The sequence below is a fragment of the Hibiscus syriacus genome, unplaced genomic scaffold (assembly GCF_006381635.1).
Source record: "Hibiscus syriacus cultivar Baekdansim isolate YM2019G1 unplaced genomic scaffold, ASM638163v2 tig00111100_pilon, whole genome shotgun sequence".
NCBI lineage: Eukaryota > Viridiplantae > Streptophyta > Magnoliopsida > Malvales > Malvaceae > Hibiscus > Hibiscus syriacus.
Window position 1 is genome coordinate 537,992 of NW_024062985.1, and position 144,179 is coordinate 682,170.

At 34.3% G+C, this 144,179-nt stretch overlaps 14 protein-coding genes and 4 pseudogenes across 16 annotated transcripts; 8 read left to right on the plus strand and 10 right to left on the minus strand.

The window, feature by feature from the left end:
- Window positions 1-295: 295 nt before the first annotated feature.
- LOC120153407 lies at window positions 296-2,805 on the plus strand (annotated as a pseudogene).
- A 321-nt stretch (window positions 2,806-3,126) lies between these two features.
- Window positions 3,127-4,897, minus strand: LOC120153408 (DNA-directed RNA polymerase III subunit RPC10-like). 2 transcript variants are annotated; one of them, XM_039165360.1, is made up of 5 exons: window positions 4,707-4,897; window positions 4,519-4,612; window positions 3,522-3,628; window positions 3,414-3,446; window positions 3,127-3,369 (listed from the first exon to the last, which is right to left on the minus strand). In XM_039165360.1, the coding sequence occupies exons 1-4, from the start codon at window positions 4,818-4,820 to the stop codon at window positions 3,429-3,431; spliced, it is 333 nt and encodes a 110-aa protein (XP_039021291.1). In that variant the 5' UTR covers window positions 4,821-4,897; the 3' UTR covers window positions 3,127-3,369; window positions 3,414-3,428. The 2 variants fall into 2 exon arrangements, with proteins under 2 accessions (XP_039021291.1, XP_039021290.1); XM_039165359.1 differs by lacking the exons at window positions 3,127-3,369; window positions 3,414-3,446 and having other exon boundaries at window positions 3,482-3,628; window positions 4,707-4,894.
- A 15,779-nt stretch (window positions 4,898-20,676) lies between these two features.
- Window positions 20,677-21,201, plus strand: LOC120153409 (auxin-responsive protein SAUR32-like). Its single transcript, XM_039165361.1, has one exon. It carries the CDS (start codon window positions 20,836-20,838, stop codon window positions 21,163-21,165), a length of 330 nt encoding a protein of 109 aa, XP_039021292.1. The 5' UTR covers window positions 20,677-20,835; the 3' UTR covers window positions 21,166-21,201.
- An 18,259-nt stretch (window positions 21,202-39,460) lies between these two features.
- Window positions 39,461-41,150, plus strand: LOC120153507 (transcription factor MYC2-like). Its single transcript, XM_039165445.1, has one exon. The coding sequence runs from the start codon at window positions 39,569-39,571 to the stop codon at window positions 41,036-41,038; it is 1,470 nt and encodes a 489-aa protein (XP_039021376.1). The 5' UTR covers window positions 39,461-39,568; the 3' UTR covers window positions 41,039-41,150.
- Window positions 41,151-47,171: 6,021 nt separating this feature from the next.
- LOC120153510 (soluble inorganic pyrophosphatase 1-like) lies at window positions 47,172-48,274 on the plus strand. The gene is made up of 7 exons (XM_039165448.1): window positions 47,172-47,235; window positions 47,353-47,381; window positions 47,460-47,525; window positions 47,662-47,769; window positions 47,845-47,910; window positions 47,996-48,116; window positions 48,213-48,274. The coding sequence occupies exons 1-7, from the start codon at window positions 47,187-47,189 to the stop codon at window positions 48,272-48,274; spliced, it is 501 nt and encodes a 166-aa protein (XP_039021379.1). The 5' UTR covers window positions 47,172-47,186.
- A 558-nt stretch (window positions 48,275-48,832) lies between these two features.
- LOC120153506 lies at window positions 48,833-51,241 on the minus strand. Its single transcript, XM_039165444.1, has 4 exons — window positions 50,626-51,241; window positions 50,083-50,290; window positions 49,126-49,851; window positions 48,833-49,035 (listed from the first exon to the last, which is right to left on the minus strand). The coding sequence occupies exons 1-4, from the start codon at window positions 51,173-51,175 to the stop codon at window positions 48,948-48,950; spliced, it is 1,572 nt and encodes a 523-aa protein (XP_039021375.1). The 5' UTR covers window positions 51,176-51,241; the 3' UTR covers window positions 48,833-48,947.
- Window positions 51,242-53,009: 1,768 nt separating this feature from the next.
- On the minus strand, window positions 53,010-56,496 carry LOC120153511 (annotated as a pseudogene).
- Window positions 56,497-59,845: 3,349 nt separating this feature from the next.
- Window positions 59,846-60,915, plus strand: LOC120153509. Its single transcript, XM_039165447.1, has one exon. It carries the CDS (start codon window positions 59,859-59,861, stop codon window positions 60,768-60,770), a length of 912 nt encoding a protein of 303 aa, XP_039021378.1. The 5' UTR covers window positions 59,846-59,858; the 3' UTR covers window positions 60,771-60,915.
- A 150-nt stretch (window positions 60,916-61,065) lies between these two features.
- LOC120153508 (probable inactive purple acid phosphatase 29) lies at window positions 61,066-62,798 on the minus strand. Its single transcript, XM_039165446.1, has 3 exons — window positions 62,380-62,798; window positions 61,749-62,143; window positions 61,066-61,672 (listed from the first exon to the last, which is right to left on the minus strand). The coding sequence occupies exons 1-3, from the start codon at window positions 62,729-62,731 to the stop codon at window positions 61,202-61,204; spliced, it is 1,218 nt and encodes a 405-aa protein (XP_039021377.1). The 5' UTR covers window positions 62,732-62,798; the 3' UTR covers window positions 61,066-61,201.
- Window positions 62,799-70,480: 7,682 nt separating this feature from the next.
- LOC120153445 lies at window positions 70,481-73,223 on the minus strand (annotated as a pseudogene).
- A 7,143-nt stretch (window positions 73,224-80,366) lies between these two features.
- LOC120153534 lies at window positions 80,367-96,090 on the plus strand (annotated as a pseudogene).
- A 1,935-nt stretch (window positions 96,091-98,025) lies between these two features.
- Window positions 98,026-98,482, minus strand: LOC120153535. The gene is made up of 2 exons (XM_039165469.1): window positions 98,143-98,482; window positions 98,026-98,030 (listed from the first exon to the last, which is right to left on the minus strand). The coding sequence occupies exons 1-2, from the start codon at window positions 98,480-98,482 to the stop codon at window positions 98,026-98,028; spliced, it is 345 nt and encodes a 114-aa protein (XP_039021400.1).
- A 1,670-nt stretch (window positions 98,483-100,152) lies between these two features.
- Window positions 100,153-105,973, plus strand: LOC120153514 (putative expansin-A17). The gene is made up of 4 exons (XM_039165450.1): window positions 100,153-100,345; window positions 100,434-100,599; window positions 105,416-105,571; window positions 105,659-105,973. The coding sequence occupies exons 1-4, from the start codon at window positions 100,204-100,206 to the stop codon at window positions 105,966-105,968; spliced, it is 774 nt and encodes a 257-aa protein (XP_039021381.1). The 5' UTR covers window positions 100,153-100,203; the 3' UTR covers window positions 105,969-105,973.
- A 250-nt stretch (window positions 105,974-106,223) lies between these two features.
- LOC120153515 (germin-like protein subfamily 2 member 4) lies at window positions 106,224-107,320 on the minus strand. 2 transcript variants are annotated; one of them, XM_039165452.1, is made up of 3 exons: window positions 107,122-107,320; window positions 106,457-107,016; window positions 106,224-106,422 (listed from the first exon to the last, which is right to left on the minus strand). In XM_039165452.1, exons 1-2 carry the CDS (start codon window positions 107,228-107,230, stop codon window positions 106,469-106,471), a joined length of 657 nt encoding a protein of 218 aa, XP_039021383.1. In that variant the 5' UTR covers window positions 107,231-107,320; the 3' UTR covers window positions 106,224-106,422; window positions 106,457-106,468. The 2 variants fall into 2 exon arrangements, with proteins under 2 accessions (XP_039021383.1, XP_039021382.1); XM_039165451.1 differs by having other exon boundaries at window positions 106,224-106,425; window positions 106,460-107,016; window positions 107,122-107,319.
- A 1,132-nt stretch (window positions 107,321-108,452) lies between these two features.
- Window positions 108,453-109,224, minus strand: LOC120153536. Its single transcript, XM_039165470.1, has 3 exons — window positions 108,955-109,224; window positions 108,714-108,881; window positions 108,453-108,635 (listed from the first exon to the last, which is right to left on the minus strand). The coding sequence occupies exons 1-3, from the start codon at window positions 109,222-109,224 to the stop codon at window positions 108,459-108,461; spliced, it is 615 nt and encodes a 204-aa protein (XP_039021401.1). The 3' UTR covers window positions 108,453-108,458.
- A 2,618-nt stretch (window positions 109,225-111,842) lies between these two features.
- LOC120153516 lies at window positions 111,843-112,438 on the minus strand. Its single transcript, XM_039165453.1, has 3 exons — window positions 112,348-112,438; window positions 112,119-112,308; window positions 111,843-111,984 (listed from the first exon to the last, which is right to left on the minus strand). The coding sequence occupies exons 1-3, from the start codon at window positions 112,417-112,419 to the stop codon at window positions 111,899-111,901; spliced, it is 348 nt and encodes a 115-aa protein (XP_039021384.1). The 5' UTR covers window positions 112,420-112,438; the 3' UTR covers window positions 111,843-111,898.
- Window positions 112,439-123,075: 10,637 nt separating this feature from the next.
- Window positions 123,076-123,579, plus strand: LOC120153537 (secreted RxLR effector protein 161-like). Its single transcript, XM_039165471.1, has 2 exons — window positions 123,076-123,161; window positions 123,207-123,579. Exons 1-2 carry the CDS (start codon window positions 123,076-123,078, stop codon window positions 123,577-123,579), a joined length of 459 nt encoding a protein of 152 aa, XP_039021402.1.
- Window positions 123,580-124,830: 1,251 nt separating this feature from the next.
- On the minus strand, window positions 124,831-126,625 carry LOC120153512 (transcription factor MYB61-like). The gene is made up of 3 exons (XM_039165449.1): window positions 126,354-126,625; window positions 126,135-126,264; window positions 124,831-126,034 (listed from the first exon to the last, which is right to left on the minus strand). The coding sequence occupies exons 1-3, from the start codon at window positions 126,484-126,486 to the stop codon at window positions 124,987-124,989; spliced, it is 1,311 nt and encodes a 436-aa protein (XP_039021380.1). The 5' UTR covers window positions 126,487-126,625; the 3' UTR covers window positions 124,831-124,986.
- Between the last annotated feature and the right edge of the window lie 17,554 nt (window positions 126,626-144,179).

The following is a 144,179-nucleotide window of genomic DNA, read 5'->3' on the forward strand; positions in this document are numbered from 1 at the left end:
GACAAGGTATTTGAGGTTATGAATTGTAAATGCGATTCATTGCCTCGAACGTCATTGTTGCCGTGATCGAATGCCGATTCCGTTCTCGGCCGGCATTCGATTCCTTCTCCTTAGCCTCTGAAACAGTCTCCGAACACCACTGGCATCAACAGCAGCAACAACAACGTTATCGTTACCTTCCCATCTTGGTTCTTTAACAGCTAACTCTTTCACTGCTAATTTCCAATCTCTTTCCCTTCCTTTGCACATATTTTTCAAGGGGAAAAAAAGAGGGTTTTTAAAAAAAATTGAGGAGAAAAAAGCAGGAATGAATTTTGGGTTAGGTTTGGAAATGCCAGCCAATGATGGAATGCATTATACTTCTGAAGCAGAACCCGGTGTGGTAGAAAGAGATCCTACGGGTCGTTACATTCGGGTATGAATCTATTTACAAATAACCAATGGAATGTGGAGAAAACTTTTCATATTTTAACCTAACTTTGTTCCTTTTTATGTTGCAGTTTGATGAAGTCTTGAGCAAGGGTGCATTTAAGACAGTGTATGGTTCTTAATCTCCTCTGGTCTTAACAACATGATGTATATACTGTTTCAATGATTGTTTAGTGGTTACCATTAGGCTTTTGTTTGCAATGCCTGCAGTTATAGGGCCTTTGATGAAGTTGATATCCTGAGATCATTGAAGAATGAAAACATTATCAAGTTATACAATTCATGGGTGGATTACAAGAAGAAAATTGTTAACATGATCACTGAGCTATTCACATTCGGGAGTCTCAGGGTGAATGCACACTCCTTGGTCGTTTTAATTCCGATTCTTTCTGGTTAAGTCTAGTTCTGTATCAAGTAATTTTGTAGTTTTGATATCAGATATCAGAAGAAGCATAAATATGTCGGTACGAAGGTGATAAAGAACTGGGCGAGGCAGATTCTTTGGGAGCTAGTATATCTTCATAGTCATGTCCCCCCTATTATTCATAGGGATTTGAAGTGTGACAATATTTTTGTTAACAATGGAGAAATCAAAATTGGTGATCTTGGATTGGCAATTGTCATGCAGCAGCCAACTGCTCGGAGTGTTATTGGTAAAAGAATAGTCATTGTCAAAATGCTGCATTAGATTTAACTAAGTTAATGATGACCATTTTTTTTTTCATTTCTCTGTTCATTAGGTACCCCTGAATTTATGGCTTCAGAGCTCTATGAAGAGGAATAAAATGAACTGATAGATGTATACTCTTTCGGAATGTGTATTTTAGAGATGGTTACTTTTGAGTATCCATATAATGAATGCAAAAATCCAGCACAGATCTATAAGAAAGTTATATCCTTACGTACCTCATGCAACTGGTTTTATCTTTGTCTTTGTTTTTGCTAACTTCTGTAACATATGTTGGTGAATTGCATACAGGGTGTTAAACCTGCTTCCGTGAGTAAGGTTGCCGAACCACAAATAAAGGAACTCATCGAGAAATGTCTGGTTCGAGCATCTGAGAGATTGTCTGCGGATCCATTTCTTAAAGTAGAGAGTCCAAAAGAACCACTCCGACTTCCCCTCCTACTGCCAAACCCAATTTCAAAAGCTGTTAGCCTACCTGCACCAGGACCTTCGTCAATGGACATAGATACTGACTATAAGCAGTTTTCCATAAGCACATGTGCTGGAAGCAATAGCGAGAGTCCTCTGAGTCTGATTTTAGAGTTGCAGAGGATGCATAATAACAGCATATTCCGGTTGAAGGGGAAAAAGGAAAATGATAGCTCAGTTTCATTGCCTTTCTGATTGCCGATTCTTGCGGTAAAGTGCTTGTAGTACCTTTAAATATTGAACTGATTCCTGATGGCAGTATAGTAAAACAGAGGTTACCTGCTATTTCACAGGTCGAGTCAGAAACATACATTTCCAGTTTTACCTTGATAGTGATACTGAAGATGCAGCTGAGATGATTGAACAACTAGAATTAGCAGACCCTGATGTCGCCTTCATAGCTGAGTTTATTGATTCCTTGATAGCGAAGCTTCTACCTGGTTGGAAGCCCTCTGTTTATCTCTCGAGTGGAAATGCAAGTCCATGTACTAAGTATTCTGTTTCTGGAAACAGCAAACCCTCACCACCCTGTTCATTTCTGGCTAGTGATCCAGCACTGGAGGTTGCCACAGGAGGTGTCTCTTCTCTAAAAACAAGCCTCAACGACTGTGTCATACAAGCCCCAAATGGTTCCAACAATGAGTATCTTTCATTTTTGAAAGATCAAGAATCACAAGCATCGGTCATTTCAGAGATATCGATTGAGGATGCTTCCATTAAGAATGCTAAACCATCTGAGGATACTGACTCAAATATAAATCAAATTGTAAAGATTAGGTGGATACATATCTGAAGACCTCCAGTATACTTATTATGATGAATTCAACAACTCAACAAGAAACGAAAGCAGTACCGACGAGTGCATACCTGTTAACAAATTCATGAAGGATTCAGGGCTCTCTTTCTCAAATTTCAACAGAGAATTGAATTTCACTTACTTGCCTAGTAGTTGCTCATCTCAGTCTATAGCAGACAAAGATCTAGATATTGGATTAAAGCTGGAGCTTGATGCAGTTGACGCACAGTATCAACAATGGTTTCAAGAGCTTTCTAGGAGGAGGGATGAAGAATTAGAGGCTGCCAAAAAGAAATGGATGGCTAAGAAAATTTTGGCTGTTAAGTGATAGAGAATTTAACAGTTGTAGTACTCTCTTCTGTGTTCATTGGTGCGTCTTTTTTCCATCTTTTAAGACTTATGATGTTATCAATTTAAACCTTGCATCGGGAGCGGCTCTTTTTTGGTAGTCATTACCCGGCTCTTTTTGGTAGTCATTATCCTGCTCAACGTATTTGTTCTAAGAACTCAGATGCTGCTTTTCACTAATCGTTCTTTGGAACGGGAATGTGTATATAGATTTTGCAGAACTGCTAACATTGCAGCTAAAGATTTAAACCATGCGACTCGGCATTTCATGCAAAACGGAAAGATTTTGATACTCTAAATATTGATGTCTTGTTGCCAAGACAATTTGGTCAAGTTGCAGTGATTCATGTATAGACTACTTGAATTGACCTTTTTTAGTTCTGGTTCGAATATTTTAACAAATTGACATATTTATTAGCAATTCTATGTACAAAATCCCAGCCAACTATTTTGACAAAGATTCAAGAGTACCATGAACAAAATTAGAAGCGAAAGCAGTGAGAATCTATAGTTTTTCAGTATTCTGTTATGTCTCTAATGCACAAAAGTTCCACCTTCTCTCCACTTCCTATTCTCACTTTGAAATTTGTTATCCAAAAAGTACAACTTAGGAAACTGAAAATTTGAAACTCAAGAGAGTTTTAAAAATCATGTCCCACAAAGTCGGGCCTATAAGAAAAAAGGGGAGATAACATGTACTCAATCCTCACGCCACATCTTCTGGCATTTCAAGCACTGATAGAATGTCATTGCTGGCTCATCAGCTGACCGGACTCAATCCTCACGCCACATCTTCTCGCATTTCAAGCACTGATAGAATGTCGTTGCTGGCTCATCAGCTGACCGGATCTGCACCTGTGAGAAAAGGGCCCTTCCATGGCTACAAGAAGGGCATGTTGCTGCAAGAAAACAGAGAAAAGGTTTAAAAGAGAATGACAAGAAGATAAAGCAACAACAGTAACAAGAAGAAAGACAGTAAGCGTAGTGTCAGATTGTATAGGGCACCATAATCAACTTTCTCAAACAGTAATCAACCGATGGCAGTAGGACCACCTAAACATGAATGTGGCTTCACCTTGCAAATTTCAGCCTAACTCAGAACCGGCAATTTATACATGGATTTCAATCCAAACGAGAAGAGATATAGCTATTTGAGAAAAATATAGCTTCCTATTAGAACTTTGGCAATCTAATTTGTAACGATGAACTACCCTTGAGAACTTTCACTCAGTGGCCTTTCCCTTGAAAGATATAACTTTTTCAAATTTTAGGCTATCTTCTCTCGACAACGTACTTCACCATGATTCCGGCTCTCTTCTTACCACTCATCATGTAGCATCTACCTGACATTAATTATTTCTTTACCATTTCGACGCATTTTTTTAAAACATTAATTCTTCTTTAACATTAAAAAAATATTGCAGTTCATAGACTACCGACGACGACTACTCCAGAACCATTGAGTGAGGACCTCTCATTGTAAGAATCACAATTACAATCAAGTGTTGAATAGATTATCATAACACATCAACAACATAGAACTATATGCCTCAGTTTTAATAGGGCTTCCCCTTTTGGAAACTTAAATGTGGATGTTTTGGCTTAAATTGAGCATAGTCATGTCATTCACATACTCTATCTGATGCCCATAGAATGAAACAAGAAACAAAAAACAAAATTTCCCAATTTATAACCACAAAAAACTCGTATGACAAAACACAATGATCTCCAGAAGAAAAAAAAGGGTTGTGAAGAATAAGAACCGGTTTCAAGGAAAAATACAACTTACCATCAGTTTCAGACCCGCCCACCTTCATATCTTCTTTGTTGAAAACAGGTTCAATTTCTTTCTTAACAAGATGTTGCCTCCTCTTTATTTTAACCTATTGGGGGGGGGTCAGAGAACAAAATCAATCAACAATAAATAAAATCGAAACTTTTCAAAAGAAAAATCAAATAAATTAAAAAATAAAACACCTTGCTTTCAAGGTGACAAACATAGGGACAAGTCCGGCAATAAAACCTGGAAGACCGACCCATATGCGGCAACTCATACTGTAACATGTTCCCACAAGTTGGGCAAAACTCCATTCTTTATTCACGGACGATATTCCTCTGAAAAACCTAATTAGGAAATTGGAAATTTGAGCTTTTAGACGTATATATAGTATGTGCAAGTTGGAGTGTTCCGATTTCTGTGAAGAAACAATTTAAAAGCTACTTAGTGAATCTCATCTTGTGATCTTAACCATTAAAAATGTTAAGATATGAGATTAATTAATCAATAGTTATAAGAAATTAGGGCTTCCCACAGTTACCACACTTGCTTAAACAATTCAAATAGATTGTTTAAAGTAAATGTATTGGTCTTCAAAATATACTGCCCAAAGGCCCAAACTTCAGAAACAACAATCATCACGAGTTTTAAGTTTGGTGATGTGAATTTGACTCCATAAACTATCCAACCCATCTTGACGGTAAATAAACGGGATATATAAAAAATTATTTAAACTCATTTAAATATTCAAATTCAATTTTAAACTTTGCAAGTCGCGTAAAACTTAACAATACTCGAACTTAATTCCTTTACATCCCTAACAATGACTAATACATTAAGAAATCAAGCATATGATTAATATTAAAATTTGTGGAGCTAGCATCTCTGCAGAGGAGAAGCACTTTAACATAAAATAAGTAAGGTGCATTTAGGGATTGGTATCAGCATTTGTGTGGAGAGTTGTACATAAAAGAATTCCAGTCATGGTAGAACTGGAAAAAAAGGGGTCAAGAATCTAGATCAGCTGAGATGTCTTTTTTGTAATCAAAGCCGGCATCGATTAATCATGTTTTATGTACATGTGGGATTGTTTGGAGAGTATGACAACGTTGGTGTAGAGTGTGGAAAGTGAATTTAGTAATCCCTATGAATGTAAAACAACTATTAGAAGTTTGGTTCATGCAAAGAGTCAGGAAAAAATTCCGATTTCTGTGGCAAATCGGTTTCTTTGGATTGATTTGGGTCATCTGGCGATGTAGAAATAAGTTTAGATTCCATGGAAGTGTGTTCTCAGTGAAGCAAATTTTTACTAAAGTTTTAATTCAGGTGGGGGTTTGGGCGAGTTTTCTTTGGCCGGCGTTATTCCCTTATCTGCAAGATTTTGTTAGGTGCCCGGAATCTTTAGTGAGTAGGTGATGCTTATGGACTCGTATGGATTGTATTTCTGGATTGTTATATGTTAAGCGTAGCAATTGCAGAATGGGATTATGATCTGTTTAGCTGTATTGCTATTGGTACGAGTTGTCTTACTCCCTTCTTTGTATGCAAGTCTGTGAAGAGTGTATGGGCAAGGGTACAAATTTTGTGGATACAGGTGAACAATTAAGGGTCTGTAGTTTTTATGTATGTATATGATGTAATGGCTGATTGAGTTTTGTATTGGTTGTTCTACCCCAAGGCTCACTCTTTTTCCTCCAAATAAGTTTAGGGAGGTTTTTTAATGAGGTCTTTGGGGTAGTGTAGTTTGTAATTCTTGATTAATACAAAGTACCCTTTTCAAAAAAAAAATAATGTTTGATGAAGGAGTATAATTTGCATTTGTGCTAAGAATGAAATTAAGATTACCGCTGACATGAATTCCCCACCCACACAACTATCTAAACCAAAAACATTTTATACCTACCGTAACATGTCAACTATTCCTTCACCTGCTTTTCTCTTCCTTCCTCCCATGTCAAATTATGGTCGCTTTGGTTGCCGGCTCAAACTTTTCTCGTGTTCTATTTTTTTAAGAATCAATTGAACCGTTCCAAATATATTAAATGGATTAACGATTTGTGTTTGTAATGGATCCAGGATTACTGATCACTATATAACAACATGTCGCTACTCATTTCCTGTGTCCATTTTATTGTCATTTCTCAGGTAATTAGATTTTAGCCTTTGATCTTTAGTTCTTTTCAAGCCTCTCCGTAGTATGTCAAACCAACAGGCTCCATCTCGTCCATGGTTTCGTTTAGCATCCATAGCATGGCCAACACCCCAAGCACCTATTCCTACCCCTGAACCCACACCAGCTACGCCAAGACCTGCACCCACTGTTGGAATATCTGTTGGAATACCCGTTAAAAAGCTAACGCCAGTTAACACTCAATAATCATATCTTAATTAAATAAAAACGAAACTGAACAAATATTATCTTTTTAGAATTCAATGAAAAAAAATGTATAAAATTTAAACGAAAATTATCGTAGTTATATACAATTATGTAAATTAAATAGTATAACATTAATTAATTCATAACTTAGTCAAGTGGTTATTTAGCCATACTCGAGTTCTTTGGATTTGAATTCGAGACCTACCAAATCCATTTATTTTGTGTGGTAACAGAAAATAAGTTAAATAATAAATTTAGTAAAATTGTTACAAGTACCGTGTCTAGTTCAATTGCTAAGCGGCTGGTTATCTTGCTAGAGGATTAGGGTTTGATTTACGTCTGTATTTTTATTTAAAAAGTAATTGTAAATGATAAAAATAGAAATAAAATATAATATTAATTAAGTTACTAAATAAAAATAAAAATAATAAGTGATTTTTTTTTTAAATGTGACAGTGTGAAATTTTCTATAATAAAATATCTCTAAATATTTATTTGTTTTTGTTCATTTATGATACGTGTAGTTTCTTTCCCACATGTCTCTCCGGCCTTCTCATTGACACAACTTTCAATATTGCAAGGCGTTGAAATGTGGAGCCAGTGTGGTCCTCTCCATCTGTCACTCTGATGAACAGTGGATCAATGGTGGTGGAGCCTTCGCATATAGATACAGCATGCATGGCAGCACTTCTCCCGGGCACTTCCCTTTATTTATTTATTCAAAATAGTCCATAGTTGCTCAATCAAAACGCCAACTCCGTTATCCCATCAATACCAAAGTTTAGGGTTCCTTACGCTTCTTAATTTATATGACGTCTGAATATGGAATTGTACAAAGAAAGCACTAGTCTCATATTTTCCACAGCTACGTGGTAACTATTTAATCATGCAAGTGAGGAGTGTTTTTGTGAAAACTCTGAAAAGAGAAGAGTAGATGGAGTGTGTTGCAGCATATATAATGACCGTAAGTTTCTATGCTCACGGCCTCAAACCACAGCAGCCCTTCAGCTTCGTATCAACCATACAGTACATTTGAATTTAATGGTCAAAGAAAGCAATACACCAAATATTCAAGACACAATTTAAGTGACAAAATTATTGTAATGCAAATTCAACAGTCTGTTTGTATGGCAAGCCGTGGGAACAACAGTAACTACTTGTAATGCCCAAAAAAATTATTGTATAAAGGCAAATCGGAGCCTCGGCTAATAATATTTTAGACATAAACTAATACCCTTTCCCTGAGGGAAGACATTGGTGTTGTCAATTCCATTTTGTACGAATCAATGATTATCACATCAACACAACAATTCTTTCTTTATTTCATTTTTTTTAAAAAAAGTTTCTGGGATATCCCTATAGTCACTAAAATCAATTTAGTTGATCTCTCGCTTGGAATTTTATCCATAAAACATGTAGTTGAGCATTATGGTCTCGAGTTTTTTCATCTTTACTTGCTCTGTAGATCATTTATGGAGGCTTGTAATTGTGGTTTTATATTCACAACTACTTTATAGATCATTTATCCATAAAAATTATATCTTGCTTGTGAGAAAGATAAAATATCTGCAACTTTTTTACGGTTCCTCTAATATAATAAAAATAGAATTTATAACATGGCCGAGGGGCCCTTAGGCTCAAATTATCTTGTGTCCCTGTTAACGTCTTAATTTCTTTTTTCAATTTTATTATTCCTCACAGTTAAACTCTAAGCTTGACGTCATAAAAACTAAAAGCCATGAAACTATAACTTAAAACAACCATTAAAAACTCCTAATTTAGAATCCTAAAATCACCGAACCCTAAGATTCTAAATCGATAACTTAAATTTAAAATCGAAAATGGTAAAATCAATTAAAATAAGTTTTATGATTGATTATATCACATAAGAGAATAATTGCCGTATAAAACGTGTTTTATAAAAGATAATTTTGATATTGACACCCTCATTTTATATGGCACAAGAAAATACTATTTTGTAAATAATATTTAAATAATGATATAATCATAAATAAATAAAATGAAAACGTAGTCACATTGACCTTACAGGCCAAATAGTGGGAATGGGTAAAAAGGCAAAGGTGAAAAGGAGACGTGGACCTGACCCAATCTGTCGGTCATGGCCTCGAACTCCTCGCCATTTCGAAAAGCGACACGCTATACGGAGCATCCTCCCCTCTTCGAAATTATCATCTATGATAAAGCTTGCTACTTTTTTTTTAGTATTTCCAATCTTAATTTTCACCTAAAATTATAATTAATTGTATATATATATATATATATATATATATCAATGCTGAAAAAGTGAGGGATATTGAATGTGTTTTTTCCATTGTGGGGGACCTCAATAACTCAACAACTCCTCTTACACGCTTATAGGCCCACTTTTTAAGTTTATGCCTTTTATATTCTTCTTCATCATTTTTTAGGGCAAACTACGTTTTAGGACTTCAATTATCACTTTTATTATGTTTACTCATCCAATTATTTTTTGTTTAAAAATTTATATCTAACGCTATGTTTTAGTTTCACTTTGGTTAACTGTAATTAAAAGATCAATGGAACTATTGACGCGGTTGTTTCTTTTAATGATGATATGACATTACCTTATAGTGATACGTCAGCATCACATTTAATTTTTATTAACAATGAGTGATCAAAATGAAATTAAAACATAATGTTATGTATGATTTAAGAGTAATTATGTTTAAATAAATTGGGACTAAACTTTTAGTTTAAACTTATGGAACAAAAATGATAGTTGGGTACTAAACTTGTTGTTTACCCTTTTTATGTTTTTAACATTGTATATTTAAGAGTAATTATGTTTAAAATAAATATTTAAATATTTTTTTCTTAATAATAATAAATTTAAGGGTAAATTATAGATTTAGTAATCTACCTATTCTCATTGTTCTGTTTCGATTATTCAAGTATTTCTTTTTCAAAATCATATATATTACATTTTGATTCTGTTTTAGTCGCTCTCAGTGAAAAATTTAACGATGATTATGTGTCACCATAAGATAATGCTACGTCATCATTGAAAAAAAAACTTTCATGTAAAAATTTTTGTTTATTTTTAATGACAAATAACCAAAACAAAATAAAAATGTAACATTATGTATAATTTTGAATAAAAATAATAAACTACTAAAATAAAATAATTAGAATAGATGACTGATTAAATACATAATTTACCCAAAGTTTAAATAGAACTTGATTCCAATAACTGATGAGAAATTTACTATCACTTTTTTTCATCATCATTTTGCAAATCTCACAAATCCTACGGTTCTTAAGGGATCTGGGTTTACCAGGCTTTCATGAAGGATTAGACAGTACAACCAGTGTAGGTTATTTACTATGTTTGATGACACCATCAACCATCATTCCCCTAAATCTAATGGTGGGTTTTTTTCAAATGCAATGTACTCGTTTTATCAAGCAACTTTATTTGTACGAGTTTAAAACTTGGTAATCATTCATCAAATATAATCCAACGGTTGAAAAACAAGATCTCTGATACATTTAGGTAACACCCAAAGTAGAGAGATAATAGAGTGCATGAAATGGTGGTCATTTATGGAACTTAGAAAAACAGCTGGTTGGGTCGGTCGATTCTGCAGCTATGTTTTTGTCTTTTTTAACGTTGGCTTTCTACTCCCTTTTATTCATCTTTAACCCCCACCCCCTCCTTTTTCTCACCTAAATTCACTTCATCTTCATCACATGATCATCCAACACCAACCACTCTCTCATCTCTCGCTATCTTCTCTTGTCTCTGTTTTAGTCCCCCTTGAACACAGGCGAGTCTCGTGGGGGGGATATAGATTATAAAGATAAGAGAATCAGAGAAGAAACACATACACACAGCGCTTTAAAAAGAGTTTCTTCTGAAATATAGTTTTAATCGGGATGTTCTAAGGGGGTTACTCTTTGAGGGGAATGTTGTCTGGCTCGAGGATGCTTCCGTGAGTCCAATTTTCTTGCATTACTTTGTTCTTATGGATCTTATTATTGTTGTTGTTGTAAGGGATTTGAGTTTGTGGCAGCGCCGTCGGACCAGGCTTCATTCCCCCCAATTACTACTCCTATTTCGAACATCCCAACAAACAAAGGCTGTATTCTAGATAATGTCAAAAAGGTTCGATTTTTAACTTGAACGATCATTTTGGGTGTTTTGTTGTTTTAGAGCAATTAAGGGTATTATTTTATTGGCAGATTGGTGTAATAATAAGGGGTTTGGCCACTTTTCTTTTCTATCATATGGAAAAAAAGTTTCATCATTACTCTCTTTTTTTCTGTGATGTTATGATACTGTTTTTTTTGTCAGTCCTAACGCTTCCTTTCTGGTTCATCATTAGGCAGGTGTTTCCCATGATGGCTTCCGGTATCAGATCTGTCTCTTTCAGCTGTTGTTAGATCTACCTTTGAGCTTTTGGTATTTTTTCTTTCTTTTTTTTCATCTCTCTAGGGTTTCAAGATGGTGAGCCTTGTTAGATCTTTCTCGAAATGAATCCTTTTGAACAATGCTTGGCCTGGGTATAGGACCAAAGGTAAATTCAAATGAAAGACTTTCTCTTGCTTTAACAGTTTGAGAATACCATGGAATTAAAGATTTCTTACAACATTGACAACTGCTAAATGATGTTTAAATTTGAGCTTTGCATGCATTGTTGAATCAGGGTCTTGTATTTAATATAGGACTCATAGTTTTGTATATCTCAGTATATTTATTATCTTTTATTTTCTATATATACATAGCCAACCAGCTAGCTATGGCTAAAATGAATGATGGAGCTTTCAGTGTAAATGAACACCCATGACATCTTGATCTGAAAACCATAGAATGTTTAAAATCCAGGTTCAGGGTTTGAATTGTTTTGCTGCTTCTTACAAACAGGTTAAGGAGCTTTGAGCAGTAAAGTACAGGCATTTTCAATCAGCAAATGAGTGAAGTATCATTTGAAAGAAAGGAGATTTTCCCAATGTTAGTGCCCTCTTATTTTGGGTTTACGGAACAAAAAAGGAGGCGTAAAAATCATTTTACATCAAATCTTACATAATTTGCAATTTGCTTTACTCATGAGGCCGAGGAACAGAACACATGAAGAAACAGTTGATTAGAAAGAGTGACAGGCTTCAGTATATCACGTTATGCATCCCTCTTGCTTTACTTTCCACCGTTCCACCCCCCGCCAACATTACTATATTCCCCCCCCCCCCATACATTTAGATATTATTTTAAACCTCAAAATCGTTTAGGATAATTATGATAATATTTGTTTAGCGATCTTGGATCAACATATTTATATATATATATATATATATATATATATATTAAATTCTTTTTGGAAATTTGTTTCCAGAATTTCAAAAGAAAATTTCTTTAAAACAATTAATGTTTCTATTTCTAGTTTTAATCACTGGATTTTAGGGACGTCCTATTGACATTTCTTTCTCTTTACTATTCGCTCGTTCTTATTGTTCTAAAAGCAGTAGTTTAAAGGGTTATTGTCCCTTAAAGAACTGTATTCTGGGGAATGTATCTTTTTACCTTTGCATAAAGAAAAAGAAAAAAAATATTTTCTGCTTAGCTTTTAACTGTACGTTTGGTTGGGATGAATGTAATATAAGATGAATAAAATAGCTATTTGGTGAAAATAAAATAGAGTTGTATTAAATACTATATTGTTTGATTGAATGAATTAAATAGACGAGGAATAATGTTACTTTGTTTGTTTGGTTGAAATTATATTAAGGAATAAGTAAAAAAAATAGGCTTAAAATATAAATAAACATATTTTGTTTAACTATTAAATTTCTTCATTAATAAAATAAAAGTATATTAACTCTATGAAATTATTTAATATGTTTTTTTTCATTAGTCAATCTCAAACTCACGAATTTATTTAATGGATATCGAGATTCATGACACTTTACCTGTCAAAAATGTTAATTTGCCACTTTGTTACCACCTGACTTGGAGCTAGTTTTTAAATGGTTAAAAGGGTAATATGAAATCATTTAGTTTTCACTTCTACCCTGCCATGCCATCTTCTGGTTTCTGTCTGCAAGTAAATCCTGCTTGATGCTGTTGTATGTCAAATCACGCGACTACTTAATTTAGTAATCAACTCACTGAAAGCCCAAACCAATGGTGAAAGAAAGATTCAACTTTGACATCCCCAGATCATCATGCAGTTTGTTCAGACAAAACTACCTTAAAACAAACTGGGCTTAATTTGGTTTCCCAAATTTATAGTATTAGTAAACTCCTCATTATCTTCTAGGTAATAAACCAAAAACAGTAAGGAGAACCCTAAAAACTATACTACAGCTTTCTGCAGAAAGAAATGCTTAAAACCCAATCTCTGTTAAAAAATCACCGAGTCCAAATCTATTACAAAGGTCTTTTCAAGCCCAAATATTTCTTCTTCTAAAAGTAAACTCGGGACGAACCTGAGTTAGTGCCTTAGAGTCTGTTCTGAAACTCTCTTTGGATGGTGCCTTAACTTCATATATTTTTTCACCAACCTATAACGTCTCCCTTACTGTATTCCCCTTAAATTTTTATCCAATAAAAATCATGAAATTATTTTTGAGACGTTTAGAAAATTTTTATATTAAAAAAGACAGAAAGAACATATCTTGTGAGGAGGGTTTTAATAAGTCTAAAAAGAACTTAAATTCGAGTATATTATTTTTCATACAGATCTTAAATTCGAGTATGTTTGTAATATCAGTCGGTTAAGAAAATTTCAAATAAATATTTCTTTTTCTTCAGGGGCGTATCTAGGGTTGGACTTACCTAGACTGTGACCCACACCATGACCCAGAAAATAAAATTTCATTTTAAATAAAAATACATATAAATTATGTTGATCTGATTGATATATTTTAGATTCAATTTAAATATATATAGTTTTTATTATATTTTTAAAATTAAAAGTATATAAGAATTATGTTAATTTTTATATTATATTCAAATTAACTTATCCAACATTTTTTTTTTCTGTATTCGATACTGCTTATAATCATCAACATAATAAATGGTGCTATCAAGTTCATAAATTTACTGGGGATTTAATTTGATTTAATAATAATAATAATTAACAAACGTATCTTAATCCCCGATAACAGTTATACAACGTTGATGCAGTCTTGCTGGCTAAAGCAGGAATTTGAATGTGTTTATTTTAGGCAGTGGTTTCATCAGAGTGTCGAGATTACTGTTAAACTCAAATTTCTTCGTTATGAATGTTGTGGTTGTCACTACCGTCATTGTCTTCTTGGTAGAGTCTGGCTGCCCCGAGGGTTGTAATTATGCAAGCAGTTTCTCTAGGCAAGGCGGATACTCGTCATTGGTCATAGTCAATTTGGAGTTCAAAGGCTCAACTCTTCCTTTGTCCTTAACTGATCCCCCCGTAAGTTTTAGTTGAATCCCTCTTGATGACAGGTTTCGGTATTCCGTAGTCGTCTACGCCAGGTTGTTATTTGGGATTATTGCTTGAGTGTAGCTTCTGTAGCTGCAGATTTTCTTGGACTGTTTTCAGTTATTTTCCAAAGAACATTTGGTGATTCTGCTGGCATTGATTTTGAAGGGGTTCCTCGCCTCTAGTGTTGTTAGCCATTGATTTAATTGTTGTTGATGCCCTTAGTGTTTGGTAGATTGGTATGTGGGTCGCTACAAGTTTGATGTTGTAAAGATGCCCTTAATGCTGTTTTGAACCCTTAATTGACATTGATACGAGTACTCTTTTTTAATCCTATAAGGTTTAGAGAATTGTTTTAATGAGATTCATGTCAATGTTTCTTATCATTGCCTGAATTTTTTTTTGTAAGTGCTCGAACTCATGATCTGTAGGAACAACTGTTTTTTTAACCACTGAAGTAAGTTAATTCATACAATTTAATATTATTTCTAATTACATTTGTAACATCTCAACCACCGGATTAGTGATCAAATTGTAAAATTTTAGAATTTAGTGACTAAATTAAATAAATTGAAAAATTCAAAGACTTAAGTGAAATATTTCATGTAGGATTGAGTAGCAAAGAAGGAGAAATGGAAGGGCAAGATAATCATTTGACAAAGAAAATAATAAAAAATTTGGTTATGATTATATTATAACTACTTGGAGCTTGAGGGAGGAAAAATCAAAGATTTTCAGAGAACTCTTCATCTTTCTTCTTTCTTCAAGCTTGAACCTTAAATTGTCAAGATGAGTTTCATATTAGTTGATTTTTTTATTTAAATTAAGCTTAGGTTATGTTCTTTAGATAATACTTAAGCTTAAGGAAAGCTTAAGTTGTTTTAAAACCAAAAGATGAATGAATTAGGAAGGATTAAATATAATAGGTGGTTAAGTGAAATTGTGAAAAGGAATTAGTAAGTGAAGTTTGAGATTCTTTGGCAGTAAAAAGCAATTCATTGAGTAAAAGGGTATAGCTTGCAGAACTGATTTGATAAAAACCTCTTTACCTCCTTAGGTCTATCCCGAACACTCCTACTGTTTATGCGACTTCGAAACCTATCAATTAAATGGGTGAACGCACCTTTCTTGCTACGACCAATAATTGTGGGTAAACCCAAATACTTCTCCTAGTTCGACGAGTTAGAGATTCGAGAATTCGTCGCACGTCCCTCATATTTGCTTCAATGACATTCGAGCTAAAAAAGATACCTGACTTGTCGAAATTACTATCCTGGCTTGATAAAGTCTGATGATTTCTTTAATCTGCATCGCTACCTGGCAAGTTGCCTCACCAAAGAGGAGGTTATCATCAACAAAAAGAAGATGAGATATTACCGGGGAATAACAGTTAATCCCGACTCTTTAAAATTACCCCGAGAGGTCGCCATTCTGATCAAATATGAAAGCTCTTCACTGCAAATAAGAAAAAGATGGGGGTTTAATGGGTCACCCTGCCTAAGTCTCGATATAAAGTGCTCCCCTACCATTCCATTTATAATAACAGAATAGGTTACCGAGCAAACACAGCATTTGAGGATTTCAATCCAAGAAGGGGAGAACCCCATTTTTGACATAACTGCCCAAATAAAGTCCCAGTCCACTCTGCCATATGCCTTGTTCATATCCAACTTTAGAGCAAAATAGCCACTTTTACCAGACCTTTTCTGTATAAACGAATGTAATAATTCATAAGCAGTTATAATGTTATTTGTGATCATGCGACCCGGGACAAAAGCGTTTTGGGCTTCATCAATGCAAGTATTTAGGCAAGACTGCATTCTGTTCATCAGCATCTTCGATACTGTTTTGAAAATTACATTGCACAGACTTATAGGTCTGAATTGCTCGAGTGTTCTCGGGGTTTCCACCTTCGGTATTAGTACTATGAGGGTGTGTTTAACGGACTCCATATCTGCTCGGCCGTGGAGTAAATCTAAACAAAAAGCAATTACCTCAGGATCGATAACATGCCAAAACCTTTGATAGAAAAAAGCACCAAGGTCATCTTCTCCCGAGGCCTTCAAAGGGCACATTGATTTCACGGCGCTGGTGACATCCTCCATAGTGAAATCCGTGAGCAAAGTGGAGTTCATGTCTGAAGTAACACAGCCAGGAATACCGTTCAATAAATCTTCATTGATCATAGGTGATGTGGTAGTAAATAGTTCTTTGAAATAACCTCTCGCTACCTCCTCCATCGTCGTCTCAGAGTCAACTACCATCTTCTTTTTCTAGTGAAGATATTTTTTTCTATGTTTCCTGACAGAAGCATACCGGTGGAAAAAAGCAGTGTTGTTTTCTCCATTATTCAACCAGTTGGCACGGGCTCGCTGCTCCCAGTACCTGTTTATTCGCTTCCAAATTTAGTTATAATTTTGATTCAACAATGTCACCCAAAGTCCCATCGGTGGGAGATAATTCGGTAAAGCGGGTCAACTTTCTTTGAAGGTCTCTCGATGTCAAACACTTTGAGTGACATATCTCTTGAACCATTGATCCAATCCATGACTAACTGAGCTTAGTTTTTCTAAAACAGAGCCTTATCGGCTTTTTATACTGAAACTTTGCATAAACCGACGATTCTTCTGGTGTTGCAATCTTTTTCCTCCGTTTAAGGGCCTTTCGAACATCCAACCTTACTCGCATTCGAATGCAACCCCTGTATCCCAACGAGACAGCAGCAACATCATATTCCACGAAAGTCCCTAAAAATCACCCAGTTGTTTCGCTACCTATTCTGATATAAAACCCACCGGTAGATCGCTTACAAGAACCCAGAAATCAGCATTCAACGACACCAACATCGGATTTTCACCCTTCTCGATACAATGAAAGACTAACATATGCGAATTGAAGTACCATGGTCCTTCTGAAACAATACGGTTAAAGTCTACCTCATTATAACCGAAAAAGATACATGCTTTCTCCCAGATCGGTGATCGAGATACCCTCGATAGGGTGCCATACGTTTGCCAGGGTTGTTCTCATCGCAAGGAAATTGATTTGGCTGGTCGTGAGAAACCGACCGACAAAACAATAATCATAAGAGATTTGAATCACAGAAGTCGGACGCTCCAAAAGTAGAATCTCGCCTTCTTCCTCGCCCAAATTTAAATCCTCCAAATCTTTCTCTGTATCTCCCATAATAGCAACTGATTACTGTTTGATGGTGATAAAACTAGCAAAACTAGAAAAAAAAAAACTGAGAAGCTCTCAGAATCGTGCCACAAAAGGCAGAAGGAACAACACGTGTCAGGCGGCAGAGCAAAGAAAAGCGAAACCCTAACACAGAGGGATTACAAGTAGGGGTGCATTATATGATATTATTCTATATGAATTTTTGGATATCCTAAAATTTCGTATACATAAAATAATGATTCGTATTTGATCTGAAAAAATCGGATATTTGAATATTCGGATCCGAATTCAAATTTTTTTGGCAAAAATTCAAAAAAAAATCAACATAATAAAAACATTAATCAAATAAGAAACATTTAATAGCTCTTATGATTTCCCAATTTAGCAAGATATGGTGAAACTCGGTGCAGCAGACAAACTCCCCATGATTTTGTTTTGCAGTTGAAAATTTTCACCACAATTTCATTGTTTATTTCTTCACTCTTTCCCCATTTTTTGTTGGATGATAGATCATCATGCTTGAATTGATATATATGGAGATTTATCAAGGCTTTTTAATGATAGCGGTGGAGCTATGGGCCACTTGGGTTGATCACTCGTAGTGATAGCGATAAACGTAGTGGTAGTTGACACTTGAGGTCCTGCGGAGGGCATAATCATTTTCCCCCTGTATTTGCCCTTGTGTTGTACAGGCGGAGAGATGCTCGAGAGTTCAAAGGAGGAGTCAAGTGTCCTCTCATTGATGACCTGAGCTTTGTGGTGGGGGTTGTTCATTGTGGTGTTTGTTCAGCAGAGGACTTTGCTCATTTGAAATTTTGAATTAACATGACATGAGAGAGGACCTTCCCCTCTCCGGTGCTGCCCCAAATTTTCAAATTCTTGGCTTTTGAAGTCAAAAAGTTCCGTCATCCTTGTTCTGTGGGGTTTCGTTCAAGGTGGAATTGGATTAGTGAAGCGAACTTCTTGGGGCTTTGTTGACTCATAGCTTTAGCTGTCTGGCAGATCAAGTTTGCAATACTAATATAGCCCAAACAGCTCTGGGCTAATAATATAGTCCAAATTTTTTCGGGTTTTTGGATAATCCGAAATTGGATTTTGATCGATCCGTATTCGATCCGAAAATTCGAAAAAATTCGAATACCCGATCCGAACTATCCGAAAATTGAAAACGGATCGGATATCCAAATTTTCGGATCGGATCAACGGATCAAATTACCTATCTTTGTTATATATAATTTATTTATTAAACAATTTTATTCCATTAATCTTTTTAGTCTCAATTTTTATAAAATTATAATTATAACAAGTTATTTTAATTGTAATTTTTAATTACAATCTATATATTAATTAATAAATATCATGTTAAAATAAGTATATAATTACCTTTGGTAAATTATTCCTAACTTCAAGCCATAAATAAATATATAATTATCTTTAGTAAATTATCACGTACATAAATTTATTGAATGACCTCAGTGATAAAAGCAAGTATTATTTTCAGAGGATTCAAATTTTATTAATAAATTAAGAAATATTTTAAATAAATATTACCTTATAACCACCCAAATATTCAAAGATAAATTTATGACATACGTTGAAATATAGTTTTATTATTTTAAACACAATATTTGTACATCTAATATCATGCTTAAGAGTATACAAAAACATATCAATCCTCTTATCCTCACATAAATATAGTATCCACAAAAAAGCAATATAAATTAAATTAGAATATCAAATGATTTAGTTAAAAAATAACTTTTTATTCATTTAAACATTATTTGATTTTTCTTTCAATAAATAAATAATAAGTATAATAATAAAAATTTTAAGGTATGAAATATACAATTTCATTATTAAAAAATTGAGATTTTAATTTTTAATAAGAATTTTATTTTATTTTGGAAAATATTATATTGATAAAAAATTAAATTAGGTCAAAGTTATATTCTTAGATAAACTATAACCAAATATCCCTTAGGTGTTTGCTTGATATCAATCCTGAATTTGATTTGTAACTATCCTTATCTAAAACGATGTATTAGGTAAATTATAAATTTCATTATTCAACTTTATTCTCATTCTTATTTTAGCCACTAAAGTTTAAAAAATTAATTTACTCACTATACTTTTGATTTGTCCCTATTTTGATCACTCCTTTGTTAAACAGATGATAAGGTCATGACTAGACATTTTCCTTTTAAAAATTATGAGATGAACCTAAAACTAACTTTATTTTTTGTGAAAAACAAATAGTTTTGAATTCCCTTTGATTTCTCAATGATGAAACATCTTTTCCAAATTCCAATGGTTGAGAGGTAGGGAAGGAGGAAGCGAGTTGTATGTCTCAATACCACACTGATTGGATGGTAGATGTCATATACTATAGTGGTTTGAGATTTCATAAGTTTTGGGTTTAAAGTTGATTTTTATGAATTTTAAAGTGATTAAGGTAAAATGCAAATTGATAGAGTGATATAAGAGATAATTAGGTGAGTTTGTCAATATCCTAAGTGATCAGAGATGATGCTAGAGAATGGTAATTGTAGCACCAACGTGACACATGGATAAAATTATAAAAATTTCATCTTTGGAGGATTAAGATAAAATGAAAAAAAAGAAATAAAAAAGAGAAAATAAAATGGATGCCACATGAATTTTATATCAATAAAAAGCAATTCATATTAATATACGTGACTGTCATGTCATCCTTCCATTTATGATATAACAATCGAGTGACTAAATAGAAGTAAATTAGAGGTTCAATGATTAAATTTTAAAAAATTCGTTAGTGACCAAAATAATAGTGAAAAGAAAGTTGATTGATGAAAATTATAATTTAATTATGTATTGTATATTCAAGACGATATCATTCCTCTGGCGTTTGGAATATTCCCTCCCCCACTCCGTTCACCATCCACGTGTCACGTGTGCCTCTCGCTAACCACAGTTTACCATTCCTACGCCATTTCGTCCGTTACAACGATAAACTAATCAATCTTCTCCAAATCCTTTTATCATCAACAACTTGATTCCTTTTAAATCAAACGTGTAGGAAACAACTTTATCCACAAAAACAACAAAACCCCAGTGCTTTCCGCATCAGATAAACCTACCTTTACCTTTTCCCTATATATTTAACATCTCTAAGCTCCGGTTGGTGAATATGATGGTGTTGGATTCTCAACCATGATTAACGTCCCAAAGTTTCTCGGATACTCTTCACTCACTATCATCGAACAACCCATTGCAAAGGACCCTTGACCTTGACTTTTTCTCTCTCTTCTATGATAATTATTATTTTTTCCTTCTTTATTTGTTATAGTGGGAGAAATGGGTAGTGGAGAGAAAAGTTGTAGGAACTTTGTTCATCATCATCAAGGGAAGAAACAAAGGAGGGATGTCCCGAAAGGGTGTTTGGCAATCAAGGTTGGGTCACAAGGAGAGGAGCAACAGAGATTTGTGGTGCCTGTTATGTACTTCAATCACCCTTTGTTCATTCAGCTGTTGAAGAAAGCAGAGGAAGAGTACGGATTCGACCAGAAGGGGACCATCACAATCCCTTGTCATGTGGATGAGTTTAGGAATGTACGGTGCTTGATCGATAGGGAAAAATCCCTTCATCATCACCATAACCATCATATCGGATGTTTTAGGGTTTGATTTATTTCTTTATGGTTTTCTTCTAAGTGTCAAACAAGCGCGGCCAGAAACCATGATCATAATTGTTAGTTTATAATATGATTTTTTCATCTTTTTCTTTTCTTTTCTGGTTTTGTAAATCTGGGAAGCGTTTAATTTATTCTTTGAGTTTGCTTTTTTCGGTTTCATGGTAGGCCCTCAGATGATGCAAGGTGAAACGATAACGGCGACAAATATTGCTTGCGAAATATTGTAATCACTTGGTTATTTTGTTAGCACTTAGCAACCGTAATGGGAAAAAAAAAAGCAAGAAAGCAAATGCATTTTTTTCTTTTATATTAATTTAAAATATAAATGGAACCTAATCTTAGTGATTAAAATTAAAAATTCTTGAATTCAAACAATTACATTTATAGGAGTATATATGGCTAAACTCACGATATAATGCCCTCAAAATAAATAATTCACGAAATAACGTTATCCCAACATTATTTGCTGAAATAGGGCGAAATCAACAGTGTGGCCGTAGGTCGCCATGCCTTCCGGGCGACCTACGACGTGGCTTGCTCTGCATGGGACATGCACAACCCAACCATAGGTCGCCATGCACTCCCAGCGACCTCCTAGGTCGCCATGCACGCCCGGCGACCAAGGAGGTCGCCATGCACTCGGGGCGACCAAGGATTCATGCATGGGGAGATCGTGCCATGCACTCGGGGCTCGGTTCATGCATGGGGCACTCGAGGCGACCAAGGAACGGTTCATGCATGGGACACTCGGGGCCATGGAGTCCCGGCAAGGTCGCGAGCAGGCGAGCATGCAGCAGGGCATGGATGGGCGTGCATGGGCGTGCTCCTTTGGCGAGATGGGCGTGCATGGGCATGGAGGTCGTTGGCTGGTAGGTCGCAGGGCATGCATGGCGACCTACCAGGTCGCTGGGCGTGCATGGCGACCTGGTAGGTCGCCGGGCGTGCATGGCGACCTACCCCCGGTACTGTAGAGGACACCACTTGAGCAATTAATCTTACGATCCCACTATTTCGTGAAAAAAAAAATTTCAACGCACTATCAACGAGATTTTGCCGAGTATATATACGCATTGTTAATATCTAAATAAAGGTGTGGAAATTAGTATGAACCATTGTCTTAGATTTACGAAATATGAAGGCAGTGAGAGTTCTTCGAAATGGGCGAAAGACTGTATCCCTTGCGTTGCATGCAACACGAGTAAGACTTAACTGAGGTTTCTTAAAGAGAAATTCTGACACAAACATAAACGCGTGCAACTGTTCTTTTTCTTAATTTGGACCACATATGAATCGAAAGAGTCAACAAAGTCGGATACTTTTTGTTATTTGTGTTGGCATGTTCATATTGAACTGCCCGTTGATACCGAGGGTTTTTTTTGGGTGGACATGTAGTCTTTATTCACATCGGAAACAGACAAACTGTTTTGTATCATTTTGGAATGTACAGGTTTGTGTAATGTATGCAGAAGATATTTGGATATAATATTTGGTCAAGTGATTAAGGATCCATTAATCGGTCAAGTGATTAAGGATCCTCGTATTATCTCACCTCGTGTACATTTATATCCTCACATTTATTTAGGATATAATATTGTTTTACTTAATTAAAAAAATTTAGATCTTTGGACTTTCAGGTTTGCTTGCTGGCCTACGTAGATCTACCAAATAGGTTATTCTCTCCCTATAGTCTTCTTTACTTTATTTTGATTTACAAAATATTTTTTTATAAATATAAATTTTAAAATATAATATTATTTAATATATTTTATTATTAATACTAAAAAAAATTACAGTATTTGACTTGTAAGCTTTGTCGTGATAGAGGAGGACATTTATCACTATAGAAGCATTTTAAGTGCGTTTCAATACATTTGTCACACTCGTCCCGATAATGCATTCTCAGTCACAAAGTTTCTCAATATAGTAGTAGCTTCAATGTGCATATTGGGTGGCCTCAAAACAAATACTTTGATACTTGCGTAGCACGTTGGTCTATATACTATGGTTATCTCTCAGTAGTCTATACGACAACATTCTCTGGTGGTGATTGGGGCAATGACCCTGATGATAGGATAGGAGATCAGTCTCAGGGCTATTGTGTGTGCGCTAGATTGAAGCTCTAAAAAGCAACGTACAGTTTGCAGGTCTAAAATAGAGACAAGTATCAAAGTCGTGTTGATACCACATGGAAAATAATGTGGGTTAAAGCACTTTTAGCTGAAATAGGTATGCACTTGATGAGGCACCCTTAGTCTGGTGTGATAATACCAATACTATTGTAATGGCTGCAAATCCAGTGTTGTATGCCAAGACTGAACATGACTTGCATTTTATTCGAGAAAATGTTATGGATTTCAGGTGAATTATGTTCCAGGCAGCAAATATTCTCACTAAACCTTCTATATGTTTCTAAAGTTAATGTTTTGGTTAGAACTGTGTATTGAAGTTCGAAGATGTCGTGCTTCAAGAAGGAAAAGGAAGCATGGTGAATATCAACAGTTAAACTGAGGTAGTTAACAGTTATGATGTTAATATGAGTAATTAGGCAGTTTATGAGTTAGTGGGCTTTATGGTTAGGGTTTGTTAGAATTTGGGTATAAGACGTTTGTATTGGTCGGGGCCATGAGTAGGGGTGTAAACGAGCCGAGTCGAGCTCGAGTATTACTAAGCTCGACTCGAACTCGAAAACTATAAATCTAAACTCGACTCAACACGAAAACTCGCGAGCCTAAAATTTTTAAGCTCGACTCAAATTCAAAAAAAAATGTTAAAACTAGACTCGAACTCGAAAAAGCTCAAACTCAAAAAAAATTTAAAAACTCGACTGAAGCTCGAAACTCAAACTCGATTCAAGCTCAATTTTGAGCTCGATTATGAGCTTAACAAGTTTTATTTTCTTTTGTTAAAACCATCTACTTTTATACACTCACTTTACCTCTTATTTCCCAACAACCAACGATGTGGGATATCAAACCAATATTCATCTTCTTTTCTTCTCTTCAACTTTCTCTCTCAACGTTTCTTCAACAAATTCTCTGAACCCAAATCTCACTTCCATACGAAGCTTCTGCAAATCAACTCCATACCCAGGTTCTTGTTTCGATTCACTGAAGCTTTCCATTTCAGTAAACATCAGTCCCAATCCCAACATGCTTTTCTACATCCTTCAAACCCTCAACACTGCATTATCCGAGGCTGTGAAGCTAACAAGTTTATTCTCCAATGGCGGAAATGGAAACGTGATCGTCGAGAAACAAAGAGGAGCATTGCAAGATTGCATGGAACTCCATGAATCAACACTATCTTTGTTGAAAAAAAAACAGTGTCGAGAATCGAAGATGAACACAAGCAAACCTAGTCTATGTTGCTCTAAGCTGAACCGTAATATATAAGGTGTGTGTGCGCGTGTATATATATATATATATTATTGATGTTGCCCTTTGTTTTTGCTGATGCATAGGGAACAAGACGATGATAGAGGAGACGAAGCGTAGTATCCATGATGCACTGTGTGTGGCCAGGAATCTCATTCTCAACAATTCTATTGTCTATGGTGGTGGTTCAGCTGAAGTTTCTTGCTCAATTGCTGTAGAGGCTGCTGCTGATAAGCATCTAGGTGTTGAGCAGGTACAAAGAAGCTCATTTAACCATCTAAAATTTGTACTATTCCTTTTTTGTTGGTCTAATTATATAATCTCGATTTCCTTTTATTTGCAGTATGCAATCCGTGCATTTGCCGATGCTTTAGATTTTGTCCCCATGACCCTGGCCGAGAATAGCGGCCTTCAACCCATTGAGGACGCTATTGTGGTGAAATCTCAGCAAATTAAGGTAAGATGGTAGTAATTAGCATGATGATGGTCGCCAATTTGTATAATCTCATCGGCAACATGCGATTTGCAGGAGAACAACCCTCACTTTGGGATACATTGCAATGATGTGGGAACTAATGATATGCGTGAGCAAAACGTGTTTGAGACTGATTGGGAAGAAGCAGCAGATCTTACTAGCAACACAGGTAGTTAAGATGATTTTGAAAATTGATGATTTCTTTCCATCCGATTTATGAGATTAATCTGGAGCATGTTTTGCTTATAAAATTTTAACTGTCATTCTCTTTGATTTTTGTTGATGTTGATATTGTGCTTATTATAATTTTTCTTTTTCAAATTTCTTTCTTATTGTTAAGCTTTGGAACACTATGTAAAAGGTGAAAATAACAATGCAAATTGATTTTTTATTATTTGCAGTTAAATTTTAATTTTCATTTAAATAAATTGATTTTTGGTTTCATCCAAATGAAGTAAATAGTTATTCGGATATAAATCGGAACATAAAGGTACAATAAAAAATAAGAGATTGAAGCGAAATGGAACGTGCTCTTTAATTTTACTCGTCGTCGAGTCAGTTCTTGAAATATTATGTTAGTGAGTCAGTGCTTGAAAGCAACGACGGTGTCGATAGTCATCAATAAGATATGATAAAATCATGTCTCAATCACCAAGTTGTGTATATTTATTTTGCATGTTGATATGTTTATGTATAAGTACGCGAATGATTTATTTAGGAGTCACATAACATCATTTTGCATAATTTGTATGTTACCTTCATGTGCATAACTTAACCCCTATCACATAATCGGATTTAGGGTTAATTACAAATACATTAATTACTTAATACCGATTTATGAGGTAAGTACAATATAGTATATTGATATTAAATGCATTACAATATGGTTTAGTTGTATTATAGAATTTTTAATATATTTTTAAAATTTTATAATTATCAATAATATATTTTTAATATATTTTTAATAATGTAATTTTAAAAAAACTAAAATTATAATATAACATTTTTTTCGAGCTGCTCACGAGCTTTTCAAGTCGAATATCGAGTAGCTCATTTCGATTCGTTAAGAACTCGAGTCGAGCTCGAGCTCGAGTCGATTCCATTCGATCCGAGTATTTATCGAGCCTTGATCGAGTCGATCTCGAGTAGCTTGTGATCTGTCTCGTCTCATTTACCGCCCTAGCCATGAGAATGATAATAACATGAAGTTTACACTGCATTTTTCTCTCTAGTTACAGTTTCTCTTCATCATCATCCTCTGCTAATAACTGCTTTTCTGTTCAGCTCACCGGCGTAATATTCTTGTTTCCAACATTGCTTTTGAAGTTCCTTTTCATTTCCTTTTCATTTTAGATTCAACATAACAACTATAAATGTGCCTTGCTAATCCACGTCTTCTGTTTTTACTGTCCAATCACTCATTTACACGGGTTTCTGAAATGCACATTCGACACTTGGCTTTCGTACAGATACAGTAAATTTTAAATTTTCACGGTACGAGTATGGTAAATATAAATAAATTTTAAAATTCTTAACTACTATAAAATCACGTATTAGACCTGTATTCAGTTTTCTGCTTTCACTATTTTCGTTAAAATAAACATATATTAAAATTTTAACATTTAATTGAGGAGTTTCAAGATACGTTATAAAATTAACATAAAGAATATTCATAAAATTTCAATCAAGAAATACTCAAATTCAAAAATTCTTCGTAAGTCAGTTGATATTCCAAGGTTCAAAATCAACTTCAATCTCTTATTCAAAATCATTTTCTATTATTATTCTTTTTAAATTTAAATCTTAAAAATAATCTTTGGTACGCGCATGAAGATTGAACGGTGTCCGGTATGCCCCTGGAAATCTCTTTGATATAGTCAATTAATTCTAATCGCATCCCCTCAAAATGGGACGTCTCCGGTACATGCTCAAACTGTACCCTTCCGTACCCATCTTGAGGACATATCAGGTATTTGTAACGACATTAAGTTGCCGTACACGTGCATCATAGGAGAAGAGTGTCGGAAAGGAGGAACTTGAATCCATTTCAGATAACAGAACGTCAAATGTGCACAAAATAGAGATGGTTGAAAATAAATCTAGAGGTGGATATGATGATATCAGGACCAGTTTAGTTTAGGAAAAGGTTCAAGGCGATTTCATGGCGCCCTGTAAATACTAAAGGAGGTGGGGAAGCTCGGCCGTGATATGCCGAAATGTTCATATGTTACTCATTTGATCATGAGATGATTGCTGGTGTCGTATGGCCTTATGACGGTATGATTCTGAGCTTTTGAGCGAAATTTGTAGTTTCCTGGGTTTTTTTTTTCAGTTGAATTGATTAGATTGCATAACTATATTATGTTTTTATTAAAGACAAGAAATGTCCAGCAGTAATGACAATGCAAACAAGTGGAGGATTCAACTGATATCCAAATTAACTACTCAATATTTTGTCAATCCATAATAATACTATTTTATTATTGAAAAATTCTATAACGCTAGTCGAACATGGATGATCACCGTTATCGATGAGCACCATTAAATTATAAAGTACTAAACGTTTAATTATAAATTAGTTAAAAATTTAAATATAAATATAATTTAATTAAAATAAAATATTTATAAAACATTAGTTTTTTTGTTTAACTATACCATTCACCACCTAACTATTTACCCCTTTTACTTTAACCATCGATTTTTCAATTTTTTAATCGGGTCACCTAACTATTTAAATCTTGTCAATCAAGCCACCTGCCGTTAAATATTTTAACAGAGGAGATAACATGACAGTTAATAAAATTTATATAATTACACATTTAGTTCTCATTACTTACACATTCTATTAATTTGGTTCTAACTTTTAATTAATTCAATAAATTTAATCCTCAATCAGATGGTGACATGTGCCACTATGTAATTAGATGTTTTTTCTTAATTTTTTTTATTTAATTAAATAATTTTTCATCCAATCAAATGTGGCCACATGTAACATTCAAATAACAAACCTATCATTACATAATATATATTATTAATGACAATAAAAAAAAGGGAAAATGACCTAATAAGAATTCTACTATGAAATAATTGAATAATACGATAGTATGATCTATATACACAAATAATATAACTGGTTAATATGTGAATGTATTTTATTTATATTTTAAATCATTTTAATGAAAAAAAGATTTTAATATATTATAATTGAATTATAACGAGAGCTTCATTGACTAAAATTTTTTCTGATAATTGAGGGCTTATCATAGTAAGCATTTTAACTTATGCATTAACTTTTTTATATCCCGATTAGAGTAAGAATTTTATATTTTATTATTTATTCATTATATATTTGAAGAAAATTTTTAGGAGAAACTTGATATTATTGAATCAGTTTATTTTTATATAGAGTTTTTAAATAAGATTAGAATTCGATCGACATTATAATATTTTAAAATAGAAGATATGATACATTTCAGTTCAATAAAATTAGAATAATGAAGGTAATTTATTAATTTAAAATATTTAAAATGATACATTTCAATTATAACATGTTAAATTCACTTTTATTTTAATTTTTTCATTAAATGTGATTTAAAATATAAATAAAACATATTCATTTATTAATCAATTATAATATTTGTTTATATTTTTACACTATTCAATTATTTCATGTTTGAGTCCTTATAAAGTCATTTATTATCATTAACTAATATTATAAATTATATAGATTATGTTATGTATATTGGACAAATTTAGTGGTCTATCTTAGTGGTTTGGGTGGTTAGTTTTTTTGGCTTGCGTCTTAGGTTCAAACCTCAGCAGTAGCAGTTATTGATTTACTTTATTTTCCATTCATCAATAGGTGACACGTGACACAATTTGATTGGATGAAAATTTTATTAAATAAATAAAATTAAAAAACATCCAATCACACAGTGACACATGTTATCATCGGATTGAGGATTAAATTAAATAAACGTTAGGACCAAATTAATATAATGTGTAAGTAATGAGGACTAAATGTGTAATTATATAATTTTTATTAACCACCACATCATCTCCTCCATTAATATCTAAAGGCACGTGACTTGATTGACAATATTTAAATAATTAGGTGATTCTATTGACAAAATTAAAAAATCAGTGTTTAAAGTAAAAAGAGTAAATAGTTATGTGGTCAATAGTATAATTTATACTAAAAATTAATATTTTATAATTATTATATTTTAACTAAATTACGTTTAACTAATTAAAAATTATACGTTCAATATTTTATAAATTAATTTAATAATATTAATCATTAAAAGTGTTCATCCTTATCCATCATCTTTTATTATTTTAGAATCATTTGGGTTACCTTCACAGACAGTTCAATGATATTTTCTTTATTGTGACGGAATCAATTATTGACAGTAGATAAAGTCTGAGCAAAACCTTAACATCATGATAAATGTTTAAAATGCTTTTTTAATATATATATATATATTGGTACTTTTTTAAGAATGAATATATTCTTAATCAATATGGCACGTGGTTAGCTCTATTCCAATTCCAAACAATAAACCAGGAAAAGACAAACCTTTAATTTAATCGACAGTATGTATTCTTGTGAGTCTCGCATTGGACGGTATCTCTTGGATTTTAGTTATGTTAGACAAAAATACGATGATGTTTTTTTTTCTAATAATAAAGGTAATTATAATATAATATTTGTTTAGAATTATTTTAATAAATTAATAATCTATATGTACCTTATAAACACAATTATTCGAACTTAAGATCTTTAAAAATAATAATATTTTTCTTACTAATGTCACTTGATGAATTTTGAATGATAAAATAATTTTTAAGAAATTTAAGGAAATAATGTTGTAGAATCGGGTAAAGAAAAACGAAAGAACACAATAATTTTAACGAGGTGCAACAATTTGCTTACGTCCTCGGTGCCTAGGCGGCGCTAGAAGTTTTATTCAATGTCTCATAGGTTTAGGTTACATCTCTATTTATAATAAATAAACTCTGATACATATTTATAAATATAACACTGTCCTCTTTACCGATATATTTATCAGTCATACTTAACAAATAAAAAATCAGAGATTTAATTAATGAAAACATTAGAAAATATTCTGAAAAATAATTTACTTAAATTAGAAAATATTTTATAATTTTTTTCAATTTTTGCAGTGCCCAAAAAAATAGTCTATAATTGATGACGACTTGGAACTAACTTGAGCTCAATTTTTTACTTTGAGAAATTGTCACAAACGGCCCAAAAAAAATAAGAAAAATGTTACCAGTTATCAGTAATTTTGAATTAAATTATAAACAAATATTTATTGAAGTAAGAATTAGGGACGGAAGTAAACATAACAAAAATATGAGAAATCGAGTAAGAAACTATATATTTTTTTTTTCAAAATCAAGCGTCAATCAGTTGTGTGATTGTGAGGATGGTTAGATCATTCGTATCAGATGACTTTAGATCCGACCTAATTCTATATGATCATTATTTTAATTAAATTTAAGTTAGATTGAATTTTGTGAATGATAAATTTGGGTCATTAAGATTTAAAGTAAAAAAATCTTTGACCCAACGTAATAATATATTCTCTATTATATATTTAGAGATAATTAATTTTATTAGTAGTAGTAGTAAATAAAAAAAGTATTATAATATTTATTTATCATTATATTTTTCATATTAATCCTCAATTTTTAATACAAATTAAATTTTACTTATTTGTTTTGGGGTTGACTCGGGTACATTTTAAACCTAAAACTAAGGTTAGGTACAAAACCCTAAATGCCGGGTCTAGGCCTTCAAACGAACCGAACGCACACGAACGGAAGTATGTTCATATTCGTTCATTTAATAAATAAACGAACACGAACATAAACGAACACAAACATAAACGTTGAAGTCCTTATCTTCCATTGTTCTTTCATGAAAATAGTTGACAATGCAAATCAACCAAATCTACAGTGATAAATAGCGTAAGAGCTGATTAGCAGTGATGAAATGTTTGAAGATATCAGATATTTCGATCGATCTTTTAAAGATATTAAATGATTCACACGACTTTAATTTAACGCTATAACATTTATCTTAGTGGTCCATGATTACATATGAACAATCATTTTCCACTACGTTATTCTAATAAATTCGCCGGCTAAAAGTTTTGTGACATCAATGTCAAACTTTAGTGAGATTTGTTAATAATGATCCTTTCCATTGGCAGAGTAGAAAATTTAACAGCATGAAGATTTCGAACGGTACAAATTGGATTACAAGGCAATAACATAGATCCGAAATCCCTCCGATGCTACATATCTAACTGATATTATTGCTAAACCACCATTAAAAATTTTAACGTACCTAAAGTCTACTCCACAACTAAAGGTCACACAAGAACTATGAAAACAAAAATTCATTGTCAAAATGTATTTTCTACTTATTAATGGGTTATTCCTGGAAAACTAATTACTTCCGCTATTATACTCTTTTTCAGAAATTGCATAGAAACATTTGTTTTGTTTTTTAATTCTATATATTTTTCTCTTTACTGATGCTCATATACTTCCGATTGTTACCTTTATCTTCCCATCTATTTCTAGAATGAAGTATGATGTTTTCTTGAGTTTTAGATGTGAAGATACCCACAATAACATTACATATCAACTATTAAGCCAAATAAAACAGAGTAAGAGATGAAAACAGATTTGTAAAACTTCAGATTGCACTATAATATAACTTTTTTTTAAGCTTTCACCGATCGTCTCCATTCTCCAGTGAACACTAGGGTTTGGGGAAAAAAGGGGAAAATGAATATAGGTGCGAGGTGCCTCACCGGTTAACATATTGGATTTAATCTCCAAATAAAATTGTGTTAATTATGAAGTTAGTCATCAGAATATCAGATTAATTAATATTTTTAAGATACTTACAAATTGGTCACCAAAATTGATTTAAGAAGATTGGGTTAAACATAAATGAACGAACATAAACAAACATAACCGAACGAACGTTCACGAACGTAAATGAACGAAGTAGACCTATGTTCATGTTCGTTCATTTAATTAAACGAACACAAAATCTTGTTCATGTTCGTTCATTTAATAAATAAACGCACATAAACGAACTTTCCGCCGCATGGTTCATGAACGGTTCGCTGAACGTTCAGTTCATTTACAGGCCTAGCCGGGTCGGATTGAATATGGGTGAAATTTTTAGATTAAATTTAAATTGACTAAAAACTCGACTTATAACTCATCTCTAGTGACTGTCCATCTGTCTGATTTTGGGTTCAGTTTTCCATTTTTAGTTTATTCATTTTCATCTATCCATACTTCTTTTAATTCTATTTTAAACGTAAATGTTTTTTTTGTTTTATAATTTAGTCCAAAATCATCAACAATTAATAGCAACTTTCTTATATTCATCAACAATTGGTGACAAGTTTTTAATTCAAGAAGAGTTCTTATTTTGATGCAGTGGAAAATTATTTTGGACAAAATCATTTTCAAATGTATAAAATTTTATTAGATATTGTAAAAATTAACATAACTTGTTGAATATTTTCTATTTTGAAATAAATCATTAACATTTTGTGTTTCTGAAATATTTTCCTAACTCTACCTCGATTAAATTTAAAAAGGCTAGTGATAAAAAATTAAATTGCTTGCCTTTAAGGGGTAGCGCCATAAACATAAAGAACTGGACAGCAAATTGTTGGGTTTAAAAAGCATTATTTCAATCAACTTGCAATTAGAAAATCCAAAATATCAATTTATCATAGAATAAACTGGTGCTTGCCAACTTTACTGATCATAATTGTTTTACTTAATGAACTATTTGCCATTGAAGCATGTTTATTTTATTGAATTTTCTCTTAAATTTTTTAATATTTAACGTTTAATTTCATTACTAATTATCTTAAATCCCTTAACTTTATATAAAAATTAGGTTTAATTGTTTTCAATGCTATTCCTTACATAGAAGATTTCAACCATTTCAATATTTCAATATCATTACAATAAAATCTAATTTAGTTACCAAGATTGAATTATTGCCTAAAATAATTACAATAAAATTCAATTTAATTACCAATTATAATTTGGATCAAAATATAACAAATCTCCCCCTTAACCCAAATTTCATCAAAAAATTGGTCATCAAGTCTTCAACAACTTCAATATTTACGTAAGCCACGTATCCGTTGAAGCACCGGTGTCAAGTATTCAACAACTTCAATTCTTACGCAATATTCATTGAAGTATCACAGGATCAATCGAGAATTACTTCCCTGCAACTGAAAACTCATTGCATCAAATCCATCTTACATGTCTCCAAAATCACTAACAAAATCTATTGTAACAAATTCCTTCAAGATTTCACAGCCCGAACCATAGCTCATGATACCACTGGTTAAAATTTTAGACACAAAAAGCTTAAAATTTTAGTCACATTCAAATAAAATAGTGTATTGGAATCAAAGCTTTAAAATATCACCATATAAGAGAGAGTATAAGATGGATTAAAACCAACTTAGTTAGACTTGACCAACAATATATATATATATATAGAGAGAGAGGGGGGTAAACTACATGTTTAGTACCTAAATTATCGGTTTTATTTTGTTTTAGTACCTAAATTTTCTCTTGTTTTAAAATCATACCTAACGTTTACTTTTTATTTCGTTCTGGTACCTCGCGTTAAAAACTTAGCGAAATTATTACAACATGACATTTTTTATGACTAAATTACATCATTCATCACTCAACTATCTTCTCACTTCTATTTTGGACACTGGAGTTTAATTTTTTTTAATTTAATTACTTAAATTTCAAATCACTCCTAATTTAATGATTATAGCTTTCAAATGTATTTTTTTATTTTAATATAAATTAATAAAATAATAATAAAAAACGTAATGCCATAAAATTATTAATAAAATAAATTAGAGTGGTTAAAAAATGGGCAATTTAAAAGTTAAGTAGTTAAATTGAAAATTTTTAAACTTTAGTGATCAAAATAAGAGTGAAAAGATAGTTAAGTGATTAATGATATAATTTACCCATTAAAAATGCCACATACAATAATTTTGTTAAGTTTTTAATGGTAGGGTACTAAAATGAAACAAAAAGTAAATGTTAAGTATGGTTTTGAAACAAATGAAAGTTTATGTACTAAAACGAAATAAAACTAATAGTTTAAGTACTAAATATGTAGTTTTACCTATATTTTTATATCATATTAGCAGAGAGGTTAGGGAAGGATGTATGAGATCCTTTCTCCTTCCGTAGCAAAAGGAACAAAATTCATTTCTCCTCCTCATGATGTTCATACTGCATGGTTTGAAGCAAAATTTATCGACAATATAAGCATGTTTTTAAAAAAATATTAATTTAAAATAACGACCAAACAATCGATAAAGAAGATTAAAAATTAAAAGGCAAAGGAAAACATGTCATAAAGACATATAAAAACATTCTATAAAATCATAAAAAAAACCCGGTCGTACGAACAAAGTTATTAGAAATTAAATATATATATATATATATATATATATATATTATAAGAAAATAAAGAGAAAAGAACCAGCCACTCCTAATCGACGTAAGGGTTAAGACAAAACTAGTACAATCGGCATTCAATTTACTCTACAAACCTCAACTTTTCTAAACATTGGTTCATTAAACTTAATTGTTTTGATAATTTGATAGATTAAATAATTAATTTTCATGACGCCTTGGTTTTCGCATTCATAATATGATTTTAAACGAATACCTGAATTAAACCTGTTTACGTGTTGAATTACTTATAGTTTGAGTTAATTTAGTTATTGAATTACTTATACAATTATTAATTGATTCTAATTTCAGTATTTATCAAGGTTGGTTTCTATTGTAGTTGTTATAATTGTACACAATTATTATAAAATATTAAAATTATTTTTATACTTTTACAAATAAATTTTAAAAGGTTTATTATTTTATTTAAATGTAAATCTTACCGGACTTGTCCTATACTGGATATTATGTCGTAGCCGAAAATTTTTTTAAACCGAAAAGTTAAACAAATATTATTATATAAAAAAGTATAAAAAAATATTATTATATAATATAATGGTTCACGAGAAACATGTGAAGTTGTGTTTCAATAAATAAATAAAGAATTACCACTGATTTGAGTATGACTTGGGAAAACTTCAATTATTCACCGTCCATTATATATATTTTAAACGTAAACTAATTGCACTAACAACATGAACTTTACCCAATTAATATGAGAAAAATAATGAAATAATGAATAACAAGGAGGGAGGGCAAACTGAAAACGAACATTACTATCAATCACACGTTTTTAAACATTTGATCCTATTAGATTTATATACAATTAAAGTGAAGCATTTGAATACAATAACTCATATATTGTTATTTTTTTTCGAATTGTCTGAAGTGGTGATTATAAGGTAATATATGTTCAGAATTTTCTTAATCTATTGACAACGCGCGCGCCCTACATATATTATTGCTCGGACCTAAGACCTTTAATATTTTCTTTCGTCATTAAGGTCACTTTATAGATTTTTCGTATATTGGTATTAATTATGTACTTATAACACTTAGTGCTTGCATAGGTCTAATTATCATATGAATACAAATATGTAATATAGCCTCAAGAAAATGATATGAGGTAAACCATTTTTAGGATTATAATTTTCTCTGTTTTTTTATGGTTTTAATATGATCTAATCGAGTTAAATTTTTGGATAAAGTGTACAAATGGTACTCGATTATATGGTGTTGTTCCATTGAGTCTCTCGACTATTAAAAGTTATAAAATAGTCCTTTGACTATAGGGTGTCGCTTTGTCGAGTCCTCCGACTATGACTATTAAAAGTTACAAAATAGTCACTCGATTATTCATACGTTCCAAACTCATTTTTTTGTTAAAAAATTAATGGCAGTCTGAGCTGAACGTTAACCTGCTGACTGAGATATGTTAAAAGCTAATCTCATGATATCAAATGACTATCATATCTCAGTCAACATGTTAACATCTAGCTCAGACGATTGTCTTTTCTTACAGGAAAAGACGGGTTTAGAACATATAAATAGTCATGTGATCATTTTATAATTGTTAATAGTTGATGGGCACAATAAAATAACATTTTATAGTCGAGGGCCATTTGTGTATTTTTATAATCAAAGATCATAGTAAATCGGGAAGAATCTTTTATAAAAGTTGGATTTATAAATTTTAAAGAAAACATACTTAAATTAAAATCAATACAAATACTCAAGAGTAAGATTAAAAAAAATCCTGTCTAATTATATTTATTGATTTTTTATATTATAATTAATATATTTATATCTATATAATTATTTTTAATCACATAATAACTTAAATATGAATTTTGTTAACAATATAACAAATTTCTAATTTAATACAATAATTAGAATTTTTTATTCTCAAAGACCTAGTATGATTGTATGAATTCTTCTAAGGTTAAAACATATTTTCTTCCCTTCTCCACCAATAAGATGACTACAATTTATTAATTATTGAATTAAATTATAAAGTTTAGAAATAAAATAATTTTTTTAGAGATTAAATTTAATAAAAAATGTAAAAAAATTGATATGTCATTTACATTTCTAATGTCAAACGATCAAAAGTTTCATGTGATACGACCTTAATTGATCAAAGAATTTTTAACGGTTTTGAGGTGAGATGAATAACATTTGTAAATCATTAAATCTCTTAACTTAAATTCTTAATCCACGTGACACATTTGTTGTCGATGAGTCAATCACCACCACTCGTTCCTTTCGTTGTTGGACCCCATTGATCGGTTTTTGTCTTTACATCGTATAAAAAAAATCTCAGTCATCATTGAATAAATCACCATCGTCCACCTCTTCCGTTGTTTGGTCCCAGTATTGATTATCTTACTCTTCTTTCATCGCAAATTCACAAACGAGCACTGGCGGAACATCCCCTTGACCGCAGCCAATTATTTTTATAATTATTAATTACTATTGAAATATATATTTTTAAAAAAATAAAAAACATCATGCACACTCAATTAAAAAATTGTATTTTATAGAAAATAAAAAACACTTTAATCATGTTATAATAAATTCTTAGTTCCGCTCCTATAAATGAGAGACAACAAAATCAATGACAAATAACTTTTATTGTTGTGAATTGACGAATGACTCGCTGCTCGTGTATTGACAGGCAACAAACGGCTTATGGGCGGTTCATTAAAACGACTACGAGATGACATTCGACTGTAGAAGAGAGTGAGAGAAGGAAAAGGTTTTAGGATTTTTTTAAATAACGATTTGAAGGGGAAGGGAGGCGATTAGAGAACTCATGAGTTTTTTAAAAATAATTATTTTATTTTTTCTTATAAAATAAGTTAAAATTAAGGTCACATGTCAAGTAATGAGTAGGTGACAAATTTTTTTAATAGATATTGATGACGTGACCTTAAAATGATAACAGAATAAAATGTTTCACATATACTTTGATTTAAAAATTCAACACATACTTATCCAAAAAAAAAATCAACACCTAAAATATAATAAAAAATTGAATACTTATTTTTAGACTAAACTAGTAATATATTATAAATTTTGTAAAAATATATAAATTTGGATTAATATTTTTCATATATATTTCTACTGCCACTGGTGTGGTGTCCACCACAATCTTGCAAGTGTGAATTATAAAAGAAAATGTAAACTATTAAAATTTATAAGATAGAATAATTATAAAATAAAAATAATAAGTATTTGACCGAGTTAAGTCGAGATGGGTAAAAAAAGATAAAGTTTGTTAATTTTATAATGTTTTATCTTTTAAATTGAATTTAAATTTTTATTTCAATTTGAGTCGAGTCAAGTCAGATCAAATATATTTATTTAAGTTTTTATTCAAATTTAAATGTAATTATTTATAATAATATGGTATTGATTAGTTTCAATTTAAGCGACTTTCTTTAACTATATAGTATATACATATATTAGTTAACATGAACAAGAAAGATTTGTAGTGTTATTTAATAAATCAAAAAAACATAAAAATTATACTATATATTTGCAATATAATAATATATTTTGAAGACAAAGTATTGATGGAAGTATTAAATAAGTTAAGGGATTAAGGGAAGAAAAATGCAAAGAGTAAGGATCAAAGGACTAAATTGAATACAGTACAAAGATGACATCAAATTACAAAAATAAAAATTTCTTTTTAAAAAAGATCGATTGAAGTTACATGTGTATTTGACAGAGATTGAGGAGGTACTTCAAAATTGATAAAAAAAAAATTAGCTTAAAACAATGAAGAAATTAAAGAGAAAAAAAGTCAAATTATTTAACTATAGAATAAAATGACATAATTTTAATTTTCAAATTTTGGATTTTTTAAATTTATAAATTTAAATTCAGCTTAAAATATAGATTAAAAATCTTAGTTGATTCAAATAACTCAAACAACTCAATTCAAATAATTAATAATTAAAAAATAAATTTTCAAATAAAATAAAATTTTGTTAATTTCTATTTAAAACTGACTAGTATATAATTGATCATTAATTAAGTGATTATCATAATGTGAAGTTTGTTAGGTAAAACAAGAAAAAGTTTACTTCAATTGTGTTCAAGAGGAGAAAAAAATGAGTCAATTAAAAATTTTGACGTTCAACAGTCAATGATGATGATGATCGATGGCAACGATGGTTAATGGAGGATGATGGTGAAAAACTTTAGTCAAATTTATAGATTAAATTGAAGATTTATATAAAATTTAAAATGAAAATATATTCTTATCTAAAATTTAAAGGTAAAATGACATTTTATATAAAATTTAATATCAAATTTATATTCTAATGTTAAATTAAAATTTACTCTTCTTCTTAAAAATGTATCACGTCATAAATAAAATATTACAAACGATAATATAAATAACTAAATATAATTTTTCAAAATGGATCATTAATAATCAGTTAAAGTAGAAAATAAAATGGATTATTGATACTAATAAGATTGATTGCAGTTTAAAATGTGATTTGACTTAACATCAATTCAATTAAAGGTATGAAGTAATAGATGATGTAAATAGCATTTAAAGAATTAGAAAATAATAAGTGTGTAAAAGGAAAGAGGAGAAGAACGCCCAACAACATCGGTAATCACTGGCCCTCTCGATGTCAAATCACGTAGTAGGTGGTCCCAACAGTGTGGCTCGCCCCTATGCCTACTTACTAATAGGCTCTGCTTCGACACCTGCGTTCGATAGATCCTCCCTTATCAATTACAATGTCTATTAACTGTTGTTTATTTCTCTCAGTTTTTAACCTTTTCTCGGCTTCCCACATCGCTTCTCTATATATACACACAATACACAATTTCCTTTCCGTAAGAAAACACTTAGTACCGATCATTAAGAAGCGAAAGACAAAAATCTCGATCAGCCCTCAGCTGCCGCCGTCCACAAGTTATCTTTTATTTTTTCCTTTCTGTCAGTCATGGAAGAACTAATAATCTCACCATCTTCTACTTCTTCATTAGTTTCCTTTTCACATGAAACTCCACCTTTGACTCTCCAGCAGAGGCTTCAACATGTAATTGAAAGGCAGCCGGATTGGTGGGCGTACGCTATTTTTTGGCAGACGTCTAACGATGACCAGGGCCGGCTGTTCTTGGCTTGGGGAGATGGTCATTTTCAGGGCACCAAAGATACGTTCCCCAAATTACGTGCCAACAAAAGTTCAGACATTCAGGTCTTGCACGATGAACGAACGAAGGTGATGGAAGGAATCCAAGCCCTCGTCGGAGACAACCACGATATCGATATGTCGATGATCGACGGCTCTGATATCAGCGATGCTGAATGGTTCTACATGTTGTCTTTGACCCGGAGTTTCTCTGCCGGCGATGGGGTCCTGGGCAAGTCTCTTACGACCGGCTCTTTGGTGTGGTTAACCGGTGCCCACGACTTGCAGTTTTACAATTGCGAAAGGGCTAAAGAAGCACAGTTGCATGGCATTGAAACGATGGTCTGTATACCGACTTCTTGTGGCGTTCTTGAATTTGGTTCCTCGGAAATTATCAGGGAAAACTGGGGATTAGTCCAACAAATGAAATACTTATTCGGGTCGGATCTCAACGGTCTGCTACCAAAACAATCAACTACAGACACAGGTCCAAATCAAATCCAGTTCCTTGATAGAAGCATCTCATTTTCTGACATCGGCGTAATCGCCGGTGTTCAAGAAGACCACAACAACGAAGGCACGAAAGACTCGACAAGACCCGGGGAATCGTTCTTTCTTAACTCAGAGCATTCGGATTCCGATTGTCCATTGCTTCCCCTGTACAACACAGAGAAGAGAACCCCAAAGAAACGTGGAAGAATACCCGGTTCGGAACGAGAGACATTGTTGAACCACGTGGAAGCCGAAAGGCAACGCCGGGAGAAGCTGAACCACAGATTCTACGCACTCCGAGCTGTAGTCCCAAACGTGTCCCGCATGGACAAAGCATCCCTCTTGTCCCACGCCGTCTCGTACATCAAGGAGCTGAAGTCCAAAATCGAAGACCTCGAAGCGGAGCTTCGTAGAGAGTCTAAGAGAGTGAAGGTAGAAACGGTGGACGCCTTGGATAACCAGAGCACCACCACCACCGCATCGGTGGAGCAGATAACAACAGCCAAACCTAGCAATTCATCATCCGCAACCGATGGATCTAGCGGGATGGAACTAGATATAAAGATCATAGGAAATGATGCAATGATTAGGGTCCAATCGAAGAAAGTGAACTATCCGTGTGCAAGGTTAATGGATGCCCTTCGTGATTTGGAGTTTCAGCTCCATCATGCAAGCGTGTCGTGTGTTAACGACATCGTGCTCCAGGATATTGTCGTCAAGGTTCCTCATAGATTCAAAACACATGAACAAGGCATTAAAGTTGCTCTTCTCAGAAAGCTAGAGCAGTAAATTTTTCTTCTTGATTTTGTATTTACTTCATCGATTTTGCCTTTGAACTTTAACTCTGCTTGTCATGTAATTAATTAAGAAGATAAATTCAAGCAGCTATATTATTTTTGTAGTTCCTTCCTATTTCTTTCCACAGGGTTTTCTTATGGTTGTCCCCCATGCCTATTTCGAGTTTGACCTTGAAATCGAACCAAACCCTAATCAATGGTCGGATTTTTTTTAAAGTAATGGTCGGACCTAATATGAATTAAAAATTATAAAATATATAAATACCTGCATGTTTGATACATGAAACACTAAATGTAATATTATTTGGGAGTATATTATAATTTGTAAATTGCTATTTATTTTTTAAACTTTTACGTCGGTTAATTTCCATACCCAGGAATGCCCCAACTTTTATGCAGAAAAGAAAATTAAATGGTGGAACCTTCTTCAAATTATGAAATTAAAGATGACCCTCCACTTTGGCTCCACCGGGTGAGTATCCATCGGTTTTTACATCTTTCTGGAGCTGGTTTCAAGTGCTGTATTGGATGTTTTGGTGGGTTGTATGGTGATAGCTGCTGCGTGGTTTAGTTTCCATGCCTGTAATGGGGAGTTTTGTTTTTGTGCTGCTTGTGTGCATGGTTGTTGGGCTGTATTGATGTTTCGTATTAGTAATATGTGTATTTGGTTGATTGTTTATATTTTGACACAACATGGTGCACACTTTTTCCTCTAAGATTAGAAAATATTTTTAACGAATCTCATAGTTTGTGTCGTTTTGTATTCAAATTTCCTTCTTGTATTCAGAATTTTTGTTCATGTAGGGTGCAAATAACAGCCCCTTAATAGAGAAATTAATAAGTTTGCATTTAAATTATAGAGAAATTAAAGCCTGATTATGAATTTCGTCTTTTGTTTCATGAAAATAGAGAACCTACTTTATCTATTTTAATTTGAAAAAAGAAACAGTTTCTTTATTTTGTGAAACTGAAAAATTAATTAATTTATTGATAAATATTTTAATTTTTATTTTGAATGTTGATTTTTTTAATTATTAAATATAAATAATTGAATTATTAATTTTTTGTTAAATCTGGTAATAATTTATAAATTTCAAAACAGCATCAATATTTATTAATATATTCTAATTGGATAAATAAATTAAAAATTTCAAATTCAGATAAATTACAACTCATTTTCGTAAGTCTCCCATGGTGATTGATATTGGAGGAGAGAAATCCAGTGTTCTCTGATTTGAGATTTGCAGTCATGAATGGATCAGAAAGAGTATTGAGGATTATCATAATTTTAAAAAATAAATTAAAAATTTATATAATTTAAATATTTTTTATTAATAATTTAATTTTATACTCTTTAAATTTATTAATATATATATTTAAATTATATATGTTAATATAAAATCTTCTATCCGTGTACGTCTGTATAGGTTTCAGACGTTTGGTTTGTGTGCATGAACGGGAATTCAAACATGCTTTGTTTACAACGTGAAAATTTTGGCATTTCTCAAAGTGGCCACCACATTGGATATAGTATAAGTGTTTGATTCTTGGGGTTCTCTAAGGGAGTACAACTTTAATATACGGTTAAGGAAAGACGTTATTGAAAATATTAATATATTTTAATATTTTTGATAAAGTGTTATCTAAAATATTATTATTTTTTTTACAAAAAATGTTAATATTGGGCGCAACCTAAAATATTTAATATTGTTGGTAAAGTTCTACCTAAAACATTATTTGTTTCTATTTGAAATGGTAATATTGTGAGCTACCTAAAATACTATTTTTTCTACCGGAAATTAGGTAGCGAAATTAATATTTTCAGTAAAAAACAATATTTTAGGTAGCGCTTTACCGAAAATATTTAAAAAATATTAACATTTCTGATAAAATATTTTTTTAACCATATATTAAGGTTGTCGTAGATCATAACTACCTTTCCTTTCTTGGATCCATCAATCAACCACATTCATCACCTGAAATGAATTTATAAAACACACAATTAGGGACCGGATGCGTTAAGTAACCAGGGTTAGGTGCACCCATTATTTTAGAAAAATAATTAAATTTAACATAATATATTAAATTTTTATATATCCATTATTTAAAAAAAAATTAGATCTATATTTTTTAAATTTTGGATCTGCCACCGTACGCAATGATGATTTATTATACGTGATTATATTGTAGACTATTGAAATATGTATCGATTATCCAATAATCGTGGAAATGACTAAAATTTTTATTGAAGCATGGATTTATATATAAATTAGAATCTAATAAAAAAACTCGCCTATATTATATAATTTAAAAGTCTCTATATACGTGATTTAGTGATTAATAAAATTATTATTCTTAGAGATTATAAGTTTAAACAATTTTGTTGTTGTTTTAAGTCACGGTGTTCGAGCAATTTTATGTAACCAATGGTGATTGAAACTGTACAAAAACAACCTAAAAAATTTCTAAGACATGACATTATGTATTATATACACGATCTAGTGGCGATTGAAATATATATATAATGATGTGGTCTTAGTGGTAAGATATAAATTCACGTGTATATTTATATTGTCTTAGGGACGAGATCTATATAGATATATGAGATCATATATATATATATATATATATATATATATAGGGAGATGATCTTGTTACGTAATGTAAAGCTCTTTTAATTTTATATAGATTTAGGATCGTTAAATGAATGAAAATAGATGATTGAAATTAACAGTAGTAAATTAGATTATATTCACTTGAAAAAAACAATGAGTCAATCAAAGTTATCTATTTTCACTCATTCAATTGGCCTAAATCTATGTAAAATTAAAGTGTTTTACATTGTGTAAAACTCGATGTTAGATGAGATCGATAGATGTTTTGGTATCATCGATGATATGATTTATTATTGTCTTGTTAGCTATTAATGTTGGCAGTTCATGGTTAGGCCCTTGGTTTCGGACTAGGAAAAACATGAGACTCAAATTATTGAGCTAATGAAATTGTTGATCTTAAACTTGCCATGTCTTAGAATTATGCATAATGTATATATTCGTTGCTCATTTCTTATTCCGACCGCAAGTTTATCTTTATAAATTTCACAATGTATATTAAATTAGTGGTATACTGTTGAAATTATGAAGCTCAACGTTCAGATGTTTACATTCACATGTTAGTGAACTTGAGTAGTTCATGGAACCCGTCATCTCAAGATTCTAACATCTATTTTTATGGTATAATATTTGAGTATCACAATGAACATATGTATCCATAGGACTCTTAATTTGTATTTGATTTGTTAACTGTTTTATTAATTTGAGATTTATTTTGATAACCGTTGTAAACGGAGCTCTCATTTTTAAACACTTTTTAACGATTTTTTTTTATATACTGTGTGGTTTGAATTTATTATGATTTCTTTGTATGATGAAAAATAAAAAAAAAATTTGAAAAAATATCGTTTCGATGACCTAAAGTTATACGCTAGACCCGATCTAGATTTAAGGTGTTACACTGTTTATGGAATGTTACATTGTTATGGTAACGAGAATATAAGTAATATATATGAGATGTTATATTTGCTTGATTTGAATAATAATAATAATTATTATTATTTTGGAAAAAATAAAACTGAGTTAATCTTATTTGATTTGATTAATTTGATTTTAATTCTTTTATCAATTTAATTTATTTGATTTTCCTATTAGTACATAAAAACTAAACCGACCGAATATACACCCATATCCCTCATTGATTTTTTGTTAAACATTTCAATCAGGTATCAAACTAAAGTCTCAACTCTTTTAGTATTGCAACTGTCGGATTGGATCATACGTGTTTGATCAAAGAACTTGCCACGTTCAACAGTGCCTTATGAATATAAAATAATAGAAGAAGAAGCTAAAAAATTCAGTTACAAGAATAGACCAGTCGGGGAATATCAGCATGTGGTTGGTATCCATACATATGTGTCTGTGTAGTCCATTCATTGAATGAATTAGTTCATGGTTAGTGGTTTGAAACATACAAAGCATGCCCTCCCGTTTTACAGTTTGGTTATCAAATGGATTGGGTACTTCAGTGTTAGGAAAATGTCATATTTGTTGCGTTGTGTGTGCCCAAAGCCTCATTTTCTCATAGCACTTGTATAAATGCGTTGTCTTTTTTTAAATAGTTTGAGATAATTATAAGATAACATTTGTTTAGATTTTTTTAATTTTTTTTTGATAACATATCCCCTACAAACGTAATTGCTCAAATTTGGGTCCTTTAAATAGAATAATATTTCCTTTTATCATTACGATCGCTGAAAATATACAATAAATCGTCTTTATGAGTATCAAATAATGGTAATGGTTATTGTTCTTATTTAATACACTCATTGAAAGATGGTATACATAATAATATTAAGTAATGTACTTATCATATAACTTAGTAGGATCATTTCAGCTGTAATTCGTTCAATATAATTAGTTATTTTGGACACGTAGGTTGCACGTTTATATACATATCTATTTTAATTATTTTTATTTATATAAATGTAAAAATCTAAAAAAAAAAGGAAGAATTCTAAATGAGGCTTCATTCGTTGCGCAAGAATCTTATGATTTTGAAATATATGGTTAGGGTTGTAATTCAGGTTTAGAATATTGAGTGTTGAGAAATGAAGAATTTAATGATGGACAGTTTAAAAGGCCATTGAGGTTATTGCTTCTTGTGGGGTTCCTCTGGGAATTTAAGTCTGACTCATCAAATAATGTTTCCAACCTGTTTTGATTTGTTGGTTAAACACACTTTATTTTTGTTAAAAAAAATATGAATGCTGCGAAACAAAATATGAACATTCACTTGAAATTAATTCATAAAAATATAATAAAATTAAGCTTAATTATACCACGATATGAATAATTGTCTTAGAAGTAAATCCGTTTTGATTGGTCTAATCTTTAAAATATACATTGTCCTTCAAGATTAACACAATCCTTCAATCATCTCCAACTATTACTTTCTTTACTTCTAATTCTTAAACTAATTACATAAAACTAATTTATTAAAAATTTTGTTGAATGTCACATCAATCGGTATGTGTATTAATCTTTTACTGACGTAGCTCTATGTTATATCATAAATAAGTATTGATTGTTAATCAATTAATGTTGACTTTTATTTTAACAAAAAATGTTGAGGATTAAAATAGTTTTTTTTTAAAAAGAAATAAAATGACTATTCAATGAAACGTTAGAGATATTTTTAATGTTATATATATAAAAAATACTCATAATGTTTTCTTAAGTTTTCTATATATATATATATATTTAATATTTTTTTAGAATACTCATGTTTTATATTTTAATGTTATTTTGCAAGTCCTATATTATATGTTTAGGAGTAAATTAGTTTATAATATTTTTTACGTTTAATTTTAATGTGAATTTCTGAAGTGAAAGTAAGATTGAATGTTAAAAAATGTAATATGATATGTTGATAATATCATTGAATTTCGGTTGCGCTATTTTTTAATCATTTAAAATATGAAAAGATTTTTTAGAAGGAATTGCCATTCTTCCAAGACAGCCATGATATGTAAACCTTTTAACTTAATATTAGTAATCCTCTTACATGAGTACATAGTTGATGCATCAGCAGTCACCCTTCTTACACTGCATTTATATGACAAAGATTTCAACCAACAATCGCTAAATTATCTTTTTTAATTTCTAAAATACTTTTTAAATCCCTATATGTACTGATAATATAGCGTAGTCAGTGAGAAAAATGAAATTACAGAAGGTAATGCCTATTGCCGAGGACCTGCTTTTTCTCAACAGCAGGCACGGGGCACTGCCTTGAACCATTTAGACCAATCTCTTCTCCCTCTTCTTGGACAAAATTTCAGCCCTCCATCTTATAAATATTTACCTATATTTACTGCATCATTCCTCATTTATCTTCCATTGGTAATCAGTAACTTATTTTTTCTCTTTATCCCAGAACCAAAGGTACTTGTCTTCACTTTCTGCTTTGTTTAGGATCACAAGTGAAACGTTTTTCATTTGGTTGAATGTTAATGCAGGATGGGCGACGAAACAACTGAAGTTCCACAAGGACCGCCGCGTCTAAATGAGAGGATCCTTTCATCTATGTCAAAGAGAGCAGTTGCTGCACATCCTTGGCCTGATCTCCGGAGTGGTATCTATCCAATGGCTGAATAATCAGATTCCAAGTTTTTAGCTTGTAGCATAGAATTCTCCGAGTGAATCACCATACAGGGGAACTGACATGTTCTAAAAATATTGTCCGCTGCAGGATCTGAAGCTCCAACCATTGTCAATTGTGTAAGCCTCAACTTGTTCAATCATTTATATTGTCCTAGTGCATATCAGATGGGGGTGTTTTTTTTATCAACTGTACAGGTTGTTGAGATATCAAAAGGTAGTAAGGTCAAATATGAACTTGACAAAAAGACCGGAATGATTATGGTATGAAAAAAACTCTACATATTTCAAAGATAAAGTTCCTTGAGCTACTATAGAATATATAGATCAGAGGAATACCTCATTGGCCATGGCTTTTCCCGTCCTAAAATGTTTCTTACTGTTTAAATGAATCTCACAGGTTGATCGGATTTTGTATTCCTCGGTAGTCTATCCTCACAACTATGGTTTCATCCCGCGCACGCTATGCGAAGACAATGATCCCATGGATTGTTTGGTGATCATGCAGGTGAAAATATCAAATTTAGCCCTACAACTTAACATTGATCTACAAGTAATAAGGTTATGTCATTTGTTCCGATAGGAGCCAGTTCTTCCAGGATGTTATCTGCGAGCCAGAGCCCTTGGACTTATGCCCATGATCGACCAGGTATTTCTTTGAAGGTTTACATTAACCTTTTTGATACTTCTTCCCTTCAGTTGGTGTGATAACTGCTTCATTATTCGTCATTCAGGGGGAGAAAGATGATAAGATAATTGCAGTTTGTGTTGATGATCCAGAGTACAAACATTTCACTGATATCGAACAACTTCCCCCTCACCGCCTTACTGAGATCCGTCGTTTCTTCGAAGATTGTATGCTATTCAATCTCAAATTATGAACTCATTGCAGAACAACATTAACTTTTGCTTCCTAATGTGAGGGAATACTGATTTCTTAACATTGCACAGACAAGAAAAATGAGAACAAGGAGGTTGCAGTCAACGATATTTTACCTGCAATGTTGATATGAAGCAGGGACCTTTATAAGGAGTACATCTTAGAAACATTGAAGCAGGTCAAATAACCCAGCACCTCGTCTTTTTGCCATTATTTCATTTACTTTTTCTTTCACAATTTTATATTTCTCATATTATTTGATTGATTAACATTTGGAATTGTTCTTATTTCTACTTGTAATTTTGAAATAAAAAAGATTTATGATTATGATATAGGTGGTAATTGAATTTTCGATCAAAAACACTGAGATCTTTGGTTTTTCCCTCTTTCCCTATCCTATAGGTATAGCATTTGAATCGATAGAGAACCTTTTCCTCTATATCTATATGAATCAATATTATTACATTCTAATTCCTCACTGATACACCCCAATAAACTCAAGTACATCGCTATTTTCCCTTCATTCATGGAGAGAAAATGCGTCATACTAAATAAAAGCATATTAACAACAGCAGTTGAATGAGAAAGTCTCATTGATTACATTTTCTGTAGTTTCAAATGATTATTGTTATCATTATTATAATTACGTTTAGTGCTTTTAGGATTAAAATCTCATGGGAAAGAAATGATAAAAGGAATGTATAAATTAACTAGAGCTAGTAATATCAAATACTAATGATCAAAGGAGGAATGTATAAGTTTACTAGAGCTAGTAATATCAAATACTCTTACACATTTTCTGCTGGTTAGGACTCTTCATTTGAAGTCAAAGGAGTTTTCAACCCATATTTGGAGAAGACCCCTGTTAGCTGAGCCTTTTCCTTAATCTTTAACCTGCACAAAAATGATAATACAACTTAGAATTTTAAACCATATTCGAGAAAAACTCTTTACCAATGAGGTTTTAATAATGCAGATAAATACCTCTTAGCGGACCCTGGAATATCAAGCTTTTGAACCTTTTGCTCTTTTGGAACTTTTGGTTGGTTTCCTTTAGCAAGTACTTTTTTCTTAATAGACCTAATTCTTTCTAGCTTTTGACCTTTTTGCTCTTTTGGAACTCTTTGCTGTTTTCCTCTGGCAAGTAGCCTTTTCTCAAGATCCAATATTCGTTCCAGCCGAGATGAATCAGCTTCACGTTTAAACGTTTGTTCCATAATATCAGCCTCTTTTGCCTCTCCTACAATAGTAGCATTAATACTGTTTCTAACTTCTCCAAGTTCTACTTCAACAAACTCATCATCCTGATCATCAAATTCATCCAATACAAGCACATCATCCTGATCATCAAATTCTTCCGATACAAGCGCATCATCCTGATCATCAAATTCATCCGATACAAGCACATCATCCTGATTATCAAATTCATCCGATACAAGCACATCATCCTGATCATAAAATTCATCCGATACAAGCTCATCATCCTGATCGAAGACTTCATCAGATAAACTTTCCAATGATGAATCAGAGGAAGAATTATTCATATTGAAATTAGCATTTGAAACGTCTATGAAGCGAGAACTTCCCACTACAGGTGTGATAGATTCATTGTCACTTGATTCTTCATGAGGAGGATTCACAATCTCACATTTTATTTGCTTCTGGATCCTACCAAATGTGATCTTATGTCCAGAGAAATTTTGCACAAACCTACCGTAAGAAAGACATCATTTCAGTTGAAGGATCATAGTACAATGCTAACTCTCTAAAAACAAGAACGATAAGCCGCCTGAAGTCAATTAGATCAAGATGCAACATTGCATTACCGGTGATTTGGCCAGTTCTTAATCTTATTGCATGAATTTTATATAATGCAATAGCTTCTGTAACGCAGAATTAAGAATTACCAATCATTAAAGTTTGCAATATGGCACACCATACCTGGTTGCATCCACCTCACGCTTAAAATCAATGAAGGCAAAACCTTTGCAAACAGGGTCTTTAGTCTTCTTATTCCCAGAAACAGCCGGATATATATGAATTAATCCAGAAACCCCATCAAAAGCAGCTTTCAAATCCCTGAGAATGTTCTTTTTCTTAGGAAGATTGCCGACTCTCACACGAATTCCACCCGGAACACTTTCAGCTACTGCGAAGCAAACAAAAAGGGCCATCACACATCTATATGATATGGAAAGAGAGGAATAATATACAGCATGGAGGTGTAAGAACCAGTTTCAGCTGAGTAGTATCTCTTAAGGAAATAGTTAGATTTAGACTTTCGGATAAAGAAATACAAAGGCTAGATAATGTAACTATTCAATTATGTAATGCTTGGGGTATAGTTTAGAAGTATAGGCTGATCATTGCAGATATTGTAGTTTGCACAGAAATTTTGAGTAATGAAGCACTTTGGATTTATCCTCTCCCAAAAAATCAGAAACCCTTTCAATAAAATTGCTAATAAAGTTGAAAAGGTCCAACCTTTCTTGTTTTTCTGATGATCTTTCTTGGAACCGGGCTTGACATGATCGTTTTTAAGATTATTGACATTAACAATTTGTGCTTGACTGCTTTGCTCTATTTCTTCGAGCAGCTTGTCTTCAATGGAAGTATCGTATACTTTCCCTTCACCGAACCCACGAGGCTTGTTCTCAAGCCACTTTTTCATTTTTCCAAGCGGAACAACCATGCCCTCTTCGCCGTCTTCATCACCGGAACCGTCGAATTCATCATCGAAATCAATGAACTCCTCCTCCTCGTCGTCCATTTCGGAGAGGGTAGTGTCGGATTTTCTTCCTTTGTTAAAAGCAGAAGCCCGCAATCTATTAGAACCTATTACATTAGAGAAAGAAGAAAGAGAAGGAAAATGGGTGGATTGAGAAAGTGGAAGCAACGAAGAAGAGAGAAATAAAGTGATGGCGTTCTTCTGGTTATGAGCGAGGGAGCTGCTGCTGCTGCCTCCAATTCCAAAGTGAAGAGGACTGAAGAGAATCGACGAATTAGACAATGAAGACATTCCCATCATCTCCATCTTCCGCACTTCCACTAATCTATACTATCTTCTTGTTTTCCGTCGAATTCAACTAATACTTTCTTTTAGAGCTTACATATGTTATCCTTTTACGAGAATGGCAATTGTTTATAGGTCAAATTCTGTAAGAGATCCCTATACAATGCATTTTATTTAATCCCTATACATTTTGGGACGTATAAACTTATTAGGGTAAACTACATATTTCGTCATCTACTTATTCTTGTGGTTCTATTTTATTCACTCAACTATTTTTTTTTCAAAATCATACCTTACATTACGTTTTTGTTATGTTTTGGTCACTTATCGTTAAAAACTAAATATAAATGTTGACATTATATTTTTTAATGATGACGCGACACTACTTTAGTGTGACACATCAACATTATTGTTAATCTCACTAAAAAAAATTAAAACACTAATAACTAAAGTGCTTTAGAAAAGGGACAAAACAATCCTTTAATCAAATTTTAATCTATTGATCTACTAATCAAGATAAGGTATTACAAAGGCAAGAGAGATCCTCCCAACTCAGTTTGTTTCATTCACAAACTCCAAGGTTTGAACCTTTGACTTTGTTTAATAAATTTAGTGCCACATGCCCATATACCAACAGGTTATTGATGAGCATGAAACAACTTACCTTAATGTTATGCATACGAAGAAACCTTTTTTTTATCACTGTCAGCTGACTCATTCAAATGCATCTGCAGTCTCATATGTATTTCCGTAGTTTTATTCTGCTTATGGCTTTTAGATTTCAAAACAGGATTTTCCTTTAAAGGAAGATTAACAGCAGTGGTATTTTTGTAATCTAAAGCCTGAAAAAGGAATCAAGCTGGATAGTTAAACGCAAATTACATAAACCTCGGCATTTCATTTTGAGATCATTTTTATTAAATGCAGGTGAACTGTTTGGTTGCCAATTGATGCAGTTACTTTGTCTTGGGAGACTTTTTCCTCAGAACTTCCCCCGCTTAGTGATTCTTTTTGGATCATCTTTTTGCTCTATTAATTTTTTACATCTTCCTTTTTGATAGTGAGGGTTGTTGAATCTTGCAGCATGAATCGTACAATGCAGATCAATAACTAACTCAACAGTTGCGGACTGATACCATCCTTTCCCTTCCATGGGAATCATGCTTTACGGTAGTTAAAGTCGCATTTGGTACATTAACCATTGCAGTTGCTTGGAATTTTTTTGAACCAGCATGTTCATCGAGCATTATTGAATCACTTAGCACCTGCTCATACTGTCAACATAAACGAAGAATCATGCAATTAATAAAGCTTCCCAAAAGAGAAATTATAAAGCAGTTCAGAACTTCTGAAAGGTTAAAGGATGCCAAGACTTCCACAAAGCATTTTTCACTCTGTTCCATCAAAAAAATGTGTGAGATTGTAGTAATGTCAATTTCCGCAAATTGTATTATTTTTATTTTCAACATTAATGAAAATTCTCACTATATATTCCTGATTTTTTCTATTTAATTTTTTTTACGTAAAATCTTACTCTTTTATTTTACGATCGTTTTCTACTCACCGTTACCGTCTTATATTTGAAGTATCATCTTACAGTTATATTGTCTGTTATTTTTTCGAAATTCCCATCTTCTATTCAGCTTCTTACAATTTTCAATTGTTTGCTTCATGTGTTCCCCGCTTGTCTGTCTAAATCACATCTCTTTGACAAAAGAGTGAAAAAGAAAGGAAGGAAGAAAGAAAAAACTTGCTTGCATAATTAAATTTGGCGTTTCTATTTTGTTCTCCATGAATGGCTCAACAAATGTGAGAAAGTTGACTTTCCATATATATATATATATATATACAAATATGAAATTCCAAAACTTCATAGTTTTTTTTTTCCCTTTTTAAATGTGTAGCAAAAGTTGTGTTTTGTTGTGCTATCAACATTTTGACTCTACACGCTTTGCTCTGAACACCGTAATCTCATTGGTGAGAATACCGCAGTGAGTCGGGCGTGATCTGAAAGCGAGTAATTTTCAGGCCATATCCCCTTCTCCACTTCACGAGGGAAGAGAACTGCTTTCTTTACCGAAAAACCGATAGCTTCTTCTTCTGCAATGCCTTCATTCGAGTCCGCTAAGCTGCAGCCTTCATCCATATGTTGCAACCATGTAGCATCCCAGATTCTCTGCAGACATATCAACAAATTACTGAACGTTTCTATAAACAACCGGTTAAAGACATGGATTTTTCCTACATGATAACTTTAACATGCAACGCACCTTAAATTCTTCATAGTCTAGAATACCATTTCCATTGGTGTCTGCTTGGACCCAAAGACCTTTCGTCTCCTGGAAACTTAATCCGTATGAAAGACAAGTCAAATTCACCTGTACATGGTTCGGAAAAGGAGAGAAATTTTACCACACCCATTATATATTAGGGGACTATATCAAGAAGTGAATGAGAAGTACCTGTCTAAGTGCATCACAAAAAGCTGAATAAGTTATACTGTTGCCATTGTTGTCATCCCTTAGAAAGGCAAAGGCATCATTTTCGGTCAATGAAACCTTTTTAAGTTGGTACCGTCACCAAGAATATGGGAATTAAAATTTAAACGTGGAAGCATGATAATTGATTATATTCATTTGGAAAAGAAAAGGTAAAACATAAATTCCCCATCATGCTCCTAATCATAAGATACACAAGTGTCAGGTGAGAGAACCAGAGAGATGGCTACAAGTTTCAGATTCCAGAACCAGTCACTTGACAATTTTGTCAATAAGTGAAGCATAGGTCAACAATTGAACGAATTATCAGATATGGCCAGCCCTGATGTAATCGTCTAATGGAACACTCTAAAGAGAGTCGGTTTTAATTTGACTACTGTAGTAAGAACTAAACTATAATTTGAGCTAGAAAGACAGAATTTGGAACTATAAACCAACAACTCAAAATGAAAAATGCAGAACTAACCTTTATTATACCAAAAGCTGCTTCAGACCAACTTATCTTCAACTGTTTTAGTGATTTATGAGGATTACGAAGCCACACCACAGATGTTTCCCCTATGATTTTGATGGCTAACCCACTGTGGGATATTGCCGGATACAAGAGGATTAAAGCCAACACACTTAATCAGTAAGCACTCTGGACTCAGAAAACATGATAAAGTGGTGCTAAAATAAAATCTGAAATCGAATATACTAACCTGTGAGCATCTGCATCGCCATCTGTATATTCATGTGCAATATCATAAGATGATACAAATCCCTGGGACCCGAGGAACTTGTACACATGTCCTCGCTTGCTTCCATTCCAGTCACTGCAAAATCAATAGCATTAAAGGAAAAAAATGAGACCACAGAAAACAAATCAAATACCTTTTACTGAGGAGATCATCAATCAACAAAACCAAAGATAGTGCTTACCAGCAGAGTATGACAGGCATCTGGCTGAGTTTGTTTTCTCTCTGATATGTTTCCAGATATTGTATTATTTGGTAAACCTACGAGAAGAATATCAAAGTTAGAAATAAGTCAACTCTGTTAACATAAAAAAAAACTGAAAAAGAAAGGGGAGTGGTACACTGACATATTTTATAAGACAATTTATCTACCTGGTGCAATCTTACAATGGATGAAGTAGAATCATGAGGAAATAAAAGGTGGGTGTTCACAATGATAATTTCTTGTACAACGCTGTCATTCTGATTTCTTGAGAACGGTAGAACTGATTGAGCATGTAACATTTGTGCAACATGATCTCCAAAGTCATTGAAGAACAACTCTCTATGGTTTAAAACTTTGATGTACTCCTTGTTTATAGCAGTCAACAAACCTGTGGAAGTAAAATTAATATTAGTTCTCAAGCCGGAGACTAGGAAGCTCTTAAGAATCAAATTGAATCATAACGAAAAAATCATTAAGAACTAAAGTAATTGAACTTAAATCCTGCAGGATGATCTACACACATTATAAGGACTGTAAACAGCCCAAGAGGTATGACCATCCTTTTCCCATGTCACTGGCAACTGAAACCATAGAGCAAAAGGAAAAAGATGTAAATTATAAAGGAACTAGTTCGGCTCTCAAAAGGTGAGAAATGGCCATGCTTCTGTTTACCCTATACTATAGGATCCCATCAAAATGGAATATTTGCATACTGAAAGAGGACAAGTAGAAATGAAATTCCAAACTAAACAACACCCAGCTGTGTCAAACTACAACCAATATTACAAAATCATCTGCCAAGATCTCAAATTGTCTAAAGATTTTGACTTGATTTAAGCTTAATATACTTGAACTCGGTACAGCATCCCATGAGAACATCCATAAGGACCATAACCATTCAAACTATAAACAAAATCTTAAAATTCCCATCCAGTATGAGAAAAAAATTAGTTTGAGTGTACCATCCCCTCTGTTGTTGCTTCTTGCAAGCTTGAAGGTACCATAGCCTGCAGTACCAAGCTTTCTTCATACATATGCACCAACTCTTCATTTCCAACCCAAAATTCCTAATCATTGAACAAGAAAAGTCATTGAATAAAGGCTTATGTCATAAGAGTTGACATTAAAAGGCTCTTGTTGGAAGGAAAGTGTCAATTATTTAATAATTCATAACATGAAAGTCGAACTGATGTGAGAGGGAGTGGAGGCAATAGAAGAAAAGGGTATATGAAACCCACCTGGAGACAGATAATAGACGACCTTTCGAAAAGCAACCAATTTAGGATCTTCTCGTTTCTAGCTAACCAAAATGCTCTAAAATGACTCTCTCGTACGCTCTGGTTCTGTTCCATAATCACAAAAAAAGAAAAAAAAGAGAAATGAGCAAAATTAGCAAACGTTAAGACATCAATAATAGAAAGGGAGACGGAAAGAGAGACAGTAGTGATATTAAAAGAGAAGAAAAAAGAAATCACCTGCTGGTCCAATCGCTTGTAAATAGGAGCAAGGATGTTGAAGGTGGTGCAAGAAATGCAAGGCTCCCCCATCGTTGAACAAACATAACCAGTTTCTCTAAAAGGAACATCATTTTCACTTGAATCCACATTAGCAACACCAGAGTCATTACAATATCCCGCCAACAACACCTTTCACGCACAAAAGAAAAAAGATTACAATACAGGATATTGGAAAGAGTGACAAAACCCCAAATCTGAAACAAGAAAAAGATTCCAAATTTGCAGATACCATTTCAGAATTCTTGTCACTTTGATTGTTGTTGGTGTAAGCAAGGAGAAAGGGGGAAATGATAAAAGGGAGAAAGCATAAAAAGAAGATTTTGAGAAGGGTTGGTCGTAGGCTCTTAGCTTTGGGTTGGTCTTGATTCATATGGTCGAGATTTTTTTGTTTATTTATATAGAAGTCGGAGAAATGATTGATGACACTCAAGGGGCAGGGCGAGTGGTGTTTTGTTCGGTTAATTAGAAGCAACGCGGTTCAAGTGTTGTTTTGGGAAAGACCTGGCTCAGGTTCTTTAGCAAGGATCAGTTATGTTTTTGTGGGTTGTGTTTGTAGCTTTTCTTTTGGTTCTATTCGAAGATTTTTTTCTTTCTTTTTTTCACTACAAATGGAATTCAAAATGGGTTTTAAATATTCAAATTATTGATTTTTTTTAATTTTTACGTTTGCGTATTAAATAAATTAAGTCAAGAGGATCGTCTCTATATTAAGTTTTCATAATATTCAATTTTGATTAATTGATTAAAAGATTGAATACCGATATATATTAAGAAAAATATTTAAAAAGAGTTGGTCTCAATTATGAAAAAATGATTATTATCTAAAGAAAAATTATCAATAAATTAAAAAAAATTAAACAATTATAATTTTATAATCACGGTAAATTATCTAAAGAAAAATTTATATCAAAATCCTTAAGTTAAAATATAAAAATATTTATATAATCTGAAATTTTAATATGAAATTTTTATAAACATAATAATTCATTTACATAAAAACACTAGTCCAACTTCTAAAACATCATCACACCACTAACTAAAGTAAACTAACATTCTATTGGTAAATATTTTTATATATTTAAGATGAGAGTATTATGTAGGGAAAGAGTGTTGGGTGTTATTTTATTTTCATTTAAATTATATAAATTTATACAAGTTATTATAAAATATACGATGTAAATAAAAATCATCTTTAATTTTTTTAGTCACCGATATTTGATTTATTAATTAACTAATTCAGATTAAATACTACAGATGTTAGGATAATCCTTTTAATCCAGTTTACTCTATTAATAAATGTCAAGATCTAAATTTTTAATCTTATTTGAAAGATTTAGTATCTCATCACACAAAATCACCTGATTGGTGATAAATAGTTTTCAATTTTACAAAAAAATGAATTATATTTGAAGATAATTTTGTTTTACGATGTACATTTTGTCATAAATTACTAAATAATTTTAAATTTAAAATAATTCGTTAATTTTTGTTTTTTTATGAATGAATGAATTATATTCCAAACCCAACCACAGTACAAAAACCACCTTAATCAATCCATGCATACCTAAACACACGTATAAACACTAAGAATGAAAAAATGACAAAACTAAACAGTAAGCCACCAACCCATTCAAAGGCCACTATTAACTGCCCCCTGGAATTAACCTGCAGAACGCTAAATCGCAATCGAACCGCCTCTTTAATTTGATCAACCAAGCTACCCTCAAAGGATGCAACCCCCATTATTTTACTCCCGACAAATCGTCGCAATGTAGCAATTTCATGCCAAACGAAGCTCTCCCTTTAAGGTTTTGACAAGCCCAGAGCAATTCTTCACCCCATCTAAGAAGAGGTCGTGACTGATGACACGAACTTAGAACACCAACCCAAAGTCTTTGTAAAACAACAAGTGAAAAATAAATGATTCCTCGACTCTAAAACATTCAAACAAACGCGCACGAGCCATCAATATACAGTCCAAAAGACATGAGTCGAACCTTGGTGGGCAACCTATCCAGAACCGCCATTCAAGCTATAACAGAAAATTTAGGGACATGACCCGAATGCCAAAAGAACCTATCCCAATGAACTTTAGCTCTATGCACTCGCAGCTCATTCTAAATTAAACATAAGGAAGAGAATGAGTCACCTAACAAACCAATGATCATACCTGCTTTAGTACGAAGCTGCAAAAGACACCTCCATGTCCAGCTACCATTTTGGGGGCATGTAATCTGCCAAAAAGAATTCTGCTTCACAAAATATGCATGCAGCCATGCCACTCAAATAGACCCCTCCTTTTAACAAAAATTTTCGGATCAGGTCAATAAAGCACGCATGATTCCAAACCTTAAGATCCTTGAGGCCAAGACCGCCCTCTTGAGATTGCAAATGGAAGACCAGCTTACTCTAGCCTCTTTCACTGGCTTATCTTCACCCTTCCAGAAGAACCTGGAGCAAAGTTGATTAATCCTTTTAATCACAGCATCAGGTAACAACAACTGATTGCTCCAGTAATTCTGCATGCTATAAATGACAGATTGAATATACTTTCTTTTCATTTATCTTTATAGTTTAATTTAAATAAAAATATTTTTATAACCAGCCTCCAAAATTTAAATAGCTTTTAATCTTAGATCATATCCCGTCTAAATGAAACTGTTAAGAGTTTAGAAAAATGTTTTTAGTGTTTTCTTAAAATTATTCGTGTGAAGAAAAAAAATAGTTAATGTAGATGTCAATTCCGGATGAAAGGGTCTCAAAAAGGTTTTTAAAAATAATTAAAATATAATATGATATTAAAATTAATATGAAAATTATATCTATTATAAAATAATATTATATTTTTATGATACATTTTTCTTCTGCGTATAACATGTATTATTATTATTATTATTATTATTTTGTCTTTGAACAAAACACGGTGAATCTCTCAATAAAATACAGAAAGACTATGATTTGCAGTTTGACCTAGGATTGGAGGAACCGCATGATGTGTTATGGGGGATTTTTAATAAAATATTTTATATTATTAAAGTTGAATATGGTGGATGAGTTGATACATGCATACATACATCTCACCATGTTAAATCCCCCACAAAATGTACACAACTCAAAGCCCAAAAAAAAAACTAAGAAACCGCGATATCATGGTGTTTTTAATCGGTCATCAGTAGCGATCAGTCACTCAACAGCATTTCTTGACAACCAAGTTGCTTCAAAATTTCTCATCCATTGCAGCCGATGAATACGCACCCTTACCAACCTCGCTCTGCAACTAGATTCTTATAGTCTAAACTATCAACTCATTATAAGATCTAATTAGTAAAAGATAATATTATTATTCTTAGAGATTTTATATACGAGTATATGTATATACAAGGTGTATATGCATTATGAATTGACTAAAAAATTTTTGAACATGTACTACTTTATAATCATCTCATATTATTAAAATAATAATAGTAATATTTCAAATTATGACCATCTCCTCTGTTAATTATCATGCCGGTATTTCTTTTATACAATAGAAATAATATATTGTTATGATTAATAAAAAGGATTACATTGGTCTTACTGCAAGTATGATTCACCAATAAAAAAGATGTAAAAATAGAAAGAAAGAAAGATGGAACTTCAGCATCTCAACAGACAGAGGATCTATTTTCCTACTGCATTTTGCTTTTACTTCAAGTCATATAAAATAAGTCCCTGTAAAAGAAAAAAAATTGGAATGCAAACAACATAATGGAGACCCAAATTCTGCATCCAGCACTTCAGCCTGAATGGAACCTAGAAGATATACGCATGGTCTTCTTCAAATGCACTAGATGGCAAGTGGAAGAAACTCTGGATCCAATCAACTGCCCCTTTCATTACTTCTGCGACAGCGTTTATCCCGGGAATTATCCGTCGATCGTTGATGTTCTTGTTCTTCTCCTTTCGACTGCTTCATATGTGCCCACATTAATCATGATGTTGATGGATATATCAAAAAGAGGGCGGCCTTGTCTAAGTCAGTCCAAGAGACTGTTGCTGCCTTCAGGTCCACTGTTACTCCCACTAATCCTATTGGCACTCGCCAAGGGCTTACGAATCAGCACATTGTACCCTCTCCCATGCATTGCTCCGGCTATTCTTCAACTAGTTCAAATTTCATCTCTCGCCTTTGACACTGGAGTCGACAAGGACCCTAGGTACGCATTCTTGGAAGCTTCCACCATTTCAGGGATTTTGCATGCGAGTGTATACCTGGATTCAATCATCCTACCTTACTACACAGGCATTGATGCTTTAGCATCATCGACGTTCTCCGGCGAGTGCCTGTCTTGCGTGTGTCGTAAAAAAGTTTTAGTTGCGGGAGGGAAGTTGATCACGTATCGGGGATTATCAGTTACGACATTTTGTGTCATGGGAACTTTGTGTTTAAGGATTATTTGCAGGTTGTCAACAGAGAGCAAAGGGCTTTCCTCAGCTGTCAAGTCCCTGTTGGAGTGTTTAGCTTGGATCTTGATCACCAAAGATAGCATTTATTTGGTAGCCTACTCTCCGCCGGAACAACCACTGCTCCGGGCTGCTACTTTTGGGGGCATAATTGTATTAATTTGCCTTCATGGCCTCAACAAGTTATGCATACGAATTACGCAATGGCATCGGTGAGATTGAAGTGATTTGTATGGTACATGAGTGTGGGTTTCTCATTAAGCGACTTCTTCTGCGGAAGATTTGTCTCGTTGCCATTAGCCGTAGAAGTAGTCAACGAGAGTTTAGATGGTTGAGGTTCGATGATTCGATCAAAGATTCAAACTTGTATAGAAAGGCCAAATGTATCAACCAACAGGATTGCCTCATTGTAGAAATAATTAGTTGATTGTATCTTATTACAGATTCAATTGAATTGAGTTTCATGTACTATAATTTTAGTATTTATACCTTTATTAGGATATTATTAAAATGTCATATAAAATACCACAACTGCTTTTACACGTCTTAAGAAATGTTTACATGCAATGTCATACAAGATATAAAACCCAAAATGTAGATGTTCCTTTAGGGCAACACCAACCCATTGTGCTTAAGCGTCACCAGAGTTAGTTACGTATTTTACCAGCTGAGTTCTTGCTCCAGAGGACTTGGCCATCAATGGCAGTGAGATATTGATCATCAAGGCGCTTCCAAGTCTTGATCGACTTAACCGCTCCCCAATCTCCTTTCTCCATCTTCTCTAAAGACGCCACCACCACCCTAGCTCTCCTGGACCATCCAGCTTTCCCATACGCATGGTACCCAAATCCCCCAGCATAACACAGTTGTATACCGGTCAATTGGCCACAGAAATCGTTGAGGTGATCATGGCCTGTAAAAACAGCCTTCACATCGCCTGCTTCTACCATAGTTGTGAAGAAGCCCGAGTTTATAGAAGCAGAACTAATCCCTTGTTCTTTTCTCTCCCCAATGTAGTTAGACGAGTTGAAACTAGCGAATTCGGGCAGTGGGATGTGGAAATAAACAAGCCCTGGTGCAGATGATTTTTGAGCCTTTGGTGGCCTTATGTATGCTCTCTGCATATAAACGAAATTGTAAAACTTGCAATTCACCTAAGAAATGGCCTCCAATTATGTATAATGAGGTTCTTACCTGAAGCTTTGCAGAAGTGCGTTGAAACCAAAACTGCTGAGAGGGTTTAATCCAACCATAGCCAGGGATATCAGGAACTGTGGAGTAATCTCCACTGTCAAGGAAGTAGAGGTTGAGAACCGATTTGTTTGCGAAACCAGACCCTTCAACCCCGCCTACCTCGACGTTATAGTTGCCAAAACCATCGATGATATGTGCTTCAGAAGGATTGAATTGAGACACCGTATGCTTCAAGCCAACTATGTGTTTCATAACTCCTTCCCTTGATAAGGTGCCTTGCTGGTCATGGTTCCCCAGAACAGCAGCCCATGGAATTCTTGCAGCAATTGCAGGGGCAAATGCTGCATTCAGTGATTTGGCTGAATCTGTGGCATCAAATCCAAAGATGTTGTCTCCTAAAACACACGCAAGAGTGAACTTACAAATCACCATACACAAACTTAGAAAAGATCATTCTATTACACTATGCTATTAAAAGATAGATAGGAATAATTAAACCATTTTTAGCCAATAGAGCTGAGTGTTTGGCCAATAAGGAGGGCTACCGAAACAAATCGACACTTTGTTTTTATTTGTTTATGTAAGCAAGCTCTCTATACTCAAATAGTACGAAAAGGGTTTACTGGATTACCGGTGAAAACGATTAAATTTGGTTTCTCGGCTTGAATCATGCGCTGGATAAACGAGCTAGTGTTGAGGTCAGAGCAACCATGAACCTGACTAGGCAACACATTCAAACACGGCGTTGTTTTACCATCAGCAAAGTGCATATCCGCGACTTGCAGTATCTTAAACTCCCCGTTCTGATCGAACCTCAGCCTCTGCGACAGCTGCAGCTGCGGAGATCGTCCCCTGGCAACAGCTGAGACGTTAATGGGTACAAAACAAAGCAAAAGCACGGCCGTGGCGACAACAAAACCGTGAAAAAGAAGAGAGACGCAAAGCTTCATCCTGTTGATGTTAACTGAAGAAGGTTGTGACATTGTTGGGTTTTCTTTTTTATGGGTTTACAGTTCCTGAGAGGGTTTCCCTTGTTGGGTATAGAGTTTCGTATCAAACTTGAGGGAGATGTTCAGTCTCATAAGAGCTTCTTATCTTTACTAAATCTGCTTTTTTTTTCCCGTCGTTTATACAGTTGAAATTTAAGGATTAATTTTATAAATACCTTAAAATACATAGACTAAATAAGAAATTTTCCCATTTAATTTTTAAACCATTGCTGTCAATTTAGACTAACGAAAGTTGACAAATTGACCATTATTATTGTTCAAAGTTGGCGTCATGACTTTTCAACATTTTGTGCAACGTGGAAATTCCTAGTGAATGGTTTGGAAGATACCCGGAGATAGTTGACAGTATTTGTCAATCAATTTCAAGAGCACTTTTACTAATTTAAGTTCTAAAATTTCCAGAAAGAAATTTATTTCTGGAAATTTTGGAACTTAAATTAGTAAAAAATAATAATGGTCAATTTGTCAACTTTCGTTAGTCTAATCTTGGAACTTAAATTAGTAAAAATGCTCTTGAAATTGATTGACAAATACTGTCAATTATCTCCGGGTATCTGCTAAAAAATTGACTAGATTTGTTATTATTGGACGTTTTAATCAGATTTTCGAAAAAATTACCGGAAATATTATTAGGTGTTAAAAAATGATCAGTAATATTAAAAAATGATGTTTTAGGTAAAAATAATAATATTACCGGTGATTTTTTACCGATTTTATTATTTAAACAATAACAAAACCGATAACGTCTTATTTTAGTCTTCTATTAAGGTGCCGCACTGTAAAACTGACCTCGCATACAGTTAACAAATTATTCTTAATGTTGAGTTGAGCAAATATTGTTTTCTTTAAATAAACAAAGAAAGAAAGAAAAAATTCATCTTCAAACCAAACGGGAAAGAAACATCATCATTGGGCTTCCAGAAATAGTACCACATGCAATGAATGGCATAGTAAAATTTGTTCCTACCACATATGGCTGCACTTACTGCCGAAACCATAGCAATCAATTCTTCACTTGCGTCAGCAGTCAACAGCTTTTCCAAGTCATTTGTGGGTTCATATGAAAAATTCAGTTAAACGTTACTCTCACCACCCGAGTTCAGCCTGGAAATACATCCGATGAGCTTACCTGGTGAAGTGCAGCAGATCAGTAATCAAATTGATAAGCAACAATCATTACTTAGCAGCCATCAATGAGAATGTGATCCCGTGAGTATAAAAATTTCCACAACTCCAGGTCATAATCCACGAATGTTTAAGAAGAAGCGATAAAATTTTTCATCGGTTGAGATTCTTTGCCAGTGGCCGATTAGCATGTTAATAAATGGATTTCTACTACTCATCACATACATCGATGCAAACAAATTAATAATTTTTTTCATTCGTTGATCCCCACAATTTTCCACATTATGCGTGATACACTTGTCAAATCATCTTTGATTTTTGTATCTGAATGGGTTCTCCTTTCAGATATGCACCCAAAGAGAAAATGAAAATGGGTAAACAGATTAACTTTGCTGTGGTAACATGTGCCATGAAAATAAAGTACTTTGTTATTTTAGCTATTTTTTATTGAAGGAATATTCATTCCATTTGATTTATTTTAGCTAATCGAGTTTTTTTTCTGAACAAATTAATCTTCTTTTTTCAGTCTATTTTTTTTTTTGTTGACTATATAAGAAATACACACAGAAGTAGAAGATAATATGAACGGTGGCGAATCCATGTTTTTTTGGGGTTGTTTAAAATTGTATGAATTCATATAGGAAAACATTCTTTAAAATTGTATGAATTCATATAGGAAAACATTCACGTATGCCTTAATTTGTTTAAAGACTTCCTTAATTCTAATTAGAGAAAAAAAGCACATATGATAGTACTAAAGCGAACAAACGAATTGAATCAAACACAAGTAACATAGCAACTATTCCATTGCCCAAGCAAAACAGAACTGCAAACCCAACCTTACAAGCTTGCGATATCATCATGTAAGAGTGGAACGAAAAAGCTGGAAGTGTGGCAAAGATGGTAGATTCGAAACTATCGAATTTTACAATCTTGGCTAAAGCATCGGCCACCTTTTACCATCACGTAGAACATGTTGGACCTTAACGATCCAATGACGCTGCCGAAGATTATCCAAATGCGAACTCAAGGAATGAGATCCGTTATAATCTTTACGAAGAATCTGAACCACTTCCAAACTATCAATTTTAAGAATGATGTCTAAAACCCAACACCCACGTCAAAAGGAGACCAAGATAGACACCCAAGCTACCACTGGAACCCAAACCTCCAAGAGCCATGGCTATCTCTAGCTACACCACCACAAGAAGCGGACCCATCCAACTCACTACGAGTGCCATCGGTGCTAATTTTCAACCAATGGTCAGACGGAGGAAGCCAACGTGTAGACCGCGAAGTGCAACGGGCATAATCTGCTTATTCATACAGTTCTCCGCCAAAGCTCGAAAAGTCATATCCACAAGGTGTCGATTACGTTCAATTATACTTCCACCACCATCAACGGGAGACTCAAAAACCTTAACATTCCGGGACAACCATAAATTCCAAAGAATCTAACCAAATAGAAGATCCCGATTAACAGCAGTGTAGCAAAATGGGGCTATTCAGAAAGATTCGTGGACAACCAATCAACCATATCTAGAAACAGAAAATTCATTCTATTAGTTATTAATTTTTAATTGTGTGTAAACTTATATTTATTTATGTCCACTCACATATATATGTTATTAATACATGTATGTTCACCCTAAAAAAATCTGAATCCACCACCGAAGACAAGGACATGAGCAGGGGCTTTCGCCGTGATTGCACAAAAACACCAACATATAGGTATGTTGCCAACATCCTTCATAGTGGCGCTTAGCCTCCGTTGTTGGACCTAAGGGTTAATAAGATCTCCATTCGCACATTGTTGGTCAAAGACAGCAGCCAGGGGGGCTGCTAAGGGAAGAAAAATGGGGGGCTGCTAAAACAAATTGGGGAGGGGGGCTGCCCAAAATATTTTTATTTTTAATTACAATATTAGTCCCTAAGTTTTAACTATAAATACCCTAGCTCATTTAGCTTCAAAATCATCCCAAAAATCATTTCTTTCTCCCAATACTAGAGAGCTTTCTTGTGAGTAGTGAGTGTTTTGTAAACACTTGTAAAATTTCTCTTAGTAAAAGATCTGCAGCAGTCCGGAGACGTAAGCATAAATTGGGAACTCCGTTATCAAATTTCGGGTATTATTTTTCCGCTTTTATTTCGCATTCTCACTAATCTGGTTATAGGGAAATTACTTGTACTTGGTTTATTTCCTAACAACTGGTATCAGAGCTTTTGGTTGTGAATTTTGTCAATTTTATGCGAGGTTACTATTCATTACTATTCACGTGAATAGTGAATTTCGTGAATAGTGAAATTCGGTCGGCGATACGAGTTTGTCGACGGAGGTGTTCTAATACACGGCGGTTCGCAGAAATTGTCAGAAACGATCCAAACGAAGCCAGATTCGAGTGGGAGCGATGGCTGCAGACGAAGGGAAGGTGAAAATTGAAAAGTTCGATGGTGCGGACTTTGGCTTTTGGAAAATGCAGATCGAAGATTTTCTGTACCAGAAAAATCTATATCAACCCCTCTCAGGAAAGCAACCAGAGGGCATGAAGGATGAAGATTGGGCTCTTCTCGACAGACAAGCCCTCGGAGTTATCCGACTGACGTTATCCCGAAATGTTGCTTTCAACATAGCAAAGGAAAGACCACGGCAGGTCTTATGGCAGCTCTCTCCAGTATGTATGAGAAGCCATCGGCCTCAAACAAAGTTCACTTGATGAGGCGATTATTCAATTTGCGGATGACGGAAGGGGCATCAGTGGCTCAACACCTGAATGAACTCAACACAATCACAACCCAGTTGAGTTCTGTAGAAATTGAATTCGATGATGAAGTTCGAGCTTTAATTCTCTTATCATCTCTACCAGACAGTTGGAATGCTACTGTTACAGCAGTTAGCAGCTCGTCGGGAAATAGTAAATTGAAATTCGACGATGTTCGGGATCTGGTACTGAGCGAAGAAATTCGACGGAGAGAATCGGGTGAAGCATCAACCTCCTCAGCCTTGCACACGGAGTCCAGAGGGAGAACTTCAGAAAGAAATTCAAATCGTGGCAGATCCAAATCCAGACGGGAAAAATCCAGAACGGGAAAGAAAGATTTTACCTGTTATAATTGTGGCAAGAAAGGTCACTTTAAAAGAGATTGCCGAGCACTGAAGAAAGATACCGGTGCACAGGAATCTGCCAACGTGACAGAGGAGACAGGTGATGCCATGATTCTAAGCGTCACAGTCCGATTGAATCATGGATCTTGGATTCAGGGGCATCTTTCCACTCCACCCCATGCCAAGAAATCATGGAGAACTATATCAGTGGTGATTTTGGGAAGGTTCATCTTGCTGATGATGAAACCTTGAAGATCGTCGGAAAAGGAGATATCCGACTAAAGCTGCCAAACCAGACCACCTGGAAGCTGACAGGAGTGAGACATATTCCTGGCCTCAAAAGAAATCTGATTTCTGTTGGACAGCTTGATGGAGAAGGATATAGTACAACCTTTTCAGGTGTGAATGGAAGATTACCAAAGGAGCACTCGTCATTGCTCGTGGTAAGAAGACTGGTACTCTCTATGTAACCTCAAATTTAGAGAATATCATTGCAGTAGCAGATGCTGATGGAAAATCAAACCTATGGCACCAAAGGCTTGGCCATATGAGCGAGAAAGGAATGAAGATACTTCTGTCAAAAGGGAAGCTGCCGGATCTAAAGAATGTGGATGTCGGACTATGCGAGGATTGCATCTTTGGAAAACAAAAGAAAGTCAGTTTTGCAAAGATTGGCAAGGCACCCAAGGCAGAAAGGTTAGAATTGATTCATACTGATGTATGGGGACCATCCCCAGTTCCATCTCTTGCAGGCTCACTATATTATGTCACCTTCATCGATGATTCAACAAGGAAGGTGTGGGTTTATTTTCTGAAGAAGAAATCAGAAGTCTTTGATACCTTCAGAAAATGGAAGGCCATGGTGGAAAATGACACTGGTTTGAAAGTCAAGCGGTTGAGGTCTGACAATGGAGGAGAGTACAGAGACAGTAGATTCAGAGATTTCTGCGCAAACAATGGGATCAAAATGGAGACAACAGTTCCCAAGACACCGCAACATAATGGTGTAGCAGAGCGCATGAACAGAACTCTGAATGAACGTGCCAGTATGAGGATACATGCCGGCTTGCCCAAATTTCTATGGGCTGAAGCAATCAACACTGCAGCTTACTTGATCAACCGTGGGCCCTCAGTTCCTTTGGATGGAAGAATACCAGAGGAAGTTTGGAGCAAGAAAGAAATAAACCTTTCACACTTAAGAGTGTTTGTTGTATTCTTATGTACACATAGACTCTGCTGAAAAGAAGTAAGCTTGATGCTAAGTCCAACAAATGGCCTTTGTTGGTTATGGCGGTGATGAGTTTGGTTACCGGTTTTGGGACTACGAAAATCGAAAGATCATCAGAAGCAGAGACGTCATTTTCAATGAAAATGTGATGTACAAAGACAGGTCAACCGCAAATCAAGTAATACCGAGGCTGAAACAAAGGAATTTGCTGAGTTCGAGGAGATTTCTGAAAATGATGTTCAGATCAGTCCTGAAGCAGTTCAAGAGGAAGAACCAGGCACACCAGAACTGAGACGCTCCTCCAGAATTCCTAAACCAACCCAACGGTATTCACCTTCTTTACACTACTTGTTGCTGACTGACAATGGTGAACCAGAGTGTTATGATGAAGCAATGCAAGTGGAGGATTCAGTCAAGTGGGAGTCTTCCATGAAAGATGAGATGGACTCGCTTATGTCAAATCAGACGTGGGAATTAGCTGAATTACCACTAGGCAAGAGAGCGCTCCATAACAAGTGGATTTACAGGATCAAAGAAGAGCACGATGGGAGCAAACGTTACAAAGCAATTGGTTGTCAAAGGCTTTCAGCAAAAAGAAGGTATTGATTACAATGAAATTTTCTCTCCAGTCGTAAAACTGTCTACAATCAGACTGGTGTTGAAAATTGTAGCTGCAGAGAATTTACATCTTGAGCAGTTAGATGTAAAGACAGCTTTCCTTCATGGTGATTTGGAGGAAGAAATCTATATGAGGCAACCAGAAGGCTTCATAAAAGCAGACAAGAAAAACCTGGTATGCAGGTTAAAGAAGAGCTTGTATGGTTTAAAACAAGCTCCAAGACAGTGGTACAAGAAGTTCGATAGTTTCATGAGTAGCAGTGGTTTTACCAGATGCCAAGCAGATCATTGTTGCTACATCAAGAGGTTCGACAACAGCTTCATATTTTATTATTGTACGTTGATGATATGCTCGTTGCAGGCTCAGATATGCAAGAGATTATAAACTTGAAGCAAAAATTGTCGAAGCAGTTTGCTATGAAGGATCTCGGCGCTGCAAAGCAGATTCTTGGATGAGGATCAAAAGAGACACAAAGTCGGGGACTTTGATGTTATCACAGGCTGAGTACATCAACAAAGTACTCTCCAGGTTCAACATGCAAGATGCTAAACAGTAAGTACACCTTTAGGTGTTCATTTCAGACTCTCCAAAGACCAATCACCAAAGACGAGGAAGAACGTGCACACATGGTGAAGGTGCCGTATGCCTCAGCAATTGGAAGTCTGATGTATGCCATGGTTTGTACCAGACCAGATATTGCTCATGCAGTGGGAGCTGTTAGCAGGTACATGAATAATCCGGGCAAGGTACACTGGGAAGCAGTCAAATGGTCCTCAGATATCTGCGGGGTACCACAAACAAAGCACTTTGTTTCAAAAGTGGAGATACGATACTGACAGGCTATGTAGATGCTGACTTAGCCGGAAATATTGACATCAGAAGGAAGCCAGCAAGAGATGGTTTTGGCTCCAAAGTTTCTTGGACGAGTTAGGTAGAAACAAGAAAACAATGTCTTTATTGCGACATCAAAGTGCTATCCATCTAGCGAAAATCCGTCTTTCATTCCAGGCCGAAGCACATACAATTGAGATATCATTTTATCCGGTCTCTTCTGGAAGATGGGATTTTGAAACTTGAAAAGATTAGTGGAGCTCAAATCCGGAGACATGTTAACAAAGACGGGACCACGGACAAACTGAAGTTGTTGTTCAACTTCAGTTGGCATGCTAGATAAAAGACCAAAATACTGCTGCTCGATCGAGGTGTGAAGACAGATTGAAATTAGTCTTCAAGTGGGAGATTGTTGGTCAAAGACAGCAGCCAGGGGGGCTGCTAAGGGAAGAAAAATGGGGGGCTGCTAAAACAAATTGGGGAGGGGGGATGCCCAAAATATTTTTATTTTTAATTACAATATTAGTCCCTAAGTTTTAACTATAAATACCCTAGCTCATTTAGCTTCAAAATCATCCCAAAAATCATTTCTTTCTCCCAATACTAGAGCTTTCTTGTGAGTAGTGAGTGTTTTGTAACACTTGTAAAATTTCTCTCTTAGTAAAAGATCTGCAGCAGTCCGGAGACGTAAGCATAAATTGGCTGAACTCCGTTATCAAATTTCGGGTATTATTTTTCCGCTTTTATTTCGCATTCTCACTAATCTGGTTATAGGGAAATTACTTGTACTTGGTTTATTTCCTAACACACATTGTATCCAAAAAGAAAAAATCTTCAAAAAATATATAGGTAGGTAGTTCGAGAAAACAAAAACAGATGTAGTAGCTGAAAATAAGCTCTAATCCTACAAACAACTCAACCATAGTATCTGCCAAAAAGCATATTCAAACTCAACAACCAAAATGAAAATGAAAGAAACCTTCAAACGAAAAGGAGAACTAATATAATAATCTTTAAACCCGCCCAAACAGAGACTGGGCGTTGGCCAGATATCCCATTCATAGAGGTCCATTGCCAGTTGCAATATCCCTTTAATTGCTCCTTGAATCCATTTGATAACAAACCACTGGACCCAAAAAATCATGCGTTAGGAAATATTTTTATGTTCCGATTCAGCCCAAAGAGAAATCAATGGTCTTGATCAATGGTCTTGCAACTTTACCTGAACCCCAAGAACAACAGGAATCCACAGTTTCCCTTGTCATTTGCATCAGACCCATCAACCAACTTTGCTAACTACTATTGCTCGACTCTTATTAGTTGCAACACCTGTGATGGCTTTAACTAAGTTCGGAATCCAAGCTTCACCAGTTGGGAAGAATCTACATTGAAACAAAATATAATCAACGCACTTATAATTACGAAAGGTAATCAATTGAGAGCAGAAGACGGAAAAGAAGAGAAAAATCAAACCTTTTCGTCTTTGTCATTTTTATTGCATCTCCCAGTGTTTTCAACCAGAACAACGGGAATGGCAGATCCTACAACCATTAAAACCAAAGAAATATCTGATAACGTAGTCCAGCATTCGAAGCATATCATCAGAAAAGAAATAGTAATTAATTAAAATAAATTTACAAGCTAAAATATCTTCTCAGACAATGAAGTCTGGTTATAATCTGCCTATCCTTTCCCTTTCTTTTTCTTGAATTATCCTCGTTTTAAAAGTGACTTCAGGTTATATTAATATCTATATGATCAGAGCCCAGTGCCCACCAGCCAGAAACGAACCACTCCAAGTCCAAACTGCAGCAATAGGAGTAAATTATCTATATTTAAGGCTGGTATTGAACCCACTCACCTATTACTATTTGTATCTTATAACGAAGATTAGGACAGCTTGAGCTAAAGAAGTGGCGAAGGTTAGTGGTAAGTAATTTATTTCTACAGGAGGTGTCAACAATCAGAAAACTGGACAAACTGTTAGGGTCAAGAGTTCAAAAGAGCTTAATCGCTTCTCTCTCAATGAGAAACTTTGGTTGTTTGTGGATGAGCATATCTTCAGATCAAAGGCAATTCTAGGAGCAGATAACCAGCCCAGAGCTCCTCCACTCTCTCAAAACTACCAAATACTAACTGCTCCTACAATGTGTGGAATCATTCAACTCTCTACTTTAGTAAACTAGAAGTGAGCAACAAAAAAAGTTATAGCCGGCACATGCAATTTTAATGCAACAAATAAGCTTCTCTCTTCATTTTAACATAATTATTCAGGCAATCCAACAAGTCTCCACCTAAATAAACTTACATACCTCAAGATCCCTTTTCCTAATCCGAGCTCCCATACGAATGGCCTTTAGACACCCTGATCTTTTAGAGAAAACATCATAATTCAGTCCATCTGGTGGGCAAAGCTGTGCATGAGTGAGCACAAGCAAACTTTTGAGCCAAATTTCTTTGTCAAAACTGTTTGTGATAGCCATAGTGATCTGCTTATCCAAGTCGTCCACTCTATATGCATCCAGGCGATCAACATAAAGTAAAACATCTATGGTCTTATTCAAAAGAAACCTGCATGATAATTAAAGGATTGCTCTTAAGCAAAATGAACCATACCATGTGGTAAGAGTAAATTTAACTACCATTAGCTGGAATTACTCAATTAGCTAAATTCACCATCTAACAAATAAGAAGCTAACTTTACTGCTCAATTCTAGCACTGACCCTTTTATCAGCTCAAGAGCTTGGTGATTGACATATCCAGCCTCCACAAGTCCAGGTGTATCAATCACATTCAATGTAAACCCTGCCCAGGAACGTGAAACCATCACGGGTCTCAGCCCCTCTGCCTGGAAAACAACCAAAAAAATACAATGATGATTGAAACTTAAGAAATCTAAAACAGCACACATGAATCCAAATGAACAGATAAAAGCAATACTGACCTGGAAAGCAGTTACTCGAACAACTTGCTCTCCAATAAGAGAATTGATAGTGGAGGACTTTCCCACACCACCTTTTCCCATAACAAGGATAGTCAAAGCGTTGACATTCTTCGATTTTTAACAACAAAAACAATCATCCGTAAATATGTTATTACGGCAACAAAAAATGAAAAAGGATAAAAAGATTCTATAAAAAACCTCTTGCTTCAATTTGCCCAACAACTCGAACAACTTTGATTGTGTAGCAGCGGGGAATTGTTGAAGGCCGAGCCATTCACGAGGCAGAGGAGTACCCATCTGCATAGAATTCGAAAAATATATATCACAAAAACTGAATAAATAAACCCTATAAATGGATAACAGTAACATGCTAAAATGCTGGACCCATCTTGGAATGCAGCTAAAAGAGAGAGATGGGTCGATTTTCTTTTCAAAGATAATGAAATAACAAAAGAAGTGGAGAAGAAATCTGGGTTTTACCGGTCTATCTTGAGAAGTGCGACTGGGGAAAAAAAGGAAAGAATTGGCGGAGGTTATTAAGAGGCGGTTGGTGGGAAAGAAAAAAGGAAAAGGTTATCTTATCAGAGAAGTAGTGTTTGTTTTTTGACTTTTTTCTGCCCTGCAGCAGTAGCGAAATGGTTCTTTCGCGGATCAGTAGACTCACTGAGTCTGCTATTTCCTTATTTGTAAATTTTTCCGAGTTATATTAATTTTGGAAGAAGTGGGCTCAACATAAAGTTCACATGGGCTTATTAGCCCGAATTAAATGATTAAGCTGCTCGAAAATGATTGGGTTTTGGTTGATTACTTGAATAAGGTTATTTTTTTTATTTAATACAATATGTAAATTTTGCATAGAATTTAATTATTTAATAACTATTTATTTATTTTTATTTTAAAAAACTTGATACTAAACACATTTTCATTATTTTCAAAAATTAGTTCTCATTTATATTAAACAAACGTGTTTTTTAATTTTTGAAAAGTTAAAACTAAAAAGTATTTTTTTAAAAAAAAACAAAAACATAAAATATTTTGTAGAATCAAATGAACCTTAAAATTTTAAAAATTCATATTTGAACTAACTTACATATCTCTAATAGTTTCCTTCTAAAATAGAATAATTTATAAGGACGTAAAAGGATCATTCTCACTTTTATTCTCTACCAAACACACCCAAAATTTATTTTATTTTCATTTCCTCACCCCTCCTTCAGTTCAGTTTTCCCATTAAACCAACCAGCCAAAGATTAAAGGAATAAAATCAAATAAATGAAGAACAGTTATATTTAAAACGTAGTTTTTCATATCTAACCCTCTTCTCTCGCCTAAGCCACGTAATGAACATTTGGTGTGATAAAACAGTGTGTATAGGGATTAGATGGAGAGAAAAAGAGTGTGAAACATTAAATGAATAAATAAGTGAAAGTAGAATTATATCTTAAACATGATTTTCCACGTCTTATCTCGTCTATAAAATAGAGGACACACGCGCAATATCTTCCATCGGTAAAATTAAGATATTGTGATTGGATAGGAAGGAGAAGAGCGTGAAGCATTAAGGGATTATTTAATCTTCACCAGGGCAGTGGCCGATGCGGCGCAAACTGCGCGAAAAGGGCCCCCAAAAAATATATATATAGTGGCGTTTTTCCAATAAACGCCATTATAGATTGATCTATTCCGACGTTTTTCAAAAAAACGCTATTATTATTACGGCTTTATTGATAAACGCCATTATAGATGGATCTATCGCTGCGTTTGTTAAAAAACGTCACTATTATTGCCCCGAAATCGAATATATTTAGAAAATAGAGGTCTTTTATAAGAATTTGTAAAGGGCCCCGAAAACCTAATTACGACTCAGATCTTCACTTATAGCTGCATCCTCTTCAAAAGGTATGTTGTCTTGCCTTGTCCAATATGCTATGCATTTTTGGAGCATCCAGTAAAAACTGAAGATTGATATATTTACCCCACACATCCCTTTTATACATAGGAACATCATTTGGCATTATCATAACTTTAGAAAACACGAATTGTTTTTTTATCCTTGAATTGTGATTTTTTTTAAAAATTACGTATTATTATCTAAAGAAGCATATAACTGCTGCGAAGTATAAAGAGAATCCCTAACAAGGAGTTAATTCAACCTCCAAGATATATAAAGGTTGGCATTTAACTTTGTCAACACGATTTAAGCATTTGTGAATAAGTCGTATACGAACTATATTCTTTATACAGGAGAAAGGATCCTCGACAAAGCGACACTACCTTTAAAATGCCTAAGATTCCTTTTCAACCAAATGCTATACACGAAAGCATTCCATGAAAGCTTTAAAATGACCAGCAGCAGAGATTTACCTTTTAGATACACAACAACCCAAGCCAGCTCATCGAATACCCTAGAAAGGGGATAATAAAAAATTATGGTCCTCGATTCTAAGTCAGCCCACAAAAAAGGTAAACATTCGCCACCGTCAGACCTATCCTCTGCAAACGATCATACATAGGAAGTCTATCAAGGATTGTCATTCACCTAATAATAGGATGTTTGGGGATGTGTAAGGGAAACCAAAGCAACTTTTGCCAAACCACTTTGTATTTCTTTTCTCTAATTACCTCCCAAATCAAATACCCCTTGAAAAACCCCACTAAGATCCCATTGAAAGAGATGAAAACCCGAGAGGATGTAATACAAATACTAATCCATCATCTAAAATTCTCAAATAGCCCTGTTGCTTCCAGCAGCTTAAGCAAGAATTTTCATCAACGGAGTTGAATGATTTCTGAAGGTCTACCTTAAGGGCACATCGAGGGAAGAGGGACCTTCTACTGTAACCCTTAAGTAGCTCTTGAGCGAGGAGGACATTGTCAGTAACACTTTTCCTTTAATAAAGGCTGACTGATTAGGTGACATCATATTAGGGAATAGCTCCACCAATCTCGAGACCAAAGCTTTGGTGATGATCATATAAATCACGGAGCAACATAAAATGGTACAAAATCTTTAGGCCTCAACGCATTAGGCACCTTAGGGACCAAAGCTATGGCGGTGGCATTAAAAGCTGGCAACAACGATGAGTCTGAAAAAAGACTGGACGACCTTTAAGAAATCCTTCCCAACAATATCTCAAGCAGCCATAAAGAAAATCCAACTGTAAAACCATTTATCATTCCTTGTTTAAATAGACCCTCTTTGATTTCTGCATTAGCGACAGGTCTGTTTAGAACATCAATCGCAATCGCAGAAAGACAGAACTGTAACAGATCAGATAAAGCTTCAACTAACACCCCTGGACTGCTTCATCTTTACTACTAATAAGCCCAGTAAAAAACCAAACCATCTCAGAGGACATATCATCAAAAGTTTCAAGTATGTTCCCACCATCATCTATAAGCAGACGAACAATACTCTTTTTTTTAGAGCTGGCAGCATTATGAAAATGTAATACCCAAAAAATAACTAAAATGAATAAATTGAAAGTTTGGTGGCCAAAGTATAGAGTTAACAAAAGTTTAGGGACTGAATGATAATTTTTGAGAAAATTGGTATTTTATTCACGTTAATGAATAGTTTTAAAGAAATATTTTTTACCGATCTCTGATAAGAAATATTTTATAAATATCATGGAATACGAGTCAAAAATATTTTTTTGAAAATTATCATTTAGTTCCTGAACTTTTCTAAATGTATACTTTGATCACTAAACTTTTAATTTATTCACACTAACCAAAGTTTTTTGGATATTACATAAAAAAAAAACTGTAGCCAACATCACCCTCTCGAATTGCGATTTTATTCCTAAAAATTATTAGGAATTGATTAAAAAAAGGGAAAACTACTTCAAATACCATCGGATTTTATTTGTTGACTCGTTTATATGATTGAACTTTTAATTTTACCAATTATAATATTGAACTTTAGTTTTTATATCCAAATATACAACCCTGACGTTAAGTTAGCAATGAGACGATGACATGACTAACGTATGCTAACGTGACCTACCACACTAAAACAACATCGTTTTGGTGCAATTGTTTTGATACTTAAAATAACGTCGTTCTAGACACTAAACTTTAGGTTATATCCATTTTGCTACTCAACTTTTAAACACTTTGATTTTTTAGCACTTAACTTTTTTGCCATCACTGGCAGCCACGCACCACACGTCATCAGTCATATTTTATGGCAAGATTGATACCAAATCTTTCATATTTCACTCATCGTTATTATCTTAGGATTGATTTTCCACGAAATCAACTCAAAATCAATGAAAATCCATTTTAAAAATCAACATATTAATACTCTGATCTATTTCATTGAATGTTTGATGAGGCTAGTTTTGAGGTATATTATTCGTCTTCTCGAAATAATGTTTTTCACCATTCAGTTTTTTTAATAAATACTTGATATCCCATAAATTTAAGAAAGCCTCTAAACATATGAGAAAGGGTAGATTTTTTTCTTGTTTAATTTCGTCGAATTTAAGTGAGTTTTGTAGAGAACTAATCATACGAGAAGACTGAGTGTGAAATGCGAACATTTTGGTATAGATTTTGTCGCGAAAGATGATCAGTGATTGGTTGTCAGTGGCATAAGAAAGTATAGTGCCAAAAAATTAAGTTGTTTAAAAGTTCAGTGGCAAAAGTGACACATCCTAAAGTTCGTTGTCTAAAACGATATCGTTTTAGCCAAGTCATCGTCCCGTTAGCGACTTAACGACGGAGTGTCATAATTGAACGTAAAACTAAAGTTTAGTGCTATAATTGACAAAATTAAAAGTTCAATGGTATAAACAAACCAAAAGACAAAGTTGAATGTTATTTGAAATTGTTTTCCCTTAAAATAAAAAGGTAAGTCCAAATAAGAGCAACAGCAGAAGAAAAGCCTCCATAGTCCATAAACGTATATAAAACCTGAAAACCAAAAATCATAAAAGATACGAAATGATGTCTGGTGGGCGCTGGCCCTGGAGTTTGACCTTCCGCATACGTCAATTCCCCCCAACAAAATAGTTTAAACACTGATAAGAAAAGCGTGACATCTTCAAGGATGGAACCCCAAACACTAATAAAGTAATCAAAAGGCAGCGCGACCGCGACAAGAGTGGTTGACAACTTACCATCAGATCGTATCTGACCTTCAATTTTTACGAAAGAAAGAAAGAATACTTCTCCACGTTTGGGGTACAATCACTAGAGTTCAATTACGATCTGTTCACTGCTATTGCTGTTTGAGGATTTGTTGCTGAAAAGTCTTTGATTTGGATAGTTAACGAATTTATGCATAGGTGGTAAAAGAGAACATGAACACTTACAAATATAAAAAATCAAACCCTTAGTGTGTTTTTGGAAGAATGTGAGATTCTCATGGGAATGGAATCCACATTCCCCGTTTGGTTGGCCGGGAATGTCATTCCCGGTAATCTTATTACTAATAGTGGATTTTTTGGGTATATTATCGGGAATGTCATTACCTCCCTTTCCTTAGGTATTGTTGGATTACCGGCGTTTTTGACTAAAATGCCCTTAATTTTTTCTTTAAAAATATCATTATTTGTCATTGAATAAAAATTATACGAATGTTAAATTATAAATTTATCATTAAACTATTTTAGATTTACAAAAAAATCTATAATTAAAATTTTATATGAAGTTCAGTGATTAAAATAAAATTTTACCATTTCATTAAACCTTTTATATTTTCAATTTTGTAAAAAAAATTATATAAAATTTATGAATTTAAATTTTTAAAGAAAATATATAAATATTTTTCAACTTGTTAAAAAAATATTTAATAAGAATAATTTGGTCAAATACATTCCAATAATCTGTTATTCCTTAACCAAACACGGTAATCTTACATTCATGCTAAACCAACCAAACACAAAATACAATATTCTCATAATTCTATTCCTTAATAATCTTTTATTCTCACTGATGATCTTACATTCCGTGAACCAAATGCATCCTATACTTCAGGGGCAATTCCCAAAAAGCAAATTAGAATGTTTGTGCTACAAAAGGACATGAAAAACAGAAAAAGCAATTAAGTGGAAGAACAACTCACCTAACTCAGAGTGCCTTTTCAACGCCACTCATATTCAACAAGCACTACAACTTTGAAGTTCCAAATGCTTTTACCAGCTTTCAATGAGAACAAAAAATATATATAACTTGAACAGCTTTTGGAAACCATTAGCTTACACTTTTGGAAAGGTAACATTCTTCTTAAGAAAAAAACCATGGTTTTGTTTTTTTAATCAAATAGTGCGAAACAATGAGCTTGCAGTTTTGGTAAGTGTTATATACATTTTGGTTTGTGGCACTTTGCTCAATGCTTAAAAACAATATTCCACTACCATTTTTACTTTATTTCACCAACTTTATACACGTCGAGAAAATGGTTGCATGAGAATGGTGAAAAATATAGATGGATCGAGAGGAAAGCGGAAGGATACAATTGTCTATTAAAAAATTTAAATTATAATATATTTTAAATATTTTCTATTAAAAATTTATTTATGTCCCTAAAAATTTCTAAATTCGTCTCCCTCTAAAACATTAGAAGTTTACTTCTCGTAATAAAATTCTACTCTGGCCTCTATCTAAAAATATATTTCTTCACGACTAATATATGAAATAACAATCTTATAAATTTATAATTTTTATACGAACTTATGCACCCAGCAGACGTGTCACCTTGATTTAGCTTATCTTTTAAACAAAATTTAGAAACTCGGTGAGTTTGATTATCTAAGAAGACGTCAAAACATCATGGGTTATTATTTCTTGCAAGCAATGCCACAATGTGCAAAACATGGCTTTGTTTTTTTAAACAATAATTCAATATTTAATAATCTTTATGATTTCATCATCACTTCATTTAATCAATTCCAGAATGCTTGTAAGCTACAAATAAACATTTCCACTTGGTCGATGTCAATAAATATATCATAAATTATAAATTATGTGTGAATATGGAATACACATGAGTTGACATGTAAATTATCATGTCAAAATTATTAAAAATAATTTATATTTTATGTTTAAAAATCATTCAACTTTTAGAAAAGGTTTAAGATTAATTTAACTAATAATATAAAGAATAAATTAATAAAAAGTACAAATATAATAACTAGATTTGTGATGGTTGTTAATTTAAAAGTCAAAAGCATTTTACTGAGATTCAATCAAACTGGAAGCAACAAATATACTGAAAAACAATAATAAAATATTAAAATTCAGCTGGATCTATAAACGGGACAGAGAAAGAAAGAAGCATATTCTCTCAACTAGGTTCATATCCTGATTCGGGCATGCCAGCATTGGCTGCATTCCCATTTACTTTTCATTGATGGGTTATTGAGTTTCGATGAATTATCAAAAAAAAAAAAAATCTGAGTTGTAGAATATTTTTCTCCCTCTGGAAACACGAATCAAAGTAGAAAAAGAATATAAACAAGGGCTGCCTTTCTTCTCTCTCTGCATTCCCAAGTTTCCAAACTAAAAGAATAGAAGATTAGGTGGCAACGACCGATGGGTTGTTGGGAACATCGAGAGAGAGCAGCCAGTGGAAAAAGAAGAAATGAATATCCAACTATATCCAGATTCTCTCTGCCTTCCTCAATCTAATCCTTCCAAGTATATAAAAATGAAATAAATACAACCCACCGTCTTTGATATATCGAATATTTTTTGTTCAACGAAGTGAAAAAATAATTGATATTTCCGCTGAAACACACGTCTTTGACGTTGGTACTGCAGAGAGAAAAGGAAAGTAAATCATTCTGTCGTGGATGGTGATACAAAAAGCCTTCCTTTCTTTTCTCTGTTCTGGTTTTTGCTGTATTTAAGTGGTGGGTGTTGGACACATGCACCAATAACTCATCAGCTACTAACCTTTCCCTTCATTTCCCATTGTTTAAAGCTAAAAGCTTTTTCTTTTTTCTGTCATTGGTTCCTTAGAACATTGGTTCCTTAGAACTATAAAGGAAAAGGGTCAAGTTCCAATTTGTAAAGGATTGAAGGTGAATTTCGTTTGTTCTACTTCCCGTATCTTTTCACACCCTTCTTTCTTGACATGTTTCGTTTGGAATTTTTTCTGGCACTGGGTTTCTTAAAAGGGTATAGTTGGAATCTTGGGAGGGACTGAAGTGATTTTTCCCTCCTCTTCAGCCTTTCTCTTTGCTCTCTATTCTCAAGTAAAAAACTGTCCTTTTCCCCTTTAATTTTCTGGTATCGAGGTGTTGAAGTTGGAAGGGTGAAGTATTGTGCATGAGAAGATGTCGATCCCAAAGCAGCTAGAGCAGGTGATGAAGATGAGAGAAGGGTCGGTGTTGGGTAAAAAGCCATTCTCAAGAGCGACCATTTCCCTGGATGCCAAAACAAACGCTTGTCTCCCCAGATCGATGGTGCTCCCAATTACCGTCAGGTTCTTTCCCCCCTTTATATAGATTTCTTTTGCTACATTTCAGCTCTAGTAGTTATCCTTTCCATTACAATTCCTTGGATTTTTCCAAAAAAAACAGAATTACAAGATTTGATGATATCCACTTATTAAAGAAAAAAACTTGTTATGGAGAATTAATTATGTGGTTCGTTTCACCTTATGTTGGCTCTATAGCAATATCATGAAATCTTCACTCGATTTTATATGCTTCTTACTTTTGTTCACTTGAAAACTTTGGTATTCCCCTTGTCTACACGCAATAACACGTTAATAATTGGAGTAAATTAGTTCATGAACTTCTTAGTGAATTGCTATGCTGGATATTGCTTAAACTTACAAAACAACAGAGCTGTATTATCGTAGGTGATTTAAGTTCTAACAGTATCAGTAGGCTGAACTATGTCCTGAATTCTTTAACATTTGCAGATGGCAGATGCTGCCATGCTTGCATATTGGAATCTCAATTTGAATTGATCACTCTGTTTTTTATGGCTTTCATGTATTTTGTTTAAACATATTTCTGAACTACTTTCCTTTGCCTTTTTTGGTATACCATTAACAGGCAGATTCGTTGCGTGTTCATGGTGTTGCAATTCCACAATTGTTGGAATTCAAAATGTCTTAAACATATTGGAGCACGGAAAGATGGGGAAGCAAGCGCATGTTCTTTGGATTAGTCTTCGGGAGGAACCGGTAAAATGATTACTCACCAATTGATTCCTGTTGATAAGTCCATAGACTGACTGATAGATTAGTTGACATTTGGGATACTTTGATTGACTACTAAAAACATTCATAACAATTTAGAATTGGGATAAAAAAGCTGAAAGTTGATTGAGGGTCAGAACTATTCATGATTTTGAAGATAGATAATACAAAATCGTAATATGAAGTCAATTACATAGAAATTCAACTGAATAGAACAAAAATCAATGCCCAGAACATACAATGAAAATGAAACGAAATGGCTAACAACCATGACCGAATTGTACCGAGCTGAACCTGCTTCATCTAACAAACAATTACTCTCTGGTGCATTCTCTTGACAACAATTGTCGTAGTCTTATTGATGCTAGGTCAACAAGTAGATTGCAAAAGTTATAGGTCACTGCTATTGTCATCTCAATTTCGTTGCCTTCATTCAATACCAGGGAATATATGCATGTTTCTTAATGTTAATGAACTAACTTGGAAGTTTAAGTTCTCTTTCTGGGCCCCATCCCCCAATAAAGATGAAAATACATCTTTTACTTTGCCAAAAGGGAAACATGTCTTATTGTTCGTTATGATGAAAACATTGAAATATAATACCTGCATTCATTCATAAGAAACTTATGATGAAGATCTTGATTTTAGTGTGCATTTGTTTTCCATGAACTTTTCTAAGAGTTTGAAAATTGCACAATTTGCTTGTTTTAATTTACATGTATTGCGCATAAATAGGTTGTGTATATCAATGGACGTCCTTTTGTTTTGCGTGACGTGGAAATGCCCTTCTCAAACCTCGAATATACGGTATGTATGCTTAATAAACTTTTGATGTATTCATTTATTTTGACATCTGGTTTTTATTTTAATTTCATGACTACTGCATTTTGGAAACTATGATATAGTTTTATTACTTGCTAACTTAGCAGATGATGCAAATATAATTTGCCTTTGGGCGTTAAGTTTTAGCTTCATTGTAATGGAATTTTCCATTTTTGTAAATCTAATAGATGTACTTTGAGAGCTTGTTTCTCTATCATCAATTTTTTTTGTAAGAATTTCTAGCATACCGGTTTCATGTGAGCATATGATCCCAAATTATTAAGGAGAATGAAAATCCACACATACATATTATGCATTCTGCATGTGCGACTGTGCATGCTAAAGGCCTGCTGACATTTACCTTTCATCTTTACTGTTAGCTTGAATTGATCAAAGTCTTTATATGAATAGGGAATTAACAGGGATAGGGTCGAGCAAATGGAAACTCGATTGAAGGAAGATATTCTGATGGAAGCTGCAAGGTATTTCCTTTGGTTCCATAATTTATTTTTGCGACTTGTAAATGTTCCTTTCCTAAGTTTACCAATGGTTTTCCCTTCCCTGCATAATAGCAAATTTTTTGGAAACCTGACATAGCATATGGAAAGAAGATCCTTGTCACTGATGAACTGCCAGGTCAGATGGACCAATGGGAACGAGTTATCCTCTGATTCTGTGAAGACACCATTAGAGGTATAAGATTTGGAAATAAGAAAATGTGACTGATCTGTCAATTTTTGAATCGTCGTGTCAAATTCCTTTTTCTTTTTGGTTTTTACTGATATAGGTCTATGAAGAATTGCAATTCAAAGGGTACCTGGTTGACTATGAGCGTGTGCCTATAACTGATGAAAAATCACCAAAGGAGCTGGATTTGATATTCGGTGGGTTCCTTATTATTGACCTTCTTCTTCTTGCTAATTTGAATAAATTAAATTTTTGTTTGCTTTTGGGACCAGTCTGCTTTTACTTGTTATACTTCCTACTAAATTTCTGCAATACATATACACCCAAATGTCTAACCTCTACTTTTATTTATATAAACCTTAGAGTATATGGTAATATGGTGGAGGGCTTTCGAGAGATTTTCTATTACTATGCTATTGGGTTGGCTGATTGAAATCAGTGCATACTTTTTCTCAGTCTCTTTTGAGCTCAACGACTTACATAAACACATTGATGTACCACAACAATTCAAATAGATAAATAATATATAATTCTCTATGAATTTATTAGATGCTTCACCCATTTAGAAAGTAAAAACAAGGAGAAACTTGTATACTTTCATGTTTTACTTGATGTACGGAATATGGTGACTCAAATCTTCATTTAAATTCTTAATCATCATAGAAGTGCCTGCATTTGGTGCTTTGTATTCTTTATCAAAGCCTTGGGTATGACCACGCCAATATTTGTCAATTGCCGAAATATGACTTCAATATGGTGAGTATTATATTTCATTTGTGCATAAGGATACTCGGATATGAAGTTCAATCTTGTGGTTTTATGATTATTCATGCATTAACATCGAATATCCTTTCTGAACTACTACGGCATGGTGATTGCAACATTGATTTATCTCAATAGAATTGGAGCTTCTGGTAGTGGTGTTTCCTTATTATGCAATTTTAAGTTTATACTATTTATGTAATCCCTGTATTGACATAAATATTTGTGTTATTCTATTGGTTTATTCAGATTATTTTGCTTGAAGTTTCTCATTGCATTTGTTTCATTTCCACTGGTTTTCGCCTACATTGACTTGATAAATATGCAAAGGCATAGGTCACTAATTTGACCTAGTCCAATCCTTGTAATTTTTGTGACTGAAATGGATTCGATGTTGGAGGAAAGAAGGGAATTCCTTCATTTTTCTTTGCGTTGGTCAATCAAATCTAACCGGAGTGTAACTTGTCCTTAAACGTGAACAGAGAAAGAATAGCTTTCGCGAGGGGCTTACAAGAAAAGTTTTTCTAGTGTTAATTTGTTTGGTTAAAATCTTTTGGCCTTTCTTCTTTGAGATTTATTATTGTTAAGAGTTAAAGGTGACGCTAAGTGATCTTAGGAGCCATAGAGAAGTGGAGTAACATAGAGAAAGAGAAGCAGGTGATTGACTAGTCTAGTAAGGTATGACCTTATATTAAATGGTCTATTAAATGGTATAAAGCTATCTTGTCCTCTATTAAATGGTCTAGCATGACCTTATATCTGTCTTCGGTTAAAGATCTAGATGAAGTTGCAATAGTGGGACACAGAGTCCTTTAAATTAAATTAAACAATAATAACTAAGTTTAAAAAGAGGTTCTAGGATCCTCTGATTAAATCATAACTAGGTTTCTATTCAAATCAGTATTTGTTATATTCATCAAACTGCTTTATGAACTGCCTTCGGAGATTATTTGACTTGTCTTTACTTTAAGTTTGTAATGTAACTTAATTCTGACTTTTATTGTTATATATAATGACATAGGCATCGCAAAAACCAATTCAATAGGGCGAATTTCCGAGTCTTGTTCTAATGTCACTGACAATCTGCCCAATTCCATGGAAGCAATCCGTAGAGGAGAATATGCTGTCATAAGAAGCTTGATTCGGGCCCTAGAGGTATTTAATACCAGTACTTGCTCTTGGTTGGTTCTTTAACGTTTTATTGGGTCTTTTTCCTTATAAAGAGAAACATTCCTTTAGGGCGGTGTTGAAGGGAAAAGACAAGTGGACAAGGTCATTGACAAATGTGCTTCCATGCAGGTATGGCTTTTTAAGTATTCTATTTGATTCAGATTTATCTTCCCGATTTCCGCTCTAAAACCAATGCAAATCTTTGTTTGAGATATAACTTATATTGAGCAGACAATTGCACGGTTCCTTCCATGGTAAAAGATTTTATTATCTTTATCGGCAAAGCTTATTAAGTTTAATCATAGGTCAATACAACTCACAAATATGTTGCTTTAAATGCAAGTACAGAACTTAAGAGAAGCCATTGCCACTAATCGCAACAATATTCTTCGTCAGCCGGATGAGATGAAGAGGGAAGCATCACTTTCATTTTTATGGAGTACCTGGAGAGATATTACTTTCTTATGCTTTGCAGTATATATTCATTCAGAGGGAGCAGCTCTGCATTCTAAATTCTCTAATCATACCAGTTTACTGACTGGATGAAGGCAAGGCCAGAGCTATATAGCATTCTCCGCAGGTAATGACATGATGGACGTCTTAAAAGAAGTTTCCTGTTTTGTTTCAAGGACTTAAGCTAAGCCATCTATGATACTAAATTTACTCTTATACCAGCAGTAAGATATAAATACCACTTGTTTAAAAATACACCTGATGGTCGTATAGGGAGTCAAATTGAACAGACATTTTAAGAGTTATGATTGAGAATTGATTAATATATAATGCATTTGCCGAAGTTGAGTTGCCTGGACATATGAATCTTGCCTTGTTTTTATCAATTTACTATTCTAGTGATGATAATGTGAAGTGGTAAAACGTACCGAATACTGTGTAGTTTCAATGATACTTCATGCATTGCCCTCTAAATGCTCTGTTGGAGCTAATTTAACTGGTGCCAGTAGAATAAGTTGCTTTTTTGGTTAAACTGCAAGACTGACTCTAATTCAGCAAATTCATGTTGAGTTCATAAAAATAACCAGCAACAAGTTGCTTCTTCCAAACCTCATTTATTATGTCTTTATTCTTCCAATTTGTTTTAGTAAAGAAAGGTACCAAGAAGGGAGAATGCATTTGTAGCCACTGAATATGCCAGCTTATGTTGGTTGAATACTAAACTTGACCTGCATTATTAAATGTCATTTTCTCATCCTTAATGTAATACTGAATATTTTCTCAATTCAAAATTAAAAGAACTCTCCCAACTTCGGATTTTGCAAAGGCACATGCATTAATCGGCATTGTTTCAGGTTGCTGCGAAGAGATCCAATGGGTGCTCTTGGATACGCAAGTTCGAAACAGTCTTTGACAAAGATTGTTGAATCTGCTGGTGATCACCCTCATGAAATGAGTGTAGTTGCTGCTCTGAGGAATGGAGAGGTTTGGGAGCCAGACTGTCCTAAAAAGTGACCATTGTCTGGTTGTGAAAATGTAAGTTTACCAGAGAGAGTAGAGGGTGCTCCCAAATTTCAGAGAGGTTCCTGGTTTCCAGTTATGGAGTTGCAAATCCAATATTGATGGAATTCGATCTGCCATTCAGAGGATTGGCAGCTCCAAAGGCGGCCGTCCTGCTTTCTGGCACAATATGCGAGAAGAACCTGTCATCTACATTAATGGAAAGCCATTTGTTCTCCGTGAGGTTGAAAGACCCTATAAAAACATGTTGGAATACACGGTAAATAATGTTTTAACTATATATAAAAAAAGACATTTTGGAATACATTATTGTTCTTTTTCCTGCTGGGCACGAAACTTGTTCTTGCTATATGTGGTAAAATTTTATTTGATTCATGTGGAGGAGCTTTGGGGTTAGGCACATATGAAGTGGAAAAGACACTGATGTAGGCTAACTTATTGCATTTATGTTACCATGAGATAGTAGAGACGTGTGCATCTTGAACATGCCAATTAAGGAATTAAAATGGACTGTACTCCTAGAAGGGACAAACCTGAATTTCGGTTGCTAGGAATATAATCATTTGATCGTCAGAAATTAAGTATTGGTACTTATACCTAAAAAATAATATGGTTCTTTCTTCTGTGCAACTTGTTTTTGAATACCCTTTGAAGTACTTTGGAAGCAAAGGGCCAATTCTAACTGGAATCTTATTTGATATATGCATTCAGGGAATCGATCGCGAGAGGGTGGAGAGAATGGAAGCTCGATTGAAAGAAGATATCCTACGAGAAGCTGAGCGCTATGAGGGTGCTATAATGGTCATTCACGAGACAGATGATGGACAAATATTTGATGCTTGGGAACATGTCAATTGTGATTCTGTACAAACTCCACTAGAGGTTTTTAAAAGCTTAGAGGATGATGGTTTCCCATTAAGTAGCACGTGTGCCCATTACTGATGGAAAAGCTCCGAAAAGTTCTGACTTTGATACTCTGGCTGTAAACATTGCTTCTGCTTCAAAGGATACTGCTTTTGTATTCAATTGCCAGGTATTTCTTTTTTTGAATGGTTTCGAAGTACTATTTGGATTTGCAGGTTCTTGTTAAGATTTCCTGCTTTGTTTTGTTTCCGTCTTGTTTTTGTTAATTTTTTCCCCTCCTAAATGTGATTTTCCTTTCTGTAGATGGGAAGGGGGAGGACAACTACTGGTACTGTAATAGCTTGCCTTGTCAAGCTTCGTATTAATTACGGGAGACCTATTAAAGTCCTGCTTGATGAGGGAACCATGAACAGCCAGATGAGAACTCCTCAAGTGGTGATGAAAGTGGAAGCAATGCACTACACTGAACTCTAGCATTGTTGAAGTAAAAACTAAAAATGAACAAGGCTGTGCATTTGGCATTGATGCTATCCTACTGCTGTGGAAGATAACTAGATTATTTGATTACGGAGTGGAATGCCGTGAGGCCTTAGACGCAATTATTGATAGATGTTCAGCACTCCAGAATATACGAGAAGCAGTTCTTCAGTACAGGAAGGTATTCAACCAACAGCATGTTGAGCCTAGGGTGAGGAGGTAGCACTGAACCGTGGAGCTGAGTACTTGGAGCGGTACTTCCGTTTAATTGCTTTTGCTGCTTATCTTGGAAGTGAGCATTGATGGGTTTTTGTGGACAAGAGAATGCATGAGACATTTAAGAATTGGTTGCATCAAAGACCAGAGGTCCAGGCAATGAAATGGAGTATAAGATTAAGGCCTGGGAGATTTTTCAATGTCCCTGTAAATCTTCTTGACTATCTAGAATCAAGTCGAAGGCTTAATGAATACTTTGTTTCTATGATTTTCACATTTTGATATATTTATCTAACTGATTTTGGTTTTCTGCATGAAGGAGGAGTTGAGAGCACCACATGATTCCCAACATGGTGATGCTGTGATGGAAGCCATTGTGAAGACACGCAATGGTTCTGTTTTGGGAAAAGGCTCCATACTTAAATGTACTTTTTTCCTGGTCAGAAAAACTTCCAGCCGCATCCAAATTCATGGTGCCACATGTTTTTAAGGTATGCTCAAAAGAAAAATGACTTTCTTGATTGGTATGCCATAAAAGCCATCTAATTTTTAAGGTCATTCTAGCATGTGCGTAATTAATTGTTGAAAATTCAATATTAGCCTAAATAAGTTCACACCTAAATTAATTTGATGTCATTGTTTACATCAATTTAGTTTTGATGTCATTGCTTACATCAATTTAGTTAGGTGAAAAAAGTATTTTTTCTCATGTTTAATTTCAATGGTTTAGATATTAATGTTTTAATGAGTGGTTTAGATTGTTTCTTGTAACCTATAAATACCCACTTGTATTTGAGTTTTATCATCCAACAATCAAAGCTTAATTATAAGCATTTGAAAGCTTTCTTAAGAGTTCTTCCCTTTTGCAATTTTGTGAGATTATTCTAAAGAGAGTTTTTTCTTCTTCTCAATCAATTAGAGTTTTTACTCTATTTTTGATTCAACAATTGGTATCCGAGCCACGTTTTTAAAGTCTCTTGAAATTCCGAGTATGCTCTGTGGCTGCAGTTGTTAACTGATTTTCCACATCAGAAAAGATTTCTTGAGATTATTGTCCGGGTTATTACAAACCTTGTGGAGCTTCTTTGTGTTTAGAGTAATTTAGTACTCTGCACGTTTGTTACTCAAGCTTGTTCGGTGTAGTCAAAGCTTTTCCGTTAAGATGAGTGATCTTCAAGTAGTTGGAGGAATCAAGAAGCTTAACAACAAAAACTACAACACGTGGGCAACATGTATGGAGTCATACTACAAGGTCAAGACCTTTGGGAGGTTGTCGGGTGGGGTGAAGTTACACAACGGCGTAGAAGATGCCAATGGCATCTTGCGAAAGTGGAAAATTAAAGCAGGCAAACATGTTTGCTTTAAAGACCACAATTGAAGAAGAAATGTTGGAGCACATCCGGGATACTAAAACACCAAAGGAAGCATGGGACACTTTTGTTATACTCTTTTTGAAGAGGAACGATACAAAATTGCAACTTCTCGAGAATGAACTTCTATCAATGGCGCAACGTGACATGGCGGTTGCCCAATACTTTCACAAGATGAAGTCGATATGCCGCGAAATTTCAGAATTAGATCCGACAGCTGCTTGGGAAGCCAGGATAAAATAATAATTGTCCATGGGTGAAGACCCGAATATCGAGGGTTCTTGTTGAGTTCGAAAATTTGCTTGCAGGTCAAGAAGCCATGGCCAAGCAAATGAGAGGAGTCTCGCTGAAGGGTGAAGAGGAAGCGCTCTACACCAGCAAAAGCAGAGGCACTTTTTAGCGGTATACTGGTAGTGGATCTAAAAAGGATGGTGACAAGGTGAAAAATTACCAAGGAAAGGGAGGCCCCCATTCAGGGGGAGCTTCCAAGAATCACGGTAATAGTAGAAAGTTCGATGGCAAGTGTTACAATTGTGGGAAGATGGGCCACATGGCAAAAGACTATTGGACCAATAATGTTGAAAGTAATACTGCTACTTCCAGTTTGAAAGAGAATAGTGAAGATGGTTAGGATGCTGAAGCGTTATTTGCTACGGAAGAAGAAGAATTAGCTTTCATTGTAACAACGCCAGAACGGATTGACTACAAGAATGACTGGATCGTAGATTCGGGCTGCTCAAATCATATGACGGGTGACAAACAGAAGTTACAAAACCTGTCTGAGTATATTGGAGGTCGTGTGGTGGTGACAGCTGACAACTCAAGGTTATCGATAACTCAAATCGGTAAGACGATAGTTACGCCTCGATATAATACTAACCAGGTGCAACTTCAAGATGTTTATCATGTCCCAGGAATGAAGAAAAATTTGCTATATGTGGCTCAACTAACATTATCAGGTCATTATGTCTTATTTGGTCCCCAAGATGTGAAGGTTTATCGTGATGTCAAAATCTCAGAAACACCAACAATGGAGGGACGACGTTTGGAGTCAATCTACGTGATGTCAGCAGAGTCTGCATATGTAGACAGGACAAGAAAAATATGAGACATCAGATCTATACATGCAGTTATGTCACATTGGCTATTCCAAGCTAAGTGATGGTGAGAAGTCGATGCTTAATGGGCTTCCTCAACTAGACGTGAGAACAACACGGTCTGTGCGGGATGCCAGTATGGTAAAGCACACCAATTACCATATGACGAGTCGAAGTTTAAAGCAAAAGAACCGTTGGAGTTGGTTCACTCTGATGTGTTCGGACCAGTTAAGCAACAGTCAATTAGCGGTATGCGGTACATGATAACATTCATTGATGATTTCTCAGGTATGTGTGGGTTTTCTTTATGAAAGAAAAATCTGACACATTCTCAAAGTTTAAAGAGTTCAGAGACTCAGCTGAAGGAGAAGTGGGAAAGAAGATATGTTGCTTGTGCACAGACAACGAAGGAGAATATAGATCAAACGAGTTCTCTCAATACCTAAGGGAATGCCGAATACGTCATCAATACACTTGTGCCAACACGCCACAACAGAATGGTGTAGCAGAAAGAAAAAACCGACATCTTGCAGAAATTTGTCGAAGTATGCTACATGCAAAGAACGTACCTGGAAGGTTCTGGGCTGAAGCAATGAGGACTGCAACCTTTGTGATCAATAGACTTCCTCAACCAAGGTTAGGATTTGTTTCACCCTTTGAGAAACTATGGAACATAAAACCTACAGTTAGCTACTTTCGAGTATTTGACTATGTATGTTATGTGTTTGTTCCTGATCATTTACGGAGCAAGTTTGACAAGAAAGCTGTTAGATGTATCTTTGTGGAATACGACAGCCAGAGAAAAGGGTGGAAATGTTGTGATCCAATTAGTGGAAGATGTTACACGTCACGAATGTGGTATTTGATGAAGCATATTCTTGGTGGTCTTCAGAGAAGGAGGTGTTGCCAGATTCGAGAGAATTTGGAGACAAGCTATAACAAAAGATGGGGGAGCATGTTGTTCAACTCCAAACAAGTTCAGATGAATCAGAAGATCCAAATGACGATGATGTCGAACAAAGAGTGTCTCAGAATCCTTGGCAAACTGGCGTGTAACAACAACCAAACCAAGAAGGTGGGCCTAGTGAAACAGAAGAATCAATTCCACAATCTCAACTTCGAAGGTCAACAAGAATACGAAGGCCAAATCCAAAATATGCCAATGCAGCCATAATTGAAGAAGCAACAGAGCCTGAGACGTTCGAAGAAGCATCGCAGAGTTCTGAGTGGCTGACAGCTATGAAAGAAGAGATCGATGCACTTCAGCAAAACCAAACTTGAGATATTGTGCCAAAGATAAAAGATGTGAAACCCATATCTTGCAAATAGGTTTACAAGATAAAGTGTCGTCCAGATGAGTCAATCGAGAGGTATAAAGCGCGATTGGTAGCTCGTGGTTTCTCTCAACAGTATGGACTAGACTATGATGAAACATTTAGTCCAGTGGCGAAACTTACAACTGTACGAGTCCTACTTGAACTTGCAGCCAACAAAGACTGGAACTTGTGGCAGATGGATGTGAAGAAAGCTTTTCTACATGGAGAGCTAGATCGAGAGATCTACATGACCCAACCAATGGGTTTTCAGGGTCAAGATCATCTTGAATATGTGTGTAAGCTACGAAAAGCACTATACGGATTGAAACAAGCACTTAGGGCGTGGTATGGTAAGATTGCTGAATTTCTAACGAAAAGTGGTTATTCGGTAACACCTGCAGATTCTAGCTTGTTTGTCAAAGTCAATGAAGGTAAGCTAGCTATCGTGCTAGTGTACGTGGATGGCTTAATCATAACCAGTGATGATGGCAGAAATTCTTCAGACGAAGGAGAATTTATCAGTTCGTTTCCAGATGAAGTTGGACAATTAAGCACTTCCTTGGTCTAGAGGTTGATCGCACACACGAAGGAATATTTCTGTGTCAACAGAAATATGCTAAAGATTTGTTGAAGAGGTTTGGAATGCTCGAATGCAAGTCAACTTCAACGCCAATGGAACTAAATGTCAAAATGTGTTCACATGAAGGAAAGATTTGGAAGATGCAACAATGTATGACAATTGGTAGGTAGTCTGATCTACTTAACCTTACCCGACCTGACATTTCTTATGCAGTTGGTGTGAGTCGGTATATGCAAAATCCAAGAAGCCTCATTTGGAAGAAGTTCGACGAATACGAGATATGTGAAGAGTACAATTGACTATGGTCTTTTGTACAAGAAAGGTGAAGACTGCAAGTTAGTTGGTTATTGTGATGCTGATTATGCAGGAGATCATGACCAGGATCAACAACTGGGTATGTGTTTAAGCTTGGCTCCGGAACAATTTCTTGTGTAGCAAGAGACAACCAACGGTATCATTGTCAACCACTGAAGCTGAGTATCGAGCAGCAGTAATGGCAGCTCAAGAGAGTACATGGTTGATGCAGTTGATGAATAATCTACATCAACCAGTAGATTATGCAATTCCTTTGTACTGTGACAACCAATCGGCAATTCGGCTGGCGGAGAATCCTGTTTTTCATGCAAGAACTAAACATGTGGAAGTACATTACCACTTTGTTAGGGAAAAAGTTTTGCAAGAAGAGATTGAGATGAGACAAATCAAGACAGATGAGCAAATTGCTGACTTGTTTACAAAAAGCTTGAGTGTTGGAAAGTTTGAACATTTCTATCGTCAACATGGCGTGATTCAAAGAATGAAGGCTAACATTGAGGGGGAGTGTTGAAAATTCAATATTAGCCTAAATAAGTTCACACCTAAATTAATTTGATGTCATTGCTTACATCAATTTAGTTAGGTGAAAATTAAGTATTTTTCTCATGTTTTAATTTCAATGGTTTAGATTATTTAGTGCTTATTTTAATGAGTGGTTTAGATTGTTTCTTGTAACCTATAAATACCCTACTTGTATTTGAGTTTTATCATCCGACAATCAAAGCTTAATTATAAGCATTTGAAAACTTTCTTAAGAGTTCTTCCCTTTTGCAATTTTGTGAGATTATTCTAAAGAGAGTTTTTTCTTCTTCTCAATCAATTAGAGTTTTTACTCTATTTTTGATGCAACATTAATATTCTCCTTGTTGTTTTAAAAGTTAATGTTTTTATAGTACATCTTGTCCACAAGATAGGTATTAGATTTCTAGGTGTCACTGACATACGCAACAAGCTTGCACATCATTGGTTCCAAGTTATATGAATAATTAAAGTTATTAAACATTTGCGAATCTCTTCTGTGATATTCCTTTGAACCTATTTAATACAGGTGGACGGCTACCCTGTTTATAGCATGGCAACTCCGTCAATTATTGGTGCTAAAGAGATGCTAACATACCTTGGTGCCAAGTCCAATTCAGAAGTTGCTGGTCAGAAAGTGGTAGTAACTGATCTAAGAGAAGAGGCAGTTGTGTACATTAATGGCACACCATTTGTACTAAGGGAGTTAAATAAGCCTATTGATACCCTAAAGCATGTTGGAATTACTGGCCCCGTGGTATGCCATCATGAATGTTGTTTACGGTTTGGTTTATCTTAAGCTGTTTATTTCCAATTATTTCAGCCAATTTCTTGCATTGTGATTATAATTCAGGTGGAACACATGGAGACACGGCTAAAGGAAGATATTTTGTCTGAGATTAGAAATTCTGGTGGTTTAATGCTTTTACATCGTGAAGAATATTGCCCATCTTCAAATCAGGCCAGTGTTGTAGGTTACTGGGAAAACATCTTTGCTGATAATGTGAAGACACCTGCTGAAGTTTATGCTGCTTTAAAAGATGAGGGGTATAATATAGCATATAGAAGGATACCGTTAACTAGAGAGAGAGAGGCTTTAGCTTCTGACGTGGATGAAATCCAGAACTGTCAAGACCGGTAAGTATCTGTATATCTGATTAGTGCTTCATTCATCTGCAATCGAAGTTATTCCTACTACGGCCTCACCATAATAGTTTTACATTGTCAATGACATCCATTAATTTATTGTTTGTTTGGTTGTTATTGCTTAAGTGGTTTCTTTAAATTCAATTGTTTTGAAGCTGCAATAATGTCTTTTACAGCTCCTCAGGGTGTTACCTTTATGTATCGCACACTGGGTTTGGAGGAGTAGCATACACAATGGCAATTATGTGCTGCAGACTTGATGCAGAGGTAAATTTCAGGACAATCAGCTTCACGCAAACATTGGCTAATGTACATCCACATTCTACATGTGAAGAATGCTTGCTATCCCGGTCTTCTGAAGAAGAAGCACGAAGGATGGGTGATTATCGAGACATACTAAGCCTTACAAGAGTTCTCATGCATGGTCCCAGAAGCAAAGCAGATGTGGATATCATTATTGAAAGGTCTGTCTCATATCCTTTTTAGCTTTATTTAGCTTTCTATTAAAATTGAATTGAAGTTTTTCTTACTATATTACAATACCAGCAATGTATATAAATCAGAGTAGTGATTCAGGGTGACCAGAAAGGTAAAATGATGAATTATTCTGCTGACATTATCATTGTATTCTCTTTTTTGGACTCGGCTTAAGAATTCCCTCGTGTTGCTCATGTGATATTTTTTTCATGGTTTTATTTCGCTTCATACTCGTTTAAACCATAGCCTCTTATTGGCCTGTTTTACCCCTTTCGATGATGCGGAGATTTTCTTCCAAATTTTGTGAAGGTGTGCTGGTGCAGGGCATATACGGGACGATATCCTTCATTATAGTAAGGAACTCGAGGGAGTCTCGGATGAGGAGGATGAGCGTCGAGCATTCCTCACGGATATGAGTATTAAGGCTTTCAGGTGATTCTTTCATCCCTAAGCAATGGGATATTACTTCCTTCATCAAGTGGCTTGGCAATTAATCATTTACTTTAAGATTACTGGGTTAAGCTATTGGTTTAATGGCATTGCAGGCGTTACTTTTTCCTCATAACATACCGTTCATACCTATACTGCAAGTCTCCCACAGAGACAAAATTCACATCTTGGATGGATGCAAGGCCGAACTTGGACATCTCTGTATAATCTTAGAATAGATAAATAATTGGGCATAATTATAGTTATCGGGTTAAGCTATTGGTTTAATGGCATTGCAGGCGTTACTTTTTCCTCATAACATACCGTTCATACCTATACTGCAAGTCTCCCACAGAGACAAAATTCACATCTTGGATGGATGCAAGGCCCGAACTTGGACATCTCTGTAATAATCTTAGAATAGATAAATAATTGGGCATAATTATAGTTATCTTCAAAATATCAAATGTATGTACGTATATGCATGTATGTAGGTATATTATATAGGTCTCAAATGCCTATCAAGTATTGCCCCCATCCAGTTTTTCTCCCCCCACCAGTGTATGATTGAATTTTATATGAAAAGGGGTTGGTAATATGATGAGAAACGTGATCTCTGCGGGATTAGTGTTTAGAATAATTTACTTTTTACTTTTTTTTTTTGTGGTTGCAAAAGAAAAGAACCGAGAACTCAGTGATTATGCCTTCTTCTCACATCTGCTTGGTCAGAGGTAAGGATGCGTTGAACCTCCGAAGGTGGCTGTTGAATAGTCGTGAGCCCTAAGCTAACTCTTCGCCCCATGTTGGCAAGACTATCAGCGAGTTTATTGGCATTCCTAGAAGTATGACTTATCTTGATGCTCCACTGCCGAGAAAGGAGTGAACGGATTCTCCTGATCATGGCTGACACAGAATACGGTTGGGTAGAATTGAGAATCCGAACAGCTTCTATATTATCCAACTCCACCCCCAGCCGTTTAAAACCATTATTCCAAGCTATGTGGAGGCCATCAAGAACCGCCCTCAGCTCGGCCTGAAGGACGGAACAGCGGCCAATATTTCTGATGTAACCAACGACCCAGTCTCCATTCCTGTTTCGAATAGCGCCTCCACAGGACGTCGCCGTCGTCGAAGGGTTGACAGCACTGTCCGTATTGATTTTTAGGGTCGCTTCCTCTGATAGTTTCCATTGGGTTACACTGTGGCTACCATTGCGTCCGGTTGGGTTGTGTTGGTTGTTTTTGATGATGCCCGCCCATGCCATAGCTGAATGGATAGTTTTCATCGCTGCCTAGATTCTTCTATTAAAAACAAGGCTGTTTAATTTTGTGTCGGGGGTTTTGGGATAAAAAATGATCATTAAAGTTATTAAAATTGACTTCTTAGCCCGTACGTTGTTACCTGCTTTTAGGGGATAATGTGACGCATCAACTCTATCTTATGTGGTCTCTCATTTATAATTAAATTTCTATTTTAATATTTTTAATATTTTCACACAATAATTTTAAAAAATAAAATAAAAATATTAAAATCTATTTTTTAAAAAATATATGAAAATTTAGATTTAATTGCATCATATGTCCCTAAACTATAACCCTCATTTTAAATTGGTCATTAAACTTTTGAATGTTCTAATTTCATCCCTAAACTATGACTCTCATTCTAAATTAGTATTTAAACTTTTTAAAATTTTAATTTCATCCCTAAAATATTACACTCTTTCCAAATTAGTACTCAAACTTTTTAATATTCCAATTTTATACCCAAATTAGTCCCAATATGTAATTAGTTTCAATCATAATTTAACCTAAAATTTTGTTTTTTCAAACATATAATAATATAACTTGGCTTGACTATTTTATTAACAAGGGATGTGATTGGTTTATACATATAGTTTGGGATAAAATTGGATTGCTGAAAAAGTTTGGGGACCCATTTAGAATGGTCATAGTTTAGGGATGAAATTGAAATCTTAAAAAGTTTGAGGACTAATCTAGAATGTTAGTCATAATTTTGGGATGAAATTGAAACATTTAAAAGTTTAAGGACCTATTTAAACTTAGGATCATACGTTGAGGACATGTGATACAATTATCTCAAAATTTATAATTTTTTTTAAAAATTGTAATTATGTGAGTTTTTTTTTTAAAAAAAAATCCATAAAACTCTTTAAAATGTTAAAATGTTTGAAGTTCTAAAGAAAATTTAAACGGTAATATCATCAATTATAAAAAATACAAACAAAATTATACAAACTGTAAACCCAATGATATTTACAGTCTAATAATATTTCAAAAAAGATTCATTTGGGGCTCATTATATTATAATTAAAATAAAAAAATATTTAATATAAATTCATATAAAAAATTGAAGTAAAATTATCTTAATTTTTTCATCAAACAGATGAAATTGAAACCCCAAAATCACCCTGTTGCATTTTCTTCTTATTGATGCAAAGTATTTTATATTTAAATACATGGATAAATTTCAATAATTTTTTTTAGATGAATGTATCATTATATTCCAAAAGCAGTCAAACTGCAACACAGTAACTACATCAGCAAGCAGAACACAGAAAAAAAAAATTGTACAAGCTGCCAAGCTATACATATATCTCTATTTACAAGATTCTCCCTATCAACTTGCTTACCCCACAGATTCAACTTTACTATTTCCTTTGCACGATCTACTATCTCTGAAACAGTAACCATTCTCCCAGTAAATAACCTCTGTTTCCTTGCTTTCCAAATCACAACAATATAACCATTCCAAGCCAATTTTAGTATCCAAGAGCTTAAAGGCTTACCCTTCAATCTCTGACACGCCCAATCAAGCTCATTGTCCCAGTCCATTACCGGCCTATTCATTTGTCTAAAAAACAAGTGACTCCTGGTCTCACTATCCCTCGAGCACAAACCACACTCACCCTCAATGGCAACACCAAAAGAATTAAGTCTGCTCCTGGTGGGCAACCTGTCCAAAACAGCCATCCAAGAAATAAGAGAGTTTTTGGGAACGTGCCCCGAGTGCCAACAAGTCTCTCCCAGGGAACCTTCTCCTTTTTATTCCCAATTTCCTTCCAAATCATAGAAACAATAGACAAAGCCAATAACCCTTGAACAGAAGCTGCAGCAAGCCCTCCAAGTCCAACTGACAAATAATACCTCAAAAAGAGTTATCCTTAATTATATAAGAATGCACCAACGCCACCCAAATTGAACCATCTTAAAGAATTAATATAAATTAATATATTAATAAATTGATACATCTTTTTCTACTGATAATTTTTTTTTCAATTTTAACATTTTTAATCTTAGCGATTAATTTACTTTGATCCTAAATTAATGTAAAACTAAAACATTTTATACAATAATTAGATAACATTAATAGTAACATCGTATAAATAAATAACATTCTACATTGTTTTGAATGATTCCTATTACTTGCCAAAGAAGGTGAAGAACCAAACCACAAGAAAAGATTATGTTTAGACAAAACGTAAACTTCTTATTATAGGGGAAGAAAGACTATTTGATTGGTTAAATAAACACTCTTTTTCCTTTTAAAGCCATAGGTTAAATAATAATTTCTTTTGTTATATATAACAAATAAACAACACAATATTCTAAAATCCTAACCGATTGAATTCATGAACGTGAAAGATTAAAACTATGTACATGCCAATTGGTCGGTTAGATGAAAATGAAATGAAAGTTAAATTTAAAATGATTGGTTAAATACACTCTCTTCTTCTCCCCTTTAAAGCCATGAGTTAAATTATATCTTTTTAATATATATGGCAAATAAACAACACAATTTTCCAAAATCTTAACCGATTGAATTCATGTGAAATTTGAAACTATGTGCAGGCCAACACAATTTTACAAACTTCCTTCGGACATGCCATGATGTATACTTCTGCTTATTATCAATCAAACAATTCTTCTTCTTCTTCTACAAGTAAGACGACAACGTTTGCAAATTCATGGCGGTTGCATGTAATGTAAATGCTACCTTCTATTTGAACATGAAATAAATAAAGTTTGGCTTTTTCCCCCGGGGAGTTATTATGTTTTTCCTATTATAATTGCATAATATCTCATCTATTTATATGGATGAACTGAGAGGGAATTGAGATATGGACATACCTCCTGAAAATTTTAATTACTAATATAATTTATATAATTTTTTTATTATCTACTGATGATTTAATTTCACATCCTTAAAATTTTATGGTTTCATATTTCTAAATTTCTAATATAAACATCCCTTGATATAATATATCATGTCCGTTCATATTTATTTATGGTTTAAAATTGTGGTTTTCTTTTGTGATGGTGTATATGATAATGATCATTTTTGAATTTAGTAAATAACTTCGTTTTGGAAAAAGAAAAGAAACTTAATTAATGGTATATTTAGCTTGCGACGGTTATAATATTGGAGTTCACAATGACAGCCACATGGGGTTTTGAACATAAAATGATCTATGAGATCATGAATTACGGTTCTTTCTATCATTCAAGGATTGTGGAATGTCTTCACTTAGTCAACAAACTTGCAATGATAAATTAATCTTTAAAAATTCCATCAATAATTGTTTCATCAGCTAAGGCAGGAGTGTAGCAGTGATTATAAATATGTAGGATTTTACCATCAAACTCATTCTTACCTCAGCATTCTTCATCATTGCTAAAAGAATTGGTTTTAGATGGAGAGTGTCAATCTATTCATCACAGCCCTACTCCTTGTGGGGTTATTTTCCTCTAAGTTCCACGTAACAGATGCAGCTGCAATTTGGTTACCAGCCACTGCAACATTCTATGGTGGCAGTAATGGTTCCGGTACAATGGGTAAGTTTTAGCCCTTTTTTTTCTCTTCAATTTTCATTATGTTGTTCTTGAACTGATGATAATTACAAATACCATGTTGGTTTTGTAGGTGGAGCTTGCGGCTATGGTGATCTTTATATAGATGGTTATGGATTAAAAACGGCTGCACTCAGCACAGTTTTGTTTAACAACGGCGCGGCATGTGGAGGCTGCTATCAGATAGTTTGTGATGCTCAAAAAGCTCCTCAGTGGTGTCTGGAGGGCAATTACATTACCATTGTTGGTCAAAATGCAAAGCAGCCGGCGGCTTAATTAAACAAGTGGGGGGCTGCTAAATTGTTTAATTAAAATGTAATAGGATTAATTACATTTTTTAGTCATTGAACTTTAGGGTATTTACAAAGATTAGTCCCTAAGTTTCAACTATAAATACCCTGGCTCATTTAGCTTCAAAATCATCCCAAAATCTTCTAGTTCTCTCTCAAGTGTGTTGTGTAAACACCTGTAAATTTTCTCTTAGTAAAAGATCTGCAGCAGTCCGGAGACGTAAGCATAAATTGGCTGAACTCCGTTATCAAATTTCGGGTATTATTTTTCCGCTTTTATTTCGCATTCTCACTAATCTGGTTATAGGGAAATTACTTGTACTTGGTTTATTTCCTAACAACTGGTAATCAGAGCTTTTGGTTGTGAATTTTGTCAATTTTCTGCGAGATTACTATTCATTACTATTCACGTGAATAGTGAATTTCGTGAATAGTGAAATTCGGTCGGCGATACGAGTTTGTCGACGGAGGTGTTCTAATACACGGCGGTTCGCAGAAATTGTCAGAAACGATCCAAACGAAGCCAGATGCGGACTTGGCTTTTGGAAAAAATGCAGATCGAAGATTTTCTGTACCAGAAAAATCTATATCAACCCCTCTCAGGAAAGCAACCAGAGGGCATGAAGGATGAAGATTGGGCTCTTCTCGACAGACAAGCCTCGAGTTATCCGACTGACGTTGTCCCGAAATGTTGCTTTCAACATAGCAAAGGAAAAGACCACGGCAGGTCTTATGGCAGCTCTCTCCAGTATGTATGAGAAGCCATCGCCTCAAACAAAGTTCACTTGATGAGGCGATTATTCAATTTGCGGAGACGGAAGGGGCATCAGTGGCTCAACACCTGAACTCAACACAATCACAACCCAGTTGAGTTCTGTAAATTGAATTCGATGATAAGTTCGAGCTTTAATTCTCTTATCATCTCTACCAGACAGTTGGAATGCTACTGTTACCAGCAGTTAGCAGCTCGTCGGGAAATAGTAAATTGAAATTCGACGATGTTCGGGATCTGGTACTGAGCGAAGAAATTCGACGGAGAGAATCGGTGAAGCATCAACCTCCTCAGCCTTGCACACGGGAGTCCAGAGGGAGAACTTCAGAAAGAAATTCAAATCGTGGCAGATCCAAATCCAGCGGGAAAAATCCAGAACGGAAGAAAGATTTTACCTGTTATAATTGTGGCAAGAAAGGTCACTTTAAAAGAGATTGCCGAGCACTGAAGAAAGATACCGGTGCACAGGAATCTGCCAACGTGACAGAGAGACAGGTGATGCCATGATTCTAAGCGTCAACAGTCCGATTTGAATCATGGATCTTGGATTCAGGGGCATCTTTCCACTCCACCCCATGCCAAGAAATCATGGAGAACTATATCAGTGGTGATTTTGGGAAGGTTCATCTTGCTGATGATGAAACCTTGAAGATCGTCGGAAAAGGAGATATCCGACTAAAGCTGCCAAACCAGACCACCTGGAAGCTGACAGGAGTGAGACATATTCCTGGCCTCAAAAGAAATCTGATTTCTGTTGGACAGCTTGATGGAGAAGGATATAGTACAACCTTTTCAGGTTGTGAATGGAAGATTACCAAAGGAGCACTCGTCATTGCTCGTGGTAAGAAGACTGGTACTCTCTATGTACCTCAATTTAGAGAATATCATTGCAGTAGCAGATGCTGATGGAAAATCAAACCTATGGCACCAAAGGCTTGGCCATATGAGCGAGAAAGGAATGAAGATACTTCTGTCAAAGGGAAGCTGCCGATCTAAAAATGTGATGTCGGACTATGCGAGGACTGCATCTTTGGAAAACAAAAGAAAGTCAGTTTGCAAAGATTGGCAAGGCACCAAGGCAGAAAGGTTAGAATTGATTCATATGATGTATGGGACCATCCCAGTTCCATCTCTTGCAGGCTCACTATATTATGTCACCTTCATCGATGATTCAACAAGGAAGGTGTGGGTTTATTTTCTGAAGAAGAAATCAGAAGTCTTTGATACCTTCAGAAAATGGAAGGCCATGGTGGAAAATGAGACTGGTTTGAAAGTCAAGAGGTTGAGGTCTGACAATGGAGGAGAGTACAGAGAGTAGATTCAGAGATTTCTGCGCAAACAATGGGATTAAGATGGAGAAAACAGTTCCCATAACACCGCAGCAGAATGGCGTAGCAGAGCGCATGAACAGAACTCTGAATGAACGTGCTAGAAGCATGAGGATACATGCCGGATTGCCCAAATTTCTATGGGCTGAAGCTATCAACACTGCAGCTTACCTGATCAACCGTGGGCCCTCTGTTCCTTTGGATGGCGGAATACCAGAGGAAGCTTGGAGCAAGAAAGAAATAAACCTTTCATACTTAAGAGTGTTTGGTTGTATTTCTTATGTACACATAGACTCTGCTGAAAGAAGTAAACTTGATGCTAAGTCCAACAAATGTGTCTTTGTTGGTTATGGCGGTGATGAGTTCGGTTACCGGTTTTGGGACTACGAAAATCGAAAGATCATCAGAAGCAGAGACGTCATTTTCAATGAAAATGTGATGTACAAAGACAGGTCAACCGCAGAATCAAGTAATACCGAGGCTGAAACAAAGGAATTTGCTGAGTTCGAGGAGATTTCTGAAAATGATGTTCAAATCAGTCCTGAAGCAGTTCAAGAGGAAGAACCAGGCACACCAGAACTGAGACGCTCCTCCAGAATTCCTAAACAACCCAACGGTATTCACCTTCTTTGCACTACTTGTTGCTAACTGACAATGGTGAACCAGAGTGCTATGATGAAGCAATGCAAGTGGAGGATTCAGTCAAGTGGGAGTCTTCCATGAAAGATGAGATGGACTCGCTTATGTCAAATCAGACATGGGAATTAGCTGAATTACCACAAGGCAAGAAAGCGCTCCATAACAAGTGGATTTACAGGATCAAAGAAGAGCACGATGGGAGCAAACGTTACAAAGCAAGATTGGTTGTCAAGGCTTTCAGCAAAAGAAGGTATTGATTACAATGAAATTTTCTCTCCAGTCGTGAAACTGTCTTCAATCAGACTGGTGTTGAAAATTGTAGCTGCAGAAAATTTACATCTTGAGCAGTTAGATGTAAAGACAGCTTTCCTTCATGGTGATTTGGAGGAAGAAATCTATATGAGGCAGCCAGAAGGCTTCATAGAGGCAGGCAAGAAAACCTGGTATGCAGGTTGAAGAAGAGCTTGTATGGTTTAAAACAAGCTCCTAGACAGTGGTACAAGAAGTTCGATAGTTTCATGGGTAGCAGTGGTTTTACCAGATGCCAAGCAGATCATTGTTGCTACATCAAGAGGTTCGACAACAGCTTCATTATTTTATTATTGTACGTTGATGACATGCTCGTTGCAGGCTCAGACATGCAAGAGATTTTACACTTGAAGCAAAAATTGTCGAAGCAGTTTGCTATGAAGGATCTGGGCGCTGCAAAGCAGATTCTTGGGATGAGGATCAAGAGAGACACAAAGTCGGAGACTTTGATGTTATCACAGGCTGAGTACATCAACAAAGTACTCTCCAGGTTCAACATGCAAGATGCTAAACCAGTAAGTACACCTTTAGGTGTTCATTTCAGACTCTCCAAAGAACAGTCACCAAAGACGGAGGAAGAACGTGCACACATGGTGAAGGTGCCGTATGCCTCAGCAATTGGAAGTCTGATGTATGCCATGGTTTGTACCAGACCAGATATTGCTCAAGCAGTGGGAGCTGTTAGCAGGTACATGAATAATCCAGGCAAAATACACTGGGAAGCAGTCAAATGGATCCTCAGATATCTGCGAGGTACCACAAACAAAGCACTTTGTTTCAAAGGTGGAGAACGATACTGACAGGCTATGTAGATGCTGACTTAGCCGGAAATGTTGACATCAGAAGAAGCACTACAGGGTATGTCTATACTCTAGGAGGAACCGCAGTGAGTTGGGTTTCTCAACTACAGAAGATAGTTGCTCTCTCCACAACCGAAGCAGAATATGTCGCTGTTACGGAAGCCAGCAAAGAGATGGTCTGGCTCCAAAGTTTCTTGAATGAGTTAGGCAGAAACAAGAAAACAATGTCTTGTATTGCGACAGTCAAAGTGCTATCCATCTAGCGAAGAATCCGTCTTTTCATTCCAGGACGAAGCACATACAATTGCGATATCATTTTATCCGGTCTCTTCTGGAAGATGGGATTTTGAAACTTGAAAGATCAGTGGAGCTCAAAATCCAGCAGACATGTTGACAAAGACGGTGACAACGGACAAACTGAAGTTGTGTTCAGCTTCAGTTGGCATGCTAGAATAAAAGACCAGAAATACTGCTGCATCGATCGAGGTGTGAAGACAAATTAAAATCCGTCTTCAAGTGGGAGATTGTTGGTCAAAATGCAAAGCAGCCGGCGGCTTAATTAAACAAAGTGGGGGGCTGCTAAATTGTTTAATTAAAATGTAATAGGATTAATTACATTTTTTAGTCATTGAACTTTAGGGTATTTACAAAGATTAGTCCCTAAGTTTCAACTATAAATACCCTGGCTCATTTAGCTTCAAAATCATCCCAAAATCTTCTAGTTCTCTCTCAAGTGTGTTGTGTAAACACCTGTAAATTTTCTCTTAGTAAAAGATCTGCAGCAGTCCGGAGACGTAAGCATAAATTGGCTGAACTCCGTTATCAAATTTCGGGTATTATTTTTCCGCTTTTATTTCGCATTCTCACTAATCTGGTTATAGGGAAATTACTTGTACTTGGGTTTATTTCCTAACAACCATCACCGCCACCAACTTCTGTCCTCCTAACTACGCACTTCCAAGTGACGACGGCGGTTGGTGTAATCCTCCTCGTCAACACTTCGATATGTCTCAACCCGCATTCGAGACCATCGCCATATATAGAGCTGGAATTGTTCCGATCCTATACAGGAAGTATGTACATTCTGCCATCAGAAAACTTGAATTTTGAGCATTGAACTGGTGGACAATACTAAGACTATTTTCTTTTGTGGTTGGCAGGGTTAGATGCAGAAGAAGTGGTGGCATTAGATTCACCGTGAACGGGAGGGATTATTTTGAGCTGGTGCTTGTATCGAATGTAGGTGGTGCTGGAGACATTTCCATGGTTTGGATAAAGGGTTCTAAAACAAATAAATGGGAAACCATGTCCAGGAACTGGGGAGCCAATTGGCAGAGCTTTAGCTATCTGAATGATCAGAGCTTATCATTTAGAGTCCAAGTCAGCAATGGAAGGATTCGAACAGCTTTCAATGTGATGCCTTCTAATTGGCAATTTGGCCAGTCCTTCAGAAGCAAAGTTCAGTTTTAGATAAGAAGCTGTATGTATTACAGATAAAGAACAGCAACTAAGTTTTCTTATATTATTTAATCTAAATAAATCAGCTTTGATACATAATTAAAAAAAGCTCTGAGTCAATCAAATTCGGATTAAACTTTAACGTTCGAATATGAACAACTTCAGTGTTTGTTCTCCGAGTCCAAACCAATCTGATCATTATGCCATTGGCTCTATTTGGTGTTCGCTGATGCAAATGATAATATGCGCACTCTCACTTTGCTACTAACAACCTTTTGTTCTTGAATTTCTTTATTCAATTCCAAAGAAACAGAGAATTTATAATTACAAAGATCTACACTCATCACCAATTACTATTACTTATAAAACGTTGGGTTTGATCATTTTTTACTTAAAAGTTGGAAAATTGAAAACTGAATATTATTCATAGAAAGTTATGCATGTAGAAGCGGGATTTAATGATTTTGCCGTGGCTAGCCTCCTCGATCTCAAAGCCATGGGCCTCATTTAGCTTAGCTTTTCTTTGGGGCAAGCTTATTCTTTATTTTGTCAACTTCCTTGGTGCCGATTTGGAAGGCCTTGGTCAAGACATTGTCCGGCACCGGGGGTGTTGAAGTAAACAATGTAGCGGCAATCGATTGAGTTCCTGGCAGCTGGCTGTTGAACCCTGCAAGCACAGAAGCTGGCTTCTCACCATTGTTCTTCTGGAAATGTACCAGTCCCTTAGGGAAGACGAAAATGTCGCCTTTCTTGATGGATTTGGAGATCAACTTGTTTGATGTAGTTATGAACCCAACATCCAATTCACCATCAAGAGCAAAGATGATCTCTGTGGCACGTGGGTGAGTGTGGGGTGGGTTAAGTCCACCGGGTTGATAGTCGATGCGGGCAAGTGACACTCCAAGGGTGTTAAGCCCGGGAATTTTCTCAACATTGGCTCCTGTCACCACTGATCCTACTGAATTGTTGATAACTCCAGGATTGGCTAAACCGCTAAAGAAGAAATCAGCTTCCGTAACATTTGCCTCATCTTTGCATGGAAATCCATTCACCTTTATTCCTACAAGAGTGTATATAATCCAGTAGTATCATAAGATATATATGATTCAGAAAGGAAATGAAAAGAAAACAACATATATAGTTGTTGTAACGATCATTAACGTACCTGCAGCTTTGTTGGCTACACAGAGATCCTGAAGAAGATCGGGATCAGATGCGACCATACCGAAGAGCGCGAGAAAGACGAAGAGATATGCAGAAACCGTGGCAGCCATGAAGATGATTACAAGCTAAAAAGGGACAATTGATAAATAAAAGGAAGAAGTAGAGAAACTTTTTGCTTCGATTGCATGAAGAGAAAAGGGATATCTACTTTATATATGGAAAACAAAATGGGTAGAGATGGTAGATGTGAGGGTAAAGTTTGGAAAACAGGGTACTTCAACTTGAAAGCAAAGCAATTGGTAAATGCAGACAAAACTTCACCATCTTTGACCCCAGATTTTAACCATTCAAGACTTTTTCAAGGGGACAATATGCAACCGAGAAGGAACTCAAAATGCATTACAGTGCACTGGGCGAGAAGCCGAAGCGGAGAAAACAGCTTTCAAAGTTTGGTGGGGTCTAGAAGTTTTAGAATTAGAATTCAAATTATAACATTTATGATTTTTAATAATTATTTCAGATTGAAATCTCTTTATGAAAATGATAAACAAGGCATATATTATACTGTTAATAAAACGGATAAGTGACCATCACGCCGGTACCTACTACAAAGAAAGCGATTCCCTTTAGGAAAATGGCCCCATAAGACGTTCATGGAACCGCGCTTGTAAGACTTAACGATATGAAAACATAAACCCTAGATTCTTAGAAGAGAAAAAAGAAGTTGAAATGGGTTGGTTTAGCAGCTGTTGTTGCGGTGGTTGAATTGTCCTATCGGCCTTAGCTTACCCTATAGCCTTCACAAGATCATTAACAGTTAGCTCTTGCATGCTTCATTCTAGTTCTAGCAACTGAAAGCTTTAGATAATGCAATTAGTTGCATCTTGACTTTAATGAAGAGCGAAGGATACTAAAAGTTCATCTTTGAAAAGCTTCTGGCACCTCAATTAATGGTAGAAGCTGATGTTGATGTGCAACAGTTAATTTTTCACATATTCGGCTGAACATTGTTCATTCTTCACGTATGCGGTTTTACTTGATAATTACCAGAGTAAAGTGGCTTATAAGGTAAAATCTGCAGTTCCCATGTGTCTTTCCTGCAACTACTGTGCATAAAATGCTAAGCATGACGACCAGAAAAAGCTTCAAAAAAGTTGAAGCATACATTTTTCTTTAGTCTTGGAATGAAGCCGAGTAAGATATGAAGAAACTATTATCTCGTCAGCTGGAAGAAACGAAGGGAATTTTCATTTAATCAAATAACTATCCCTATAAATAGGTATTATGAAAATTGATTTTAGAGATGTTCTACACAGAGGTAAAAAAAGACAAATAACTTCAAGGAGTTAAAACTTTCTTGGCTTCTTCACGTATACACGAAAGGTTGGTCTTTATCTCTTTAGAAAGCCTGCCTTCAACTAGACGAACCGGCAACCACATCTTGGGCTTTACATCTACTAAATACGAAAGCGTTGTCTGCCATTCTTCATCGTCTTCACTCTTTCTTTTATTGAACTGCACAACCCATGATCAACAAAGTTATTAGATTCCTCTTCAACTGCAATTAATTCAATTTCATTAACTAATACCTACCTCTTCAATCAACCATGTTCCTTCAAAGTTGGTGAAGTCACCTTCAATCATCTTGAATTTGATTTCACGCTTTTTCCCATTTGGTATCATCTCAACATCTTTCTCGTAACAATCTATAACTCCTTTTGCATTGAATTTCAAACCCAATGGCAAGTTCTGCTGTCCAATCTGTTTAATGCATAAGCATTAGCAACTCAAAATGAAAGTAAAATTTAATAAATGGATCATCAAACACACCAACCTGGAAAAGTCGGGCAAATTTATCATTCTTTTCAACAACTTTGCTGACAGCAAGTCCTGGAATAACATCAGCCAGCTTCTCATAGTCAGTCAAGATGTTCCAAACGGTATCCAGGCTGGCTTCTATTCCGATTTTGGACCGAATCCTGCGAGAGTTCCCTCCAAGCTTTTTTATTTCAATAAACACACCGTCTTCTTCGCATATCGAATCCTTCTTCTCATCTAACAAAACAAAATCATCGTCATCGTCGTTGTTATTCAATAATTTCATGTCCGATACATATTAAGATAAGAGTTTCAGATCTCTATTAAAACCAACAATATTACCAGTTGCAACTTCACCTTGGGAGATGGTAGCTCCTACGTCGTACTGGAGAGACATTGCCGGTTTCTGTGGATCTATCAATCTTCAACTGTGCATCAGTATTGAATATAGACTCAAGCTTCCTTGATGAAGTCCGATATTTGAAGTAATTCAAAGGATGGATGATGGATCTTCTCACTGCAACAGTATTGAATATAGACTCAGCCTTCCTTTTTTTTACCCCATTAATGCTCCATTATGCATCTTTAAAATATGTATCAGGCTTGAATAAAAGTATTGGACTATTAGATTCAATAATTTAATGTTTCTATTTTAATAATTAGTATTTTGAGATCAGTGACCAATGCAATATCATTTTTTTGTTGTTGGATGGAATCAAGCAATATTTTATACATTAAAATAGCTTTGGGAAACATCCTGTACACATGTGCTTCGTCCTTTAAAAAATTGATTACAGATCTACATCAAATATATATATATTGGGAAATGGATTTGAAGACAAAAAAAAAAAAAGTAATTTACTGTAAATAATTTAAAGTTGTTATTAAGCCAATTAAAAATTATTCAGACATAATATCACATTCGATATTTGTACTTTAATAAAAGTTTAATATGGTATCTTTCTTTTCAAAATATTCAGTGTGATGTATGCCACTAATAAATGAATAATATAATACGTTTACTTTGATAAAATGTCCAATAATAATATGACATATTATTATTATTTTTTATGAATGTTTCTCGCAATGGAAAAGTGATTTTTTTCATATTCCATAAGTAATTTGAAACATTTAAAAATGAATTTAAAATCATGATTGGAAAAGTGATTTTCAACCTAATCTCAAAAGCTCAAATTTCTAGTTTACATGAGAAAGTAATGAATAATGGGTTACATGTTAATTATGTTCATATTTACTGTTCCATACATTTTTACTAAATTTTTTCATGATCTTGGGAACAAATTCCAAATTACTAGATTTTACAAGTTTTAAGAAAGAAGATAAGGAGAATGTAAAGATATTATATTAATGTTTTTAACGTTTGTTAGTTAAGTCCAGTCGGCATTAGCAAGCTGGAGTAACCCAGTGTCAATATAATGTGGTATTGGGCCTCTGCCATTGTAGCCAGTTTTGTAATCCTTGTCTAAAGAAATGAAATGAAATCACCCCCTAACATTTGGTAACATTGTTCCATTGTTCTCCTTTCTAATTCAACTTCACGGTTTTGTGTTTATTCTTTAACATACACAAATGTATGATTTATTTTAGGATGTAGAGTTGGCAGCAAACGTGACAACCAAGTGCTTCTTCGATGTTGAAATTTGGGAGAATTGCGATGGGCCTTTTTGGGGATGTTGCTCCTGAGAACTATCCCTAAATATAAATTTGTATTGTGCTTAATTTGCTTATAGCTGAACGGTGACTGGCAGTGTTTTGAAAACCGGACCAGATCGGTAAGTTCAACCGGTTTAAACGATAATCGTTGTCTAGTTCGGTTCAATATACACCGGTTGAACCGCTACTAGTGAACCGGCCGGAACCGCTGAACCGTTCGAACCGGACCGGCTGAAAACCGCCAATTTTGTTTTTTTAAAAAAAAATTAAACCATACAACGTCGTTTGTTAAACGAGCCAAGTCGAACTCGAGTATTGCTGAGCTCGACTCGAACTTGAAAACTTTAAAAGTAAGCTCAACTCGACTCAAACTCACGAGCTAAAAATTATCAAGTTCAACTCGAACTCGAAAAGGCTTGAACTCAAAAAATATTTAGAAGCTCGATTGAAGCCTAAAATTCAAGTTTGATTGAAGTGAAAGAATAGTTCACTAAATGCTCACCAAAAGGCTCCATGATTTTGAATGCCAAATTACCTCTATTATTTATAGAAGTTAGTTGGGATGCTCTTCTATATTTCTTAACCATGTGGGATTGTTTTGTTCTCATATTTTTACTCTTTAGACTTTTGGGATGCTCTTTTATGTTTCTTAGTCATGTGTGATTGTCTTTTTTAAAAAATTAAACCAAACAATATCATTTTGTTATGATTTTTTTAGAACCAAATTTATTTTTTAATTATAGTTATATAATTATATTTATTATTTAATATGTTTTACCTTAAATATTATGTTGTAGTTAATTTGAATCATTTTGTTTCACTTGATTTTATGATTTTTTAACTTATATATGTTATGACTTGCTTTGAATATGACTTGTGATATAAAAAATTATTTTTTATTAAATATTTTGGGTTTTTATTTAATTTTTTAAATAATTATGATGTCGTCCGGTTCTTCCGACCGATTAGACCGATTCGACCGGTTGAACCAATGAACCGATAGTATGACCGGTTCGCTAACCGGTCCAGTTCTGAAAACCATGATGACTGGTGCTGTTAATATTCTTGGCATGATTAATCCCTATTGCTTCTCTGCCGCAAGATGATCCTGAATCTCTCCAAGGGATGATACAAGGCCGAATAAACCTCTTCAAAAACCTCCTTTTTAGGAAGCAAGATGAAGAATAAAAAGTACCAAATCTATCCCACCAAAAGGATGTCGAGGGATGCAAAACTGAAGCAAAAAATACTAGTCGATGAGGATTAGTTGAGAGAAGCTAAGCTGGTCAGGTGCAATGCATAGATGTGGATGCAAGTGCCACTGCTTGTGCCCACACCTTGAGCCGAGCCTTCACATCTCTCGGATCATCACCTAAATCACAAAAAATATCATCAGTTGCACTGAAATTGCTCTATGCTTTTTCTATTAAACAATTATGAATCACCAATAAACAACAATTTTAGAGAGAGAGAGAGAGAGAGAATGGCCGTCGTATTTGGACTCACCAGGACCAGAGAAAAGCCAACTGGCAGTGGGAGAAATGCCATTATCAAGAGAGGAAAAACGACTCGGCGGCATCTCCAACACACGCTCATGTTCCAACTCGAACCCCAGATCCCTACACGCCTTCACTACCTCCATGTCCATACACATGGACCTCCTCCCTCCTTTTGGCCTGGTGATCACCACCACACCTTCACTCTCCCCGCTAAAGCTACTTCCATTATAACCCACATCTTTCGTTTTCCTGTTGCTTTTAATCTCCTTCAATTGACAATCTCGACATGTACAACCCCATATCATCATCTTCTTGTGTTGAAGAAATAGCCATCGTACTGTTATCGGACATCATTTTCTTCTTCTTCTTCCTGTGTTTTTGCACCCCAAAAAATAATGAAAAATAAAGAAAGGAAGATGCAGTACTTTTGTCAACCAAAGTGAGTTAATGAGAGAGAAGACATAAAGAGCTTCTGCACTTATTTATATTATGCGAGGTTTGAAGTCTTTATTTTAAATAATTTATCGTTTACCGCTGTAGTAAATATTTATATAATCGTGAAATAATAAACGAGTCAAAATTCTTGTTTCCAAAAAATAAAAGTGTTTCATTTGAACGCCGTTCAACGAACAGTTGGTTTTGGTTGTCAACTCAATAATTATTTAATCTCTTCAGTCATAGTTGTTCAAAGTACATCAATGGACATTCAGATTTCAGACCGTGTGTTCCTCGCGTATGTTGTCAGAGTGTACTTAAACAATAACAAGCTTTACATTAAGTGTGAAATAGTTTGGTGGTAACTTGACGCATACATTTTAATTTGAAAATAATCAGGTTTTTTTACTATAATTTATTGTCTTAATTTCTTTCTTGTTACGTATAATATTAGAAACGCTATTTCAGCTGTCCGCGTTTTCCATCCAAAACGACGAAGTATAATGGCGGATTTCCCAAACAAAAGTTCCAATCATGCAACAACACATCACTTCTGATATGCTCCTTTATCTTTCTTTCTTTTTTCTTTTTTCATTCTTTATTATTTCTTTTGACCACATTTTTATCTTCCAAAACGTTTTTATAATAATAGTTTTTGCTTAATGCCTTTGAACGAGATTATTAAAGAATTTAAAAATTCTAACGAATCAAATTGAATATATTTTTATATTTTTAATTTAATTTTTAAATATATTTGATATTATTATATTGATAATATAAAATAATAATTCATTTAAATATTTATTGCAAATTTTGAAGCTAGCGTTTCGAATGTATCGTGGATTGTCAACTTGAAGTTGTGGGAGGTAAAACGACAGCTGACGTGGTAGTGATAGAAATAGTTATTCTTACACGTGTTAGAAAATGGTATTTTTTAATTTCAGCCATAAATTTAGAATCGAGGGGGAGCTGACTTGGATGGTCAGATTATTGAGAGACATGAGGTCATGAGCATTTTCATTAGATTATTGTGGATAGGATCAACTATGAGGAGTGTGTAAGATATTTTGTTGTATTTGACGCGTCTTATGCTCCATGAATTTGGTGGCCCTATTGTGTACCCTACTTTAAGTTCCGGAACGATTCTCGAGATTTTAAAGAAAAATTAGTTTGTAAAATAAATAATATGAAATGGTTATCGATTTTTTAATTGAATAAGATCAAACATTTATAAATTATATTTTTTTAAATTATATTTTTTTAAAGATAGTTTTACGATCGACGTTTAACTTTAATGAAAGTAATTGATTTGTGTGATTTGGCGAGAAACAATGACGACAAACAGGGATTAAAGAAAGAGAGGATGAGGGAGAGGATGAAGAAAGAGGGAAGATGTCAAGGTTCATATCACGTTGTAAATTATACATATATAAATGGATGTACTTAGAGGAGGTTGGATGAGATGACTATCAGCTTAGTTGGTAGAGTACAATGTTATTAATTTTGAGGTCGTGGGATCGAATCTTATGGAGGGTATTTCATAATTTGGAGGTCTTCTACGGAAGTTGTTTTCAACCTGGTGTTGGGGACAACCTACTATCTTACCTCCCCCTTACCACATTACATATGAGAACAAGGGACAACTATTTTTTTTACTTAGAAGATGTTGGGTTAGTATAGTCGTCCCTATTAGAAAATTTAAATTCTTATATATTTTAGGTATTTTTTTTTATGTTTTCTATTAAAAACATATTTTCACACTTCCTAAAATTTTATAAATTCTGCTCTACTTAAAATTTTATAAATCCGTCTCTCTTAACATAAAATCATGCGTCCATGTTATATATGTGTTATAACAGTTTTATCTTTGAAATGGTACTAATAATTGGTACAGCGGTGTCATGTGTTCAGTATGCTTACAAAACAAAGTATTTTCTTCAACAGATTTAGGAGGATTAAACTTGCAAAGGAAAAGATAAAAGGGGCGTTTGATAAACAATTTTTTTGAAGAGTTTTTAGTTTATTTGCACATAAATAGTTAATGGGTAGTTAAATCTTTCATTTTTAGTGTTTGATAAACATATTTTTGAAAGAGTTGATTGTACAAAATAAATTGAAAATGAAAATGTTGGAAATCTAACGGTTTGTGAGAGCTGGTTGCAAAATAAGATGTTAAATGATATATTTGACCTTATTATTTCTATAATTACATCTTTACCATAAAATCTCATTATTTTCATCCTAATCCACTTGATGTTAATGGCAACTAGATGATCCCACCATTTTTCTTAAATATTCTTTATTTGTTTGTACTTGTTTGGATATGTATATATTTCTTAAATATTTATGTAATCTAAATTTATTTTTAATAAATTTGTGTGAAATGAATTTTATGCAACGTCTAAGGACGTAATAGTGAAATTTTATTTTATTATTATATTTTTAATTGTAGATTCTTAAATATAATCTAGTTAAGAAAATATAGCAAAATATGAAAGTAAAAAATGAATTTTTTATACAAGTTTAATATCATGTATCAATCTCACAAGGTTAATATTTATAAATATTAAATTTAAAAAATACATTCAAAATTTTCAAAAATATTCACTAATTTTCTTAAGGAATTTTTGTTGAATCATGTTTTATAATATTCTGATATAACAAATTAAGGCAAAATATTTTTGGACTTAATTGAATTTGTTCAAAGTTTTTAAAAATAATTTAAAGTTCATTAAAACTAGAATTTGAACACAAAGCAATTTTTTGGGTAAGTAGTACTGACATTGTTCTTACATCATCAATATTGTTCATGTGGTACCGATACCAAAGGCAAGAGAAGTATCGATACTCTTTTGGTAGTATTGATACTACTAATTGTTTTCCAAATTGTTCAAATTCCGAAATGCAAAATTAGTACTGATACTCAAGGAGTACCGATACTGCTTTACACGATAATATTGATACCATGAACTCTAGTATCGATACTGGTCGAGCCCAACGGTCTTTAACGGTTAGTTTATTTAAATATTACAAATGTAGTACCGGTACTCATTAAAGGAGTACCAATACTCCCTGTTCTGGGCATTTTTATTTTTGTAGAAAATTCATCCCCAACGGTTAGAAACGGCCACAAACTCATTTCAACATGTAAAAATAAGTTAAAGACACTTGAAGAAGGTTGCAACACTTGAAGAAGGTTGCAACACCTATCCAAGTAATAGAGATTAAGAGAAAAGTTGTTTCACTCTTTCTTTTTCCTTTTCTCTTGTATATAAGTATTTGAGCTCATTGCAAATCTTTTATTTATTTTCTTGTGAGCTTAATTCTTGTAAACACCTACCTTTGTGAGATTTTTTTTGTTTATATCTTTCAACCTTTGTAAAAGTGGAGTGGTTCAAGTTTAGCTATTGAAAAACTAAGGGTTTTATAAAGGTTACTCTTGAGTCTAGAAAAAGAAAGAACAAATTAGTGAATTTGTTAGAAAATCCTTAGTGTGGAGCTAAAGTAGTAGATGTAGAATTGGTTTATAAGTCGAACTACTATAAATTCTTGTGCAAAATTTCTATATATTTTTACTCTACACCCAAAATTTTCTAAAGGCTAATTCACCACTTCTTGGCACTTTTTAGGTTGGTCAATTGAGCTTCATCAATCCTAACAACTTTTAATTCATTGTCAAAAGTATTTTATTCGAATAATTTTGCCCCAATAAAGACTAAAGTATTATAAAACATATATGTACTTAACAACTAAATGTATCATACCCTTATTTGTCATTTTACTCATATCAGCTATCAACTATCAGCTAAATTTTATCAAACACTTCTATATAAACAGCTAATCAAATCAATTTCTCAAATCAGCTAATCAAATCAGTTGATCGAACCAACTACTAGAATCAACTATCAGAGTTGTTTTCCAAACACCCAAAATTTGTTTATATGAAGCTCTTGAATTTTTTTGGACAAGCTGGAGGCATACAATAAGCTTCGTAAGGCCGACTTTAAGGGCTTAGGAGAGGCCCATGACAACCATATTTTGCTGACGAAACACGTATTTTATGTGTTTATTTTTTCAATTCATTAGTCTTATAAAACAAATTAATTAGACAAAACTCAAGTAACTTCTCGAATGAAATAACATCTTTATTAAGTTTCTGTTTAGAAATTTATTATTAAATAAACTCATGAAATTAAAAAAATTTATGATTATACTCTCGAAAATTGTGGCGTTGATATAATAATTTTTTGAATAAATGATTATTATAATTTTGAATATTTTCACCTTTTAATAAACTAACGCTTCAATTAAAAAAAAAAATAATCATATTTTTCTGAGTAAATTACATAAATGATTATTAATGTTTAAATATGTATTTCTTTTTCTTATTGATGTTTTATAACTAACGATTTAATCGCTAACATTATCAATTTATAACAAATCGATCACTTGATGTTAACATCTGTTACTGCGGGTGACAGAATATTGGTCTGTCCAGAGCTTGAAAATGTCATGTGCGGGCTCTGAGTATGCACCTGGATTCATATAAGATGGTTCAGAGGCTGATGTTTGACTTAACATGCCAAAAATAATATTATGACATCCATGATTATAGATGTTAATGTCAAATGGCTGATTTGTTATAAATCGATAACATTAGTGATCAAAATGTTAATTTTGAAATATTAGTGAAAAAAGTTACTGCAACATGGATCACCATCTATGTAGTTTATCCTAACTTCTTATTGATTGTTAACAAATTGACATGATAATACTTATGATAAGTAGAATTGAAATAAAATATACATCGATGATAATACAGCATAACATTGGAGATTGGACGACAATTTGGATCAAGAGCCAACATCTACTAAACAATGTCAAAGAAAAGATTGGCCAAAATGGAAATAAGCAATTGTGGAAGAATTAAAATCTTTTAGAAAAATAAAAGTATTTTGACATATAGTTTGTACTCCTGAAGATGTAAAATTTATGGGATATAAATGGATTTTGTGAGAAAAGGAAAAATAAGAAGGAAAAAAGGGAAGAAATTATGAGATATATATAAGTATGTCAAAAAATAATAATTATTATTAAAACTTATTATTGATCATGTAAAAACATATTCTCTTATGATGAATGTAACTAATATGAAATTTTTGATTATCTGATAATAAAAAGATGAATTCACCATCCGTCTAATAGATTTTGTCATAGCCAATTTATATGTCCATTTGATAGTGACATTTAAATGAGATTTTTCGAAGGCTTCAAGACGGCAGAAGCTGTTATTTTAAGTTTTCGAAAACATTATTCAATCAAATTAAATAGATTCTTTTATGGATTTAAAACAATCTAGACGTATATGGGATAATTGCTTCGGTGAGTATTTATTGAAGGAATTATATAAAATTAATCTTATTTTTTAATGTATTTTTATCAAAATGTTTGGATCAAGATTTATCTTGTTGTATATGTTAATGATTTAAATAGCTTTTAGATAGATTATGGTCAACGTTATCTAACAAAATAGCTTTCTGTCACCTGCCATCATTTATCATTTGGAGATGTGAAAGATTTTTACTGATTCAATCCAAGTAAAACTATTATCATGCTTACGAGCATATTATTTAATCAACATTAGGCTGCATTTCAGGGATTTGTTTTGAAAGTTATTCAGCAATGTCACTGAGTTTTCCAAGCCCCAAGATTAGATAATCAATTAGTTATTAATAAGAAAATTAATTATGTTGTCATTAGTAGTAAATTCTACTGAGAGAATATTATCACTAACAAATATTACATTCTTGATTTTATGCCAGTGATTTGAATTGAGGTATTATTTTGCTTGGGGTTCAAGATACACAATCTGTCATAATTAATTACCTAACTTCATTATTAGTTTTCCTTTAGATCAGCAACAGCATAAAAATCATGCTCCTGAAAGTACTTTCTTAACTTGGACAACGAGGATTAGTGCTTAATTTCATTGTCGACACTTAGACAATTATCAAAACCTATTTTTTATATTCAACACGAGGATTTGATTCTTTTGTCTTCCAACTAACTGGCATCACACATGATTTTTAAAAAAATTGCACTTTTTTTTGTATGATGATGATTATGGTCAAGTAATGTCTCGATTTCGATTCTTAAACTTAAAAGATATGATTTTGAATTCGAGTTTAATTCAATTGATAAATATCTAATAGATTTAAATTTTGAATATTGTAATTAGATCAAAACTAATGAAGCAAATCAGCAGTGAAGTTTAAGCAAAAGTGGGTTTGGAGGGTGGGCATGGATTTATCCTACTGCAATTATTGCAATTATTGCAGGGGTCCTCTAAGACAGCTTCGTTTTAATGTACTTTTACTTCGATCTCAAGAAAGTACATGAAATTTTGTAGTATGTTCGGGTTTGGCTGGACTGGATTACATATAATATTCACACTTTCTTTCAACTCTTTTTATCCAGATCACGTTGAATCTTGAAACCAATTATTCTTAAATTTAAGAACATGTGGAAAAAAACACAAAATAAAACAAAATCCCTGTAATTACGACCATAATTGGCCTGTTCTCTTATGTGAAGCAGCTAACAAGAGGTAAATGTTTAGACAGTGAAATATGAAAGAGTGGACCGTTTTTTAAAATTTGTATCTTGTTAGAAGAATGAATCTGTGAGTGATTAGTCTGTGCAACAGCATTGCTCGAGCATGCAGCTTAGTAATTCTAGAAGTTTACTAGAAGCTAAGGTTGTTAGTAAATCAATTGAGTTTGTTATAAGTCAGTTACAAAGACTATTAAAAATATAACAAATTTGTAATGTTGTATATAAGGATGTATGGTGTGCAGATCAATACAATCAATCTTCTTCATTCAATTTGCATGAGTTCTTGATAGTCTTTCATCGTAGGTGTTCAACATGGTATCAATCGCCATTGATCGTGGGATTTTATGCTCTTGCTTCCGCTCGTGAATAAAGGTTCTCGACGTTTAGCTCACTCATGGATCTTACCTCGTCTGCAGCTCGAAGCTTCTCCAACAAGAAAGTTAATGTGGTTCTTGATGAAACCAACTTCTTGCTTTGGAAACAACAAGTTTTACTCATAGTTAGGAGTCACTGGCTGGAGCGTCTACTGATCGGTGATGTCTCTTCGCTGCCTATGACGGTTCTTGATCCAAATGGTGAGACGCGAGTGAATGAAGAGTACGAGGACTTTGTTGCGCAGGACAGTGCGCTGGCATCGTGGCTTCTATCAACAATGGGTAAGCATTTGCTGCCACAGTTCGTTGGAGCAGAAACAACTGCTGCTGTTTGAGAAACAGTTTTAAAATTTTTCGCAAATCGCTTGACTATGTCTGTTATTAGCCTGCATTATAAACTGCAGTCTATAAGGAAAGGTAATGATTGTATGAGGGTGTATCTCACACGCATCAAGGAGGTATGTGATGCTCTTGCCTCGTGTGAAAGTATTGTTCCACCAGTCGAGCAAATTGTGGCCATCTTGAAGGGCATTCCTCGTGAATACCAGCCCTTCATAGTTGTTGTTTCTACTATGAAGGAGGATCTATCAATTGATAATATCTACAGTATGCTCATGGATGCTGAGGTCCAGATTGTGGGGTTTGAAGAACATCATTTCATTCTGCCAATTATGCTCGAGGAGATTCTGATCGTAACATCTCCAACCGTCAAGATCATAGGGGCAATTGTGCACCATCATCTGCATCTGGATCGAGGAATGGTGGTCGAGGGCGTGGTCGATCACGTGTCCAATGCCAACTCTGTGGGAAGCTAGGCCATTTGGTTGACCGTTGTTGGCATAGGTTTGATGAAGACTTCACATGTGTCAATACCAACAATTATCACTCTTCCAAGGATAATTCCTTTAGTAGCTATCCCTCGTCTGGCTCGGTCTCTACCAGTGGTAACAAGGACTGCGAGTGTTGCTCACGGTTGAAATCAGACTCTCAATCAAACATGGTTGCTGCATCCTCTGAACGATTGGTGGTGGACTCGGGTGCCACGCATCACATCACCCCAGACAAAACAAATCTTACAAATGCCTCTGATTTCCTTGGACCAGGTAAAGTTATAGTTGGTAATGGTGTTTCCCTTGACATTCGAACGGTTGGTAGGTCAATCTTACCTACTAAATCTAGAATTTTGCTGCTGCATGTTCCCCATATAGCAAAAAACTTGATTTCTGTTTCGAAGCTTGCTAGGGACAATAACATCTTCTTTGAGTTCCATGCAAATAATTGTTGTGTACGTGATGAGGTTACCAACAGAGTGCTTCTAACTGGTGAAGAGTCTGGAGGGCTTTACTCGTTTATAGCAAGTCACACTGGAAAAGAAGACATATGCACTGCTGCTGATGTTAGCTTAGTTACTAAATCTACAACTAGTGAGCTAGAGGAGTTATGGCATCGAAGACTTGGCCATCCCTCTACTAAAATACTAAGACAAGAAACTAAAGAGCTTGATGTAAAATTTTCTTTAGATTCTAATAAAACGTGTACTGCTTGCCAAATGGGAAAAAGTCACAGATTACCATTTATGCATTCAATCACAACTTATGATACTCCATTCCAGCTTATTTTCACTGACTTGTGGGGACCTCCACACATCTCCTCGAATGGATTTAGGTATTATGCTTCGTTTATTGATTCATGTACCAGACACAAATGGATCTATCTTCTCAAATATAAATCTCAGGCCACTAAAGCATTTCTATTATTTCAAAAGATGGTGTTAACGCAATTTGGTGCATCCATTAAATCTGTTCAAAGTGACTGGGGTGGTGAGTTTCGTAGTCTCTCCCCACTTCTAGCTAAAGATGGTATCATTCACAGATTGTCATGTCCTCACACATCCGAGCAGAACAGAGTTATTGAGAGAAAACACAGGCATTCAGTTGAGATGGCTCTTGTATTACTGGCACATATAACACTACCAATGAAGTTTTTGTCATATGCAATTATTTCTGCTGCTCAGTTAATAAACAAGCTGCCTACTAAGGTTTTACAAGGGCTCTCCCCTAGTGAGAAGCTATTTGGGAAGAAGCCAAACTACGATGAGCTCAGGGTGTTTAGATGCCAATGCTTCCCTCACTTAAGACTCTTTCAAGCCCACAAACTTACATTTCGATCTCAACCATGCACTTATCTCGGTGTCAGCCCCCAACACAAAAGCTTTCTATGTCTGGATGTTGATGGAAAAGTTTATGTTTCTAGGCATGTTGTCTTTAATGAAACTATGTTTCCTTTTACAGGTCAGGTGCCCCCGATTATATCACATGTGGCTCAGAATCACCATTCTCAATCCCTTGAGATTGTACCACACAGACAGCCTGTACCTACGCAGCAGCCTGCTCATCCGGGCACTCCAGACAATTCTACATCAGGAGAAACATTGCCCTTCAACATGGAAGATGTTAGTATGGAAGAGGCTACGGGTGAGTCTTCGAATGCTCTCACTGACGCGAGTGGTGAAACCATACCTGAGAATAATCCTGTAGAAGAAGTAGTTGGAGAATCCTCTCATCTAGTTACTCCCAACAGTAACACTAGTGAAATAAATGCAAATACTGAAGGCAATTTTGAAATTCCTGCCAGTAATCTCAATCTGGAAATTCCTCATGCTGCTGATAGATTTCACATGAACGACCACCCTATGATCACAAGGGGCAAGCGTGGTATTTTCAAACCAAAAGCTTTCTCTTGTCATTTTGATGAGGTTGTTCCCTCCACTGTCGATGAAGCACTACAGTCACCCAAGTGGGCTACTACTGTTCAATAAGAGTTTGATGCTCTCATAAGAAACGACACCTGGACTCTTGTTAAACTTCCTCCAGGTCGTGCTGCAGTAGGGTATAAGTGGCTATTTAAGGTAAAGTGTAACCCATATGGTTCGGTTCATAGATACAAGGCACGCCTGGTTGCCAAAGGTTTCTCGCAGGTTCCTGGGCAAGACTATTTGGACACCTTCAGTCCTGTTGTAAAGTTCACAACACTGAATATCATATTGTCTGTTGCAGTATCCAATGATTGGGAATTGAGGCACGTTGATATCAACAATGCCTTTCTTAATGGTGATCTAAGAGAAGCAGCTTTCATGCAGCAACCACCTGGTTTCGTGCAATCAGCAGTAGATGGTTTGCCTCTTGTATGCCAACTGCGGAAGGCGCTATATGGATTGAAGCAAACCCCTCACAACTGGCATACCAAACTGAAGGATGTGCTTCTATAAATTGGCTTTCAAGTGTCTCGAGTTGACACTTTACTTTTTTTCTCAATATCAGGTACTGAGCATGTCTATCTTCTAGTCTACGTGGATGATATAGTAATTACAGGGTCATCATCATCCTCGATTGATAAGATTGTGTGCACGCTTCGAGATACTTTTCACTCAAAGATCTAGGGCCCCTTAGCTACTTTTTGAGAATTGAAGTAAAACGGTATGGTGGTTCCTTAATGCTTAGCCAAAAGAAATTTATCTTAGAGCTGTTGGAGAAAGCTAGCATGGAAAACTCATCACCATGTGCAACGCCTATGACTCTGGCACCCAAACTAGCTGAAGATGGTGAGCCATTGGCTAATGCTATCATGTATCGATCCATTGTTGGATAATTACTATATGTTTGTCATACCAGGCCAGAACTAGCCTTTAGCGTTCGGAAGGTGGCCCAATTTATGCATGCACCCTGTGCAAGTCATCTCTTAGCTGTAAAACGAATCTTGAGGTATCTTGCAGTAACTCTTGAGTATGGATTAATGTTTCTGCCATCCAAGGCGCGGTATGTTGTTTCTGTATTTGTTGATGCTGACTGGGGTGCCAATGTTTCTGACCGTCGCTCAATTTCAGGTTTTGGTGTGTTCCTTGACAACCACCTGGTTGCATGGAGTTCCAAGAAACAAAAAATTGTGTCACGTTCTACCATGGAGGCTGAGTATAAAAGTTTAGCTGATACTACAGCTGAAGTCACTTGGGTAAGTACACTAATCAGTGAACTTGGGTTGAAGTAACATGGAAAATCTGTAATCTGGTGTGACAACATAGGGGTCGTGGCAATGAGTGCCAATCCGGTTTACCATGCACAATCAAAGCACGTGGATCTTGAAGTGCACTTCATTCACGAAAAGGTGGCAGCTCAACAGCTTTGTGTGAACTATATTCCTGCAGCTCATCAAATTGCAGACGGTTTTACTAATCCCTTGTCCAAAGCATCCTTTGAAATGTTTCGAGAAAAGATTGGGGTACAAGTTTTTTCAAGACTAGGAGAAAAGAAGAAGTAGAGGGAATGTTAGAAGAATGAATCTGTGAGTGATTAGTGTGGGCATCAGCATTGCTCGAGCATGCAGTTTAGTAATTCTAGAAGTTTACTAGAAGCTAAGGCTGTTAGTAATCAGTTGAGTTTGTTATAAGTCAGTTACAAAGACTGTTAAAATATAACAAATTTGTAATGTTGTATATAAGGATGTATGGTGTGCAGATCAATACAATCAATCTTCTTCATTCAATTTGCATGAGTTCTTGATAGTCTTTCATCGTAGGTGTTCAACATGGTATCAATTAACTGCATGATTGACTTTTCTCCTTCCCTTGAATTGAGAGTTTCTTGCTATGTAAAGTGTTTCTTAAGATAATGTTAGTGTCTGAAAAGAGCTAGAAGACATCACCACCAGTTATATATGGCCCTTATTAGATTCACCGTCACTTTCCCATGTACCACATTGAATGTGAATAACTCTTTCATTTTTTTTATATTTTTTTTTATCTATTTCTTGTTTCGGTAGTGAAGTTAATCTAATTTATTTACAAAACCATTTGTATAAGTAACGGAAAATGTGAAGTAGGGAAGGGTTTCAATAACTCCCTTTTGAGACTTGAAAATCTGGCAATTGGAAAATGTAATTTGAAGGTAGTAAGATTGTTTAAGCCAAAAGGCAGCACTCTCAACAAATTAATGGATTTCGTTTACTGAAAGCCACCTAAATTTAAAGGGGAAAGAGGTTGATAAAGATGTTATAAAAAGCGATTACGATGGCTTTTGTGTCCTTTCGACAGTGATAGACAACCAATTTGGAGTGTTGGAAAACACAAAAAGTGATGATGAATGTAATATTATTATCTAAAACAAGGAGATGCATGGCACACACGCGATTGTAAGAGAGAGAGAGAGATGTTGCAGATAGCTAAAGAATGGTTTGAAAATCCAAACCCACATCGGATGAATACGATATGTACTTTCTTTTTATAAACAATCGTTTTACATCATACAGTTTGCAACATTCCAATACACAAATATGGCCATATGCAACCAGGCAAAAAGAGAGAGTAGAAGACCGATAAAACAAGCCTTATTCTGCTGTGCTACCCCACACACCCACACACAGAACAAATGGAAAAAGCTAACAATATGATTGTTTTGCTCACAAGTTGTCCAAAACCAGAGGTGATGAACTTTGTGTATCAGACTTATATACACAAGAATTGAAGTAAAAACAAAAGGCTAAAAAATGACCATAAGCTGTCGTAAATCTCTGGATGTCCTTACCGCTCTGTTCGGAATTTTGTAAACCTTGTTGTTGTTGTTGCTGTTGCTGCTGTTGTTGATTATGAGGCCACATACTGTTCGATAAACTATTATCTGTTGAGCAATGTGTTTCTGATTTTATCTCCATACTGTATAAGCCGGACTGTGGAGTTTGATTTTGCAAAGCGGCCGCCATTAACATTTGGTTGTTGAGATATTCTGGCCACTTCACTTCCTCCACTTGGTTTTCCATTAGACGGATCGGAGCTTCTTCTTTCTCTGATGTGCTACAATCCGTCATTCCCCAAGCGAAATTGTTATCAACTGTAAATGAAGCCATTGAAGGATTGAACCCCATAGGAAAAGAGAGGAATGATGAGGTTGTCAATGGTGGGAGAAGGCTGGAGATGGAACTAGAAGAAAACTCCGAGTTGATATCGAAAACTTTGCTGGTTTGGGTGTACCACGGAGTAGGGTTTAAAGAAGACGAGAGCCTTGCATTGGACGATGATGGATAGTTCAATTGCTGCATCGAAAAATGACCCGCCAAATCAGAAGGCTGGCTGTTAGCGCATGTGCTCGCGAATCTATCGAGAAACAAGTCGTTGCTTGCCGTGGATGCCATCAAATTGTTGCCACTGTTGATCGTCAAGGAGCTGGAAGAACAGCCTTCCATTTCCAACGGATAAACAAATCTTTGTTCATACAACGTTGCCCCTGGTTTATCGGTGTTGAGGTTCAAATCACTAGATGCCCCTGAAGCCATGTCCAGACTATTAGTGTGTTGACTCTTGTTGTCTTCTCCATTTTCAACCTCGGAGAGAGGTTTGTGAGTGATAGGGTCAATGCCTCTCTGCCTAAGCTTCTTCTTTAAGCAAGAGTTCCATAGATTCTTAATTTCATTGTCAGTTCTTCCCGGTAATTGTGCAGCGATTTGGGACCACCTGAGGATTCAACAAACAAGATAACACAAAGAATGTTTACTGAATTCTGTATAAAATTTCCAAAAAAAGGGGTTATTAGAAAGAAAGAAAGAAAGAATACCGATTCCCCAAAACTGCATGAAGTTCAATTATGAGATTTTCTTCTTCTTGAGAGAATGTGCCTCTCTTTAAATCAGGTCTTAAGTAATTAATCCACCTTAATCTGCAACTCTTTCCACACCTCTGCAGGCCTGCCAATTCATGATGGCTTAAAGAAGGAACAGACAAGAAGAAGAAAAAAAGAGTTGAATTGTTTGCTTTTTTGCTTTTAAGATTTTACCAGCTTGTTTAGGGACAGAGCTCCAGCAACCATGGCCGTACTTGGTAATATGCCTCAAGAGCTTCTCATCTTCTTCGGGAGACCAAAGACCTTTCCTTAGCTTCTGCTTGTAACAGCAAGAGTGCCTCCCCATTTTGAAACAAAACCAAATTATAACGACTAAGTCCTAAAACAGCAACTTTGCTGAATCCTAGGCGAAATTGTAGCAATCAAAAGTGTTTTTAGATTGCTTTTGTGAGAGGGAAAAAAGAGAGGATTTTGATATTCGAAAATGAAGTAGCAGCTGAGAAAGGAGTTGAATTAATATAAGAGGAAGATGTCCAGAGAGAAAAGTTGTATTCAATATGGTATTACAGTTTCCCTCAACCCCACCTCTTTTTCCTTTCGGATATATATTCTCTTTCACACCAAAAAAAAAATATTTATGAAAATTAATCTGGTTAAATTCCCAGTTACTTATTCTTCTTCTTCTTCTTTTAATTTTGAGTTAAAGGTCCGAGAATTAATGTCTTTTGCAGAGAAGGTGTGTCATCTTTCTTACAGTAAATTTTAACCGAAAGTAAAGAAATTTTCATACTGGGTTTTTTTTCTTCTTCTTTACTGTATGAGCTTTTACGGAGAAATATCCTCGGGAATCATTATAGCTTTGAAAAAGGTTTCATTATTACGTGGAAAGAATCAAATTATTTTGGCCCTGTTCTGAGATTTAAAAACGTCTTTCCCGATTGCGATGAATTCCACTCATCGTTGTAAACTACCTTACTCGGCAAATAAATTTCCAGATTGGGATTTTCCCGTCTTGAAAATCACATTCTCCCATGGGAATTGCTTTCTCTGACACGGAAATGACCATTTTCCAGAAAGTTACAAAAGCTGCTGTCTTCATGTATTTACAATACCTTGAAGATGACTACGTAGTTTGTATTTATCTTATCAATCAACACATTCCTCTCCACTCTCTTTGTTTCATTTTTTTGGTAACATAGGTAATCAGGTTAAGTTTACAAAGAAGACCCAAGTCCCCAATTTTTATTACAAATTCAGAAGTGTAATTTAACTCTTTTGACATTGTCACGTTGGTTTAAAACCACATTTGGACCAAAGCATTATTGCCTGGCCACGCCCCACCATTTTTGTACCAATTTCTGACCTTCCTGCATCACCCTTTCTCCCATCACTGTTTACATGACAGATCTTGCAGATATCTGAAAGATTGAGATTCATCATACAATATTACTGTGTCCTAGTTCATGTCATGATCATGAAATATGGGCCGTGTTGCGAAAATATATGATGAAATCGTTTTTTTTAAACTTCTATTGATAATACATCGTTTTTCTAAAGAAAAATACATTAAATACTATTAAACTTTATCGGTTGACTAATTTATATAATTGAACTTGTAATTTATCAATTATAACATTATATTTTAAATTTACATTCAATAATAACATTCTAACATTAAGTCAAATAATAAAACGATAATATAGTCGACGAAATGATGAAGTGATTACCATGTCAAAACGACGTCATTTTGATATGATTATTTATAATATGAAGTCAGTTTGTGCAAGAAAACATATTTAATTGCAAAATGACAGGTGAACATGAAGATAGATTAACAAAAAAAAACAATAAGGATTGGGTTTGGAGATTAATTTTATATTAATCTTAATCATTAGAAGTTTACAGCAGCAATTCACGACAGACCAAATAATTCTAAGAAAACTCAAATATTTTAAATCCCCATAATCCTTGCTGATTGCAGCGGTCTTTTGTTTAGCCTGCCACGACAAAAACGAAATTGAATTTCTAAGAGGCCATGAAGAGATGGATTAAAAACTAGAGAATTTTGTAGCCCTCTCCCTCTAATTTTGTTTTCTCTGTGCAATTTTTAAATGATTTAACAAAGCTTACGAAAGATAACAAGAAATTTCATCAAATTATTCCAAATCATTAGCTGTCCTGAGCATGGCCCGCCGTTGAAGTGTGAAACCCATTGGGAATCTTTGATAAAAAAAAAGATTACAGTACCTTAACATCAATTATACAATGGACCAGTTTATAAATAAATGAATTGAAAAATTTTGGAAATTATATATTCAACTTTTATCCTAATAACATTAATTCCTTCTCCTACATCAAAATGTTGACGTGTAACATAGTTTATACATTCCAAAACACTAATAATTGCCCCTGTCAAATCATTGAATGATCTTGGCGTAAAAATTAATTTCATGGGAACTTGGGATTGGACCCCATTGTTTGGAAGGGTCGGGGCTTTGGGGGTAAAAAGAAAAAACCTCTATAATTTTTTTATTATTATGAGTGATTATAAAATATTAAATATTTCATTTTATGATTTATAACTAATGTCTTTTTTAATTATATATAGTTTTAAGAGATATATTTGATCTAATAAAAAAATAAAATTATTTTTAAAAATTGATAGATAGGTTTATTTTGGTAAGTTTAAAAGTGAACATATAAGAATAAAAACGAAAATATAAATGTTATAGTTTATTAAGTTTTATAATAAGATATTTTGAGAAAGATAATTTAAAAATTAAAAAAAAAAACACATTTAATAAAATAAAAAGAGTAGTATTTATTTAAAAAATTATTATTTGATAATTCATGTTTAATATCATTGTGAACGTCGTTAAAGTACTCATCCGACAATTCAATCACAAATCTTTATAATTATTTTGTTTCAATATTTTATTGGATGAAATCTTTTGAAAATAAATATGAAATTTTCTTTATTTAATTTTTATGAGTTTGAAAATTGAAATGTTTAAATTTAATTTATCATAATTTTTTATTTGAGTAAATTTATTATTTAACCCTAAATTCAATGCTAATCTGGGTTACTTCTTGCTTGTATTTTATTTTACATTTCATAAATTACAGCATATATAGTACCAATAAATTTTGTGTCAATGATTTTTGTAAGTTTAGTATCTAGATTATTTTCGTACGCATGTTATAATTTTTAACGCAGTTAGACTCTTCAAAATATAATGAATACTTATTTATTAGACATAGTATGAAACTTTAATATTATTTTGTCCAAGTACTCGATTTTAAAAGAAAATAAATTTTGAATTTTTTTTGGATAATTCAATTTTATTACCCAAAGAGCAGAAATTGCTACAAAAAACAATTAGAGTTCTGAATACTTTAGATCATCATACTTACAAAAAAAAATCAATGATCAAACTATATCTCAATGCTTACAGAGAATAATTTAACACTATCAATTCTATTTATATTCCTACCCCTTAATTGTAATCCAACAATATCCTTAATGGCATGAAACAATTCTTGAACATTTCTGGATCGACCTTGAAACAACCTTTTGTTTCTTTCTTCCCAAAGAAAGTAGATAAGTGCGTTTAGAGCAATCTTCATCATCGTAGTGAGCAATGATTTACCTTTCCAAGTAGAATAAGCCCACCCAAAAAGAGCCTCCCATAAACAAGTTTTATACTTTAGACCAGAAAGGGAGAAAACTGCTTTCCATAAGTAATCTGTCACATGGCATTCAAGAAACAAGTGGTCCCTTGTTTCCAAAGCTTCATCACAAAAAACGCATTGACAATCATTGATAAGCTCCATACGTTGAAGTTTTTCCTTTGTAGGAAGTCTATCAAGTAAAGCCATCCATGCAATCAAACTGTGTTTAGGGATATGAAGAGGTAACCAAATCATTTTCTGCCAAGGTATTTTAGGTCTCTTTTCCCGAATTGCATCCCATATATCACTCACTTTCTTTGCTCCAGAAGACATAATAAGGTAAGCCTCAGATCTCAATTTTAGAATTCGCCTTAAGCTCCAGCTAGTAGAGGATCGAATTTAGACATTCCAAAAATCATTATCTTTGAGAGCGTAGCTTTTAATCCAAGCCACCCATAAGGAACCTTCACCTATGAGGATATGTTTAATTAGGAGGATTATACATGCTTTGTTCCAAATCTTCATATCATTAATTCCTAGCCCTCTTTCTGATTTCAAAAGAAAAATATTCTGCCAACTCACTCTAGCTCCAGATGTTGTTATGTCCGTTCCTTTCCAGAAAAATCGTGAGCAAAGTTGTTCAACCTTCTTTAAAACAGAATGAGGTAGGAATAATTGCATACACCAGTAGTTAGTAATACTAAATAACACAACTCTGATTAATTCCAGTATGCCTGCATAACTTAGAGTTTTTGCAGACCAATGATACAACCTTGCTTTAATATTATCAATGAGGGCCACACAATCCTTGTTAGAGATTTTCCTAGTGACCAATGGGATGCCTAAGTACCTCACTGGCAGACTGCCAGTTTTGAAACCAGTGATCAGTTTAATTTCCTCCAGAATAGAGAAGGGCATACCAGCAGCAAATAATTCACATTTAGAAGCATTGAGTTTGAGGCCATACATTTCATAAAACAAATCTAAGACACTTGTAACCCTAATTACAGATTCAACTGACCCTTTGTAAAATATTAGGAGATCGTCAGCAAAAGACAGATGAGTAAGGCCAATTCTTTTGCATTTAGGATGATAACCAAACATACCTCTAGCGGCTGCCAAATTAAGGAGTCTTGAGAGGACATTCATAGAGAGAATAAATAATAAAAGAGAGAGGGGGTCTCATTGTCTAATACCTTTAGCACCCTTAAATAAGCCAATTAAACTCACATTGAAAGAGACATATTATCTAGCTGTTGAAAAACAAATTTCAATCCAAGTAATAAAGATTCTTGGAAGTCCAATGGCCTTCAAAATGGCAGAAATGAATTCCCAATTATGTGCATCAAAGGTTTTATGGAGATCAATTTTCAGAGAGCATCTAGGGGATATGTTCTTCCTACTATAGCCTCTTACCAATTCCTGGGCAAGAAGAGGATTATCAACAATACTTCTTCCTTTAACAAAAGCAGTTTGATTGAGAGTAACCAAATCAGGAATGAGGCTTATCAATCTTTTAACCAGGATCTTAGAAATGGCTTTATAAACCACAGAACAACATGAAATAAGCCTGAAGTCCTTTACTTTACTTGGATTAGGAATCTTTGAACCAAAGCAATAGTGGTAGCATTGAAAGCAGAGAGAAGAAAAGACTCTTGGAAGAATTGTTTTATGGCAGCAATAACTTCATCACCAATGATAGGTCATGATTTTTTTGAAGAAATAAGGAGTATAACCATCAGGGCCAAGGGATTTGTCATTTCCTTGGCAGAAAAAAGCTTCCTTGATTTCATCCTTTGAGATTTCTTTTACAAGATCATTAGAATTATCAGCAGTAAAGGAAAATTGAAGGATGTCTTTCAACAGATTAGAATCATTATTTTTAACCTCAGGATCAACAGTACCAATCAAATTGGAGAAGTAATTAGTCACCTCAGCGACATAGATTTGAAAGATTCCAGCCTATTACCTTGATCATTAATCAAGATTCGAATAGTGTCTCTTTTGTTTTTAAGAGCAACTGCAGAGTGGAAAATTTTTAACTCAACAACTATTATATCAAATGTTTTAATTTTTTTTAATAATTTGTTTTAAATAATTAAATGAATTTTTTTAAAAGAGGTAATTTGAAATGAAATTTTTAAATTTTAGGCTATTTTGATGATCTGAATTTGACACTCGTAGATTTACTAAATACTTTGGATTAGATTTTAGGGTAAGTCTATTGAAAATTATTGTAAATGTATAATTATGAGTTTTGTGAGTTGATTTTACTGTGAGTGTCAAGTAATTAGTGGAGACTGCTTAAGGGGAATAACTATGATAAAAGTAATTAGTGGAGACTGCTTAAGGGGAATAACTATGATAATATTATATACGAGAGAGATGTATTAATTGGTCGAATGATCAATGATACTCATATTGTCCTACTTTGTGTAGGCTTGAATCATGCTATTTTTTATGAAAATGTAATATATCTCTACCTAATAAAAAACATTATTTATATAGAAGAACTTACCATTAGTGTCTGGAAATAGATTAAAATTTTATATCTCTTGTGCTAAGAATATTATATTGAATGTTTATTTGAGCAAGGTTTTACAGAAATAGAATCAATGATCAATTTCAATTACCTAAATAATTTTTTTGGTATTCTTTTTTACATTTTAATTTTTCTAGTGATTCACTCGGTGCAAATTGACTTAAACAATGTCTGCCACAACTATACTGCCAGATTCGTGGAGGAATTGCAGGTTGGGATAAATGGCCGAAAAGACATTGAAAGGGTGTGAAGAGGATGGTGATGCTTCTGAGATGGGTGGAATCAAATTCGTGTGCATGCAAAATAGTCCAGAGAGGAATGGACCCATCAGATACTGAGCACTACACAACATCTTCATCGACTATATACAAATAACATATATCTACGCCATCTTTCTGGGTCCCAAATGTCTCAAAATTATGCAGGGGACACACTCTCCTCGAAGGTGATGATTCAATGCTTATAGCATTGTCTTCCCATTGTACATGTTTGAGAAGCATGATCGTAATGTTATGAGCAAATTGCTTAATTTCAACCTTATGGTTTTCTTTAATTAGTTGAAATACATGACTATGATGATATCAATGATTTTAAAATATGGAGTAATTGTTGTGATTTAAGGAGCGACATAAGTAATAAAATATAATGTTATTCTTTTTAGAGGTTTTAAGTTTAAACAGTTGTAGCTATATGATGTATATACGTTATCAAGAAGTTAAGAAAATTCCAAATAAATATTATATTGTAATCATCCCATACTATTAAAGAAAAATCAAATCCATACACACTTGATGTAATTGACCTAATTTAGTTATGCATTGACTGGGAATAAATAAAAAAGTAAAGGAAGCTCGTACACATGAACGGAGAAGTGAGGGACCGGCAGCCAGCAGGTTATAGCGAAAAGTAATGTTCATAGTCATACGTACTCCACCGACAAAATCAAACTTTTCTTTCTTTCCCTTTTCTATTTTCCAAATTATATATTTCTTTGCCTTTCAGTCACAAAAATATCATTGAAATTAAACTAGAATTCAGATATTAACGCCGTTTAGCAAAGTTGAGATATATTTTCCACATAGTAATTGATTTGATGTTATAATTAACATTAGTCCGCTACTAGATGTCTTTGCACATTACGAAATTTACGTGTATAAGAGTATTTTCCAGTTGCATGCAAACCATACTTTGTAATTTTAATATCAGTGTTCAACCACCCTCAAGTTTATTATACGTTTGTCCTTTTTTTTTTACTTAATTTTATATAGGAGTTCTTGGTTAATGGTTATCCACACATTTTTCAATTTCAATCTCACTTATAATTGTACATCTACTTCTTAAAAGATGAATAAATTAATGTGATGAATTTATAATTATATGTTGACAGCCTAATTCAACAATGTTTTTTGTTTGGGATAGCAAAATTCAATCTCCATTATTCCATAATTATTAAAATGTATACTCAACATTACACAAAAAGACCAAGGACTGTGTCCATTCTGACAATTCCATATTTTATATAGGAAGATTCTGGTATTATTATATTTACGTATATATATATATAATTATTTTTCTACCTCGTTTCTGTATTGTAGTAAATTTGTCATATCCACCCAGATAAAATTATAAATTAATGCAAATATCTTTTTTTAAAATATATATATATATATAAATAAAAGAGATTCTTGTATGTCCATGCCTCATCATTGAATCGTGAGCTTATCATATGCAAGCACATGAGCTGTTCTCAACAATTTTCTTTCACCGTTAAATATAAAAACAATAATTATATGAAAATGTAAGGCAGTCGGTCTTTATCTTACGTAATGTTTGGTCTCAATTTATTTAATTACATAGTTTCTTTGCTGCAGGTTTTGATTTGACATATATAATTGGTTCTCACTTTCAGGTATGGTCAAGAACTGGTTGGCTCACATCCCGATAATCAAAAGAAAAAACTATTTTTTCTTATGTTCTCTTCTCAAACCATGAATTACTATATAATTTTTTTTAAAAAATTTGCTTTACACTGATATTTATATATTATAATGTTTAGATATTGGAACTTTTTAATTTTATATCACAGTTAAAAATTATTTAACTATTTTCGACGTCTTTATATTATTTTATAATTTACACTTATTGTTTTAATTTAATGATGTTGAATTTTTTATTATTTTTTATTTAAAAATTTTGGTATCTTAATTTATGTTTAGTTCCATCATTAATTTTTGATTAGATAGTTATAAAAATGATAAAATATTTTTTAATCTCTTATATTTATATTTTTTTATAAATTTGATTATTAGTATTTAAAAATAAATAAAATGTATCACTAATTGAATGATAAAATTTATATATTTAAATATTATTTTTTTCTTTTTTCTTATATTTGCTAAGTTAGACATTAACGATGAATCTTAACATAAATTAATTGAGAAATCAAAGATTTCCAAATATTATAAACTAAATTTTAAAATAGTATAAAGAATTTCTATAAATTAAAACAATAAATCGCATGCGTCTCCTCTTATTTTATTTTAAAAGTATCAAATAAGAATGTGTAATGCCTTCTTTCCATTTATATATGAAAACAAATTAAACTTTCAGAAAAATTATATGCTTAATATAGATAAAAGTTACTTGATGAAACAAATTTATAGCCCTTACAATCTTATTCGATTTAATGAAATTAAACTACGTTCGAATTATTCTATAAAAAATTGAATATAACTACGAGATCAATAAATGTATTATTATGAGTAATTTCATGCACAATACGATCAAGATTTTCAATGATAATTTTACCTTTTTCATTATTAATCTATGTGATAATTAAACTCTTTTTTTCTCAATTTCATCCAGCTCGCAAAATTGAATTATTTTCTATTTTCTAAAACTATCATGCCTACGATTTTCTTATTCAACACAAAATCTTTCTTTGGTAGATTCAGTCAAGATGTGTTTATCAACAACATTGTCATTTGACACAAAGAAGAAAATAAAATCTTCATCTCTTAAAATTATTGAACCATGCAAAACATAAAATTTGATATCTTTCTCTACTATTTCATCAGAAAAAGAAATCTATTGTAAACTTTTATACCTCCACCTGTTACAATGTGAATTTGGTATTACGATCTAACAACGAAAATTTATACTGAAAGGATGTCATTATTATAATCGTGACAAACAACTTGGATGATCTAATACCAATTTGTTCAAAGATAATGACAATCATAATGATCATATAATAACGTTGCTAAAGTAATAGCCACGTATAAAAAAACGACGACCACTACCACCACCGCCAATCCATATACAACGTTATTAGCTGCATGCATCGCTGTCCACACGACTGCCTTTTTCAATCATGTTCCGTGTGTGTGCCCCTACTCCACATTTGTCCTTTTTCTTTTTCAACCAATCAAACTGGACCTTTACTTTTATTTCTTGTAGAAAATTCTGTAATCTAAAAGAAAATTTATTAGGCAAAAATGGTAAAGATCCAATTTTTTTCTTTTATTATTAAAATATATTGTAAAATATGATTGGTTGACAAATTATTTTATGCATGAGTCGTGACAATTGTTGCTACAAGAGATGTAACGATGACACAAGTAAAACACAAATAACATCATATGTTTACATGGTCTGATAAAATCATTTACGTTTGCAAGTTTCAATACTAGCTTTAATTTAATCAAGGTAAGAATATAACGGTAAGTATATTGATCACACGATAAATAAATATTAAGGTTCTATATGGAAAATCCTTCCAGAAAAAACTACAAGAAGAAGAGAAGAATTTTCATTAATACTAAAAGAAGAAAAATACAACATGATTTAAGAGGATTTAGAAAAACAACTTAACTTCTAACCCAAACCTCTATTATCTATTTATAGGGATAGATATTTGATTACGAATGAAATTTATAAAATAGAAATATAGTCAAAGTAGGTTTTCCACATAAATAAATAAAAAAGAAACGTTTTGTGCTTTTAATCAAACTAGTTTTCTAACTTTCCTCAATCATCTCTTAATTATTTTGTGTCACATTAAATTCGAGTTAAACTCTAACAATCTCCACCTTGATACAAATTCTGAAAGTGCAAGGAATTCGAGACAAAATCTCAAATTTAATGAAACACTCAAATTGAAAAAAAGAATCAATTCTTCATCTCGTCGAACAAGTTCCTCATCTTAAGAAAATTGTTGACGAAAACGGGTAAAGAAAACAAAAGAACACGAGAATTTTACGAGGTTCGGCAATGTGCTTACGTCCTCGGTGCCTAGGCGGCGCTAGAAGTTTTATTCAATGATATTTTAGGTCTCTTCGCTCACTCCGCTCCATCTCTTGTCCTCTTTACTGGTATATTTATGAGCCATACCTAACAAATCTCCACCTTGGCGAATATCCTGCCCCTTGGAAACTTCAATGTGGGTTTGGGTTACCTTGCTTCTTTAACAACTCGAAACATTCAACAAGTCCAAGCAATGCTTGAACTTGTCTTTCGTAACTGGCTTGGTGAACATATCAGCGGCATTCTCATCAGTATGTACCTTCTGAAACAAAACCTCTCCAGATGCAACCAACTCTCTGATCTTGTGGAACCTTACATCAATATGTTTAGTTCTAGCACGATACACCTGATTCTTAGCCAAGTGAATAGCACTTTGATTATCACAAAGCAACTGAACTCCACCTTGTTGAACACCCAACTTCTTCACTAAACCAGTAAGCCATAAAACTTCTTTTGCAGCTTCAGCCGCTGCCATGTACTCAGATTCAGTTGTAGATAGAGCCACAACAGATTGAACAGTAGACTTCCAACAAATAGGCCCTCCACCAAGAGTAAAGACATACCCTGTCATAGATCTTCTATTATCCAAGTCACCTGCATAGTCTGAATCCACATATCCTACAACCAAAGGATTATCCCGTTGACTCCCAAAAACAATTCCATGTCCCACAGTACCCTTTAAGTACCGAAAGATCCACTTGACTGCTTCCCAATGTTGCTTACCAGGTTTAGACATGTACTTACAAACTTGACTAACAGTATGAGCTAAATCAGGACGAGTACATACCATCGCATACATCAAGCAGCCAACAGCATTAGAATATGGAACCTTTGCCATATCTTCAGCTTCCTTATCTGTCTTAGGGCACTGTTCTGATGAGAGCTTAAAGTGATTCGCCAATGGAGTGCTAACTGGTTTCGCGCTGCTCATCGCAAACCTTTCTAGCATTTTCTCAACATAACCCCGTTGAGATAGCCGCAGTTTCCTTGAGTCTCTGTCCCTGCAAATTTTCATTCCAAGAATTTTCTTTGTAGCACCTAAATCTTTCATATCAAATTCCTGACTCAATAAAGTTTTCAAACCGATAACATCATCCATGTTCTTCGCAGCAATCAACATATCATCAACATACAGTAATAGAAAAATAAAAGAACCATCATCAAGGCTCTTAACATAGACACAACAATCATACTCACATCGGTTGTAGCCAATCTTGATCATATAGGAGTCAAACCGTTTATACCATTGTCTCGGAGACTGTTTCAACCCGTACAAAGATTTCTTCAATCTGCAAACTAAATGCTCGTTTCCAGGTTGAGTGAAACCTTCAGGTTGCCGCATGTAGATCTGCTCATCTAAATCACCATGCAAAAAAGCAGTTTTAACATCCTTCTGCTCTAAATGCAAATCCCAACTAGCCACCAATGCAAGTACTGCTCGGATTGAAGTGTGCCTGACCACAGGAGAAAAGATTTCATCATAATCAACTCCTTTCTGCTGTGAAAAGCCCTTCGCTACCAAACGAGCCTTGAACTTCTCCCCCTCTTTTTCTGTTACTGTTAGTTTCTTCTTATACACCCATTTGCAACCAATCGGCTTCTTCAACTAATCACAGAACTTGAATCCTTTGACACATTTCTTGTAACCCAGAAAAATGCACTCCTTCGATTTTGCATCAAGTTTGGATCTCTCATCAGCAGGTACATGCACATAAGCAGGACAACCAAAAATCCGTAAGTTATCAAAACTAACATCATGACCAGTCCATACCTCTTCTGCAACTTTCCCAGCCAGCGATGCCCTTGGCGATCTGTTGATAAGGTAACACGCCATGTTAACAGCCTCAGCCCAGAAGTGTTTGGGAAGCCCCGCATTCAACCACAAACATCTGGCTCTTTCATTCAATAACATGTTCATTCGTTCCGCAACACCCTTCTGTTATGGTGTCTTTTGCACTGTAAAATGCCTCTGAATCCCATGCTCCTTACAGAATTGTAGGAACTGTGAATATGTGTACTCCGTACCATTGTCAGACCGCAAACACTTGATTTTTCGTCCTGTTTGGTTTTTCTACCTCAGCTTTCCACAGCTTGAACTTCTCAAAAACTTCATATTTCTGTTTCAAAAAATACACCCAAACTTTCCGTGAAAAATCATCAATAAAAGTAACATAGTACCTAGATCCACCCAAAGACGATGTCGTAGAAGGTCCCCATACATCAGAATGCACATAATCAAGAATCCCTTGAGTTGTGTGCTTCGCAGTCTTAAAACGGACTTTAGTCTGTTTACCAAGAACACAATACTTGCAAAAATCGAGCTTACAGCTTTTGACACCATGCAACAAGTTTCTCTTATGTAATTCTGCCATACCACGTTCACTAAGATGAGCAAGGCGCATATGCCACAATTTTGTCGTATCATCACAGGACTCAACAGAGTGAACTCCACCTGCAACGGTACTCCCTAACAATATATAGATATTCCCTGCAGTCATCTTGCCTTTCATCACAGTCAATGCTCCTTTAACAATCCGAATGGTTTCCCTATCCTCGTCAGCTTTAGGGATAAAACCATTATTGTGCAAAGTGCCCAAGGAAATCAAATTCTTCTTCAAGTCTGGGATATGTCGAACACCACTCAACGTCCGAACGGAGCCATCGTGCATCTTAATTCTGACATCACCAATACCAACAATATTGCAACATCGATCATCACCCAAATAAACCGAACTTGAATTAACCGGCCTGTATGTCGAAAACCATTCCCTATTTGGCGTGATGTGATAAGAACATCCAGAATCAAGAATCCAAGCATCCGTCAATTGTGTCGTTGAAATAGAAAGTATATCACCCTCACTGCAATCAGAATTATCATCCTCGACCACGTTCACAGACTTGGATGAGCCATCACGCTTCTCATCAGTCTGCTTTTTCAACTTCGGACAGTCTCGCTTCATATGTCCCACCTCCTTGCACTTGTAACAGTGAATCGTCTTCTTATCCCTGTATTTGGATCTGGAATTCCGCTTCCCGGACCCTGGCTTCCGTCCACGATCTCGATTACCCTTGACATATAAGCTATCGGCTTGAGAGCTTTCCCATGCATTCTGCTTCCGCTGGTTGTGAGCCAACAAGGCTACAGTAATCTCCTCAACGTTGATAGTCTCTTTCCCATATGTAAGAGTAGTCACCATGTGTTCGTAAGAGGGAGGCAACAAACACAACATAATCATCTCTCTGTCTTCATCCTCAATTTTCACATCAAGCCGAGCCAGATCAGAAACGATTTGATTGAAGACATTCACGTGTTGCGCCAAATCGTGATCGTCCTGCATCTTCAGCCCATACAGCCGCTGCTTCAGATACAGTTTTGTCGTTAAGGATTTGGACATAAACTGACTTTCCAACTTCCTCCAAATTTCGTCTGGAGACGATAGATACATGACGTACATGACCTCGTCCGCCAAACATAATTGTATGGTTCCTGCCGCTCGCTGTTGCAATTCTTCCCAATCTTCCTCATCCATCGACGTCGGCTTTGAAGGTCGCAAAGCCTTTAAGATCCCTTGCTGCGCCAATAGATCCTTCACCCTCGTTTGCCATAATCCGAAGTTACTCTGGCCATCGAATTTCGCGACTTCGAATTTTGCTCCTGACATCTGATACCAATTGTTGAATAAAACTTCTAGCGTCGCCTAGGCACCGAGGACGTAAGCACATTGCCGAACCTCGTAAAATTCTCATGTTCTTTTATTTTCTTTACCCGTTTTCGTCAACAAAAATATTCTCCACTTCTTCCACTAAACCCCATAAAGGAGTATTATTAACATTGATTATCAATTGAATCCAAACCTAGCTAAATTAAGCCTGAATGTACGAGGTAACTTAATCTTCACGTCAGTAATATCATCATAAGCGTCAACTTTACTCACAACTGCATCACCACGAGTAATATCATGCACAATACGACTTTGATTATCAATAGCAATTCTATCCTTAGCTACTCATAACATTTTAGCCTTATTAAATCTCTATAGATGTCTAGTTTCTTATCTATTCTTAAAGAAACAATCCTTCCCTTAACGTTATTAATTGATGTGGTTAACTAAGATTTCTTTCTAAATCTGTTATACTCATAGAATAGAACTCTCTTATGCTTTTCAAATATGTTATGCCCACGGACTTAATTTTTTTAGCTCCCTAAATAGTTAGCTCATGGTTGTTTTGTTCAACACAAAATCCTCATTTAATTAATTCAGTCAAGACATGTTTACTAGTAATGTCATTGTCTCACACGAAGGAGAAAATAACAACCTCGTCTTCTATAATTATTAAACCTTGCGGAACATAAAATTTAATAGCACTTCTCTTTCCTTTCAAAAGGATAAAAGATTTTTTTATAAATTTTCATAGTTCCACCTCTATTGAAGCATTCGTATCGTTTTGAATCTAGAGTACTTAGTAAAATTAGTATTCTTCTCAAATCTGTCCTAACTCGAATTTGGTATTGTGGTCCAACAACGAAACATACTTTAAGAATACTATTATTAGGATCGAGACAAAGAACTTGAATGTTCTAACTCCAATTTGTTTGAAGATAACGATAAGTATAGTGATTGCACAATAAAAATATACCAAGGTTTTATGTGAAAACCCTTTCGAAAAAAACCACGGGTAGGAGATGTGAATTTTCACTAATGTCAAAAGAAAAAGAATATAAAAGGATTTAGAGAAAACAACTTAACTTCTAACTCTAACCTCTAATATTTATTTACAATGGTAGATACTTGATTACAAATGAAACTTAGGGTCAATTTGATAATGCTTTTGGCAAGGAAAAAATGATTTTCCACCCGTTAACTAAAGCTAATTAACCTAAAATTTGATTTAAAATCATGGTTAGAAAAGTAATCACTTTTGGAGTGAAATTATATTTTTATCCTAAATTATTCAATTTTAATTAGTTTTAAAGCTAATACACATACATGTATAATTATTTATTAATTATTTATTATTAATGTTCAAATTGTTTTTTTATTAATCTGGGGTAAGTACAAGGTAATATCTGTTCAATGATAACTCTCAACCTTTTAACATTGAACGCTCCTATCTGACATTCCTAATGCTCGAACCCGGGACCTCAAGGAATAACAACAATTACTTTACCACCGAGGTCACTAATTTTAACATTCCTATATGTTCAAAGATAACTCTTAACCTTTTAACATTGAACGCTCCTATCTGACATTCCTAATGCTCGAACCCGGGACCTCAAAGAATAACAACAATTACTTTACCACCGAGGTCACTAATTTTAAATATTTTCATTGAATACAAAATAATGTATCTTTTTATAACATTTATGTTGAGTATACAATTATTTTATTTTAAATTTAGTTTGAATTTATTATGAATAATTGTAAATATAATTTAAATATTATATTTTTAATTTACAATATAATGTCTAAAATTGACAATTCATCTTTTCAAAATCATTTTTAACAGCAATCTCAAACAATTAAATTTTAAATTTCACTCTCAAAAACACTTTTAAAAGTATCTTTTTACAACACTTTTCAACATCACTTTTTAAAAGTAATACCAAACTAGCCCTTATAAAGTAAAAATATACTCAGAGTTTTTTTACTAAAAAAAGAAAAAATTTACACTTTTGATCAAACTAGGTTTCTTTCTTTATCTTTTAAGTAATTTATGTTATATTGAATTTCAATCAAACTCTAACAAATGCGTTACAATCTTATCCTCTTTCACTCATATTTAGTTTTTTTATTATTATTCAAATGTGTTTCTAAAAATATTACGAAAGATGTAGTTTATTGATTTAAGTGTTTGTGAGAATTTAAATGTTTATTATAAATAAATGTTAGAAACGATAATTGATTAGAAAAAATAAGAATAAATGAGAGTGTTTTAATAATTTCGTATTTAAGACATCTTTTCAAAAAACACTTATTTCTAACTACCGTGTTTTTGCTTAAAAATACCTTATTCTTAATTATTATTATGATAAGGGTAGAAAAAAAATTCAAAAATGATAGATTTTGATTTGATTTAATGTTATACGATTGTGAATTTTTCGAAATTAAGTTTAGAGAAAGACAAGCTGTTAGTATAAATTGATTTGAGTCGGGACGAAATCGAACTTAAGATAAAATAACATTAATTCATCCTAAGATAGTTACATGTTCATTCCTTATATATGGTAAGTATTATGTTAATTAAGGATCACAACAGGACGTGGTAAGACTGAATGGACAGAATTTTTTACCTCTCAAACTCCGACTCGATAATTCAAACAAAATACCCTATCCTGACCTGTTCAACATTTAGAAGGATTCTACCCACCCAAATTCATCCCAAATTTTAAGGTGAAAAATTGTCCCCGACTTGATAATTAGTAGAAATATCTGGAGTTCCATGATTCATTTAGCAAAATGAATATCAACCATTATTCCAATGATAAAACTAATAAACCACTAAACTGAAAAATGAAGGATTGGAGTGATGTGATATCAGCTAAAGATGTTCACAGTGATCATGATATTGAAGATTCTAATAAACAAGCTTTTTGAAAAAATAAATGCACATAATCTACATGTCTTTGAACAAAAGAAAAGTCCTCATCTCGTAGTCATAGACATTATCCATATAAGTTTCATAATTAAAATAAGTTATATCTTCATTGATGTTGCATCACATTTTCATTATCCATGTAACCCCATCACTTTATCAAGGACCAGAACCCATTGACATGAAAGATCAACTATGCCATTGGGTGTGGGATGATGGGATAAAACATGGGCCAAGTGCCCTTTTCTTCACTTGAGGGAAGCCGCCACGAACTTGATGCTAACGAACCATGAATTGCATACAATTTACGTAATGATGAATAATAGTACAAACGCATCCTACACTTTTCGGTTGATCCCTGAACAGTGACAGATTCACCCTTATATAAAATTATTTGTGCCCACCTCATATAAAAATTTTATATGATTAATGTATATGTGTTCACTATAAAAAAAAAATATTTCTAGAACTTGAATGTACCTTTTCTATGTCTAGATAGTATATTAGGATGGATGACTCACACTAGACCAGGCCCCTTTAACATTAGAGGCAACATAAGCACATGCATTTGTCTTAAACTCTCGAGTAAGACTAATTTCAGCTTAACCTCTACCAATTGAGCTCATCGTTATCTTTTTAAGCATATTGATCCCGCATTTAATTTGTGGGTACACATTAATAGTATTTAATTTTTTTTCATTAATTTAGGATGATTATAATATAATATTTTTTTTAAATATTCTTAATCATTTGACAATAAAAATTCAAACACTATTATAATCTCTGGTACACGAATTTAGGACTTTTAAAAATAACAATCATCCCTTTAATAATTGAGATAACTTATATGTGCTAATAATATTAAATTTTAAATAACATTAATATTTGAGATGCACGTGAGTGTGTGAACAATATTTATTTTTATA

Excerpts from the sequence above, each read along its gene's own strand:
- LOC120153408 (XM_039165360.1), bottom strand. The coding sequence starts at position 4,820 with ATGGAGTTTTGCCCAACTTGTGGGAACATGTTACAGTATGAGTTGCCG. Across the intron at positions 4,613-4,706 it reads TTTGTCACCTTGAAAGCAAG|GTTAAAATAAAGAGGAGGCA; the intron begins GTGTTTTATTTT and ends CCCCCCCAATAG. Across the intron at positions 3,629-4,518 it reads GGGCGGGTCTGAAACTGATG|CAACATGCCCTTCTTGTAGC; the intron begins GTAAGTTGTATT and ends GTTTTCTTGCAG.
- LOC120153409 (XM_039165361.1), top strand. The coding sequence starts at position 20,836 with ATGGGTAGTGGAGAGAAAAGTTGTAGGAACTTTGTTCATCATCATCAA.
- LOC120153507 (XM_039165445.1), top strand. The coding sequence starts at position 39,569 with ATGGAAGAACTAATAATCTCACCATCTTCTACTTCTTCATTAGTTTCC.
- LOC120153510 (XM_039165448.1), top strand. The coding sequence starts at position 47,187 with ATGTCAAAGAGAGCAGTTGCTGCACATCCTTGGCCTGATCTCCGGAGT. Across the intron at positions 47,236-47,352 it reads TTGGCCTGATCTCCGGAGTG|GATCTGAAGCTCCAACCATT; the intron begins GTATCTATCCAA and ends TGTCCGCTGCAG. Across the intron at positions 47,770-47,844 it reads ATTGTTTGGTGATCATGCAG|GAGCCAGTTCTTCCAGGATG; the intron begins GTGAAAATATCA and ends TTGTTCCGATAG.
- LOC120153506 (XM_039165444.1), bottom strand. The coding sequence starts at position 51,175 with ATGGAGATGATGGGAATGTCTTCATTGTCTAATTCGTCGATTCTCTTC. Across the intron at positions 49,852-50,082 it reads CGTGAGGTGGATGCAACCAG|GTTTGTGCAAAATTTCTCTG; the intron begins GTATGGTGTGCC and ends TTCTTACGGTAG. Across the intron at positions 49,036-49,125 it reads ATTCCAGGGTCCGCTAAGAG|GTTAAAGATTAAGGAAAAGG; the intron begins GTATTTATCTGC and ends ATTTTTGTGCAG.
- LOC120153509 (XM_039165447.1), top strand. The coding sequence starts at position 59,859 with ATGGAGACCCAAATTCTGCATCCAGCACTTCAGCCTGAATGGAACCTA.
- LOC120153508 (XM_039165446.1), bottom strand. The coding sequence starts at position 62,731 with ATGTCACAACCTTCTTCAGTTAACATCAACAGGATGAAGCTTTGCGTC. Across the intron at positions 62,144-62,379 it reads AAATTTAATCGTTTTCACCG|GAGACAACATCTTTGGATTT; the intron begins GTAATCCAGTAA and ends CGTGTGTTTTAG. Across the intron at positions 61,673-61,748 it reads GCACTTCTGCAAAGCTTCAG|AGAGCATACATAAGGCCACC; the intron begins GTAAGAACCTCA and ends GTTTATATGCAG.
- LOC120153535 (XM_039165469.1), bottom strand. The coding sequence starts at position 98,482 with ATGGCTGTTTTGGACAGGTTGCCCACCAGGAGCAGACTTAATTCTTTT.
- LOC120153514 (XM_039165450.1), top strand. The coding sequence starts at position 100,204 with ATGGAGAGTGTCAATCTATTCATCACAGCCCTACTCCTTGTGGGGTTA. Across the intron at positions 100,346-100,433 it reads TAATGGTTCCGGTACAATGG|GTGGAGCTTGCGGCTATGGT; the intron begins GTAAGTTTTAGC and ends TTGGTTTTGTAG. Across the intron at positions 100,600-105,415 it reads CTGGAGGGCAATTACATTAC|CATCACCGCCACCAACTTCT; the intron begins CATTGTTGGTCA and ends TTTCCTAACAAC.
- LOC120153515 (XM_039165452.1), bottom strand. The coding sequence starts at position 107,230 with ATGGCTGCCACGGTTTCTGCATATCTCTTCGTCTTTCTCGCGCTCTTC. Across the intron at positions 107,017-107,121 it reads TGTAGCCAACAAAGCTGCAG|GAATAAAGGTGAATGGATTT; the intron begins GTACGTTAATGA and ends ACACTCTTGTAG.
- LOC120153536 (XM_039165470.1), bottom strand. The coding sequence starts at position 109,224 with ATGAAATTATTGAATAACAACGACGATGACGATGATTTTGTTTTGTTA. Across the intron at positions 108,882-108,954 it reads AATTTGCCCGACTTTTCCAG|ATTGGACAGCAGAACTTGCC; the intron begins GTTGGTGTGTTT and ends TGCATTAAACAG. Across the intron at positions 108,636-108,713 it reads GAACATGGTTGATTGAAGAG|TTCAATAAAAGAAAGAGTGA; the intron begins GTAGGTATTAGT and ends TGGGTTGTGCAG.
- LOC120153516 (XM_039165453.1), bottom strand. The coding sequence starts at position 112,419 with ATGATGATATGGGGTTGTACATGTCGAGATTGTCAATTGAAGGAGATT. Across the intron at positions 112,309-112,347 it reads GCAACAGGAAAACGAAAGAT|GGTGTGGTGGTGATCACCAG; the intron begins GTGGGTTATAAT and ends GGGGAGAGTGAA. Across the intron at positions 111,985-112,118 it reads TTGGCTTTTCTCTGGTCCTG|GTGATGATCCGAGAGATGTG; the intron begins GTGAGTCCAAAT and ends TTTGTGATTTAG.
- LOC120153537 (XM_039165471.1), top strand. The coding sequence starts at position 123,076 with ATGGAAAACTCATCACCATGTGCAACGCCTATGACTCTGGCACCCAAA. Across the intron at positions 123,162-123,206 it reads CCATTGGCTAATGCTATCAT|GCCAGAACTAGCCTTTAGCG; the intron begins GTATCGATCCAT and ends TTGTCATACCAG.
- LOC120153512 (XM_039165449.1), bottom strand. The coding sequence starts at position 126,486 with ATGGGGAGGCACTCTTGCTGTTACAAGCAGAAGCTAAGGAAAGGTCTT. Across the intron at positions 126,265-126,353 it reads CTCTGTCCCTAAACAAGCTG|GCCTGCAGAGGTGTGGAAAG; the intron begins GTAAAATCTTAA and ends ATGAATTGGCAG. Across the intron at positions 126,035-126,134 it reads CATGCAGTTTTGGGGAATCG|GTGGTCCCAAATCGCTGCAC; the intron begins GTATTCTTTCTT and ends TTGAATCCTCAG.